Source organism: Diadema setosum, unplaced genomic scaffold (assembly GCF_964275005.1).
Source record: "Diadema setosum unplaced genomic scaffold, eeDiaSeto1 scaffold_24, whole genome shotgun sequence".
NCBI lineage: Eukaryota > Metazoa > Echinodermata > Echinoidea > Diadematoida > Diadematidae > Diadema > Diadema setosum.
In genome coordinates, this window is record NW_027307651.1 from 336,106 (window position 1) to 480,284 (window position 144,179).

General features: G+C 37.5%; 2 protein-coding genes across 2 annotated transcripts; both read left to right on the top strand.

The window, feature by feature from the left end:
- The first annotated feature begins 20,009 nt into the window (after positions 1-20,009).
- Positions 20,010-92,838, top strand: LOC140245713 (uncharacterized). Its single transcript, XM_072325250.1, has 8 exons — positions 20,010-20,064; positions 27,836-28,182; positions 28,658-28,670; positions 28,947-29,063; positions 29,315-29,445; positions 30,984-31,206; positions 81,434-81,600; positions 92,644-92,838. The coding sequence occupies exons 1-8, from the start codon at positions 20,010-20,012 to the stop codon at positions 92,836-92,838; spliced, it is 1,248 nt and encodes a 415-aa protein (XP_072181351.1).
- Positions 92,839-129,946: 37,108 nt separating this feature from the next.
- LOC140245714 (uncharacterized) lies at positions 129,947-139,394 on the top strand. Its single transcript, XM_072325251.1, has 6 exons — positions 129,947-130,145; positions 130,578-130,703; positions 130,958-131,088; positions 134,599-134,824; positions 138,990-139,351; positions 139,386-139,394. Exons 1-6 carry the CDS (start codon positions 129,947-129,949, stop codon positions 139,392-139,394), a joined length of 1,053 nt encoding a protein of 350 aa, XP_072181352.1.
- The last annotated feature ends 4,785 nt before the right edge of the window (positions 139,395-144,179 follow it).

Sequence of the window (144,179 nt, forward strand, 5' to 3'; positions counted from 1 at the left end):
TAATTCAAAAAATGTAATTATACATATATGTATGTATAATCACATTGTATTAATTATACATATATGTATGTAATTATACATATATCTATATATATATATATATATATATATATATGTATTGATCTTACAGGTTTTTTTTAGTTTTTTTTGTGTGTTTTTTTTACTGTTGTACGATTATGGTTATGGTATTTCTTCCTCTACAAAATACGTACAAAATATATTGTAAAAGTGTAATAACTGCAAGAAAACATAAATTAAATATTGAAGTACAAACATATCTAATACTACATAAAATATCAATATTAAAACTGCAGTCATAATCATTACGGAAGTAATCAATAAACCAATTATCGATAAAGAATAAACAAAAAGCCTGTAGTATGTACATTATTTACACACATACAAAAACTACACAAAATGTACATAATCAATTTATACCTACATAGAACATGTACCGCTCAATCGCTCACCAGAGTCACCTCATCAACATTTCCCACCTTGGGCATACCTCACTTATGCACAGATACAAGGGCATAAAGAAAAAAAAAAACCCACACACACTCACAAACACAAACCCAACAAACACAGAGCCTGTTCACCAAACACAATCACCTACACAGCAGTCATGCACAAGTGGTACCTTTAGATGTGGAGTAAGTATCACCGTGCCGTTTATATTAAACATTGGTTCTATTTCCTGCAGCTGTGCAAGACCTCGTTTCAATATTAATTTCCTTTCTTCTTCTAGACTTTCCAACATTTTTTTATTTACTTTCCTTATCGATGAAGGTCTGTTCTTTTCCTTCAAAATACAAATATCATCCATTTTATCAATAATATCAAATGGTTTATAAAGCTGCTCTTTTCCAATATTCTCTTTTTTAAAACCTACATGAACAGATTGCTAATATGAATTTTGCATTTAGGGTAAAACAAAAACTTGACTTCACAATTTCCCAAATCTGATTTACATTTTCACAATAAAAAAACAAATGCCCATGTATAGGTCTTAACCTCAGAATGGCAAAATGTATGTTGATTATATCTCCTACAAAACCAAAAGAAAGTAATTTATCTTTGATATATTAAACCATACACCATTTCTATGGAAATTCACGCAGCTTGCAATGAAGAGTAAACTTAAGATGTCTAAGAAAATCAGTCTAATATCTCTGCCCCCCCCCCCCCCAAGGAAAAACGCAGTATCTACATCCAGCTCCATTTCTCAACAACCGAGATATTCACCATTTTACGTTTTGCCAAAGCCCCTGGAAAATATGTGACCCGCTACAAAAAAAAATGGTCCTAAAGTCGCGCACGGTCGAAGCCGTCAAAATCGAGTTTGAAGTCAGAGCATCAAAATTGGTCAAAACTTACAATTTTCTGAATTTGACATATTATTAGAATCTGACATGTCTTCTATCATCTGTCGAAATTTTGAAGCAAAATGATGAAAGGAAAGACCAAAAAATAGCGTTTTTCTGGGCCATGTTTTTTTTTTTTTTGCGTTTCAACGAATCAGACACTGGTTCGAACATTTGGAGTGAGCGCCACACATCGGCTCCGCCCCTAACAACGACCAGAGTGATCTCATTGGTCAGTTTGCTGCTTGCCGCTAACCGAAGCGTGAAGCTCGCACACTGCCCAGTCGACTGGTGCGTGCTGGCGGGGTGCGCTATGCCCAGCCGCTTCTCCTGCCATCCTGTTCACTGATTGGTCGGTGAGGAGACCGCCGACGCTGTGTTTGAATGAGCATTTTGGGGGTTGCTAGGGCTTACCTTCTATTGTTCGGAGGTGAAAACTGACTTGCGTGATGTGCTTTGATCGTGATTGCGTAGCAAGGAGAAATTTTAGGGCGCTTTTCTCGAAACAGTGATTTCCCAGACGTATCGACATGCTCTCTTTTAAACATCGATATCTCCGCAGCCGATTATTTCTATACGATGTGTTATACATTAATTTAAAGCAGAAAGATTAGGGATTTGTGTCATGCAATTTTCAAATAATCGACCCCGCCCGACTTTAGGATCATTTTGTTGTAGCGGGTCGCGATTTTTTTTTTCCGTAACCCTAACGCGTCGAAATTGCCAATTGTGGCACTTGAGCAAAGACTATCAGTGTACTAGTTGGTTGCGATACTTGTGTTGCTTTCTTGTATACAGTACCATGGTCGTCTGCTAACCACAGAATCAGATTAGAATGTGAGAATGGCACGCCGCCTTGTGAACTGTCATAACAACGGCTTTGTGTGTGTGTGTGTGTGTATGTGTTGTGTGTGTGTGCGTGTTTCCACTTCGCCATCGGCATCGCGTTCTGCTTTGCCGTCTGCTAGACACTACTGGTATTCCTGTGGTTTTGTTCGCCGTCTGCTGACACTTTTCCTTTGTCTCGCAAGACTTAATTGCGCTGTTAATGATAATAATAAATATCATTTATAAAGCGCTTATTACAATGTTTCTAATCGCTGAGTGTCTCGATGAAAACATTAGAAAAGAGAAATTCAGTCATGGAGTACAAATTGTTGTTAAGATGCAAACTCGAAGTTTTCATCAACATCTTGCAAAAGTAAATTGGAAATCTAAGCTTGGAATGAATTATGATATAAGTATTATATAGCCTACCAGGCCTATATAGGCGTACAACTGCAGCAATTGCTATTGTTAACATTGATCATGTTTATCAAGCCACGCAGAATCAGATTCGAAGTGGGTATTAGTTCTATTGGGTAACATGAATACACTACTTGGTTAATTTGGGTTTATATTTCTCCAACCTCACGATGATTGTGCTTTTTAAAAAATGATTCAGAAAGGCGTAGTAGGCTCCTTTTTAGTTCAGGTTCATGTAGATCAAGATATAATTAAATTGAAATTAATATGTATGATAGAAAAAACATAATACTTTGTGTAATATACAGGCCCCCTCATACAGATGCTAATTCATTTTTGGATAATTTTGATGTCTTATTAGAGCTGATCAATCAAGAAAACAAAGATGTATATATTATGGGTGATTTTAACATTGATCTCTCGAGAGAAGAGTATATTCTTAGAAATAAATGTTGCAATATTTTGCAAGCAAATTTTTGTAATATTACAATTGATAAGCCCTCGAGAATTACGGTCAGAAAAATTCCCTCCCATAGAGATAACACGTCATAACGAAGAGACAGAAAGAAGTACATATGACCTTTTGACACCACTTTGCACAGACAAGATGGCATCTGAGCAAAGAGTGGTTATTTTGTGAAATGATTCTTGTAACATGATCTTTGCGTGTCCAAAATATGGGAAAGATAAGAAATGTATTCACCAAGATACAGGATAAAGCATTTATGACATTTGACCCTAATTTACATACCCAAGATGGCGTCTGATCAAGTAGTTGTTATTTTATGAAATAATGTTCGTGACACGAACTAAACATGTGCAAAATATGGTGGTGATAGGGTATGTTTTTCTTGAGTTATTGCACATAAAGTTGTAAAAAGAAAGAAATATTACAATACATCGAAGATAAGCTTTAATTTCAACCAAGTTTTTTTACGTGATTCCGACAACGTATGAAAAAACGAATGGCACATTCACGATAGCCCTACGTCTCAGCTACAACATATTAAAATCTTAGAGAAATTCACCGAAGCTTAAGTGAGCTAGTGCTCGATAAAGATAGTCATGTCAATTTTCATTTCCATAAAAATTGCACTGCCATAGAGATTACACGTAAACTGGTCAAATTTGACAAGGTTACCTTCAATCCATTTTTTCTAGGTGATGTCGTCATCTAATCAAAATTGTTTTATTACATTTATGAAAGAGCATTTCATAAGCTACAACATACTGAAATTTAAGTGAAAATTGGCAAAGGATAAGTGAGATACACTCGAGCAAACTTGAAATTTGATGACGTCATTTTGAAAATTTACTTTTTTTACTTTATTAAGAAATTTGATATCATTCAATCATTTTGTCAGCATAGCCAGCCCATGAAATGACATGTACAACTCATCAGCTTTCAGAATATGTCAAGAAAATGGGGGGTCACCGTCCATCCTGACGAGTAAAATCCGATTTAAAATTGGCGGTTTTTTGGCATAGTTGCACTGTGTATCGGCATTGACGCACGCGCGGAATTTTGAATTTGACGGGCCCGTATGACGTCATATTGAATCGGATCGACTTGAAACTTGGTATAAATATTCCTTGACATTTCGGACATCCGATCCGTGTGAAAAAATGGAAAATTTCTATTTCATATGAGCTGTGCGTGCGAATATGTGCGCGCGCGTACGCGTCCGTCCAATTTTTTCAATTTTTCAAAAAATGCTCCAAATGGTCTGAAACGTGTGCAAAAAAAATTTGAGCTCGATTTGAGCATACAAATATTTCAACGAGCGCGTACGCGCGCGTTTTGAGATAAAAATGAATTTTGAGAATATGAGTAGAATTTGCATGACTTGAAATATATGTGACGTAAATTTCATTGAAATATTCTATTCCATTAATAAGATATGCATGAAAATGTGTTTTCATATAATGACGTCATAGTGACGTCACGGTCGACTGATCACTATGATTTTACTTGTGCTGTCGTCTTTGCGACATGATACATATATGGTATAAGTTTGACATTGAGAGGCAATGCACTTTCTGAGCTAACCTCTGCACAACTTTTGAGGAGAAATAAAGAAAGAAACAAAGAACTAGAACCGGAATTTGTCAACACTGACAAATTAGGTGATCCGATCTCTTCGAAAATCAATGATTTGAGTCCTGATCCAAATATTCATGACCATACAGGTTTCATCTGTGTTGACGGGACATTGGTAGTGTGATGTTTGGATTCTCATTTAGAAAAGGGAGTGAGACCTGCCATTTTTGGTACCGAATTCCGTATACACTAACGGAAATACAGAATGAAGTATATTTGACCTTTGACCTCACTTTGTAGACCCAAGATGGCGTCAAAGTAAAAAGTGATTATTTCGTGAAATGATTCTTGTAACATGGTCTTTGCGTGTGCAAAATATGGGAAAGATAGGACAGGTATTCACCAAGATACAGGATGAAACATTTATGACCTTTGACCCTAATTTACATACCCAAGATGGTGTCCGATCAAGTAGTTGTTATTTTATGAAATAATGTACGTGACATGTACTAAACATGTGCAAAATATGGGATTGATAGCCATTGTTGTTGTTCATCTATTGCACAGAAAGTAGTAGAAAGAAAGAAAAATAAAGAAAAAAATATGTTATTTTATAGAAATTTGAAGGAGAAGCATAAAAAAATCAGAAAAAGATAAAGTAAGGAAAGGGAGATTAAGATTAACTAAAGAAAAAGAAGAAAAAACGTGTTTAAAAAAATTTAAAAAAATATTGGCAGGGGTGAGCCTCGAACCAGGGACCTTAGGATTACGAGTCGGATGCGCTACGCAATGACCTATTTCATTCTCCATAGGCCCTGTGTATTAAGCAAAATGACGCTGCATCGAAGCCTCGTGCCATTTTCAACCAAGTTTTTCGACGTGATGCCGACATTGTATGAAAAAATGGAGGGCACAGTTACGATAGCCCAAAGTCTCAGCTACAACATACTAAAATCTGGGAGAAATTCACCGAAGCATTAATGAGCTAGTGCTCGAAAAAGATAGTCATGTCAATTTTCACTGCCAGAAAAACTGCACTCCCATAGAGATAACACGTAAACTGGTCAAATTTGACAATATTACTTTCAATCCATTTTTACGAGGTGATGCCGTCATCCAATCAAAATGTTGTAATTATATTAATGAAAGATCATTTAATAAGCTACAACATACTGAAATCTAGATGTAAATTGGCAAAGGATAAGTGGGATACGCTCGAGTGAACTTGTAATTTGATGACGTCATTTTGAAAATTTACTTTTTTTACTTTATTGAGAAATTTGATATCTTTTAATCATTTTCCCAGCATCGCCAACCCATGAAATAACATGTACAACTCATCAACTTTCAGAATATGTAAAGAAAATTGGGGGTCACCGTCCATCCTGACGAGCAAAATCGGATTTAAAATTGGCGTTTTTTTGGCATCGTCGCACTGTATATCGCCATTGACGCGCGCGCGTAATTTCAACTTTGACAGGCCCGTATGACGTCATATTGAGTCGGATTGACTTGAAACTTGGTAGAAATATTCCTTGACATTTCAGGCATCCGATAAGTGTAAAAAAACGGAAAATTTCTATTGCATATGAGCTGTGCGTGCGTATATGTGCGCGCGCGTACGCGTCCGTCCAATTTTTTCAATTTTTCAAAAAATGCTCCAAATTGTCTGAAACGTGTGCAAAAAAAATTTGAGCTCGATTTGAGCATACAAATATTTCAACGCGCGCGTACGCGCACGTTTTAAGAGAAAATATGAATTTTGAGAATATGAGTAGAATGCGCTTGACTTGACATATATATGACGTAAATTTCATTAAAAAATTCCATTCCATTAATGAGATATGATTGAAAATGTGTTTTCATATAATGACGTCATAGTGACGTCACGGTCGACTGATCACTTTGATTTTAGTTCGATTGCCGTCTTTGGGAGACGATACATATATGGTATAAGTTTGAAATTGATAGGAAGAGGACTTTCTGAGCTAATCGATGCACAACTTTTGGGGAGAAATAACAAAGAATCAGTACAGATACAGAAGGTGATCCGAAGGATACTCGGATCACCTAACTAGACTCGGAATTTGTCAACACTGACAAATTAGGTGATCCGATCTATTGGGAAATCAGTGATTTGAGTCCTGATCCCAATAGGCATGACCATACAGGTTTCATCTGTGTTGAGGGGACATTGGCCATGTGATGTTTGGAGTCTCATTTAGAACAGGGAGTCAGACCTGCCATATTTGATACCGAATTCCGTATGCACTAACGAAGATACATAATGAAGTATATTTGACCTTTGACCCCATTTTGCACACCAAAGATGGCATCTGAGCAAAAAGTGGTTAAGTTATTTTGTGAAATGATTCTTGTAACATGGTCTTTGCGTGTGCAAAATATGGGAAAGATAGGACAATTGTATTCACCAAGATACAGGATGAAACATTTATGACCTTTGACCCTAATTTGCATACCCAAGATGGTGTCCGATCAAGTAGTTGTTATTGTTATGAAATTGGTGTCCGATCAAGTAGTTGTTATTGTTATGAAATAATGTACGTGACATGAACTAAACATGTGCAAAATATGGGGGTGATAGAGGCTGTTTTTCTTGAGTTATTGCAAAGAAAGTTGCAAAAAGAAAGAAATATCTCAATACATCGAAGATAAGCTTTAATTTCAACCAAGTTTTTTTAGCATTATCCCGACATCGTATGAAAAAACACAAGGCAAAATAACGATAGCGCAAAGTCTCAGCTACAACATATGAAAATCTGGGAGAAATTCACCGAAGGGTAACTGAGCTAGTGCTCGATAAAGACAATCATGTCAATTTTCACATCTAGAAAAATTCCCTCCCATAGAGATAACACGTCATAACGAAGGTACAGAAAAAAAATACATATGACCTTTGACCCCACTTTGCACAGACAAGATGGCATCTGAGCAAAAAGTAGTTATTTTGTGAAATGATTCTTGTAACATGGTCTTTACGTGTGCAAAATATGGGAAAGATATGACATGTATTTACTAAGATACAGGATGAAATATTTATGACCTTTGACCCTAATTTACATACCCAAGATGGTGTCCGATCAAGTAGTTGTTATTTTATGAAATAATGTACGTAACATGAACTAAACATGTGCAAAATATGAGGGTGATAGGGGCTGTCTTTCTTGAGTTATTGCAAAGAAAGTTGCAGAAAGAAAGAAATATCTCAATACATCAAAGATAAGCTTTAATTTCAACCAAATTTTTTGACGTGATGCCGACGTCGTATGAAAAAACAAAGGGCACATTAACGATAGCCCAAAGTCTCAGCTACAACATACTAAAATTTGGGAGAAATTCACCGAAGCATAAGTGAGCTAGTGCTCGAGAAAGATAGTCATGTCAATTTTCATTTCCAGAAAAACTGCACTCCCATAGAGATAACACGTAAACTGGTTAAATTTGACAAGATTACTTTCAATCCATTTTTACAAGGTGATGCCATCATCCAATCAAAATGCTGTTAATATGTTAATGAAAGAGCATTTAATAAGCTACAACATACTGAAATTTGTGTGAAAATCAGCAAAGGATAAGTGAAATACGCTCGAGTGAACTTGAATTTTGATTACGTCATTTTGAAAATTTACTTTTTTTTACTTTATTAAGAAATTTGATATCTTTTAATCATTTTTTCAGCATTGCCAACCCATGAAATGACATGTACGACTCATCAGCTTTCAGAATATGTCAAGAAAATGGGGGGTCACCGTCCATCCTGACGAGTAAAATCGGATTTAAAATTGGCGGTTTTTTGGCATAGTTGCACTGTATATCGCCATTGACGCGCGCGCGGAATTTCAACTTTGACGGGCCCGTATGACGTCACATTGAGTCGGATTGACTTGAAACTTGGTAGAAATATTCCTTGACTTTTCAGGTATCCGATCAAAGTGAAAAAACGGGAAATTTCTATTGCATATGAGCTGTGCGTGCGTATATGCGCGCGCGCGTACGCGTCCGTCCAATTTTTTCAATTTTTCGAAAAATGCTCCAAATGGTCTGAAACGTGTGCAAAAAAAATTTGAGCTCGATTTGAGCATACAAATATTTCAACGCGCGCGTACGCGCGCTTTTTAATAATGAATATGAATTTTGATAATATGAGTGGAATGCGCTTGACTTGAAATATATGTGACGTAAATTTCATTGAAAAATTCCATTCCAATAATGAGATATGAATGAAAATGTGTTTTCATATAATGACGTCATAGTGACGTCACGGTCGACTGATCACTATGATTTTACTTGCGCTGTCGTCTTTGGGACATGATACATACATGGTATAATTTTGAAATTGATAGGAACAGGACTTTCTGAGCTAACCTCTGCACAACTTTTGGGGAGAAATAAAGAAGAACTAGACTCGGAATTTGTCAAGACTGACAAATTAGGTGATCCGATTTTTTTTTTTTAATCAATGATTCGAGTTTTCACCTGAGATTAGGGACATTGGTCGTGTGATGTTTGGATTCTCATTTTGAAAAGGGAGTCAGACCTGCCATCTTGGGTACCGAATTCTGTATACACTATCAAAGAAGCAGAATGAACTATATTTGACCTTTGACCCCACTTTGCACCCCAAGATGGCATCTGAGCAAAAAGTGGTTATTTTGTGAAATGATTCTTGTAACATGGTCTTTGCGTGTGCAACATATGGGAAAGATAAGACATGTATTCACCAAGATACAGGATGAAACATTTATGACCTTTGACCCTAATTTACATACCCAAGATGGTGTCTGATCAAGTAGTTGTTATTTTATGAAATAATGTACGTGACATTAACTAAACATGTGCAAAATATGGGGATGATAGGGGCTATTTTTCTTGAGTTATTGCAAAGAAAGTTGGAAAAAGAAAGAAATATGAAAATACATCGAAGATAATCTTTAATTTCAACCACGTTTTTGGACGTGATCCCGACACCGTATGAAAAACAAAAGGGACATGTACGATAGCGCAAAGTCTCAGCTACAACATATTAAAATCTGGGAGAAATTCACCGAAGCATAGGTGAGCTAGTTCTCGAAAAAGATAGTCATGTCAATTTTCATTTCCAGAAAAACTGCACTCCCATTAAGATAACACGTAAACTGGTCAAATTTGACAAGATTACTTTCAATCCAATATTACGAGGTGATGCCGTCATCTAATCAAAATGGTGTAAATATATTAATGAAAGAGCATTTAGTAAGCTGCAACATACTGAAATCTGGGTGAAAATTGGCCAAGGATAAGTGAGATACGCTCGAGTGAACTTGTAATTTGATGACGTCATTTTGAAAATTTGCTCTTTTTACTTTATTAAGAAATTTGATATCTTTTAATCATTTTTCCAGCATCGCCAACCCATGAAATGATATGTACAACTCATCAGCTTTCAAAATATGTAAAGAAAATGGGGGGTCACCGTCCATCCTGACGAGTAAAATCGGATTTAAAATTGGCGGTTTTTTGGCATTGTTGCACTGTATATCGCCATTGACGCGCGCGCGGAATTTCAACTTTGACGGGCCCGTATGAGGTCATATTGAGTCGGATTGACTTGAAACTTGGTAGAAACATTCCTTGACATTTCAGGCATCCGATCCGTGTGAAAAAATGGGAAATTTCTATTGCATATGAGCTGTGCGTGCGTATATGTGCGCGCGCGTACGCGTCCGTCCAATTTTTTCAATTTTTCAAAAAATGTTCCAAATGGTCTGAAACGTGTGCAAAAAAAATTTGAGCTCGATTTGAGCATACAAATATTTCAACGCGCGCGTACGCGCACTTTTTAATAATAAATGTGAATTTTGATAATATGAGTAGAATGCGCTTGACTTGAAATATATGTGACGTAAATTTCATTGAAAAATTCCATTCCAATAATGAGATATGAATGAAAATGTGTTTTCATATAATGACGTCATAGTGACGTCACGGTCGACTGATCACTATTATTTTACTTGCGCTGACGTCTTTGCGACATGATACATATATGGTATAAGTTTGACATTGAGAGGCAGTGTACTTTCTGAGCTAACCTCTGCACAAATTTTGTCCAGAAATAAAGAAGATTAAAAAGAAGAACAAAGAATCAGTACAGATACAGAAGGTGATCCGAGAGGATACTCGGATCACCTAAGAAGAAGAAGAAAGAATCCGTACAGAAACAGAAGGTGATCCGAGAGGATACTCGGATCACCTAACTAGAGATTGTAATTTGTCATCACTGACAAATTAAGGTGATCCGATTTTTTTTAATCAATGATTCGAGTCCTGATACTGCAAAGTCTCAGCTACAACATATTAAAATCTGAGAGAAATTCACCAGCATAAATAAGACAGTGCTCGATAAAGAGAGTCATGTCAATTTTCACATCTAAAAAATCCCCTCCCATAGAGATAACACCTCATAGCGAAGATAGAAAAAGAAGTACATATGACCTTTGACCCCACTTTGCACAGACAAGATGGCATCTGAGCAAAAAGTGGTTATTTTATGAAATGATCCCTGTAACATGGTCTTTACGTGTGCAAGATATGGGAAAGATAGGACATGTATTCACCAAGATACAGGATGAAACATCTATGACCTTTGACCCTAATTTACATACCCAAGATGGCGTCTGATCAAGTAGTTGTTATTTTATGAAATAATGTTCGTGACATGAACTAAACATGTGCAAAATATGGTGGTGATAGGGTATGTTTGTCTTGAGTTATTGCACAAAAAGTTGCAAAAAGAAAGAAATATTTCAATACATCGAAGATAAACTTTAATTTTAAGTAAGTTTTTTGACGTGATCCAGACATCGTATGAAAAAACGAAGGGCACACTAACGATAGCCCTACGTCTCAGCTACAACATATTGAAATCTTAGAGAAATTCACCAAAGCATAAGTGAGCCAGTGCGCGATAAAGATAGTCATGTCAATTTTCATTTCCATAAAAATTGCACTCCCATAGAGATTACACGTAAACTGGTCAAATTTGACAGGGTTACTTTCAATCCATTTTTTCGAGGTGATGTGGTCATCTAATCGAAATTGCGTAATACATTTATGAAAGAGCATTTCATAAGCTACAAGATATTGAAATTTGGGTGAAAATTGCCAAAGGAGAAGTGAGATACGCTCGAGTAAACTTGAAATTTGATGACGTCATTTTGAAAATTTACTTTTTTTATTTTATTAAGAAATTTGATATCTTTCAATCATTTTTCCAGCATAGTCAGCCCATGAAATGACATGTACAACTCATCAGCTTTCAGAATATGTAAAAAAAAATGGGGGGTCACCGTCCATCCTGACGAGTAAAATCCGATTTAAAATTGGCGGTTTTTTGGCATAGTTGCACTGTGTATCGCCATTGACGCGCGCGCGGAATTTCAACTTTGATGGGCCCTTATGACGTCATATTGAGTCGGATCGACTTGAAACTTGGTAGAAATATTCCTTGACATTTCGGACATCCGATTCGTGTGAAAAAATTGAAAATTTCTATTTCATATTAGCTGTGCGTGCGAATATATGCGCGCGCGTACGCGTCCGTCCAATTTTTTCAATTTTTCAAAAAATGCTCCAAATGGTCTGAAACGTGTGCAAAAAAAATTTGAGCTCGATTTGAGCATACAAATATTTCAACGCGCGCGTACGCGCGCGTTTTGAAATAAAAATGAATTTTGAGAATATGAGTAGAATCCGCTTGTCTTGAAATATATGTGACGTAAATTTCATTGAAATATTCCATTCCATTAATGAGATATGCATGAAAATGTGTTTTCATATAATGACGTCATAGTGACGTCACGGTCGACTGATCACTATGATTTTACTTGCGCTGTCGTCTTTGCGACATGATTCATATATGGTATAAGTTTGACATTGAGAGGCAATGCACTTTCTGAGCTAACCTCTGCACAAATTTTGTCCAGAAATAAAGAAGAACTAGACTCGGAATTTGTCAAGACTGACAAATTAGGTGATCCGATTTTTTTTTTTTTTAAATCAATGATTCGAGTTTTCACCTAAGATTAGGGACATTGGTCGTGTGATGTTTGGATTCTCATTTTGAAAAAGGGAGTCAGACCTGCCATCTTGGGTACCGAATTCCGTATACACTATCAAAGATGCAGAATGAAGTATATTTGACCTTTGACCCCACTTTGCACCCCCAAGATGGTATCTGAGCAAAAAGTGGTTATTTTGTGAAATGATTCTTGTAACATGGTCTTTGCGTGTGCAACATATGGGAAAGATAAGACATGTATTCACCAAGATACAGGATGAAACATTTATGACCTTTGACCCTAATTTACATACCCAAGATGGTGTCTGATCAAGTAGTTGTTATTTTATGAAATAATGTACGTAACATTAACTAAACATGTGCAAAATATGGGGTTGATAGGGGCTATTTTTCTTGAGTTATTGCAAAGAAAATTGGAAAAAGAAAGAAATATGAAAATACATCGAAGATAATCTTTAATTTTAACCACTTTTTTGGACGTGATCCCGACATTTTAAAAAACAAAGGGGACACGTACGATAGCGCAAAGTCTCAGCTACAACATATTAAAATCTGGGAGAAATTCACCGAAGGGTAAGTGAGCTAGTGCTCGATAAAGACAATCATGTCAATTTTCACATCTAGCAAAATTCCCTCCCACAGAGATAACACGTCATAACGAAGATAAAGAAAGAAGTACATGATATTGTGACCTTTGACCCCGATCTGCACAGACAAGATGGCATCTGAGAAAAAGTGGTTATTTTGTGAAATGATCCTTGTAACACGGTCTTTACGTGTGCAAAATATGGGGAAGATAGAACATGTATTCACCAAGATACAGGATGAAACATTTATGACCTTTGACCCTAATTTACATACCCAAGATGGCGTCTGATGAAGTAGTTGTTATTTTATGAAATAATGTACGTGACATGAACTAAACATGTGCAAAATATGGTGGTGATAGAGTATGTTTTTCCTGAGTTATTGCAAAGAAAGTTGGAAAAAGAAAGAAATATGAAAATATATCGAAGATAGGCTTTGATTTCAACCAAGTTTTTGGACGTGATCCCGATACTGTATGAAAAAATGAAGGGCATATTACGATAGCCCAAAGTCTCAGCTACAACATATTAAAATCTTAGAGAAATTCACCGAAGCATAGGTGAGCTAGTGCTCGAAAAAGAAAGTCATGTCAATTTTCATTTCCAGAAAAACTGCACTCCCATTAAGATAACACGTAAACTGGTCAAATTTGACAAGATTATTTTCAATCCAATATTACGAGGTGATGCCGTCATCTAATCAAAATGTTGTTAATATATTAATGAAAGAGCATTTAGTAAGCTGCAACATACTGAAATCTGGGTGAAAATTGGCCAAGGATAAGTGAGATACGCTCGAGTGAACTTGTAATTTGATGACGTCATTTTGAAAATTTGCTCATTTTATTTTATTAAGAAATTTGATATCTTTTAATCATTTTTCCAGCATCGCCAACCCATGAAATGACATGTACAACTCATCAGCTTTCAGAATATGTAAAGAAAATGGGGGGTCACCGTCCATCCTGACGAGTAAAATCGGATTTAAAATTGGCGGTTTTTTGGCATTGTTGCACTGTATATCGCCATTGACGCGCGCGCGGAATTTCAACTTTGACGGGCCCGTATGACGTCATATTGAGTCGGATTGACTTGAAACTTGGTAGACATATTCCCTGACATTTCAGGCAGGCGATAAGTGTGAAAAAACGGGAAATTTCTATTGCATATGAGCTGTGCGTGCGTATATGCGCGCGCGCGTACGCGTCCGTAAAATTTTTTCAATTTTTCAAAAAATGCTCTAAATGGTCTGAAACGTGTGCAAAAAAAATTTGAGCTCGATCTGAGCATACAAATATTTCAACGCGCGCGTACGCGCGCGTTTTAAAATAAATATGAATTCTGAGAATATGAGTAGAATCCGCTTGACTTAAAATATATGTGACGTAAATTTCATTGAAGAATTCCATTCTATTAATGAGATATGCATGAAAATGTGTTTTCATATAATGACGTCATAGTGACGTCACGGTCGACTGATCACTATGATTTTACTTGCGCTGTCGTCTTTGGGACACGATACATATATGGTATAAGTTTGAAATTGATAGGAAGAGGACTTTCTGAGCTAATCGATGCACAACTTTTGGGGAGAAAGAAGAAGAAAAAGAAGAAGAAGAAGAAAGAATCCGTACAAAAACAGAAGGTGATCCGAGAGGATACTCGGATCACCTAACTAGACTCGGAATTTGTCAAGACTGACAAATTAGGTGATCCGATTTTTTTTTTTTAAATCAATGATTCGAGTCCTGATCGCAATAGGCATGACTATATAGGTTTTATCCTTGTTTAGAGACATTGGCCGTGTGATATTTGGATTCTCATTTAGAAAAGAGAGTAAGGTCTGCCATCTTTGGTACCAAATTCGGTATACACTATAACGAAGAGACAGAATGAAGTATATTTGACCATTGACTCAACTTTGCACAGCGAAGATGGCATCTGAGCAAAAAGTGGTTATTTTGTGAAATGATTCTTGTAACATGGTCTTTGCGTGTGCAAAATATGGGAAAGATAGGACTTGTATTCACCAAGATACAGGTTGAAATATTTATGACCTTTGACCCTAATTTACATACCCAAGATGGTGTCTGATTAAGTAGTTGTTATTTTATGAAATAATGTACGTGACATGAACTAAACATGTGCAAAATATGGGGATGATAGGGGCTGTTTTTCTTGAGTTATTGCAAAGAAAGATGCAGAAAGAAAGAAATATCTCAATACATCGAAGATAAGTTTTATTTCTACCAAGTTTTTTTGACGTGATCTCGGCGTCGTATGAAAAATTGTAGAAAACACTGACGATAGCCCAAAGTCTCAGCTACAACATATTAACATCTGGGAGAAATTCACCGAAGAGTAAGTGAACTAGTGCTCAATAAAGACCGTCATGTCAATTTTCATTTCCAGAAAAATTCCCTCCCATAGAGATAACACGTAAACTGGTTAAATTTGACAAGGTAACATTATATCCATTTTCACGAGGTGAAGACATCATCCGATTAAAATTTTTATTGAACAAAACTTAAAGAGTATTAAATTGGCTACAACATACGAAAATCTGGAAGAAATTCACCGAAGGATAAGTGAGCTAGTCGTCGATAAAGACAATCATGTCAATTTTCACATCTAGAAAAATTCCCTCCCATAGAGATAACACGTCATAACGAAGATACAGGAAGAAGTACATATGACCTTTGACCCCACTTTGCACAGACAAGATGGCCTCTGAGCCAAAAATGATTATTTCATGAAATGATCCTTGTAACATGGTCTTTACGTGTGCAAAATATGGGAAAGATAGGACATGTATTTACTAAGATACAGGATGAAACATTTATGACCTTTGACCCTAATTTACATACCCAAGATTGTGTCTGATCAAGTAGTTGTTATTTTGTGAAATAAAGTACGTGACATGAACTAAACATGGTGGTGATAGGGTATGTTTTTCTTGAGTTATTGCAAAGAAAGTTGCAGAAAGGAAGAAATATTACAATACATCGAAGATAAGCTTTAATTTCAACCAAGTTTATTGACGTGATGCCGACTCCGCATGAAAAAACGAAGGCACATTCACGATAGCCCAAAGTCTCAGCTACAACATACTAAAATCTTGGAGAAATTCACCGAAGCATAAGTGAGCTAGTGCTCGATAAAGATAGTCATGTCAGTTTTCATTTCCAGAAAAACTGCACTCCCATAGAGATAACACGTAAACTGGTCAAATTTGACAATGTTACATTTAATCCCTTTTTACGAGGTGATGCCGTCATCCAATCGAAATGTTGTTATTATATAACTGAAAGACCATTTAATAAGCTACAACATATTGAAATTTGGACGAAAATCAACAAAAGAATAAGTGAGATACGCTTGAGTGAACTTGAAATTTGATGACGTCATTTTGAAAATTTACTTTTTTTACTTTATTAAGAAATTTGATATCTTTTAATCATTTTTCCAGCTTCACCAACCCATGAAATAACATGTACAACTCATCAGCTTTTAGAATATGTAAAGAAAATGGGGGGTCACCGTCCATCCTGACGAGAAAAATCGGGGTTAAAATTGGCGTTTTTTTGGCATTGTTGCACTGTATATCGCCATTGACGCGCGCGCGGAATTTCAACTTTGACGGGCCCGTATGACGTCATATTGAGTCGGATTGACTTGAAACTTGGTAGAAATATTCCTTAACGTTTCAGGCACTCGATAAGAGTGAAAAAACGGGAAAATTCTATTTCATATGAGCTGTGCGTGCGTATATGTGCGCGCGCGTACGCGTCCGTCCGATTTTTTCAATTTTTCAAAAAATGTTCGAAATGGTCTGAAACGTGTGCAAAAAAAAAACTGAGCTCGATTTGAGCATACAAATATTTCAATGCGCGCGTACGCGCACGTTTTAAGAGAAAATATGAATTTTGAGAAGATGAGTAGAATGCGCATAACTTGAATTTTATGTGACGTAAATTTCATTGAAAAATTTCATTCCATTAATGAGATATGATTGAGAATATGTTTTCAAAGAATGACGTCATAGTGACGTCACGGTCGACTGATCACAATGATTTTACTTGATTTGTCGTCTTTGGGACACGATACATATATGGTATAATTTTGGCATTGATAGGAAGAGTACTTTCTGAGCTAATCGAAACACAACTTTTGTCCAGAAAGAAAGAAAGAACAAGAAAGAATCCGTACAGATACAGAAGGTGATCCGAGAGGATACTCGGATCACCTAATAAAAAAAACAAAGAATCAGTACAGATACAGAAGGTGATCCGAGAGGATACTCGGATCACCTAAAGAAGAAAGATTCAGTACAGATACAGAAGGTGATCCGAGAGGATACTCGGATCACCTAATTATCATGTGCGCGCGCACAATAATACACACTTCACTTCCTTAGAAACCTCACCATGACTTTTTACATGCCATGTTTGCATGGATGTAGCCATGTAAATTATGTGTTGGTATTTCAATGACTATGTCAAGAACGATATTACTCAGCAAAATGTGCTTCTAGGGCGGGCGACAATCTTTGCCGCCAGCCCTCATCAAAGATTGTCGCCAGACGACAATCGTTGACGGGGCGACAATCCTTGTCGCAACACACGTCACAAAGCAAGAAGGTTGAAGATCGCAGATGAGGGAGGGAGAGAGGGGGAGAGAGAAGAATAGGAACGGAGAAAAAAAAAACTAGAGATTGTAATTTGTCATCACTGACAAATTAAGGTGATCCGATTTCTTTTTTAATCAATGATTCGAGTCGTGATAGTGCAAAGTCTCAGCTACAACATACTAAAATCTAAGAGAAATTCACCGAAGCATAAGTAAGATAGTGCTCGATAAAGAGAGTCATGTCAATTTTCACATCTAAAAAATTCCCTCCCATAGAGATAACACGTCATAGCGAAAATAGAAAATATGACCTTTGACCCCACTTTGCACAGACAAGATGGCATCTGAGCAAAAAGTGGTTATTTTATGAAATGATCCCTGTAACATGGTCTTTACGTGTGCAAAATATGGGAAAGATAGGACATGTATTCACCAAGATACAGGATGAAACATCTATGACCTTTGACCCTAATTTACATACCCAAGATGGCGTCTGATCAAGTCGTTGTTATTTTATGAAATAATGTTCGTGACATGAACTAAACATGTGCAAAATATGGTGGTGATAGGGTATGTTTTTCTTGAGTTATTGCACATAACGTTGCAAAAAGAAAGAAATATTTCAATACATCGAAGATAAACTTTAAATTCAAGTAACTTTTTTGACGTGATCCCGACATCGTATGAAAAAACGAAGTGCACATTCACGATAGCCCAAAGTCTCAGCTACAACATATTAAAATCTGGGAAAAATTCATCGAAGCATAAGTGAGCTAGTGCTCGAAAAAGATAGTCATGTCAATTTTCACTTTCAGAAAAACTGCTCTCCCATAGAGATAACACGTAAACTGGTCAAATTTTACAAGGATACTTTCAATCCATTTTTACGTGGTGATGACGTCATCCAATCAAAATCTTGTAATTATAAATATGAAAGAACATTAAATAAGCTACAACATACTGAAAGTTAGGTGAAACTCGGCAAAGGATAAGTGAGATACGCTCGAGTGATCTTGAATTTTGATGACGTCATTTTGAAAATTTACCTTTTTTACTTTTTTAAGAAATTTGATATCTTTTAATCATTTTTTCAGTATCGCCAACCCATGAAATGATATGTACAACTCATCAGCTTTCAAAATATGTAAAGAAAATGGGGGGTCACCGTCCATCCTGACGAGTAAAATCGGATTTAAATTTGGCGGTTTTTTGGCATTGTTGCACTGTATATGGCCATTGACGCGCGCGCGGAATTTCAACTTTGACGGGCCCTTATGACGTCATATTGAGTCGGATTGACTTGAAACTCGGTAGAAACATTCTTTGACATTTCAGACATTCGATACGTGTGAAAAGACGGGAAATTTCTATTGCATATGAGCTGTGCGTGCGTATATGCGCGCGCGCGTACGCGTCCGTCGATTTTTTCTGAAATACTCCAAATGACCTGAAACGTGTGCAAAACAATTTTGAGCTCGATTGGAGCATGTTAAAATTTCAACGCGCGCGTACGCGCTCGTTTACTATGAACGTGACTAAATTTTATGAAATATATCAATAGAGCTTGACTTGAACTATATGATATGTAAATTTCATTGAGAAAATCCATTCCATTAATGAGATACGAATGTGAACGTGTTTTCAGATAATGACGTCATAGTGACGTCATGGTTGACTGATCACAGTGATACATTAGATCTGTCGTCCTTATGACGTGATACATATATGGTATCAGTTTAGAAGTGATAGGTAAATGACTTTTAGAGTTAACCGCTGCACAACATTTGAGGAGAAAGAAATAAAGAAGAAGAAGAAGAAGAAGAAGAAGAAGAAAGAATCCGTACAGATACAATAGGTGATCCGAGAGGATACTCGGATCACCTAATGACATACACAGAAGCAGAGACGATAAAGAGAGAATGATTATTCCTTAACGGGAAGAGAACGGAAAGAAACATTCAGTCCATTGGGCTGCAGGCAGCCAAGGCGAAGAATTGTTCCCCGCGTAGTTTATGGACTTTCATATACACGTACACTGTAACAACATCTGTGTTAGATTTAACACCATGGGTGTTAAATCTAACACAGATGAAGCTTCAATAGAGGACCACACCCACAGGTGTAGAAAATGTATTGTGACAGTATTAAGAAGTGTTCACCTGACACTTCGTGGTGTTAATTTGACATTGTGGCTGGTGATATTTTTGACACTGCGCTAGAGTTAATTCAATAATGACACCGCATGGTGTTGATTTGATATTGGTGGTGTTAATTGCAATGGTATAACACCCGTCCAGCTTCAATAGGAGACCACACCAACTGGTGTAGCTGTGGTGTAAATGTGTTTACGCATTTTTTTTTTTCAAAAATCAAGTACTTTATCGGAAAATTCTTTATCGTCTTTTTGAAGTTCAAAATTAACCCGTTTAGGACGTGTCCCGAGTATACTCGGGCTGACGTTTTCCAGGCTGTGGACTGGTCCCGAGTATACTCGGGCTGAGAGAGTGAAATGAACACGCATTTTTAAACTTAGAATTTCACCAACAATACGATACCTATGTTGAAAATGATTTATATTTTGTGGGACTACATACATCAAAGTTGCTATCTATGAACATTTTGTGATGATTGGTCATATCTTATGTCTATAAACAAGCAAAATATTGACAAACATGAGTGCAATTTTCACGACATTCAGACCTTCGCGACGGTCGGGAGACTGACCAATGACGAGCGACCAGCCGCACGCTCTGGCGATCTCATTTGCATCGGTATGCAAATTGTCACACTCAAGTGAAAAGCGTGCGTGCGGCGGTCAAGACCGTTGCGTGCACGCACCTACCTTATTAGCACACATTTACATGATAAAGTATTGTAGCATACTACTTCGTGTTATATCAGGAATGCAATGTCGTACTTATGGATCTTCTATGAAAGCCATCTCGGCATGACAACCTGCTTACCATTATTGGCATGAAATGTTGGCCTTCTTCTTCCGCTGCCGAGTCCTGGGATTTGCCAAAACTCGGCGAATTGAATAAATTCAAAAGTAAATCTTTTGCGTGTCCCTGCATGCATGTGATGTGTGTGAATGTTTTTGTGTCTGTTTGTTATCATGACAGCGATGTTACTTGTAGTTGTTTGAAGAGTTTTACCGTCATGAATAATATTCTGATTGTGTTATAAAATTGTTAAAAAAAAAAGAAACCACTTGGCCAAGAACAAACCGAGTAGGGGATGTACTGCATACAAACAACGCAGTCGATTGTGCTACTTCATCGAAGTCGTAAATTCATATAAATTGAATAGACCAGGTGGCCAGCGTATCAGGTTACATTGTACCTCATTGAATAGACAGGATGTTGATACAAAAACATTCCTAAGACGCACGCGTAGACGCCATCTGAAAAGTCGGGGATTATGAGCATAATAGAGAAGTTCAAAGGCCGATTACAGACAGTCTCTTTTTTCTGCACCGGTCCATAGAATGCATTATAGTGATGTGCTTCGTATGTATTACGTAACCACTTTTACGGACCCCAATGATTTTATGGTTGTTGGGAAGCGAATGTGCAAGTTCTCATGTGGTTGTAACCAACATATATGTATAGAATATTAACTTCGACAACGAAATACGCTGCAATAAAGCGAGTAAACAAGACATATGGCTTTTTTTTTCTCTCATACGCTTAGCATTCGCCAAAAAATTGTAGATATAATTATGATGTTCGATATTTAATGTTTGCAGCATTTCAAAGAAGCAGTCAAAATAAAATAATATCCCATATTTCGATGATACCGACGATGGTGATGTCGTCTGTTAAGTCTTTTTTGTTCTAGTTCTGTATGAATTCCTCATAATATGCTAAAATTCGGCTATAGTCGCTCTGTCAATTATACTTATACATTTAGAAGTCTGAGGTGTTTTCAGTCCACTTCTTTCGTAAGTTCACGAGTCAATTTTTTTTTCGATCATTGAGTTCAATCCATTTATAATCAGTCAAATATGACAACTTATACCGAAAAAAAAAACGATTTTTCTTTTTTTTTTCTTTGTAGAAAGCGCTCCAAATTTGCGAAGTGGTGATTCAATTTTGCAAGAGACGGAGATGTGATAACCACATCGCTTCTATGAACATTTTGTTTAGGAGCAAGTTATTTCGGGCAATAAAAACATGAAATTAATTTTCTTGTCTTATCTCATGTTTATCGATGTAATCACATTTTTTTCATGTTGCTATTGAAGTAATTTATGCACTTATCGTGCCTGTGTATTTTTTTATGTCTACGTATATCTCTGCATTTAGGTATGCCTACATTCATTCATTCCATTAGACTTCGTGAAATTGCATTGAAGCATTTTCATATTCATAAACGATTGCAGCAAATGCTCTTTTCCTTTATACATTATGCTTATTGAATGAGATTGTTAGTACTTCATTTTTGTTTTTGTCTTTTATCGGGGCATGACTGGTATACACAATAAAAAAAAATATTGATTTACACTCATGACATAAGAGAAGATCATTTCAGCAAAATTAGCCGTCTGTTATGAGATATCAAAGAATGCCGGGAGAAATGTCGTTTATTTCAACAAAAATATCGTCTTTTCCTTATTTTCTGAAGTGATGTAATAATTGTACGTCTTCAAGCCTGTGTGGCTTGTGCTTGCCATACTTCCATGATCATGTCGGCTTCTTCTACAGCTGCCGGATGGCCAACCTTTTTTGTTGCTAAATTGAATGAATTTCTCCGTCGAACTCGGGAATGCTCACCTGCGACCCTGTTTGAAAAGACGCTCTCTCATATTGAGACGAATTTGAATTCTCAATGGACATTCTAATTTGAACTGTGTTAAGGCTACGTAATTTGAAGTGATAGGATATAGTGAAAGGAAGCCGAGATTGAATGAACATCTTCATTAAGCGATCTTTTTTTTTTAGGCGATTTTGAATTACCTAACTGTGAAATTAGAAGACAAACGTACACACACACACGCAAAATCTTTGCATAATGTTGAACCATTTTGAACACTCGATTATGCCGTTTTGCTCTTCCTTTGTAATACATTTGCCTCGATTAGTGCTGCTTCGATTTATCTCATTGCATCTCATTATTTTCTTTTCCAGCTATCCACTTCTTCATTCCCATCATCTACAATTAATCGTTTAGATTGAATATCCCCATTGATGGTGGCGATCACCTTTCCAAGATACTTTGCCCGTATTATTATATATAATCTCATAAGATATCACCATAACACAGATTATAGGCAAACCTAGCCGTGTGTAATATTTCATTTCGTTTGCAAAAGTGTGTTCAGATTACGGTCCATGGAACTAAATTTAGAAGACCAGCCTATTTTTTTTTTTTAATCTCTTTATCTCTCAATCTTTCTTCTTATCGCATATATAACAATAATCTATCCCGTTTGCTGATGATTATCATATCACTGTGTGACATTTAATTTCAAGTGATGTGCAGTGAACAATACCTTCCCGCCATTACGGTAGAGTTGTAAGGGAATCATGATTGCACATAAAATTTGCAACATACAACCCGACAGTAAACTTACAAATGCGCTCGTTGATCTCCTTTATTCATCTCATGGAAACCTAAGTCATATAATTATGGTCGAAATCTGGAGGCAGTCATGATGGATAATTTCACAAAGCAAACGTCTTTATACAAAAATGCATGGAGTTCGCAGGTTTAGTCACCATTAGCTGTCAAAGATTGCAAGAAAGATGCAACGATTTATCTGAATATTGAACATCCCATCAGGCTCTTGTCGACATTATAAAAATTGTTGAAACAAAATCAAGAAACAAACTCAAATGGAAGATTGGTTTGAGAAACTCAACTTGGATGTTGCTTGAAGCTTTTTTTTTTTCTCTCTCTCATACTTATGAATGACAGCGTGATTATGTTATAAGATCGTTAAAAAAATCTACTCGGCCAACGAACCAAATAGAGGATATACTGTATAATAGTCATCATTTTCATACAATGCAAGAGCCGATATTGCCACTATGGGGTCTTACAATTATACTCATCATGGTGAAACACAGCGTAACATGTGCGCTTGTTATAGGCAAGAACACTTTGAATAGACCAGGTGGCCAGAGTATCAGGTTACATTGTACCTCCTTGAATAGACAGGATGTTGATACAAAAACATTCCTAAGACGCACTCGTAGACGCCATCCGAAAAGTCGGGGATTATGAGCATAATAGAGAAGTTCAAAGGCCGATTACAGACAGTCTCTTTATTCTGCACCGGTCCATAGAATGCATTATAGTGATGTGCTTCGTATGTATTACGTAACCGCTTTTACGGACCCCAATGATTTTATGGTTGTTGAAAATCCAATGTGCAAGTTCTCATGTACTTGTTACGAACATGTATTACAGAATTTAAACTTCAACAATGACATACGCTGCAATAAAGCGAGAAACAAGACATACGGCAGAAGTTGTCTTTTTTTTCTCTCTCTCTCTCATACGCTTAGAATTTACAAATAAAAATTATGATGTTCAGTATTTGATGTTTGCAGCATTTCAAAGAGGCAGTCAAAATAAAATTACATCCCATATTACGACAATACCGACAATAGTGATGTTGACTGTTTAGTCTTTTTTGGTTCTAGTTTTGTATGAATTCTTCATAATAGGCTAATTTTCGGCTATAGTCGCTTTGTCAATTATTTATACGTTTAGAAGTCTGGGTTTTTCAGTCCATCTCTTTCGGAAGTTCACAAGTCAAATGATTTCGCGATCATTGAGTTATAATGGTTTTAGCAACACACTACCGTTTTGTTTCTCAATCGATTTATAATCAGGAGAATATGGTAACTCATGCCTAAAAAAAAAACAACAACTTTTTTATGTAAATTTGTAGAAAGCACTCCAAATTTGCGAAGTGATGATTCAGTTTTGCGAGAGACGGAGATGTGATAACCCGTCGCTTCAATTGAACACTCTACTTTGTTTAGGAGCAAGGAATTTCGAGCAATAAAAGCATGAAATGTTCTTGTCCATCTCATATATTGATGTGATCAAATATTTTCATGTTTATGCACTTATTGTGGCTGCGTATTTTTGTAATAATTGCATTATCTCTGTATTTACGTAGACCTACTTGCATTCATTCCTTTAGACTTCGTGAAATCGCATTGAAGCATTTTCATATTCATAAACGATTGCAGCAAATGCTCGTTTCCTTTATACATTATGCTTATTGAATGAGAATAGTACTTCATTTTCTGTCTTTTACCGGGCGATGACTGGTATACACAATAAAACAAAATAATATTGATATACACTCATGACATAAGAGAAGATCATTTCAGCAAAATTAACAGTCTGTTATGAGAGATCGAAGAATGTCGGGAGAAATGTCGTTTATTTCAACAAACATATCATCTTTTCGTTATTTTCTGAAGTGATGTAATGATTTTAGACCTTCAAGCTTGTGTGACATGTGCTCGCCGTTCTCCCATGGTCATGTCGTCTTCTTCTATCAGCTGGCGGGTGGTCAACCTTTTTGTTTCTAATATGAATGAACTTCTCCGACGAACTCGGAAATGCTCACCTGCGACCCTGTCTGAAAAAATACTCTCTCACATTGATGCGAATCTGAATTCTCGATGAGAATTCTAATTTGAATTGTGCTAATGCTACATTTTTTGAAGTGATAGGACATAGTGAAAGGCAAACGAGGTTGAATGAACATCTTCATGGCGCGGTCTTTTTTTTCTTTTTTTTTGGCTATTTTGAATTACGTAACTACGAAATTGGAAGGCAAACGTACACAAAAAAATTGACTGCAAAATCTTTGCATAATGTTGTACCCTTTTGCCCTTTTTTGCCGTTTTGCTCTTCCTTTGTAATACATTTGTCTCAATTAGTGTTCCTTCATTTTATCTCATTACATCTCATCACTTTCCTTTCCAGCTATCCCCTTCTTCTTTCCCATATACAAACGTGTAGATTGAATATTATCATTGATGGTGATGATCGCTTCTCCAAGATACTCGGCCCATAAAGTTTATATATGTATGTATATATATATATATATATATATATATATATATATATATATACATATGTATTATACAAAACGTAGAAAGATATTACCAAAACACAGGTTGTAGGCAAACCTCATCTTGTATAATTTTACATTACGTTTTAAAAATCTTTTCAGATTATCTACCGTCAATCAAACAAAAGTTAGATGACCAGCCTATTTTTCTCTCCTTTTTCTCTTCTCATCGTATAGACTCCCCTGTTTTATCTGAAGAGCTCATACATGTTCTGTCAACTGGCTTAAACAGGACCGGTGTTTTATTCTTAGTTTTTTTTTTTTTTTTTTTTTTTTCTATGTAAGAAATAACGATACTCATTTAGGTTGGTGATTACTTTTTATAATAATTAAATATATGTCTTGTATCACTGTGTGAAATCTCATTTCACTCGATACATAGTGAATAATCATTATCTTCCCGACATTACGTCGAAGTTGTAAAGGAATTGTAAGATCGTACAGAAAAATAGCAGCATCAAACCCCGATAATAAACTCACAAATCCACTCGGTGATATCTTGTATGCATCCTATGAAAACCTATTATAAGTCGCATGATCGAAATTTGTAGGTAGTCACGATTGATAATTTCAGGAAGCAAACTTCTTTATACAGACTTCTTCAGGGGATGGCAGGTATCGCGCAAGCGTGGATTATGCATTTTTATTCGTCTCAAAGAAAGTTAGAAAGATGCAAAGATTTGTTTGAATATTGAACATATTCCAGGCTCTTGTCAATTTTATGGGAATTACTGAAACAGAACCAAGAAATAAACTCAAGTGGACGTTATTCTATTACGAAATTCGACTTTGATAAATCAGTATCACCAATTCTACTTGTAATATTACATCGTTGATGGTTTGCCTAGTGTTGAAATAAAGCCACGTGCTTCTGTTACAGACACGCGAGCTTTATATTTGGATACAAGTAGCGGGGACAAACAAGGTGTAACAGATTTTCAAATGCTGTATACAATGAATAAACTTCCTTCTGTTTCCAAAATTCATTGACTAGCTATGGTAAGGAATTTTGTGAACAACAGGAAGTCAAGAGTGGGTTCGTGTGCCTTTGATATCGCCACAATACGAGATTTACTTGGCGTGTCTTACAGTCGTGTAAATGGAAATACGCAAGCCTGTACACAATCCTCCGATCGATCGCTTTTCATTGAAAGACTTTGAAGGCTTGTGATCAACGGATTACAGTTTCCATAAAAGATTGCCTCCATGAATCAGTAAATTCAAGACAATTATGTAGTAGAAATTTGCGACACCCTCGAAATAGCCTGGTGCCCAATAATAAAAGACGCTATTCAGTTGAGTTGACCAGGGAACGTAAATTGACGATCGTACAGTACGTGAAGTTCAAACCGCGCGCGCGAACCCAGATAGCGAAGGGAAGGGACATTATTATTCATGAGCGGTCGTTATTCATCCAATCAGAAAGCGGATTCCTACACCGCATACACGGCAATTTGATGATTGAGTAAAGCGGGACCGTAAGTCACACCCCCTTAGTAACCCTCGGTTCGGGCTCGATTTTGGAAAACCTGTCCGTCTGTGGGGGTGTTCGCTCGCCAAAGCAAACCGTCCTAAACGGGTTAACAAGTAGTGCAGTAACTAAGAAACTATTCAAAAAACAATTTTATATTTTGAAATGACACCCGGAGGTGTTAATCTAACACCATGAATGAGCACCGGAAATTTAACACCAGCTCGGTGTTTCATATTTAACACCGGACTTTTTGCAGTGTGCATATACATTCAATATAAAGTGAATGCCATTTTATGAATTTCTTGTTTCCCTAGCGAGGGCATCGAGACATATAATCGAGGAATGCGTCCAAAAGAGACAGTCCAGTCAAAACCGATGTAGGTACCGAGCCCCGTCCAACGCTACTTCCGTTATACTAACGTGTGTGGTGAGTGGATTCAAGCCGGAAATTTCTATGATGTGGACAGATGAGTCTGGAGAGAGACTACAACCCGTTTATTCTCTACAGACAACGCTATCTGACAACACGTACGAGAGGTTCGAAAAAATCAATGTTTCAGCCAATCACCGGACAGAGGAAACCTTCGAATGCGTAGCTACCGGTGACGCGGTGAATGGAACGTCGACCAAAGAAATCACTCTTCTGCCTGTATCAGGTTTTGTAAAAAGTTTTCAATTTTGTGTTTCTGAATAATAACGAGTCGAAATAATAGTTTCCGGCGTCACTACTAGAAAGTATGCACAATGAAAAAGGAACTATGCTTCATCAAATGTTTTGAATCTGATTTTTCACGAGGAAGTCTCTCGTGTGAGTGGGTAGCTTTGAGTAATTGATTGATTTAATTGATTTGATTGATTTGATTGGTTCCTGCATTATATAATTGCTCATGCAGATACATACACATCATAAACATTGTTGGTGCCATACATATATACATAAACATTCATTGTTAACATAGTAAGTTTCTTCATTGCCTTTACAATGTACAACAAAACATAATTATCAGCGATGCAATGAATAACACAGAAGAGCTACAGCTTAGGCATTGCTTAATTTGCATGCAGCCCTCGTATATAATGGATAACATATAGGAAAATAGAAGGGAGGGATGACTTGCATAGAGATAGGATAGAAGAAAGGAGAGAGGAGTAATATAATTGCTTGACCACACTTATATGAAAGCGTATTTTGCTAATAAAAACATATGCTTAAAAATGAACGTTAATGAATTTCACTAAGTAGGGACAAGGGGGTGTAACAATGTTTTTCTGTGTTTGGACGGTTTACCCGACCGTGTGGTCAACTACGTTTTTGGCCTACGCAAATGTGTTGATATAGTAAAATTAGTGAGATACTGCTAAACGCCTTCTTACCGATGTGATGAGTGAATAACGATAACTTACTGTGTCTTCATCAAATTTCAGATAATGTCGGTCTCATCATTGGACTCTACATTGGTTTACCAGCTGCCGTATTAATCCTATTTCTCCTTGTGAGAAAGCTTCGGCAAAAACGCGATCAGGATTACGTTCCAGAACGAGGTGTCGTTTTATGTTTCTGTGCTATTCATTTGTTTGTTTTTAAATTTTCATTCTTCGTCCTTCAAATAATCATCTTTATAAGATTGCGTTGTGTTTCGAATCAACCACTTCTGCCATGTCTGCATAATAGTTTCGTGAGAGGCTCAGCAATACGTAGTTTTTGGAGGTTTTTTTTTTTTTTCTGTTTTTAGCACAAGCATCTCGGGTTTTACAGTAATAGAATTTATACAATCTCTATTCCTGATGTCCAGTTTCTGTGGAATTATCACCAACCGGGCAGACGACCATGAATAGTGAAGATGAGAGCAGAAAGTGGTACTCCGTGCATTGGATGGACTTCAACCTTTGTTGCAGACAACTCGAAGACGTGTCCTCAAAGCACGTGAGTATGGGATGGGGGTGTTTAGACCGACATCCCTTCTCATTCAGACACAATGTGTTGGATTCTTTGTTGAAACCGTGGGTATGACATGAACGTTGTGTTCCTTTGATTATACTGAAACAAAATGGTGCGTACAATAGCCGAATAAAGGCAATGGTGGCTTTCATGAATAGTTTCAATGTCCAAAGCGATTATGTACACTATACTCATTTGACAAGTCACCGGGCCTAAGCCTGCAGTAAACGGAACTGTTGTGATTACAGGTATGGCAACCAAGGATATTAATAATGCGGCAATTCTATGTTTTACTTTGAATCTGGAGAAACTAGGATGGGATTTACAGGAGGAGGTTCAGTTTCAAATATTTTTATGTTCCCTGCACTGGTTACCTTTTACTACAGCAGATTAAAAACAAACAGAAAAACAAACATACATACAAAAATATTCTTTAAACTTTATGATAATGCGAGAATTTGGTACTGTAAAGCATTTTACCTATTGGCATGGTTACTGCGTCACATTTTGCTCTTGGATGCCTAACTATGTGCACCGCATAAAGTCGTCACTGAACACGCTGAAATAATTACCAGTTGGAGTAGACGTGAAGAGGCAAGAGCTGGTATGGTTTTTATTTTGTTGCATCTTTGATCATCAATGGAACCTTTCTGATAATGATTGCTGTTATAATTTGAATTCTTATTAAGTATGCTTACATGATTGTTTGGGTGTTATTACTTTTTAATTAATGTTGCATCACAAAAAGTATTGTTTCTATTGTCAACTGTCACCTTCAAGTTGTGTATCACTAAACTCGTCTTAAAGTAAAGGGTTTCATGTGTCGCTTCTCTTTGTGTTTGGCAGTATTGATGCTTTGATTGCAATGTGAAGTGTTTTCCATACAAACCTCGCAATGTAATCTCAAACTAATTATCGACTCAAGTCACCTTTACACAGTGTAAAACAGAATTCCAGTCAAAATCTTTAAATCATATACATTTCTATTAAGGCATCAATGTTTTGCCTGGAAATATTCTGTGCTCAAAGTGTTTTTGCTGCATCAGTGGTCTTTTTATTCAAAAAGAGGTTATCTGAAAAATGGACAAATGATCTGAAATCTCAGTATACAATATACTGACAGTGTTACTGATGTTATGCTCGACATTGTCCCCTGCGCAATTATACTGAGGTAGGAGTAACACCAGCAACTAGCACCAAACTTGAGAATACCCATTGCCATTTTTTTTTTTGAGGGGGGGGGGGGGGGGTCAAACTTCCTTCGTAATCATATTATCGTCGACCTCATGCCAGAAGGGCCCCAACAGTGTACAAAGTCTATGGTGTTAGGGCCCTTCTGGCATGAGGCCGACGTTATTATCAATATTATGATTATCATTTTTTTTTCTTCACAGTCAAGAATTTGTCTGAAATTTTGTAATCACCAGTTTAGTACAACATCATCTGAAACAGTTTCTTTGAAAACGCAGTTTCAATTATCACACCTATTCATGTTTTTTCTTCTTCTTCTTTTTTTTTTTCAGCCAATAATACCTAGCTGGTTGTACGCCCTCTACCGGTTTGCACTGGTCGGCAGTATTTTTGCATACGCCGTATTTGATCGACTCGCAATGGCGACGCTGGGCCCGAAGGTCTTCATTTACTTCCCTCTTTGGCTGCGTGTTTCTGCTACAATTTATGTTTATCTCGTCTGTTTTAATACTGTGATAGTCTTCAAGAAGAGCAGGACAAATGAACTACGTGAAGGTAAAGTCTTTATGGATGGATAGAAAATGGTTAAGGGAAGATTGAGATATAAAAGCTGACAAGGGTCTGGCAAGTCTATTAACAGAATCTGATGTATTCGAATGTCGATACTAATGTCTTGGTTTTTCACAAAGGTTTTTACATGACAGGTTGAGAACTTGCTTGAGACTTTTCTGTTGTTTCACCTAAGTGACATTTTATCTCAAATGATATTTCAAAGACACTATTTTGCGAAGGCTGAATCTGAAGGAATTATAAAGTTTTGATGTGCGTTTGATGTTATGATGTTTAAGAGGATAGACACACACATACACACCTCACACACACACACACACACACACACACTCAAATACATAGATTTATGGTTTCAATAAACAAAATGTTTTCATGCCTTTGAATGGTGTTTATAAAATTCAATTACAACACTATTATTAATGAAAAAGAAACTCAAATGAAACACCAACAGATTTTAACCGTTTCTGAGAACACTTGAAATCCTGCCTCTGAATCTTTTGGGGTTTTTTATGGTCTATTACAACAGTACTGTTAAAAAACATTGTTAAAAATGCCCTTCAAATCTCCAACACTTCCAGTCTTGTCACTTTTCCATTGTCAATCTCCATAGTCGTTGTCCTCTCCCAAATTCTGTTCGACCTTTATTCTTCTTTTTATTGCAACTGATTTTGTTTGTTTGTATCCTGTTGCTGACTATTCACTCAATGTGTAAAAGTATCATTTGTGACCGTGCACCTCAAAACGAACATAAAGTCGCACACACTGATTTTGCGTGAGGACTGAAAATAAGTGAAATGGGTCAACCTAGCCGAACTTGACTTTTTAATATTTTCTGAAAGAGCGGGTCTTCTTTTACATTATGCTAAAATTTGGTATCATAAAATGGGCAGGAAAGTGTGTTTTTTTAGCAGTTTATCTCGAACATTTTTGGTAGAATAGTGTGATTAGGTGTGTCTTTTCGAATCCCTTGTTCATTTCTGAAAAACCTTGTCTACACTCTTCACTTTCAACTCTAATAACTTTTGAAAAGGTAGTGCTACTGCTTTGAAAGTTGGCATTAATTATGGACAGAATGTGTTAATGAGGCATGCGTAATTTCTATTAATATGATAATCCCTTCAATTTTGTTACTCTGGTGGTTTACTTCCTGTTTTTTGTCCCATTCATCGCACAGCCAGCACGGTTTGGTGAAGATTAAGCGCTTGAATAGACACTGTACTTCAGAGCCTCTTTTCTCAGTTTACACTTTTCCTGAGTTTGTGCTTTCTTTCCAATATTTAGATAGGTTAGGAGAGTCCATTTGATTTGAGTTATACATCATTTTAAAGCTTAAAGTCTGCTCTTTCAGAATATGGTCTTAACTAAAAATTAATGTCTGGCGACTTTTTGTTTGTTTTGAGGTGCCGGGTCACATTTATACATTTAGCCATATAGAACAGTTAACAAACGGAATGTGTTTCTTGTAAGAAAACCCGAATTATAAATTATAATAACAATGAATGGACTTCCTTTCGGTGCATATAGCCTACAGCACAACGACTGATAATTAAGTTAGGTAACATTCAAAAGTTACTTGCTAAAAGCGGAGTATATCGTGTAATTTTAGCTGGTTTGTTTCCGATACGTAATTATGATTTTTTTTTCTTACGGTAATTTTAAATGCGCCTTTGAATGTTTCTGTAACAGATATATGGCGCCATACAAATTCTGTGGATTATCATCATCATCATCATCATCATCATTATCACACATCATCAACTGAGAAACATATTTAGCATCGACCAAATAACAACAATTTCTAGTTAATGCTGCAACATTTTTGCTGCTGAGGGTATGGCTAAGTTAATTTTAGATCTCATACAATGAATTGGATTATGACACACACACAAAAGAAATGCATTTCTTCAAACCGATGGTAACTGTTAAGAGATTGCAATACCGCACCCAACTCTCTAACTATGATTACCAAAGTGAAAGATTACAACATTGTCTCATCGATCATGTTTGTGTAACATTGATCACCATTATTCTCTCTGTCGACGTCGTTTTCCGTTGTACTTACAGACAGATCATGGTACCAGATTCAGTGGTTTTTCTTTCACCTCACCGCTGCTCCTTCCATCATTGCAAATGCTTTCTACTGGGGGTCTGGGTACCATACCATCATACGCCACTATTTGTAATATCCTTCCCACCGTCGTCTGCCTCAGCGAAATTTTCTTCACCCTGATCGTCGTCAAATTCAAACACTCAGGGTATGCGCTCGTGTACCTGCTTATCTACCTGCTCTTCACGGTCATCTACCAGGCAGCTGGGGGAACGGACCCGTCCGGAAACCCTTTCGTTTATTCCTTTCTCGACTTCAAACACAACTTATTTGTGGCGATCATGGTAACGGTTGGCGTGCTCTTGGCAACGCTGGTAACTCAGGCCATTCTGAAAGGATTGTACGTTCTCAGTGACCGACTTTTTTTTTTATCATTTTTTAAATTATTAATAAATACCATGGTAGGATAAGAAGATAGCAGAGGAAGAGAAGATGTTGGCTTCACGCTGTTAAGGAAAGACGACACATTAGTTTAAAAAGATAGGAAGGTTAGCCTTCTTCTCAGCCACGGCCGCTGCAGAGACTCCAATTCTCCCGCTTTCGAAGGGAGATCTCCCGCCGAAAGCCCATTTTTTTCAGAATCTCCCGTTCTTCCGCTTGAAATTAAATTTCTCCCGCATGAAATGATTTCTTACTTAACTTTATTGTATGTTGAAAAATAAGCCTGAGATAGCGCGAGAGAGCATCTAGAACCCTCTCTAGACAGCAAGGAACTTCGCGCTGGTGATGTGGCAAGTTGGAGTCTCCCGTTTGCAAGGGCTTTCAGATGGGAGAATCTCCAGATCAGAAGGTGCTTGGGGTTGGAGTCTCTGCCGATGTCCTTGATTCCCCCTGCAGAAAAAAAAAAAAAAAAAAAATGTGTGTGTCCGCAAGACAGAGAGCGAGGGAGAGAGAGAAGGATATAGGAGAAGAGATTGGTATTGCTTACAATAAGGGGGAGGAGGGGGAGTGGGAGAGAGTGAAAGAGAGAGGGAGAATGAACGCGGGAGAATGGGGGTGAAAGGGAGAGAGAGAGAGAGGGAGAGAGAGAGAGAGAGAGAGAGGGAGAAATAGGGAATAGGGATTTAGAGGCTGGGGGCATAGCTGGTAATCGAAAACCACATGTGTACGATGTATTCATAACACAGGTGTATCAAGGAAGTATACTATAAACGGTGTAAACACACAGAAATGATCATTATACATTCGCACTTGCAACTTGGACTGGTTTACGAGCATATCTGAAAACAAAAACGGCTGAAAAGAGAACACAAAGCAACAGCAATCGCGCTCTTCCACGCACCGTATAGGGCTCACACCCGTAAATAAAATGGACTGTCCCAGACCCCTTCACAAATTCGTACCAAAGATACCAAAATAAATGAAGAAAAATAATAAAAAATCAATGATGTATTTTGGCAAAAAAAAAGAAAGAAACTGAATAGCTGTAGATAATGAGTATGAATTCCTCTACAAACTGCATTTTGGTTGGAAGATGAAAGCTTTCCTGATGAAATTTGAGGGGACTTTATTTCATTTGGTACGTGTATGGAAAAAAGGTGATTTTTTGAGTGACAAGAACACGTAGTCTGGCTTTGCGGACCCTCGGACAGAATTTGAGCAAAAGAATCTAACCTGGAAATTTGATGGATGAAATGGTATATCTCACTTATCTAGCAGCTTTCCCGGTTAGTGAAGCTGAAACACCTCATTTCTCCCAGCTATTTTAAAGAATTTCTTTTTAAATTTGAATTTTAACACAGGTCTCTATGGGCAATTATTTACCCGTGTGAGCCCTATAGAGAATGCACGCAATTCTACGGGAAGTATTTATGGTCTATGTTGATCTATTGTGTCAGATCTCTTTCTCCCTCCCCCTTCTTCTTCCTACCCCCTACCCCTCTCCTCTATCACCCCCCCCCCCCCCAACTCTGCTTGGCTACAATTTGTTTTCTTATTATGTTGTGGTACTAGATCTTTGTGCATAGCAGTCATCAGTATCACACAACTTTGAATGACTGTGTTATTTTAATGTATTTCTTTGTTTTTTGCTACCACCGAAACAGCTCAAAATACATGAAGTTAGTCTGTTTGACAAAAACAAAGTCTTTTAAAATACTTTGTAGGCAATAAGGTGATGATAACACCCCCATAATCAAGGATACTACCTGTATCTATGTATTCATCTTATGAAGAACTGATCAACACTGCAAGATTTATTTTTGAAAAAAAAAAAACACACCAAAGGGCATGATTTTCAAAAGTGTCCCTTTGAGAAGCTTTATAACCCTTGAATGTGTAATTTCTCATATGATGTAGGGGCAAATATCATCAAAAACACATTCATTATGTTAGAAAGTCAAATATGACCTCCACTATAGGGCTCACACCTGTAGATAAAATGGACTGTCCCAGACCCCTTCACAAATTCGTACCAAAGATACCAAAATAAATGAAGAAAAAATTATAAAAAATCAATGATGGAGTTTGGCAAAAAACTGAATAGCTGTAGATATTGAGTATGAATTCCTCTACAAACTGCTCTTTGGTTGGAAGATGAAAGCTCTTCTTATGGAATTTTGGGGGACTATATTTCATTGGGTAAGTGTACGGAACATAGGTGATTTTTTGAGAGACAAGAACACGTAGTCTGGCTTTGCGGACCCTTGGACAGAATTTGAGCAGAAAATCTACCCTGGAAATTTGATGGATGAAATGGTATATCTCACTTATCCAGGTTAGTGAAGATGAAACACCTCATTTAACACAGCTATTTTACAGAATTTCTTTGACATTTGAATTTTAACACACGTCTCTATGGGCAATCATCTACCCGTGTGAGCCCCGTACCGTTGAACGAACCGATCTCGAAAAAGCGGTATTTTACGTGATCTCGGAAAGTCTAAAGTTTCCCTGACTGATGGATGGCTGTTTCGATGACAATATATTTCACATTCCCTTTATACATTTAGAGTGAGATAGCATTTTCATAATATGTTACAATTTATCATCAGCACGATTAATGGTTCAGTATCTAAATTAGACGGGTTTCTCTTGTACAATATAAGTATGCATAAGACGAATGCTGGTGAACAAATATTACCTCTTGATTTTGTCAGAATCTTCATATCTCTTTGAAGGACAAGTTCACCATCATAGACTTGTGGATTGAGTAAATGCAACAAGAGGAATAATAAAACACATCTTATAGTGAATGTTTGGGGGAAATCGGACAATCTGTAAGAAAAAGTTATGAATTTTTAAAGTATCTGCGCAGTCACTGCCGGACGAGAAAACTACCACAGTGTACGATGCCACATGCGTAGAACGATATAAGAAAAGTATAAGGAGAATTTCACAAAATTATTTTGGGGAAAAATGCACATTTCCTTGACTTGAGGCAGACATATTTTAATGGCAGAAGAGGCAAATTAAAACTTCTTCTATTACGTGAGAAAAGTGAAAATATGTTCATTTTTGTTAAGTTTTCTTTATATCGTTATACACATGTGACATCACAAACTGCAGTAGTCTTCTCATCCAGCAGTGATTGAGCAAAAACGTCAAAAATTCATTACTTTTGAACGGATTAATTTAGCCGATTTTCCTCAAACTTTCACTGATGTGTTATACTTATGTTGATGCTTTCACTCAATCCACAAGTCTATCAAGGTGGACTTTTCCTCAAAAAAAAAAATATGATTCACTCCGTCTGGAAGTACTTGAGCGTGCATCGAGAACACAGCATACCAATTAGTAATGTTGCATATTGCTGATGGTTAAATGCACATTGTCCTTTGGACCCTGTTGATAATAACCTCTCATGTACTTTTCACATAAACTATCTGAGTAAAAGTTTTTTCAATTAAATCGGGTATTCTGAACAAGTTATGAAAATACTCCCTACCAATATCTTCAGAAATCATGTTAATCTTAGTTTGTACAAATATTTTAAACCTATAGGATTATGGTTGCTTTATCTTCTTCTGAGATAATTCATCTTTTATAAGAGAGTTGGTAACACAGGGCTTAGCCACGTCTACAAAATGCAAGCAGTTAGAATCCGACCTCTGTTCTCCGGATATGTAGGGATTGCCGCCCGTCCGGATGAGCGATATGGGTGAAACACTGTTTACATACATGTACATAGCTGTTGACTATCTTCAGAAATCATGTTAATCTTAGTTTGTATAAACATTTTAAACCTATAGGATTATGGTTGCTTTATCTTCTTCTTGATAATCTATCTTTTATAAGAGAGTTGGTAACAGATGGCTTAGCCACGTCTACAAAGTGCAAGCAGTTAGATTCCGACCTCTGTTCTCCGGATATGTCGGGATTGCCGCCCGTCCGGATGAGCGATATGGGTGAGACACTGTTTATATACATGTACATAGCTGTTGACCCAGAAGTAGCTAGGTAAGTGGCGTACACCGCAAAAGTGGTGAATCTTTGCCAGCATATTATAATTATAGTTTGATTTTAACTGAAATTGAAACATTTCAATGTAGAATTCATAAAGCCTACCATGTTTTCGTAGGGTATTATAGGTAATTCATGTATTTTTTGTGTGTTTTTAATTAGGTTTTAATCACTTTTTTTCGTGTTCTATCTGTGATTACTTTCGGATGAGAGAGAAGTCCGGATGGCAGATTGCCAGATAAGCAAGGTCGGAAAGTAGTTTGTTAGGTACAGATTGGCATTACAGATTATTCTCATTAAAACCTTCGGAATTAGGAACATTATTTCGTTCGCGTATTTAAACACCTTCAAATAGCGAGCTGTATCTAGCATTGACACGTACATCAATTGCCTTGTTATGTAGTACATTAGTCAATTTACGACGTGTCGTGAGGATTTAACAAACTACACTGACTAGCAACAGGTACATGCACAACAGGTAACCAAACAAATAAACCGAACTTGCAAAGTACAGCTTTTGATAAATGTATTCGCATGTAAACGCTTTGTAAAGTAATCTGCGTGTAGCACACAATCATGAACTTGCACATTACCTTTTAGATACTGCCGAACGTCTTTTGTAATTTGTGTATGATCCATTCTTTCTCTTTTCTGTAATACTGTAGAAAAAAGTGTACATTTTGTGGTCATATCGCTGGATTTATCTCATGTCTTTCATTCAAAGTTACAGAAATAGAGCTTGATGACTATTTGAGGCTAAAGTGCTGGGTATAGTGTAAAAAATAATTGACATTTATGGTGACCATTTTCGAAACAGTGTGAGATGTAGATTGTGGATATCATTTCTGTTTATATTTTGGAAATTTGTATTCATATACCATATGCAGATGATATCTGAACATATATATTATATATGTTCAGATGTATTATACAGAAACAGTGTGGAAATGGTGCGAGGTGTAGATTATAGGTGTCAATTTTTTTTTTTGTATTTTGTAAATCTATATTCATTTACTCTGTGCAGATATTAATATTCAGATGTGTCATAGTACGAATTTTGAGCATAATGTCTTGGGCAAAGCTAAATATTGCAAGAGATTTATACAAAACATTGTGGCACACCTGCCCGTCAGATAATGAAATTTAAACACATACAAATTTTACCGTTTCATCTTCAAACATTATCATTTTTCTGGCTTAATAGACTGCAAAGGTAATTCTTGTGAATTCATTCGGTCATCAAGGACGCTCTTTCTAGATTATAACATGTCTCAGTGAACTTCGTACATAAGGTGTATTGAAAAATCGTTTATAATATTAAACGAAATGTTTGTTAATAAATTAACTTACTCATTCTATTAAACGATATGCATTATTGTTTCCCTTGTGAATTGAGAGATATACGTGTAGGTGATGTCACCTATACCAAATTCAAACAACTGCTCTCTGTCTCATTCTTTCATTCCCGTACTGATAACCAACAAGGAACTCCGAAACTTCCGAAACCCTTTTGAACATTTTTTTTTCTAATATAGTAAATTAAACTAAGGCACCACAGAAAAACCTGATAGAGAGATATCTTCGTCGCGACGATGTCGCATTGTGCATGTTTGATGATTTGCATATGAACAGGCGTCACGTGCATATGAATAAGCAACCGTGCATATGAATACACGTACTTTCTATTCATACCTTTGTTTATTCGTCCCGACGATAAGCGACGATAGAGAAAGGATTCCCTTTCACTAATCGTCGCTCTTCGTCCCGACTTACTAGCTATTTTCAAAGTTCGGCTTCTATTGTGCCTTGCGTTTCTTTTGTTAAAAACGTCGCATATCGTTCCCGACGAATCATTGTTCAACCGTCGGGAGACGTTCTGACTATATGGCTTCGTTTCAATGCCGTTCGTGTTCAAGTTTATGTTTTGTTCAGCTTTACTTGTCACAGCATAAAGCCTGTTATCCGTGTGATCTAAAACGTCGCATATCGTCCCGACGAATTACCATTACTGTACCACCGAAATTCCGTCTCTGTTCCATCGTCGAGCAACGTCCAAAACGCGTGGCTACAGCTAATCCGCTGGGTGATATGATTCGCAATGCCGAGTACGATAATGAATGGGAAGTTTTGTGTTTTCACGAGAAAAAAAAAGTATCCTCGCTGCTATAGATAATTGTGAATAACAGGCTGACTTTCCGTCTTTTGTGCAAATGGTAGTTACGGCGATGTGAAAGGAGACTTGACCGCAGTCGATAGACATTGAATTTGCATTTTCTTGTCTTTACGCGTAGGACACACGGCGGAGAGATTTTGTCCGGTTTACAAACGAAAACTTGACCATCGTTGCAAAACTTATTTGATGGTCGCCGTTCGTTGTCAAACTCCGACAACTTCTGTCATATTTTTTGCTGTAGAATACATTGATTTTTTTTTTTTTGTTATTTGACACAACATTGAATCAAATATTTGTATTTTAACAACGTGTTTACCTATCTATTCTGTTGCGGCATTTACTTCAACTGGTCGTCGGCCTTCGCGTGGTTGTAATCATTGTAATCATTTATGTCGTCTTGTAAAATTTTAGAGCGGGCGGAGAGATTCTGTCCAGCGTTCAAACGGGAATTCGACTGCAGAACTTGTTTCAGCTGTCAATCCCTGCTGACTGTTCTCATTCTTTGTTATGCTAAAAAAGGGATATTGATTTCATGTTGTCAACAAACCAAAAATGTCAGCTGCATTCGCCTTTTAACCTTACTGTAAAGGCGGATTGTTTTTTCACCCACTTTGCGCAACCAGAAACTAGCGCAAAAAGAAAATTATGCGAATGTTTTCACTTGCCATTATGTTTCAGGAGATGATGTCTTGGTTTCGGTAAAATACGAAACTCTCTTTCACGGCCAAGTGCGAAGAATTGGTCACTAAGATGGTTGATGGTAGCTACGACGACTTGTAAGGAAACTTGACTGTTATCGACTTAATTGTTAAGCTTCAGTTGGAGAGATTTTGTCCGACTTCCAAACGGGAACTAGACTAACATTCTTATACTTATTTCAGCTGGTTGTCTTTCTTTGTTAAACTCCGTTGACTTCTGTCATTTTTGTAGCTGCATAGAATACATTGATTTCTGTGTTCTTTGACACATCATTGAATCAAATCTGTGTATTTTAATACCAGGTTTGCCTTTTTACTTTGTTGCGGCATTTACTTCAACTGGTCGTCGGCCTTCGTCATGGTTGGAATATAATTGTTAAAATTTATGTCGTCCTGTAAAATTTTAGAGCGGGATGAGAGATTCCGTCCAGTTTTCGAACGGGAATTCGACTGAAGAACTTGTTTCAGCTGTCCATCCCGCTTTTGTCGATCCCCGTTAACTGTTCTTATTGTTTGTTATTCTTAGAATAAGAATTGATTTCATGTTGTCAACATACCATAGAATGTCATCTGCGTTCGCCTTTTAACTTTACTGTAAAGGCGGATTTTTTTTTTTCGCCCACTTTCCGCAACCAGAAACTAGCACCAAAGGAAAATTATGCAAATGTTTTCACTTGCCATTATGTTTCGGGAGATGATGTCTTCGGGAACACACACACACACATACAAAATAAACCACACACACACACACACACACACGGAACTCTTTTTTTCACGGCCGAGTGCGAAGAATTGGTGGCTATAAGCCCCTTTTACACTTTCACGGATTGCATCACGGGTGACCACGGATCGTCGGTCTGGGATCATCCGTACTATTTCCGGCATGACCGTGTTGACTTCGTGAAGTCATCCGACATTATCCTTGATCATCCGGCATGTCCGCCGAAAAAAAAAAAAATGAGCTTGCTTAATTTTTCATCCCGGACATCACGGATGGAAATCAATACAAACTCTTCCTTGTCGGCACCGTCTACTCCGTGTTGCATCCGTATTCCTTCCTTGTAGGCACCGGCTACTCCGTGTTGCCTCCGTGAAGACATCGGAACGTCCGTATTAGCATCGGCTCCATCCGGGATGAGAAATTCGTGTATATTTTGCCAATACAAGCTCAGAAAGTCAATGAAATTTGCTCACATCTTCACCCATCAGTACAGCCAATCGACTCCTCTAGTAGGTTTATATCCCATGAGAATCTTCAAGTGACCCACACACATCTTCTTGCTGTTTTTTTTTTTTTTTTTTTGGGGGGGGGGGTGATTTGTCTTAGTTTGTTTTGCTTTGTTTATGTTGTTATGTTCCCGCAAAATGAGATTTTGCAACAAAGAGATATGCCTTTATGATGTCGACAAGCAGATGCGTATGTAATCTGCTGTAGATTTTCTGGTGTGCTTGTTACATATTACTTAGCTCTGGAAGCATGTCGCCCAAGAATGATAAAGTATCAAAAGAAAAAGCAAATGTAATGTGTCAACTTTTTGGGGATATCCCCGTAAACACCGCGAAGGGACCAAGTTGCATCCGTGCTCTTCCTTGATATCCCTGTTAGCTCCGTATCGTTTCCGCTGTGGTCCGCGTTCATTCCTTGTCTGTCCGTGTAGGCACCGTACTTGTCCTTGTAGCTTCCATACTTCCGTGTAGACAACCAGTTGGGACTGTATTCACACTGGCATTGAAAGGAAAATTAATATTTTGCATGCCGGAACACCACGGATGACGATCCGTGGTCATCCGTGAAGCAATCCGTGAAAGTGTAAAAAGGGGCTTGTGATGATATTAAAAGATGGTAGCTACGAGTTGTAAGGAAACTTGACTGTTAGTGATATAATATTGTTTGGCATCAGGTGGTGAGATTTTGTCCGACTTCCAAACGGGAACTAGACTAACATTCTAATACTTATTTCAGCTGGTCGTCGTTCTTTGTCAAACTCCGTTAACTTCTGTCATTTTTATTGCTGTAGAATACATTGATATTTGTGTTCTTTGACACACCATTGAATCAAATCTTTGTATTTTAACACCGGGTTTGCCTTTTTATTCTGTTGCGGCATTTACTTCAACTGGTCGTCGGCCTTCGTGATGGTTGTAATATAATTGCTAAAATCTATGTCGTCCTGTAATACTTAAGAGCTGGAGGAGAGATTCTGTCCAACTTTCAAACGGGAATTCGACTGCAGAACTTGTTTCAGCTGTCCTTTTCCGGCTGAGTGCGAAGAAATGGTCGCCAAGAAGGTTGATGGTAGCTACGACGAGTTGCAAAGAAACTTGACTGTTATTGATATAACAATATATTGTTAAGCTTCAGGTGGAGAGATTTCTACGATTTCCAATGGTTTGTTTCATTTAACATATTAAAGATATTTTCTTTCAGTTACATGCATTCTTTCAAACGTTGGGGTAAGTTTACAATTATGAATGAGTATATTATGCTTTGAATTGCACCATGTGCCCATTTCTATGCAAGAGCCAAATTTTCCTTTTCTTGAACTTGTTGGACACCTCAGTGTCTATATAGAATAGTTATTTCAGGCTAGAGAGGCGCATCAATTTTGAACTTTGTGTTTGAAAGGCTATTGTCATCTTAAAGACGACTTATAATGTCGCTCAAATCGACTGAATGGAGCAAGCCCTCTTACGATGCATGCTCGGATCTACAAAGACTTTATAGTCTAGTGCTCCGACATACCCAACAAAGAGACGGGACGAAAAGCATCGGTGTCTGTTTTCTCTGTTCTGTCCTCACCCTTTCCTCTATTCTTCTATCATCCCTCCTCTTACATGATATCCCCGAGACTTCACCGGCGTCGGCGGGCGGGTCCTCTACCTGCTTGCCGACGGGAACGGCGTAACCCTGCATGTCGGTGCAGGAGTATAGGCAGGCGATATCTTTTATTAAAACGTGTCCCCTTTCTTTCTCTGTAAATATCTCGTTTGTACATATATATATATATATATATATATATATATATATATATATATATATACATATGTATATATATATATATATATATATATATATATATATATATATATATATATATATTGTTATTATTATTATTATTATTATTATTATTATTATTATTATTATTAGATTTTGTAAATAATTAGAAGTATAGTGTAGGTTTTTATAATTGAATTTAAGTGTATATTTAAATTGAATATATTTTTTGGAGTAAATTGCCCACCCGGCACACCCGGCACACCCGGCACACCCCGCAGAGAGCTCCACAAAACTAAAAGAACAACATCAGCATCGGTGGTACACAGGATGTGGTTGCTTAGGCGACGCTTTCTATTGTCGGGATGGGGATGATGATGTAGGCGACGCTTTCTATTGTCCGGATGGGGATGAAGAAGGTTCTTTTATAACGTGAAACGTTCAGCGTAGCAAACTTAATCTCCTGAAAGTAGATAGCGGGAGTCCATTCAAAAAGAAACTGCCGCGTACTGTTGACGTGCTTGTACATTATACGAAAAAGCTATTCTTGCTTGTTGTGATGACTACACGCTGGCACAGCGGTATTCACACTGTTGCTGATCACTTGATGATCTGACAATTAACCTACATGTTGCATAATATTTTAAATGGGCCATTGGAAGTTTGACGGAAATTTGTATACATTGCTAACCATTCTCCTTTCGTCCGTGTATATAAATTCGTCAACATAGAATGAAATTTGAAGATTTGGCGCCTAGTATATTTGAACCGAATTTTGGAATATGCTTCAGGTTCTCTTCCTGCAGATGTTAATCCCACAATGTCGATCAAATTATAAGACAGTTAATCTTTCTGAAGCGGTGGACACACAAAATTGTCATGTCAGTGATCATCCTAAGAATGATGTGTAAAAAAACGAAGTTTAACCTTGCCTTTGGTTTTGTATTGTTTTACCGCTTAAGTTGCAACATGCGAACACAAGGTTTTACTGTAAAACGAGGAATAATTGCGTGCATGATAATTTTGCAAATTTCCCGAGAACCAAGAGATTAGCATGCAAGTGGAAGTTCTTGCCTACACTATATGCATTGAATGCCAGCGACAATAAGCATAATTATTATTTATGCCACAGATACTTTAATGATATTAAGAATCGCAAATCTTCAGTATTGCAGGGATGAACCATAAAAATCAAGCATAATCATGACTGTATTATGCCAAATAACATTGGTTTGTTTGTTTTTTGGGGGTGTTTTTTGGTTTTCCTCTTCTTTTTTTTTTGGGGGGGGGGGGGCGAGGGCGCCGTGGCACGGTGGATATTTAAGCTTCACGACTCCCATTCGAAGGACCCGAGTTCAATTCCCTCCCCGCAGCGATTACGTCCTATTCCGTCCTATAGCAACTCTATATACGATAATAATGTCAGGCGGGCCCTCTGATAGCTAGAGCACTGATAGCATTGAGGAGGCTACTCTAAATAGAGAAGACTTTTTTGCAATTATCATCATTGTTATCGTTATTGTTATTATTATGATTATTGCGGGGTTGTTGTTTTTTTTTGGGGGGGGGGGGGAGGGTACTATTGCTACAATATCATTAGTCTTGCATGAATGCGGTTTGGATATGTTCTACCTCCTATCTCTTTGTAACATTCATCTATCATCTTCACAACAAATTTCAAGACATCATTATGTTTGTGTCATGTACTGTAAAAGTGGATATTTTCGCGCGACTAATTTTTCGCGTTTGGCCGGGTAAGAAGAGATTCGCGTGTTTTTAATTCCGCGGAATAAAGACATCACGTACAGGAACATACAGCAAGCAAAAAATATTCACGTGCTTTTATTTTCACGCTAGTTTCTGGTTGCGCGAAATTCGCGAAAATTTCAACACCGCGAAAGTTTCCACTTTTACAGGTAGTAACTAGTTAGTAGGGATATTCATTTCACTTTGAAATACTGCGATAGTAATTGACATAATCAGACAATGATTATTTTTGTTTTAGTATGACAGGAAGGGCTCATCGTGAATCCAAAACACAAAGAGAAGTGCGATTTGAAATGGCTGAGATATAGGTGCCCGCCTTTTACAAGGATCGCTATGTTTCACTTTGTTTCTGGATATCTCTACCATTTCAGAACCGATCTACACCAAATGAAATTTGATTTCCTGTCAGAATTGTATGCTCTTTAATATTTCTTTCTTTTCAAAGTACGTTGTATCTGTAAAAAGGCTAATAGCTGATCCTCATCTCAACCAATTATACTATTTCATGCTTAACACCTTGAATATGCTTCTCTGCCCCTCGAAAAAAAAATGCGGACAGTTTATCAGCATGTAGCACATTGATTTGATGAAACTGCAATACTGAGGCTGTACTTTTTTACATGTTTAGATTAGTTTCGTTTTGATAGCAGCGGAATAGTGTGCAATGAAAGCCGACTTATGGATGTTATCATAATAAGTTATCGAGTCTTATACGATACACTGTTACCTGTAATCTTTAATTATAATTTTGCGATTTTCGTCTTTTACGTTAACTTTCAGTATATATATTATGTATCAAAATGGACATGCGCCATTTTAGATATTGAATAGAGTTATTCTTGACTTTAGATATCAAATAGAGTTATTCTTGACAACGGTTTGTTACATTAAACATATTCAAAGTGCTTTTTTTCAGTACCATGCATTCTATCAAATGTCTAGTAAGTTTACAACTAAGAATCAGTATGCTTAGAATTGCACCATTGGCCCATTTTTATGCAAGAGTCAAATTTCCCTCTTTTTTTACGCGGTGGACACCTCAGTGTCTATATAGAATATGAGAATGATAGTTATTTCAGGCTAGAGGGGCGCATCAATTTTGAACTTTGTGTTTGAACGGCTATTGTCATCTTAAAGACGACTAATGATGTCGCTCAAATCGACTGGAGCAAGCCCTCTAATGATTCATGCTCGGATCTATAAAGACTTTATGGTCTAGACATTCCCAGTAGTATACGCGAAAGAGACGGGACGAAAAGCATCGGTGGTACACAGGATGTGGTTGCTTAGACGACGCTTTCTATTGTCGGGATGGGGATGAAGAAGGTTCTTTTATTATGTGAAACGTTTAGCGCGTGGTCATCTTAATCTCCTGAAAGTAGCTAGTACAATATAGGAGTCCATTCAAAAAGAAACTGCCGCGTACCATTGAATTGTATATCAGAGAGGCTTACAACCTGTTTCTTTTCTCGGACGAAACGCTAAAGCAGTCCTGCTTAGCGACGGCGTTCACGCTCCATCTCACGCACTACCATGAGAAGGAATAGCGATACCACGCATGATACATGAAAACATGTTTAAAAGGCGAGAAAACTAATGAAGTTTAAAGTTGACTTCTCCTTCCTCTTTCAATGAAAACAGAATAATTGAATAGATCTATTGAAGCGGATTGTCACTGCTGCGAACGATCGCCATAGCATCGTTAGTCTTGCGAGCAAATCGAAATCCTAATACTTTTATTTTTGCCTGATAATATGAGTAGTAACCCTTTAAAGGACTCGTAAATTCGACGTTTCAAACAGGATAGTAAAATAATGAAATGTATTTCAAAAACATTTGGATGCGTTGGGTGTTAGCATTTTAAAGCATCCATCTGCATTTTATTTTCCGTCCGTATTGCACACAGAAACGCAAGCAAACATTATACTGTGAATACGCTGTAAAGCATCGTATCATTATTAAAAGTGTATTCATTCTTCTTTTATTTTCAGCCTGCTTGAAGTAGTAGTCAAACCATGTGATCAGTTAGGCAGCCTATGTATAAAGATAGTCGTTACTCAATATTCGTTTGATTTGTTACTGTGTGGTTACGATTACGAACGTTGGTTATGAGTCCGAAACACTCGTTCATATTGAACTACATGTATAAAGGTCAAAGCTGTTTCGATAGTATAACTCGGTACGAGTTCAAAACGCAGTCGAAGTCATCAGAATGCTATCATAGGCGGAAATTATAGCTGTGGAAAACTTGTATTAAATATAGGTCAATAAAGATTGCCATATCCAATCTCCGTAAAAAGTTTTGATTCATGCCATCCTCTGAGCATTTTGAGATATTTTGCTTGTGTTTTGATTATGTTACGATTTAGGTTTGAACTATGAAAATTGAAAGGTGTGGTTACCTCAACGATGTCGCAGTTCCATTAACCATGATGGGTAAAGGGAATTCATGACTTTATAAGACTAATCCTTGCTTAATTGAAGATCAATTCTTTAAACCATCACTTATGTCTTGTAAATAGATACGTCTGTAATCATAACCAAAATGCCTTAGGAGACAAAAATCATCAAACGTTTATAAGCGTCATTCGACAAATTTACAATTGACAATGCGAATGTATGATTGCCCGATTTGCATGTAGCTGTAAGCTATCTTTACGTTGAAGTTAACTTCCCTCCTTGAGAAAAAGAAAAAAAAAAGTCGGGTTTTCGCTAGAGGTACTTATTAGGAAACGGTATAAAAACAATTATCAATAGATAACCTATACAAACATGAAACAAATGCATATTCTGTTCGTTATATGCATGGATCTGTTTATTTGTTTGTTTGGTCATTATTTTAATGGCATTGATCTTGTTTTTTTTAATGGCATCGGTCTTGGTCGGGGGAAAGATAACAAAAAAAAAATTATCACTCTGTTATCAGATCAGGATGATTGCGAGAAGGGTGTACATGTATTCCCGCCTTTTTTTATACAGGCAAACAATAAAAGCTTTGTATGCTATTATAAAAGCCTGGAGGCAAAAGGCAGTTTCAACGTTCAACTTATAGTAACCATAGTTTATCCAGGGCTCGACACTAACGGTGGCCCGGTGGCCCGGGGCCATCAAAAACGCACATCGGGCCACCAAAATTTCAGAAACGAAGACTTTGGTGGCCTGATCGGGCCACCAAAAATGGACGAATGTTTACCTTTGGGCCACCAAAAATAAAAGTTAGTGTGGAGCCCTGGTTTATAGGACATAAAGTAAGTTAGCGTCTCACTGACTGTGGTTCTTTTGTTTTGGCAAAACATGAACACAAAGGGGGTCTGAAATTTTTTTGTACATAGTACTTGTAGCAGACATTTATGCAGATTCTCCAACAGCATCGCTCCATTACGTCACTTCCTGCTATCAATGGCGAAGAAAGGATGATGGCTGCTTGATTATCCATTCCTTGAGATTGCAGGAAGCTCACCTTTCTTGTGTGTGTGTTTCGTTGTGTGTGGTTCTGTGGTACTCAGTTACAAGGCGTGAAGGTCCGAGTCTTTTCATTCTGATTACACATTTCAATACAGGCAACTGATTCGAGTTTCGCAAAGCTGTTGAGGCAAATTCTTTGCACACTTGACCTCTGAACTGTCAGGTACACGTACTACACGAAAAACATTCTTATTTAACAAACACATTTTGTGTAGCGACAAAGCTTTTTGTCATTTTCTCAAATAGGCCCTACTTCTAAAAGTGCTCAGATGAAGAGATTTCACAAAGAGAACACGAGTTAAAAATGGGCATCAGTTATTGTTCCGATTTCTCTCCCTGCCGGCAATAACTTATTCAACGAGATATGAAACTCGTCAGACTGACGAGTTAGGTGATACGCTTGGGGTGATCAGGGGGGTGTTTCATCAACGAGTTTGTCGGAGGTTTTCACCGACAAATTTGCTATCAGCCAATCAGACGCAAGGATTTCAGTAGCTTTTAACAGTTGTCAGTGTAAATCACTGACAAAAAGTTTCATGAAATGGTCCCCTGATGTCGGTCATCTGTCATCGACAAAGAAAAGAATGTGATATAGGCACATTGAAGTTATATTGAGCGTGCATGCAAAACCGTTTCTCTAACCTCTCGGCCACGGGACATCCACGGAAATGGTAAGGCAAAAAAGAAATGTATAGATATTACAGGGAGAAAAGTCAATGCCCACTCAACCAACGTGGCCGCGTGAACATGTATTGCATTGCTAGACGGAAATGCGGTCTTGTAACTTCTGATGTCGCTATGCCATTTCTGGCAACTTGGGAAAAATACGTGCCGTAAACATAAAACCTATAATCGGCTGGTTTTGATACCTTGCCTTTAATCACAATTTTCAGTGTGATGACGTCATCAAAGTAACAATGACATGGTCTGGAAAGACAATTGTTCAAAGCACAACACCTCCGTCGTCGTCATTACATACTATGATCGGTTTGACAAAGTCAGCCTGCAAAATTTTGCAGCAGTCGAGGCAATATGGTCTCCAACACAAAGAGGGATATGGTGTGTGTGTGTGTGTGTGTGTCTGTGTCTGTGTGTGTGTATAGGTGCGTTTATATACGAATGTGATTTCTACATGGACGAATATGTAATACAAAATTGAAGAAAAAAAAGTAAAATAGCTAAGTATTTTGTTTCGTGACCTTGTGGGGTTCGAACGTGGGGTTTTACGTGTGCAACCTCACGTCTCTGAGACGTCGCCTTTAACCACTCGGCCATACGTCTCGACGAGAAAATATGAGGAACGTAAACTTATGTATGTGAAAGATGTCCACAAGTTTTGTCCACATTCCATTCTCATTTTCAGTTTTAAACTGCAAAATTGTCAAACTGATGAGGAGATTTCAAAGAATAAAATGCATGATTACTGCAGCTTATTGTCTCAGTTACCACATACTTAAGTTACAGAGGAAATGGAGCAAAATCAGCTGAGATAAAGGTGCTTAAACGTTGTCAAGTCAATGCACATTAAAAAAAAATCACCTCCCATAGACATAACACGTAAACTTGTCTGATTTTGAGTCTTTACCTTTAATAACAATTTGAAGTATGATGGTAAGTCTTCTGGAACCAAGAGTGTGGAACGTAAGCTTCTACGTGAAAGATGAATCATGACGATCACCTGTGACCGACACATCTTCAAAGGGATCATTTATTAGAAGTGGAAGCCCCCGTGCCAAGCATATTGTCTCAGCAATTCCAAAGCAATGATACCCTTACATTTAGGCATACCATAATTTCCCTCTGAAATCAATGGTAGGTATTATTCATGTACAATTGCTTGCCTTGTCCATAAACTTTGCTTTACAAACTTTCAGTGAAACGTGTCATAACATAATTCTGTAACTCCATTAGCAGGGATTGACTACATAAAGAAAGATATATCAAATTGAACGCTTAGCGCGTATAACTAAGGGGGATTTTAGCCTGATGCTCTGTTCTTCACTGCTCAGATACCAACAACACTCATTACCTACGGCTACGTATGGAGAAATAGCCATGACGAAATTAAGTTTTTCCTTTTCTTTGGCAGATAGACACAGAACCCCTTTAAACCACACTATAATTGACATGGAGGGACATGAAAAAGTTCATTACTACTACTAAACAGTGATGCCTTCTACTCATGTGGCACAAGATACCTCTATAGCAACATAAAACCTGTCTACAACTCCGTTATTGCGTCAAACAATAACATCCTGGAATTTCAAAGAGAGGAGCGAGACGCCATACACCTGGCCCAGAGTTAATTCATTCAGTTGCCATTCCTGCTCCAGTTTAGTTATGTGAATTATTTTCCGACCTGTCTTGTGACATTGTAACAGGAACAAACGTAGAGAAAAGGAAAGAGAAAAGGAAAGGTGGCAAGCGGGGCACTGTACCAAGGGCAATTTAAACAATACGTATGATAAATGAAGCAAATCCAACCTCCAGCCTCCGACAAAAAAAAAAAAAAGGAACTTGAGTGACTGTGTGTCGTGGGGTAGTATAATTGATAAGATAATACGATAAATGACATCGATCGGAATAAAGCTGAACTGCCAAAAGAAAAAGAAAGAAAGAGAGAGCGAAAAAAATCTCGTTCTATCAAGGTAGTGCATAATGACCATGCAGCGCGATAAGCGACTATAAAGCCACACGGCTGTACCGAAGATTGGATGTGAAATGTATCTTTAATATTTTATATATATATATATATATATATATATATATATATATATATATATGTGGGTCAATCCACGTCAAATCAACCAATGCTGTTAACCCGACCCCCTTCAATTTTCTTTAAACTCGCACCAAATGTGCCCCCAAGTGTCTGACGGAAGATTCTGAAATATTTTGCCCCAAGGTCAAACGGTTGCTAAGATATGGCCTCCCATAGCAACCAATGCGTGGCCGAATAACTGAGTTTAAATAAAATTTGCTATTTTTGATTGACTGCTGCAGCCAGGTTAGATGAGATACATTGCTCATTTTCTGTAAATTGGAAGAACTTTATGACCTTAACATGCACAATATATTATGGCGCGGATCTGACAATCCGTTATTGCGCAAGAGGTCACCGAAAATGGTGTTTATGTGTCAAAGTTAATGTTTTCGGGTACATGTTTGGAAGCTGATATCTTCAAAATTCAATTAGCTGAGATCCCAATATTATGCATATTTGGAGACTCTCACTTGGTCTGCACACCTACCAAAAATCGGCCCAAAAGTATGCGTCGTTTTCTTGTAGGGCGCCCTCAAAGTTGGATTTTTTCAAAAAGTCGCCAAGTTCAAGGTCACAAATCACCCCTCGTCCCATCGAGGAGTGACACCAATTTTTGTGTATTGATAGACATTTATCTATATTTTCATTGGTTACCAAAAAACTTTTGTAACCGGAATGTTTAATAGCTGGTTTACGCATTCGAAAATGGTCGTAAACACCCCCAAAATCAACGTAAAATGACACCTGGGGTTGACAGCACATTTCAAATTGTGATAAATCAGAGATACGAAGTGCCAAGACACAATGGTATCTTCTGTGATGATAGTCTGTAATTAGTACAAAAAGGATATACATCACAAATCGTTTTGTCTTATTGGCAATGACCTTGAAAATGTAGCTGAAAACCGCAAAAAAAAACAATAAATCGGTCAATTTTCCGTAGCCATAATGGTGTTACAGCGTGTTTACATTGACTTTCATTTGTCTGCCATTTCAGTACTCTTGGTGACTTTAAGCTGAAAACTGCTAATCATGTTCCATTTTTATTCTATTTTAAGCTACAAATAATATTTCAGGTCATCTTTAGATCTTTTGACCTTGACATTGTTCTGAAAATAGCTGTAAATTCCTTAATATTAGCATATTCCCAACACACAAGATTTAACCATTTTCAAAATTAATATTTCTCTCAGACAGAATGCCTGATCATATTTAAATTTACAGTACTTGTAGTCTGTAATGAGTATCTAGAGGATCTGAGATTAATGTATTTGTCTAACATGACAATGACCTTGAAAATACAGCTGAAAAACATAAAATCAATAATAATTTCCAATTATAGGGCGTTTGCACCGACTTTGAATAGTATGTCATTTTAACATTACTGATGAGTTACAGCTGATAATTGCAAATCATGTTCCCTTTTTTTTTTTCATTTTGAGCTACAAATAGTATCAAAAGTCACATCCATATCATTTGACCTTGACATTCTAAAAATAGCCATAATGCCTTAAAATGAGCATATTCACAACACGCAGTCATGAGCATTACAGCATATATTTCAATATTGATTTTTTCACAAACAGAATGCCTGATCTTGTTGATATTTGCAGTATTGGCAGTCTGTAATGGATACTTTGAGGATCTGTAATGATCAATGCACACACATGCAGTAGTTTCCAATTTATCCAGGTTGTAGGCCTATAGATAATGGATGCACATTATTATCTCCATTAACATTTTAGCCAGAAACCTACAATGATCAAAACACTAACAATTTCAAGACTACTTCCATCCTATGAATGTCATTGACTTAGATTTTCTGGTTCTGAATTTCACACACTCAGCATTCTGTCTGTGAAAAAAAAAAATCAATTCTGAAATGTGCTGTAAAGATCAAGTGTCGTGAATATGCTCATTTCAAGGCATTTATGGCTATTTTTAGAATACTGTCAAGGTCAAATGATATGGATATGACTTTTGATACTATTTGTAGCTCAAAATGGAAAAAAGAGGGAACATGATTTGCAATTATCAGCTATAACTCATCATTAATATTAAAATGACGTACTATTCAAAGTCGGTGCAAACACCCTATTAAATTATTGGAAATTTGAATATTGATTTTATGTTTTTCAGCTGTATTTTCAAGGTCATTGTCATGTTAGACAATTAAATTAATCCCAGATCCTCTAAATACTGGTCACAGACTACAATTAGTACTGTAAATATAAATATGATCAGGCATTCTGCCTGAGAGAAAAAAAAGTTTTGAAATATGGCTAAATCTTGTGTGTTGGGAATATGCTAATATTAAGGAATTTACAGCTATTTTCAGAACATTGTCAAGGTCAAAAGATCTTAAGATGACCTGAAATATTATTTGTAGCTTAAAATAGAATAAAAATGGAACATGATTAGCAGTTTTCAGCTTAAAGTCACCAAGAGTACTGAAATGGCAGACAAATGAAAGTCAAAGTAAACACGCTTTAACACCATTATGGCTACGGAAAATTGACCGATTTATTGTTTTTTTGCGGTTTTCAGTTACATTTTCAAGGTCATTGCCAATAAGACAAATCGATTTGTGATGCATATCCTTTTTGTACTAATTACAGACTATCATCACAGAAGATACCATTGTGTCTTGGCACTTCATCTCTGATTTATCACAATTTGAAATGTGCTGTCAACCCCAGGTGTCATTTTACGTTGATTTTGGGGGTGTTTACGACCATTTTCGAATGCGTAAACCAGCTATTAAACATTCCGGTTACAAAAGTTTTTTGGTAACCAATGAAAATATAGGTAAATGTCTATCAATACACAAAAATTGGTGTCACTCCTCGATGGGACGAGGGGTGATTTGTGACCTTGAACTTGGCGACTTTTTGAAAAAATCCAACTTTGAGGGCGCCCTACAAGAAAACGATGCATACTTTTTAGCCATTTTTTGGTAGGTGTGCAGATCAAGTAAGAGTTTCCAAATAAATATGCATAATATTGGGATCTCAGCTAATTGAATTTTTAAGTTATCAGCTTCCAAACATGCACCCGAAAACATTAACTTTGACGCTTAACACCATTTTCGGTGACCTCTTGCGCAATAACGGATTGTCAGATCCGCGACATAATATATTGTACATGTTAAGGTCATAAAGTTCTTTTAATTTACAGAAAATGAGCAATGTATCTCATCTAATCGGGTTCCAGCAGTCAATCAAAAATAGCAAATTTTATTTAAACTCGGTTATTCGGCCACGCATTGGTTGCTAAGGGAGGCCGTATCTTAGCAACCGTTTGACCTTGGGGCAAAATATTTCAGAATCTTCCGTCAGACACTTGGGGGCACATTTGGTGCGAGTTAAAAAAAAATTGAAGGGGGTCGGGTTACAAATTGTCTGAAAATTGGTTGATTTGACGTGGATTGACCCATATATATATACATATGTATATATATATTTATTTATCTTAAATCTTTATACCATTTACAACATGAAAAAGTTCATTACTACTACTAAACAGTGATGCCTTCCATTCATGTGACACAAGATACCTCTATAGCAACATAAAACCTGTCTACAACTCCGTTATTGGGTCAAACAATAACAACCTGGAATTTCAAAGAGATGAGCGAGACGCCATACACCTGGCCTAGAGTTAATCAATTCAGCTCCCATTCCTGCAAGTTGTTTAAACGTAAATGTTCCTACCTATCCTGTTACAGTATAACAATAACCAATGAAGAGAAAAGGAAAGAGCAAACGAAAGGTGGCAAGCGGGACACTGTAATAAGGGGCAATTTACAACATTAAGTGTGACAAAATTAATGAAGCAAACCCAATCTCCAAACTCCAATACAAAACAAGGGAAATAGAGCAGCCGTAATCACGGGTTACGTACACTTGATAAAATAATATGATAAATGACATCGGAGTAAAGCTGAACTGCCAAAAAAAAAAAAAAAAAAAAAGGAGAGAAAAAGAAAAAACGGAAAAAAAGTCCTGCGGGAGTCGAACTTCTCACATTCCGGTAAGGCGTTATGAACACCCAGCGCGCTAAGCGATTATGCCACACGGCTGTCCTGAAGATTGAGTGCGAAACTTAAATCTAAATACCATTGTGAATGTGTTGACTTGTGATGGCGCTATTCAACTTTTCACAAGTGGCAGCGTGGATTCGACCAATATACAGTTGCAAAGAAAAATTGGGAATCGTTCTGTACAGATTGCATTCTCGTTTTTAGTTTTAAACTACAAAATTATCAACCTGATGAGGAGATTTGAAAACATAAAATGCATGATTACTAAAGCTTATTGTCTCATCTACAACATACGTATGTTTCAGAGGAAATGGAGCAAAATCAGATGAGGTAAATGTGCTTAAACGTTGTCAAGTCAATGCATGGTTTAAAAAAAAATCACCTCCCATAGACATAACACGTAAACTTGTCTGATTTTGAGTCTTTACCTTTAATCACAATTTCTAGTATGATGACGTCATCATATTTCAAAACCATCACATGGACTTGAGAGGCAAATGTTCAAAGTACAATATATCTGAATTTGGGATAATATTGAGCTTAAACAACAGAGATACGAGCAAATGAATGTCAGAAACAGTACCTCAAAAAAATCAATTCCACTTTTTTTATTTAAAATGACGATATGATGACGTCATCGCGTTTTTCTGGCAATATTGATACTTGGAATGTTATTTACAATTCATATACTTTTGTAATATGCAATAGAAATATAGGGTCAACGGACGATTTAAAGAGCTATGGCGAAATAAACAAAGACATGTTTTTTCACTATATTTGCAGAAAGACGCGCACGCGGAATTTCAACTTTGACGCCAGTGCATTCCTTGGTTATAGGTAGAAATCGATCGGAAATCAATGGATATTGTTACTCAAAGTATCAGGAATCCAAATCAGCCAAAAAAAATTGCATTTTCATGTTGCTTACGGGCTCTGCGCGCGAAATTGCGCGGACGGACGCGCACGCGAGAAAATGTTTGAAACGCTTAAAATTGTCTGAAACTTCGAGATTTCCCATTGGGAAGTCGTTTTGAGCCTTTTAAAATTTTGACGCGCGCAAACGCGCGCGTAATGATGACCTGTGTAACTTACGTTAAGAAGTAAGATAGAGCGTGACCTGAACTTCATGTCCACCGAAAATGATACAGAAATGACATCTAGTTATGAAGTTATGATCGATCATGTGACAAGGTCCGAAAATCACAAAATGGCGCCTAGATGACGTCATAGATATGTTACTGTCATGAAAACCTTATTGTGGCTAGATTTTGTCATGAGACATGTTGACTGAAAATGTCATGTTATTTCGTAATGTCATTCTTGAGATATTGACGACACAAAATTGTCCAGAAAGAAAGAAGAATAAAAAAAAATAAAGAGAGATTTTGACAATCACAATAGGTGATACGCTGATAGCGTATCACCTAATAAGTCTTTGGACTGGGAAAAGTACACATATATTCATTTGGCGAATTAGCGAATGAATTATTACACGAATTGTCGTTGCGAAAAGGAAATTAACCTTGTATATCTCCAAAGATAAACTTTGAACAGCCTGTCACATAGTAGGGAACAGCTGATTATTATCATTATTTGAATGAATTATCTATTGATGAAGCCAATAACCTTTGTAAATGTACACAAGGAGAGCTGTCGTAAGTTCGCTATTTTGTGTTTTAGCTGTTATAAAATATCTCACATTATATATATATATATATATATATATATATATATATATACACATATCGTACTTTGTGTCTACACTTTTCAAACGCCATTGTGCGTCATGCCAATCACTTTCATGAAATGTGGTGCGTGTATATCGCCGATCAGAGTGTTGCTCAGCTCATCAGTATTGCGCAATTCTAAAGCCCTCGCCGCCGCACGCTCTATGCCTTTTGTCTTCAATGGGGTCAAGAGCAATGCTCATTAGCATCTTATGCTCTACAACGGAAGCGGAGTCTCGATCGGGCCAGCCTTTTGTCAAGGCCCTCTCGCTGTATGGTGAAGAAAGCCCAAATGTAGCTGAGTGGGGTTGCGCGCTGGCGCGGTCGGCTGGGCTCGCTTCGCTGGCTTCGCTCGCCCATTACAGCGAGAGGGCCTTGACAAAAGGCTACGATCGGGCAAGAACAATAGGTGCAAAGCGCACCGTAAAGTCGATGGTTGGAAAAAAAAAAATTGTAACGGAAAAAAAAATGTCTCAAAGCAACCGTGATTTGGACACTTTTACTAATTTTTCACACTGAAATTTTCTGAACAGATAAATAAAACACCAAGGAATCATTATCCGTCATAAAATATCCCTATTTGACCCGAGTAGTGCATCCCCTTCATCTCTGGCTCATTACAGGAAAACTCCACGTGCGACATAGTACTCATTGTGAGAGAGCGCCACACCGAATAGACGTCACCTAATAGGTTGCAGCGTGAAAAGCTTAAACTTCTTTAGACGAGCATGGGATCATTTTCTTTCTTTCTTTCTTTCTTTCTTTCTTTCTTTCTTTCTTTCTTTCTTTCTGTCTGTCTGTCTTTCTTCCTTTCTTTCGTTCTTTCTTTCGCTACATATGTAAAATAAAGAGAATATGTGCGGAATCAAACACAAAATCCTTACGTTTTGTTTTCCCGTTACCCGACTATTGCAATAATGTCGAAAGATAACTTTACAACGAGAAATGACAGTGTTTGAGACAGAAAAAACAACAACAAAAAACGGGAAATAAAGATTTGTTGGATTTTTTTTTTTCACCACTGGGTAACACTGTTCCGTACAATCTTTGGTTAGAGGGATTTAGCATTGCGTGCTGGCCAACGCGGCTCTAGCTGAAAGTCAGGGGATCGCGGTGATCGAACAGCAATTACTCGTTTACCTTCCTGTATATCAAAACATCCTTTGAACTACTGCGTATTGAAAGTAACGTGTAAAGGATGGAGAAAAAGACAGTTTGTTTTGAACAAAACAAGCACAAGTGTGATGATGGCACAATACCAATATACACACTGTCTCGAATAAAGAGAATCAGGCGCTAGTGTAGGGCCTATTTTCATACCCATGGGGACTTATCAAATTAAACAAGTACCAACTTGCACCAAAATGACGAGAACGCTAAATATAGAATTTCCGATCACCTTCGTAAATTTGAACCGAACCCGTTATCGCGAATTACGGCAAATTGCATGACATCGATCAAAACAACTCGAGACTATATGTATTCGATCTGAAATTGAAATTAGCCTCCTACACTCTTAAAAAGAAAAGGGTAAATCAACATCTAAAAGGGCTGAGGAGTGACAACGTTTTTAAGGTAATGTTGCATTCACCCTATCTATCCAGCTGAATCCAACGTTAGATGTGCTAGATACAGCTAGAAAAAGGGTGAATACAACATTTTGAAAACGCTGTCGCTCCTCGCCCCTTTAAAACGCTGTTTTACCCTTTTCTTTTTAAGAGTGTAATGCTACGTGTTTTGGTTGAGCAACCGCCTCGACAGACCAACGGACATTATGCGCAATATGTAATCATACAGCCAACTTCACTTTCAGATTGTGTACGTGGCGGTCGTCGCAAAGCGAATAACTTTGGAGCTGTATTTCTTTATTTATTTATCTATCTTTTTATGGCATTCAGTTACATATATATACCATCCATTCAATCCTAGATTGGAACTACTTTCTCCATGTTTTCCTCTCTATCTGTCTTTCGGTATATGCAATGCTGAATTTCGTGTAGGATATTTTCTGCTATTACTTTTCGAACAAGAATCCGCCTTAGGGCTGGGTTCCACTGCCGATCAAATCTGCATGTTATGATCTATAGTCCGACAGAGTGTTAAAAAATATCGTGTATAGGAGGAAGCCAAAACCAATGTCGATCAAGGTAGATCGATCACATCCAGATCGATTCCGATCGCGTCCTTGTCGAGAGAGATTTGATTGGCAGTGGGAATCCATCGTTTCCATACTTGACTTCATGTATAGTTGCTATTACAGGGCCTACAGTTCGGGACATAGAGTCAAACTTTCGTTTTATAGGCCTATACTGATGGTATTACGCGTGCATTGATACATAATAAAAGCATTTCCTTCCTTTGTACGTTAGCGTGGGGACGATTAGTGAAGTTCACCATGCACGATAATAAAGAAAGGCTTGACCGTCAAAAGAAAGATGACCCTTTCCCAGGAACAATGAAAGCAGTGTCCAGCTGTCTTGAAAGACACCATCCTGGCGGAACAATACAAGAAGAATCGAATAAGACACGCTGATTCAACAACACACACAACGAGACTCGTTTTAGACACAGCTCGCAGAGGGTGCGCTCGCTTGTGAGTTGGGGTATCCCTCTTGCCAACTAGCTAAGAAATCATGTAAGCCATTTTAATAGTGTAAAATTTGTATGAATTTTACATACTAATTTTGGTGCAAACACCACACATCACGAACAGCTTCTTAGTGTAACTGATTAGGCCTATGATAACACAAGCAGTTGTATGGGCATAGTATTCGCGCTGTTACGTCACTGATAGCAATCACGGGACGGATACACTGATTTGGTCTATCAACAAACATCAATCTTTTTCGATTCTCTGATTAGATAGAATGATGTGGAATCTGGTTCTTTAGTGTGGTCATTGTAAAGGTAAGATTATATGCCTAACTAAGACTTGACTCATTTCAAAAGAGCGCGTACCCTTATGTGATCCCCAAAATTCATAAAGAAAGGGGGAATGGAGTAGGGGATATAATAGGCTTTACCAAACATGCCAAATGGAGCAGCATCGCGCTGTCGACGATGCTTTTAACAAATGTCCGAAATCATAAATTTTCCTTCAAAATATATGCAGCTGAGAGTGATCAATTTCACTAACATAAAAGTCTTAATCTCATTTCGTTCTGTCCCTTCTTTTCCATCAATAGAAACCATAATGATGAACGAGGATTCAAATCCTTAGGTTTTGGCATTTCTATTGCGTTTGACGGTTAAATTGCGGTATTGTGAAGGTTTCCAATTGACAGGACACATAATTCGCTGTAATTTAGATCAGCTGTAGAACGCGGGCATCCAATATTGATCATTATTTTAAGAAATATTTGTGAAAGATCGTGAAGATATCTTACGATACTCAAATTTACATAATCATACTACCAAATACCCAACGTCGAAGAGCTCTGCAAACTTCATAGATGTGTTGATGATATTAAGCGATGGTCTCGCGATAATCATTTGAAATTGAATTCTGATAAATCAGAATTGTCAGGCGGGCTAGTTTTCTCACAAAAATTTATCTCCCAGTCCGTCAGAGATCTAGGAGTTATGGTAGATAAGGATCTGAACTTTAAAAAACAACAACAAACGAACAAATGAAATAACACACATATTAAGAACTCATGTCGTTCTGCTGCTTCAGGGGTATTTGTAAAAATACATTATTAATATCCGTAAGTTATCGGAGTAGTCTTCCACCGAACGTCTAATTCACGCATTTGTTACTTCTCATCTTGACTACTGCATGCCATTTCCTTCTTGTTGGTCTCCCTGCTTCGAGTATTGCACCAAATTCAAAATTCAAAATACAGCTGCAAGGCTTGTAACCCTGACAAACACATCTGACCAAATTACTCCAGTTATCCAATCCCTCCACCGGCTCCCCATACATCAACGTATCACCTTTAAAATCATCCTTATTGTTTACAAGATAAGTATTATGGATTAATCTTACCTCCCTTCCGCTCCTCCACTTCAGCCTGTTCTCTCTCTCTTCTCTCCAATTATCACGTGGTCCCACACATACCCGCTATGGTGATATAGGACCTTTTCTGTATTTCCCCACCCCTTTGGAATAAACTCCCTCTCTATATTCGTATAGCTGAAAGTGTTGATATGTTCAAATCATTGTTGAAAACTTGTCTGCTTACTCAATCCTAATCTTGTTGTTGTTGTTGTTGCTGTTATGTACATAATGCTGTATCTTAATTATACCTCAATATCTTTGATGTATATATCGGGCATCCTTTCTCTTTATAAGATTATTGGTGCTGTTCGTTATTCCCAGGTTCGCTATTCCGAAGGGTCATTAATCTGAAACGCACAAATTTCCTATACCGAGGTTCGTTAATCCGAAAATGAAAAAGGGTTCGTTAATCCGAACATTGCGTTATTCCGACGGTTCGTTATTCCGGAGATTCGTAAGATTGAAAATGAAATTCGGAATAACGAAGCTTCGGAAAAACGAATCCTCGGACTAAAGAGTCTTGTGAATAACGAACCTTCGGAATAATGAGCTGTTACCAAGATTATTGGGCATTGGCAGGTTGATGTGCGATGCGTTGTAATGTGCTGGATTGTAAGCAAAAGTAAATAAATATGTTATTTTTTCTTAATTGATCAACTTCATGTACATTAAAGTGTAGAGAGTTATATACGCCTACGCATGATCATCTTGATCTCAGTGGCCTCAAAATATAATTTAGAAGACATTCCAGTGCAGCTGTTAATCTGTTAATCAAAAAATTACACGAAGGTTCGTCATTCAAAAAGGCGAATTATCTATCTATGCCGAAAAATAAACGTATGACTCATCCTGCATGATTTAGAAAATGAAATAAAGTCTCATCCACAGTTACAAAATAAGGAGATGCAGTTGAAAATAAAACAAAATGACCGGATTTCACAGCACACTCACCCGAAAGAGGAATACGCATCACACACGAAACCGCTTTCATCAATATTGGAGCATTGTACTATACATGGTGAATGTATGCTTTGCGTAAATCCAGTTTCCGAACACAAAAGCAATACTCTTGATAGCTTAGTCAGGGGAGCACAATTGACTGAAAAAAAAATCATATCAATGAGATACTTCAACAGACTAAACAGAGAAATCACAGGCCTGCTTCTTAAAGGGTTAGTATTGATATTATACACTCGATTTATTTAGTGCTCCACTGTGAATCGAGCGTAAAAATACAGTTTTGGTTATTGCTGAAAGCAAAACAGAAGAACACTTCGAATCGCAGCGTTTATGATTATATCATTATGCTTTACTTTAATGTAGCTTGTAGATACATGCATAGTACTTCCCGTGTCCGAGGCACTCGGATAGAGGTCATGAACTTCATGTCCAGTTTTATCATTTTTCGTATGTCAGTGTAGTTCATTCTTTTAATGCTAGATTTCATCAGCCCCCCCCCCCCCCATGCTGAGTCTGATATATCAATACCCGCCTTCACGATGTGCAAAATAGCGCGTTACTGAACATGCTCCAATACTCGAGGTTTTTTTTCCAACTTCTCAGACAAAAGAGCGTACACGCGAGGATTGTACACTTTTTGGTTCAGACGCTCCAGCCACCCTCGGAAAGTTGAGGTTTTTTTGTTTTTTTGCAACCGTTCACACGTACAGAAAATAACCCGCTAATTGCCAATCGATGAAACTATTGTTCTTGTGCCTCACAGTGGTGTGGAGAGCACGCTGTTGTTAAGGATGAGAATAAAAGAACTCGATCAAGTTTCTAAACCCGACCGTTCAAGTACTGCCGGGGCAAATACCGCGCTCATTCAGAAATATCAGCAAGATTTCTGAGGTTATGCATCGCGCTACTGGTTCGCACTAATTTTCTGTTGTGTGTGTGTGTGTGTGTGTGTGTGTGTGTGTGTGTGTGTGTCCACATGTGCAAAAGACTGGAGTTTGCTAAAAGGTAACAAAAATTGAGTTCTGTAACATGCTAATGTGTGTACGTGTGAACCCCCTATTACAGGTATGTTGTAAGACTTTTGTTGGACTTTCCTACAAAAGGAGGTTTGATTCTAGCCTGCTCGCTTGCTGTGTTCTATCATTTATTTTGCAGTAACGTGTCTGTTTGTATTGCTGGTATGCCATACGGAATATTGTACCATGACTCCACCTTCCTGGGGACCGTTTCATGAAACTTTTTGTCAGTGATTTACATTGACAACTGTTAAAAGCTACTGAAATCCTTGCGTCTGATTGGCTGATGGCAAATTTGTCGGTGAAAACCTCCGACGAACTCGTTGATGAAACGCCCCCCCCCCCCCCCGTTGATCTACTTCTCGATTCGTTTGCTTTGTATACGCCCTTGAACGGGTGACGGTTTTTTTCCTCTCTCTCTCTCTCTCTCTCTGTCTCTCTCTCATGTCATGATGATGATAGTCGTGTATTGAATGTTATAGGATATGACTATAAAACTGATCTGAATAGCAATGGTGATGACAATTACTACTGCTGGCATAAGTGACAGCTAAATAAACAGATGTTTCCTTGTTCTGATTTCACCTCTCCCTCATTTCTCACTCTTGTTTGCCCCCTCCCATGAATGATAGAAAACAACAACAATAACAACAACAACAACAACAACAACAACAACAACAGACTTAACCGCACAACAAGTCAGATAAATGCTTGCTGGCAACCAATAGACCTACGTGAAACGTATCTTTTAGGTTGAAACTAACTTAATGGCTACGACAAATCATATCAGAGGAAATAATGGCAGAAGAAAAAAAAAACTGACAACCTTTCTAGCGTAAATTTCTGCGAAAACAGGTGGCAAAAAAAAAAAAATGCGCGCACTGCAACTATTTCAGGTTATAAGCAGTCTGTAAACCGACCGAACGGCATAATTCTATTAAAATGTCGCCTTATCTTGGCTTCTTTAACAGTAAAAAAAAACACACACGTTGAACAGTATTGGTGTATTACACATTAATGTTAACACTAAAACAAAACAAAGGGGTTATTCGTCGCTTCATACTTACAATCAAATCACGTGTCAAGAAAAATAATGATGATATAAAAAAGGTCCCGAATGCCGAAGAAAATATCGCTTTCCTAGATGCCGCTGCAACAAGCTGAAGTTTATAGTGTAAGAGCTATACCTACCCAATTACACAACAGTAGGCCTACATAATATCATGGCAACATATATTGAAACTTCTTTCGATCTCACACTCATGAAATCTGCGTACCACTGCGTGTGAAAATTAGAATGAACATCACGGACATATCAACTGAGAAGTTCCTCTAGATACTTCTTCCCGACTTGGCGATCATCAAACAGTAAAAGACGTGACTATTAATTTATTTGTATCGAATGTAAACTGTTTACTGTAAACGAAAAAAAAAAAAAAAAAAAACTATACGGAGTGCCTCCTCCGTTTATTGTCTTTGCCGTAACCATGGAGCTACTACGAAACCAAACAAGAAGCACGCATGGACGGCGCGTTTCATTGAACTTGATAACCACGTGTTTCGCACTTCGGCACATATTGCACTGCGCGAAACGTAGCGATTACCGTACTTGTGGCGGACATACTGACTTTGGTCAAGGAATAAAAATGGAATACATTAAGAAAAATATTATGATATTGAAATACCGACATCATGAAAATGTTTGGAAACAACGAATGATTATGGAGTATAGAAATGAAAATGCCAAACAAAGATTTTCATTCGCTCATAGGGAAGCTCTCGAGCAGAGATGAAAGCATCTCCCCTCGTATGGCAGTATAAGTTTCCCCAACAAGCTGAGGTTAGTGAGGTGTACACCAGGGCTCGACACTAACGGTGGCTCGGTGGACCGGGGCCACCAAAAACGCACGTCGGGCCACCAAAAAAAGTCGGATGTTTGCCTTTACTTTTGGAAATGGGCAGCGGTAACAGTCGACTCCGTATAAGATGCTAAAATAAATGTCAGATGTTGTTTTTATTTTTGGAAATGAATAACGGTAATATTCGACTCCGTACGGTACTAAAATAAATGTCGGATGTTTGCTTATACCAAGGATGCTTATACTTTTCGATTTGAATAACGGCAAGATTCAGCTCCGTACGGTGCTAAAATTAATGTCAGAAATTCGATTTTGCGTTCGGAATGAATAACAGTAATATTCGACTCCGTACGGTGATTAAATAAATATCGCATGTTTGCTTGGACGTTCGGAAATGACTACTAATGATATACAACTCCGTACGATGATAAAATAAATGCCGGGTATTTGCTTATGCGTTCGAAAGTAAATAGCAATAACATTCAGCTCTGAAAGATGTTAATATAAGTGTCGGAAATTTGCTTTGACGTTCGGAAATGAATAACAATGATATTGAACTCCGTACGATGATAAAATAAATGCCGGATGTTTTCTTTCAAGCTCTGGATTTGTGGAAAGATAATAATGTACGTTCATCACTTTTTTTTTTTCATGATTCATTCAAGAATTTCGGGAGTCTGACAGCCATCGGATCTCGTTACGATGTTTTTGTATTGTTTACAGACAAGTATGGCAAACATGAGAGCAAGGCTTCATAGAAGATGAATTACCCTGGTGGCAATCATTGAACGACAATTTCAATTCAATGGGCAATCGTCGGGACCACTCGCGATGTTAGAAAAAATAAACACCTCAGCATCGAGCAATTTCTATTATTGAATGAGCAATCGTCGGGACGATGTGCGACGTTTCAAACTCATACCAAACGGTGATTTAAGTTCAATGGGCAAGCCTAGGGACGATGCGCGACGCTTTAACAATTACTAAACGCGTCTCTGACCAGTGATTCAAGTTGAATGGACAATCGTCGGGACAATAAGTGCGACGTTTGAACAATTATGGATTAACAAACTCGCCACGGAACGGTGATTTAAATTCAATGGTCAATCGTCGGGACGATGAGCGACGCGAAACCATCACCAAAACCTTTACAAAACGGTTAGTCAAGTTGAATACGCAGTCGTCGGGGACGATGTGCAACGTTTGAACAATCACTGAAACGCTTCGCCGATCGACAAAAGACCTCCTTAATTGATTAGTCGCGACGAAAAGAGACGACTTCATTCCGACTCGTCGGAACCATCTTTTGTTGATATTTATAATGAGCCAAAAAGAGCGCAGTAATGAGCACATGAGGCCCAAATTTTGGATCGTCGGGGACGATTGGCGACGATCTTTTGTCTCATATCGTCGCGACGAAGATATCTCCCTAACACAGTTTTTCTGTTGTGCCTAACAAGTATATCTTTTGAACATTTTCTTTTTTGTATGGTAAAATACATGACCAACTAATTTATTTATACTGATGTGTATTATTCTTTAGTATCGTGAAAACAAAACAACCTGTTAATCTTTAGCAATAATGTAAAAAACAAAAACAAAACAAAACAGGAACCACTGGGATTCTGAAAAGTGGTACAATCTCAAAATGAAGACAATAAATTCCATAATATACTTTGTAGATATAAAAATCAAGAAAAACGTTGTATTATAACATTTTCTTTATTTCTTATATCATTATACAGTAGTATAACATGCTTAAAAAAAGGACTTACTCTAAAAAAAAAGAAGAAGATATCCTTGGCTCAAAAGGGGAATTCCGCACTCTATGAACACCCGTCTATAATTATTGTTTTACATTTTACGTATAACTGGTAACAATTTAGATAATTTAAAAAAAAATGTGTCAATATGTAAATGTTTCCATATATTTTTGTGTAAATCACGAAGGGAGTATCATTCGCTTAAATTTGTCAATAGCAATAAAGCACATGGTTAACACGATTAAAAGGTTATTCATCATAACAGGCTTAAAAAAGCAGAACTCGTGTTATATCAAAAAAGGAAAACAATTCCACAATATGATGATATGTCTGATGCGTTTAAAACATATTTCACATTAAAGTAGATGAAAATCCTGAATAAGTATAAAATATATGAAGCGTACATAATAAATCATTATGTAAATATACACAAACCCAAACTTCTCCCACATATTATACACACATACATTGTATACATGGTAAATAGAAATATATATATATATATATATATATAAATCTCTCTTTATCACTCAAACGGATTAGGAGGAAATTGAACTGACGGGTCTGGGGGGGGGGGGGGGGGGGGGGTGGGAGTAGGGGTTTTAATCCCCCCTCGCAATTGAAAATGTGATGTGCACATGCCAAAAAGTAATCATGTGTGCAGACCCACATTGTATGTTTCCTGTACTCTGTCTGAGAATCAGCGCCTCGCCCCTCCCCCTCAAAAAAAAAAAAACAACAACAACAACAGAAAAGAAAAAGTGAAGACTCTTTATTGTTTTGTTTTGTTTTTTTTTTTTGGCTTGTCAGCAGATTTGGGGAGAGAAGTAGCATGAAAAAAAAATGTGGAGGAACTTTGATAACCAAAGTTTCCTCAATGGTCAATGTGCAACATATAGCATATTTTCATCAAGAAGGCAATAACAAAAATTATTACAATATTAATTTTGTAATGACGGATTGCCTCGACCAATACACAAACATCCGTTAAAAAAAACCCACAAAAACGACGGGACTTTTAAACCAACTAGAAATTAGTTTTTTAAAAATCGTATCTCAAAAATCTGCATACAGTGCCCTGATTATACCGGTAAGTACAATTGTGTAATCTCACCAAATCAGATCTATTTTTAAAAATGTCTGTCGTGGTATAAATCACTAACTTCCCTTATCTAAATCCTTCTGATCCCTTGTTCTATCAACTGATGTGAATATTGGTGATATTCATGTTTTTCAGACCGCTCTCATGCAAATATATACATACTCGTATTCGTATGTAACTATCACTTTCGATCCCAACATGCCCGAGGAGTCAGTTGTTTAGCTACCATTGTGGAAGCCCAAGCAGCCTAAGTATAGCCCAAAGAGAATTAAAACATAAATGTGTTTGGTGATGCAACATGTCTGGAATTCTTTCCCCTTGAGCGTGTAAAGTCTCAGACGGTATACCTTTAAGTTTGCTTAAAAGCTGATTAACAGACAGTCTCATCCTTCGGTAATTCTTCGAATTATAATTGAACACAAACCACAGGTTCACACTTACTGAAAACAAAAATAATTTTGGGGCCATTGCAATATATTACGACCAGTGGCGTATCTGGGGAAAACGACGCCCGGGGCAAGCGCGAAAATTGCGCCCCTAATTTCTGAAAAAGACTAGTGTTCAACCCCAACCCCATCCCGGTAGAGACTTTAAGCAAAGTCCACATGATATGCTTTTCAAGCCCTTAAAAGGGGTCTTTTGAGGGTGATTTAAATGTAATGAATTTTGATAAATTTTTGGCGAGCGAGCGCAGCGAGCGAGCCGAAAATTTGTGTATTTCAGCTGACAAAACATGGAATTCTTGTCATTTTTTGCTTATCAAATTGTACAATTCTAATCAAGATAGTGACGGCCTTATAGATAACGATTTATCTATACCAACAAACTGAGTACTTTAAAAAAGTATTCTAAACCAGAGGGGCATTTCATGAAGCATTTTGTCCGACAACTTGTCGCACAAAATTTGCTTTCAGCCAATCAGAAGCAAGGATTTCAGTAGCTTTTAACAGTTTGTCAGACGAAATATCTGACAAATTGCTTCATGAAATGCCCCCCCCCCCATGTACGCGCGAGTGAGTCGAAATTTGTATATTTCCGCGTCATCATCACGTTTTGTTCTTATCTCCTTTTTAATTTTGATAAATTTTGGCGAGCGAGAGCAGCGAGCGAGCCGAAAATTTTTGTATTTCAGCTTACAAAACATGGAACTCTTGTCATTTTTTGCTTATCAAATCTTACAATTCTAATGAAGATACAATGTATAGTGACGGCCTTATAGCTAACTATTTTTACCAACAAACTGAAGACTTGAAAAAATACTCTGAATTAGTACGAGCGAGCGAGCCGAAATTTGTATATTTCCGCATCATCATCACGTTTTATTCTTATCTCCTTTTTATTTTGATAAATTTTGGCGAGCGAGCGCAGCGAGGGAGCCGAAAATTTTTGTATTTCAGCTTACAAAACATGGAACTCTTGTCATTTTTTGCTTATCAAATCTTACAATTCTAATCAAGACACAATGTATAGTGACGGCCTTATAGATAACGATTTTTACCAACAAACTAAGGAATTGAAGAAATACTCTAAATTAGTACGAGCGAGGGAGGCGAAATTTGTATATTTCCGCGTCATCATCATCACGTTATGTTCCTATCTCCTTTTTGTTTTGATAAATTTTGGCGAGCGAGCCGAAAATTGTTGTATTTCAGCTTTCAAAACATGGAACTCTTGTCATTTTTTGCTTATCAAATCTTACAATTCTAATCAAGATATAGTGACGGCCTTATAGATAACGATTTTTACCAACAAACTGAGGGCTTGAAGAAATACTCTAAATTAGTACGAGCGAGTGAGCCGAAATTTGTATATTTCCACGTCATCATTACGTTTGATTTTTTTTTTGGCGCCCCCCCCCCCCCGTGTGTTCGGAACCGTTGACGCCTTCTTTTCATCCAATTGGCGATCGCTTCAGAACGAAAGCAATTGCAGCCGCTGCTCAGTGAAACATTTTGTCTGCTGAATATAAAATGACATGTGTGAAGACAATAGACATTGTCATTTTGTCGGCTTCATCATCAAATTTTGTTCTTACCTTCTTCTTCTATATAAAATTTAGAGAGCGAGCGCAGCGAGCGAGCCGAAAATTGTATTTCAGCTTACATAGAATTCTTGTGTGAACACAATAAACATTGTCATTTTGTCCGAGTCATCGTTATGTTTTGTTTTTATTTTTTTTATTTGGTTTTCTGCCCCCCCCCCCACCATTCTTCCTCCCCCCCCCCCCCTTTCCGGTGAGTTTCTTCTTCTTCTTCTTCTTCTTCTTCTTCGTTTTTTTTTTTTGTTTTTTTTTTGCGCCCCCAAGGAGTGGCGCCCGGGGCACGTGCCCCCCTTGCCCCCCCCCCCCCCCCGATACGCCACTGATTACGACTGTACATAGTACGTACACGTCTACACATCATAATATCATCACAGCTACTGCACAAGGAACACCTCACCTCACCACACGGCCTCTGCACTGCTGTTCCCTCTGTGAGTGGTCAAATTACTCATCTAAGTTATTCTACGTTGCAACGGTATCCCTCTGACCTTCATCCTGGTCAAATTCCTTATGGAGATAGTCCCCTACATTTCTCATCATGTTTTCTAAATTCTATTCAAAGTATTTGCGCAGCTACCGTCCCTTTACTGACGATGATATTGCTTGAAATCTCAATTTGACATACTAAATTAAAGTTCATACATGTACTTTTTTTCGTTGTTCCGTAATGAAAGTGAAATCCCGAAATAAAACTAAACCAAAGGGAAAAGGATTTTTTTCTTATTTATGCTTTATTAAAGCTCTTTGTTTATCAATTAGTACAGCAGCTAGATCTCTTTTTTTTTTTTGGCACACAATCTACATGATCTATATACGAGGAAAGTTACGTCTTGTTTGAAGAACATGGGACATAATTATCTCAACATTCATAAAATGTATACTTAAATAATATTGTTCCGAATAGAAAATCAACCCTTGCAATCATAAAGTTTTGTTAGTACGCCCTTTCAAACAACATGGACTCATGCTCAAACGATCTAACTATTCCGACGTATCATGCTGTGAGATTTGTGAGTAATGCCTGGGACAAAATTTATTATGCCGAGAAATTGCCAATGTAAAACAAAACATACCATACGTTTCTCTCTGGCTGATGACAGGCCTAACTGCGGAACGAGAGCGAGAAAGAAAAAATAAACCCATATGTTGATTTTGCGTGGGCTATATTCTCTGTTCAAGATGAGTCAAGATAATTCTTAGCACAAGGGCTGTGTATAAAATAAATTCATTATAGTCAAAGTTCACGCACAAACACATGAACTGAAAGAGAATATTTCTATATGTCAGACACTGAGCATCTTTTGATTAGGATATCTTTTATGATAAGGCAATTCAATATTTGGGAGGAATACAAATGGAGAGAGTGGGTGAAAGTTTAATATAGTACCATTAAAAAATCACACTTTTCATTCTCATATGTCTACGGTTGTTTATTTCATGCATGAATTTTAACATATCGTTTAATCTTGTGTATGTGTGTGTGTTTGACGTGGACTGCCGGTTGGCTCATTCCCGTTATAGCAATTTCACATTTTCGCTTGTTGTGTTTCAGGTGCATTCAAATTGTACTAGTAAAACAAATAAGTTTTTCCAGTTGATTCGACATATTAGTTATCTTTTTCTATAAAGTTGGCTGTGGGTTATTATCTTGTGATGTTGCACGTTTTTTCTTGTTTTATTCGGGTGTGCGATGGAGGGGTATAAAGTACTATTGGTATGGATTATGTACAGACATTTGTGACCGTGCACCTCAAAACGAACAAAAAGTCGCACACACTGATTTTGAGTGAGGGCTGAATATAGGTAAAAAGGGTCAACCGAACCAATGTTGACTTTTGCATATTTTCTGAAAGAGCAAGTCTTCTTCTACATCATGCAAAATTTGGAATCATAAATCGAGCAGGAAAGTGTGCTTTCTAGCCGTTTTTCTGGAACATTATTGGCAGAATAGTGTGATTCAAGTGTGTCTTTAGAGTCCCGTTTTCATTTCGTAAAAAACTTTGTACACACTCTTCACTTTCAAGTCCTATAACTTTTGAGGGAATGACACTACTGCTTTGAAAGTTGGCATTAATTAAGGACAGAATGTGTTAACAAGGCATGATCAATTTCAATTTAATCTGATAATCTCTTCATTGTTGTCACTCCGGTGGTTTACATCCTGCTTTTTGTCCCATTCATTACACAGCCAGCACGGCTTGGTAAAAGATTAAGCGCTTGAATAGACATTGTACTTCAGAGCCTCTTTTCTCAGTTCACATTTTCCTGAGTGTGTGCCTTCTTTCCAATATTTAGATAGGTTAGGAGAGTCAAATTGGTTTGAGTTATACATCATTTTAAAGCTCAGAGTCTGCTCTTTCAGAACATGCTCTTAACTAAAATTTCATGTCTGGCGACTTTTTGTTTGTTTTGAGGTGCAGAGTCACATTTGATCTATACATTTTTTCCCTTTTGTGTGTGTGTGTATATACAGGGTGGCCCAAAAAGAACGAACGCCTAAGATTTTTGATTACAGCAACATTGTTGCAAATAATGTCATTATTTTGCATACTATTGGAAAGACCATTCTTTTTCTAATAGAATGACACCAAGTTCTTTAATTTTGGTTAATGTGTTATGATTTTAGGACCACTTTTGTGAACCCTTGCAATTTTCAAAATGTGATCATTTTGCCTCTCAGAGATATCGAAATCAGCGATAATTCGGCTTGCCATGGAACCAGTAGCGTTCACAATGTGTGGAATGTAGACAACTGCTCTTTACAGTGAATGCAAAAGAGAGTATGTGGGGCGGACGGTGTGATTGTCATTGTCCCTTATCATTGTGAATGAGACGACCTGTTGTGCTCAATGAGATGCTTAATTTAGCTGGAAAATAGCGAGGTTTATTTAAAGGCATGATTGACAGTGCTGACGTGAGTTCATGAGTGGTTTAGGAATAAAGCACGCACTTTTGATTAATTAGTATACGTTGATAAATACAGTTAGAACTGAGAATGTTGCTGTGTCGGTTTATGAACGAATTAAGAGGTATCTCACCCGGCTTGAAATTAGTTCGCGACTGCAGAGCAGTTGCAGAGATGTCTCCGCTAGCCTACGACTTTGAGACGTCTATTGTGAAATTACGGCGTCTCCGAGCAGTCGCTGTAGAAATTCAAAGACACAATGTGGCTGACCGATTTTAAAAAATTCTCAATCTGGGCTCTCTGACCTTTATAACTATGTTCAGATTGATGAAAACTATAAAGAAAAGCAAGCATTATGAAGATCATGAAGTAATTATCAAGACATCTATAAATTTGCTTAACTAGTGCTGGCGTGGATCCTGGTTTTGCCAAAAAAGGGGACCCAAATTCGACCGAATCCACACACACCCGGCTTCTACCCGAATATTTTATTTTCCATGCCAGCGACTAAAGCGCAAAAGGGGGAGCCGGGTGGGGGGGGGGGGGTGATGGTAAAAACAAAATGGCTGTGTGAATAACTTGCACTTCTGTTCACAGAACCACCTAGTGTGCATTTTATAGAACTTGCTGATGATTCAAGTTTTACTAATCCACTCATAGATACAGGGATATTCTCACTGTATTTATCAATGCATACTTGCAATTAAAAGTACGTGTTTTATTTCTAAACCACTCATGAAGTCACGTCACTGCCATTATGCCTTTGAATTAACCTCGCTATTTTCCAGCTGAATTTAGCATTTCATTGAGCCCAGCATGTCGTCTCATTCACAATGATACGGGACAACGGCAATCACACCGTCCGCCCCGCCAACTCTCTCTCCATTCACTGTAAAGAGCTGCTGTCCACATTCCACACATTGTGGACGCGACAGGTTCTATGGCAAGCCGAATTATTGCTGATTTCGATATCTCTGAGAGTGCAAAAATAATCACATTTTGAAAATTGCAAGGGCTCACGAAAATGGTCCTAAAATCATAACGCATTAACCAAAGTTATAGAATTTGGTGTCATTCTATTGGAAAAGAATGGCCTTTCCAATAGTATGCAAAGTAATGACATATTTGCAACAATATTGCTGTAATTAAAGATCTTAGGTGTTCCGTTCTTTTGGGCCACCCTGTATAATATTATACACTATACGCTTTTTCATGACTCTTTGTCGATAGTTGACTTTATTGTTTAATGGTTACTTCTATGTCGATTATGAATGCAGTTGATAGGTATTATATTTGCAATGTATATTGTACATGATATAGGTTTTATTGACTCATTATCAATAACTGATGTCATCATTTGATAATTAGTGCGAGGATGGAGATATATATATGAAGAGTTTGTTTGCAAAAACCGATAAGTCCATATTTGTCAAATGGAGATATTTGCGATTAAAGGTCAAGAAAAATAAAGAGAATAATAAGAAAATTTTTGCTTTTTTTGAACATATCTTCAAAAATATACCTTTATATGTAGTGACAAATATATCATTTGAAAGGTATTATTTTGTACTTTATGACAGAGACCGTACTTCAGAATCTTCAAAAATGGACTTATCGGTTTTTGCAAACAAACTCTTCATATATATATATATATATATATATATATATATGTATATATGCAATTACTATGTACCAAATTTGTAGTGAATAATAACCACAAATTTGGCACAATGACAGTCCAGATAATTATTTTGTAACATTGTTTTATTTTTGTAATGTGTTTGAACTGCTAGCAAACAACAACTGAATGTTCAATTGTATTCAAGGATGGATGATGGAATCGAAATGAAACATTGCGTGGAACAAAACAAAAAATATTCGCGTACAACAAACGCTATCGACTAAAAATTTGAATCGATTACACCATTAAACCTACATCGGCGGAACGCCCACTGCATGAATCCACTTAGTCTAAAATTAAGTGATAGTTCTGACATAATTTCCTTCTTATCTTCGTTTGATCTATGATCTTGATTTTCCAAAACGATTACTTTGTAAAATGATTTTGATAAATAAACATAAATTATGTTATGTTACAAATTGTTCTTATACACATCGTCAATAACACATGCAATTGAACTTTTCAATTCAGCTTTTTTATACATCATAAACTGTATCTTTTTCTCATACAGAATTTGGGTCTGAATTACGTGTACAAACAAAATTGTTATTCCTTTTTTGGATGTACACCTGATTTTCAACAACTTTGTAATGTCAAGTCAATATACTATACACATTATTCAATTCAGCGGAATGCAAAATTTGTCTTTACAATTATATCCAAACAATACATTCGTCTGTATGATTACATGCAAAGCCACGCAAAACCACAATTTTTGACATATATCCTCGCATTTATCCCAAGTTGAATTATCCTTCCGGTTTATGCCAGGTTTAAGTGTGTGCGTGTGTGTCACACACAAACACACTGCTATAGCTTCTGACCATCCGAGCATTGAGAATTTAGGGTTTCTAGGACGAAGACTGCACTAGTGCTTTTTATAGCTCAGTCGGTAGAGCACCGGGCTAGCAATCCGGAGGTCTCAGGTTCGAATCCCGATGGAATCTCATTTTCTTTGCTCTTTTTTCCACTAATATATCAATCTTGTTAGATATTTGATAATTATGCAAAAACTATTACAAAAGAGAAGAAATCATCCTGCGTATATGATATAACCAATACATTCCAATCTTTGGAAGTTTGTACGAAATTCCAATTGTGACCCTGCACCTCAATACAAACAAAAAGTCACCAGACATGAATTTTTAGTTAAGACCATATTCTGACAGAACAGACTTTAAGCTTTAAAATGATGTATAACTCAATTCAAATGGACTCTCTTAACCTATCTAAATATTGAAAGAAAGCACAAACTCAGTGAACTGAGAAAAGAGGCTCTGAAGGACAGTATCTATTCAAGCGCTTAATCTTTACCAAACCGTGCTGCGGGTTGTGCGATGAATGGGACAATAAACAGGAAGTAGACCACCAGAGTAACAACAATAAATGGATTATCAGATTAAACTGAAATTAAGCATGCCTCATTAACACATTCTGTCCATAATTAATGCCAACTTTTAAAGCAGTCGCACTCCTTTCAAAAGTTAATAGAGTTGAAAGTGAAGAGTGTGGACAAGGTTTTTCAGAAATGAAAAAGGGATTCTAAAGACACACCTAATCACACTATTCTACCAAAAATGTTCGAGATAAATTGCTAAAAAAGCACACTTTTCTGCCTGTTTTATGATACCAAATTTTAGCATAATGTAAAAGAAGACCCACTCTTTCAGAAAATATGAAAAAGTCAAGTTCGGCTAGGTTGACCCATTTCACTTATTTTCAGTCCTCACGCAAAATCAGTGTGTGCGACTTTATGTTCGTTTTGAGGTGCACGGTCACAATTTACCGTTATTTGTGATACATGTACAAGTTCTATGACTTAATCCTATAATATTGTATCATATCATCTTGATTTGTTGTATTTACCAACGGAATAGGAGTAGACGTCTTGGAATACACTGCATACAGGCATAACACGCAAATGAAATGTCCTCTAAATGAAGTACATACTTTGGAAATTGTTCCTGTTGCCAATTGTCTTTTGGTGGTAACTTTCCTCAAATTCTAGGCACAGCATGTGTTATCCGATTGTCCTCGCTTTCGAAGTGAGCAAATTTCAGTCAGTATGGTCGGAGAAATACCCTCTACTGAAAGAGTCTTTAGCTCGTCTCTGAAGAAGAACCAGAAGTTTATGGTTCGAAAACGCAGTTACCGTAGTGCTGTTCGGCCAACACAATGCTCCAACACTCCTTTCCAACTGTATAAAGTCCGTCCTATGGCGATTCAACTCCCAGGGAATGTACCTGACGAGCCTCACAAGACCAAGGTCTATTTGGAGGAAAACAGTAGCAGCTCCAACTCCCACTACATTTGCGTTGGTAGCAGGTTGGGAACCCTTCGGTCGGTGCGTTTATCGCAGCTTTCGTCATCAGCACTGTAGTCAGCTCCTCGAACGCCTTTAAAGCTCCTCTCAGTGTTCCCGACCAGTCAAACTCCTTCCTCGACAATACCACTATGAAACACATACTGATGTACTTTCTGCATCTGATGCTTCTCATCAGGATTCATGTCATTCTGTTTTTGTTTGATATGTGTGCTATACCTTACCTTTAAATCATGTGCTCTTTCTGTAGTGCATTCTAACTACTGATAAGTACTGATATGACATACTGCAGCTCCTGGTCAGACACACGTCGACCCAACACCACAGGCGGATTGAACGTCACCTCATATCCGAAATCCATATCATGTGGGATTTCAATCCCATCAGGATTAACCCCCACTGTCATTGTTTTCACACACAACAGCATTTGGCTCGCCAACCTCAACTTTGTCATCTTTGAAAAGGAATCACCCACACGACTTCATCATCAACCTCTTTCTCTCGACTCTCTTTCACTGCTTCAGGCCGTGTTTCAATACAAGCGGGAAAAACTCTTCCCCCCCCCCTTGATTTTCTGTCACTGTATATCTACCACAGGATGTTCATGAACATCTGGCGATGGCACGACTTTGCCCTCAGCCAGCACATTGCACAGCAAGAACCAAGTTACTTTCATTGGCAGGCCTTAGCAGTGGCGCACCGGTCGTGTGCCCCTTCAATTTTGTTCTGTTTTAGACAAAAGCAAAAGAAAAGAAAAGAAAAAAAGGGCGCTCCGGGTGCGTCCCCCTCAAAGAGATTTTTCTCCTCCTCAACTCCAGCTATAAATTTTTTGGCTCCCCTTTAGTTTATATATATATATATATATATATATATATATAATATAATATTAGATGGCTTAGACAGTTTCTGGTATGTGATTGGTCGAGAGCTCAACACGTGATGCTGTTTGCGAGGATCACAAATGTTATATTTTCCCAGCTCGGTATATTGACCAACTTGTCAACTGAATATATGTGACCCGCTACAACAAAAAGGTCCTAAAGTCGCGCACGGTCGAAGCCGTGAAAATCGAGTTTGAAGTCAGAGCATCATAATTTGTCAAAACTTACGATTTTCTGATTTTGACATATCATTTGAGTCTGACATGTCTTCTATCATCTGTCGAAATCTTTAAGCAAAATGATGAAAGGAAAGACCAAAAAATAGCGTTTTTCTGGGCCATGTTTTTGGCGTTTCAACGAAGCAGAAACCGGTTCGAAAATTTGGATTGAGCGCCACAGATAGGCTCCGCCCATAACAACGACCGGAGTGATCTCATTGGTCAGTTTGCTGCTTGCCGCTAACCGAAGCGTGAAGCTCGCACACTGCCAAGTCGACTGGTGCGTGCGGGCGGGGTGCGCTATGCCCAACCGCTTCTCCTGGCATCCTGGTCACTGATTGGTCGGTGAGGAGACCGCCGACGCTGTGCTTGAATGAGCATTTCGGGGGTTGCTAGGGTTTACCTTCTATTGTCCGGAGGTGAAAATTGACTAGCGTGTCCCTTGATCGCGATTGCGTCGCAAGGAAAACTTTTAGGGCGCTTTTCTCGAAACAGTGATTTCCCATACGTCTCGACATGCTCTCTTTTAAACATCAATATCTCCGCAGCCGATTATTTTTATAATTATTGTTATATATCAATTTAAAGCAGAAAGATTAGGGAATTTTGTCATGCAATTTTCGAATAATCGACCTCACCCGACTTTAGGATCATTTTGTTGTAGCGGGTCATTTATGGACCGATAAGTCTGGAAAGAGAATAAAATCAGCATCTTAGCGACAGACAACACCATCTGACGACACAATATTTCCATGTGTGTCGCCCTCTTACGGTTGAAAAGCAAACAAGTACACCAAAATAAGGGTGTGGGACCACGTCGGTAACAGGGAGGAGCAAACGATTACTATCGATAACTGCAGTCTGGATCGATATACAGGAATCTGTTCCCACTCACACCCCCCCCCTCCACCACACACACACACACACACACACACACACACACACACACTATACGTGAGAGAGTAGACGGCACGGCTCGGCGCGGAGTAGCGTCATGCGCTAGGCCCGGGCCTGGATGGAATTCGGGAAGCTAAACGTTACGTAGATCTACAGTGTAAAGTAAATGTACATCATTCAGTTCATTCTTTTTCCCCAATATACATAGGTAATTCTGTTCAAAAATACAATCCGACACGAAGGCTACGTTCATCATCAGATGCATTCTTACTCCAAACACCCAGAGTAAAACATGGGTATGGTGATCGTGCTTTTTCCGTTATGGGACCAAAATTGTGGAATCAGTTACCTCTTCAGTTAAGGGAACTGTCATCGACAGAGTCATTCAATTCCAAACTTAAAACTTATCTGTTCCTGTCATACTGAGGACTGTAATTGCTGTATGTCATTAATATTGGATCAATATTGTATTTCTAATTGGTATATGTTGTATTCTTTATTTGGTATATATTTGTTTTTGTTTACCATTTTCTTATTTGTTGAAATGTTTGAATATGTATATGCATGTAAATATATGATATCTTTTCATTTTTGAAGCGCCATGAGCATTGAAAAGTGGACCTGTGCGCTATACAAGTAGCCACTATTATTATTATTATTACATCGTACTAGTAGGCTACCCAATGTACCGTTTACGTATACACGTAGCAGGATTCGGCCCGCGAAGTTTGGATTCACACTTCAAAATGGAACCCCGTTTTGTCTATAATAAACGACGACGAGCTCGATAAGATTTATGAGGATAAGGATTCTAACTCCACTAAACATGGCCTAAAACAAGCGAGTTAATAGTCTAGAGACATATTGTTCAGTTCAGTTCTTAGAACCAGAGCAATTCATGCATCTTTGTATTGGACTAACGTTAGATCCAATCACTCCATTCCACAAAAAAGTGCTCTAAAAATGCTACAATCAAAATTCCCATTTATTCAATGTTTCTAAACATTATAATAATGTAGAAGGCAAATTGTTCTTTTAGAAAATATGGAAAACTCAAGATTGACTACTATAATGATAAGGTTGACCCAGTTCACCTATTTTGAGTCCTCACTCAAAATCAGTGCGTGCGACTTTTTGTTGGTTTTGTCATGCACGGTCACATATTTTCTGCTTTGTTGTGAATTGGTTGCAAATGAGGGGCGGACTGAGTGAGATTACTATAATCTATGCATAAAGCCTGAGAATCTGGAATAAAACCAGGTAGCAGGACCTTAAAATGATTAGTTGATACATCTCATCATCCTCAAGTAGCTCATCGAGAGATTGATTTTATTCCATGTGTGCACATCACCAGTTTATTTTTGTCTATTAAATAAAAGTCTGGCGGACACCACAGTTTCAGATACGACTTGTGTGATTGCAGGTGTGCGATTGCAGGTGCGTGTGTGTCCTGGTGAATGATGAGTGAAAGGTACGCCAACATCCATGAATGATGAAAACCTCGTTACAATCTGCCATCGAAACGTTCGTTGTATATTAATAGGCAAACTACATTTTAAAGGCATGTGTGCTGATGTTTGCATTGTTCCACAAAATGTAGATCAGAGCTGGCTCAGCCGTACATGCTTGATGGTTTAGAAAGATCATATTGTATAACGTCCTTGTTTCTTGCCTGACTTCACTGAAATTTTGATTTGTTGATAATTAATCTTTTCCGAGGTTGTATTTCAATAGCATTTGTCCAAACCTTCCAGTATTTTGTCAACATCAGTTATATCCAAACTGTATTGCGTTCACTTTTTTTTTTCTCATCAAGCTTTTATGTGAAAATGGTGAAAATGTACATTTTAATTTCATTAATCTCATATTCAGGGAAAGGGCACAGCATGGTTTCTAATTTACTTCACGTACAACAACACACAAACTGAACACATACACATTTTTTTTTAGGAATTCAGGTGTTGCAAATAGAGATTTAAACAAGTAAACAACACACTCAACAGGTAATTAGTTTAAAGTAAGCTAGTGTACAACCTGATGTATGTATCTAAAGATGCACGGCGGTTAGTATCGACGTAACAATGCGGTGGAAAGAAATGAAGTAAAGCGTCTATGCAATCTGTGGAGTAAACTTTTTTCCCCCTTTTTTTAACAACGCAAATCTCCAACTTGCCGTACTGCTGTCCTGCTCTTGCTAAAACATTACTAAACATGCAGTGAAACACTTCATTAGATTTTAACATGATTTATTTTCGTTTTTGTGCATATTCGATGTAACATACGTGTGCTTCATACAAAAGACGATTGTGGAGGCCAATGCATTGGCTAATACTCAAATTTCTGTCATTGTATTCTCAGTGGTAGATACTGTCTCCAGCGTTTAGGGATGAAAAGGGGAAGACATCCGACTGCCATGTCACTTCCAAGGGGAGCCTGCAGCTGTGACCTGGGTCAAGGAGAGCATCTCACAGCAGCAGCTGACTAAGGCTAAATTTATTGATGAGAACTTTGAGAGCTGGGAGAAAGGGTTCGACATAGACAGGGACTTCAGCCTCGTCATCACAAACTTGAAGGTGGCAGATGACGGTCTTTATGTTTGTCGCGCAATTCTGAAGAATATGGAGAATTTCAAAAAATTCCGTCCTTTTGACAGTTAGCTGTAAGTGATTTTTTTTTTTTTTTTTGCTATATCATACAAGGAGGTGATGATTTTTTTTTCTTCTTACGTTTACATTAACTTGTGAGACACCTTGATGAAATCAAAGCAACGGCTCAGTAGACGTGTGGCAACTGAAAGAATTAACAATCATTATGGCATGATGTCCGCTCGTACACAATGCGACAACTACTTATTATAATAAAGGATTTGTTCTTTTTATGTAATGATATTTATCTTTCTGTCAATTATTTTCTTAGTTCTACTTTTTCTATTTTTTTTTAATTCGTCAGTGTATTCATTGTGGACTTGCCCACGCCTATAAGGTATAACGAGATGTTATAGGCTATATCATAAGAGAGGGGATGGCAATGTAATTGTATGCGTAATCATTATCGTATTCCACCTATTTGTTTGCTATTTGCCTTAGTGAAATGTTCCTTCCATGGCACGGTTTTGTCAATTCTTCAAACGGTCCTTTGGATAGGACCTTAACTTCCTTATTTTTGACCTATAATGAAAAAGGGCAAGACATATTTTATCATTTTAGATCAACCTATCTTTATTTCACTAGTGTGGATTTATTGAATTTCCATCGTCTAGCATTTTTGTTTTCACTTTTAAGCGTTATTTGAAAGATTGCAAACAATACGGTACATTTGTAACTCTGTATCCTAGAAAGAGGTGATAGAAGTTAATGAACACTTGTTTAGTTACTTGCTAAGTAAGAAACTTAATGGGACCGTACAGTTCTGGTTGAGGTGAAGATTCAGTTTTATAACATTTTTCGGTGAGATAATGAGAAACCTCTTATGAAATATGAAAGAACATGTAATTTCAAGAAGGATACAACGTTTATTTGATGAAAATTGGCCTTCAAATGGCCGAGATATAAAAAACCCTGATCCTAATAAATTTGACAGGCCACGACTTTTTTTGGGATTTCTTTGTTTTTCCTTGTTTTAGATATCTCAGTCATTTCAAACCCGATTTTAAAATTTCAAATAAACTTGATTCCCCTTAGAATTGTAAGCTCTTTAACATTTCATAGAGTGGTTAATAAATATCTCGCAAAACGTTACAAGCTGAATCCTCACCTCAACCAGTACTAACAGTCCCTTTAATTTCAGTACAAAATGTGTGTCGTCTCATGGCCTTCCTTTTCACCAGCGATGGCATCAAGACGGTTTATAGTGACCTCGTCTACAGCCACTTTGTCTATTTTCCAATTGGTCTACTGGCAAATCGTCTATTACCGATTCGTCTAATACCCATTTGGTCTACAACTTGTTTTGTCTAGTACACATATTGTCTAATAGTCCCCTTGCCCACTACCCGTACTGTCTAATACCCAACTCGTCTAAGGAGCATTTCGTCTACCGAGCAATTGATCGAATAGCCAAGTCGTCTATACTCAATGTCTACTTGTCATGTCGTCTAATATCCATTTCGCCTACTGCGACTTTGTCTACTCCCACCTCGTCTACAAGTCATCTCATTTAAACTTACTTTGTCTAGTTACCATATCGTCCAACCCTTAGTTCATCTATACCCAACATGGTCTATACCCATCTGGTCTACACCCAACTGGTCTATACCCAGTTGGTCTACTCTCAACTCGTCTACTTCCGTTTGGTCTACTCCCCAACTCGTCTACTCCCAACTCGTCTACTCCCAACTCGTCTACTCCCAACTCGTCTACTCCCATCTGGTCTACTGCCAACTTGTCTACTCCCATCTGGTCTACTCCCAACTCGTCTATACCCAATATTGGTCTACTCCAAACTGGTATACTCTCAACAATTTATCCAAACTGATCATTCCCATCTGGTCATGCTAATAATGAATATACCACTTTGCCTAGTGTCCAGTCCGTCTCACCGTAGTGTCACGAACTATTCATAACCCTGCCCTGGTACAAAAATAAATAATAGTCTATTCTTTAAAGTTGTCAATTATTCCGCACATGCTGAATGTAAAGACATATTAATGGTGAGACGCGACTTTCCAATCGACATCCTGGTCGTAAAATAACTAAATAGGCCCTAATTATAAACTAGCTCAGTTACAATCTTCCTTCACAAACGGATTGTCAGTCATACGAAACAGAATTACATTTCGACCGCCCAACCCGTCCACCTTGGACATAATTGTAAATGCTGCATGATTGCTTCTGATATAAATTACACATCCAGCACAAATGTAACACAGCAAGTTTTTCACACTGTGACAGTATCGTTAGTGGGCAAAGTGACTATTAGACAATATGTGTACTAGACAAAACAAGTTGTAGACGAAATTGGTATTAGACGAATCGGTAATGGACGATTTGCCAGTAGACCAATTGGAAAATAGACAGAGTGGCTGTAGACGAGGTCACTATAAACCCTCCCAACACTATCTTCCATTAGCTTTACGTGTGTCGTGAGTGGGTTCAAGCCTGACGTTTTTATGATATGGACCGATGAGTCTGGAAAGAGACTTACACCAATGGCTTCGCGACAGGCAACACTATCTGACGACACATACGAACAATTCGAGAAAATCTGTGTTTCAGCTAAACGTGGGGCAGAGCAAACCTTCTTGAGCAGATCTACCGGTGACTCACTGAATGGAACGTCGACCAAAGAAATTACTCTTCTGCTTATATCAGGTTTTGTGAAAAGTTTTGAAGTTTGTGCTTCTTGATTATAACGAGTCACATAGCTTCTGCCTTTACTACTAAAACAAAAAAACAAAATACAGTATGACGAAACAGTAACTATAATTTCAACAAATGTTTTGATTCTGATTTGTCATGGGGAAGTCTATTTTGAGTAGGAAGTTTTGAGTAATGTAATTGTTCGACCATGGAATCATATAAGATTCTATTTTGCAAAGTAATTATGTATGTACAAAAAAAAAGTAAAGTCATGGGCCTGTAAAAATACAATTTTGTGTCCAACAGTTGTACCTGTTTAGTAAGCTACGTCTTTGGCACTATGCAAAATGTGTTGATGTTGTTTAAATTATGGGATATTTTTGTAGCTAATCAATGACTTCTAAATCTAGTTATGAACAACTGTGTCTTCTACTGTGTCTATATCATTTCAGGAAAACGTGATAACATCAGTTTAATCATCGGACTAGTCATTGGTATACCTCCTGCCGTATCCATCCTATTTTTCCTTGTTCGAAAATGTCTGCAAAAACGTGATCAGGACTACCTACACCAAAAAGGTGTCGGTTTTTGTGTGTGTTTCTGTGTTTATTTATTCATTCATTTGTTTGATTGATTATATTCTTCATAAAACAAGTGAAATGGAATGAATTAGGATGTTTGTAGCATTCTTCACCCTTCGTTTGGTCGTGTCTATACGATCAAAAATGTGCTAATCAACCTAATCAACCACTTCTGCCATGGCTGCATATCAAGTTTCGTGACAAACTCAACAATTAGAATTAAACTAGAAATATCATTATGGCCACTGATATGCCTTTGCCATCTGGCATTATTCTTTCAATAGGTCTATAAAACATCTTGAAAATATGAGACGACACATAGTTACACATGTTTGACAAAATATTGAAAGAGATGTTAGAAAGTTTGACGGGACAACGTCAAGTGTGTTGAGTGTGCAAACATTCCTTGAATCGGATTTCATTCAGATTGCAAGGTTGATTCACACAGCAAGTGTTTTGACTTTGGAGCATTTTCTCTGAACCTTTGACCCTGCATGCCTTTTGACCCCAAGAAAAATAACTTTCATGAAATAATCACATCTTGTAATAACTAGTAACACCCAATTTTTTAGATAATCACAACTTAGTAACGTCCAATTTTTACAACAATTCCTTGTGCCACTTAAAACATATGGCAAAAAAGACATTTTAACACTTCATTTGAACATTGACCCCATGACCAAAATCATTCACGTAAAAAAAACATTGTGCAGTGATTCATGTACATTCCTAGTGTTATTTTTTTTTACTGCATGCATTGAGTTATTTCCAAGGTATGGAGGAAAAAGTGTAATTGCAGCACTAAAATTATAGTCGGATTTAGCTTTTTTCAAAATAACATTTGATCCCATTAAGCCAACATTTGAAGAGAATTATCATCAAGCAGTACGTGCACACTTGAATTTTCAGGAACATTCCTTGAGCCATTTCCAAAGTATAGAGTTAAAGGTGAATTTTTAGCATTTTTACCTAAACTTTGATCTTTGACCTTCAACTCCATGACCCAAAAGTCTCCCTAGAGAATCTGAGACTGGTAACGCATGTATATTAGGTTTCATGGACATAACTTTGGGAATTGCAGAGATAATTATGAGGGAAATGGTAAAATTTTAAGCATTTGACATTTGACCTTGAGCATATGTACCCAAAAGTTTATAGACACAGCTTCGCCCTCTCATACATACATATGCCAAGCCTCATTTGGATACCCGAAAAAGTTCTTAAAGGGGAAATCCAGACGATTATCATATTATTCATCATATTTGATTATAATAGCGTAATTATCATATCATGTAGCACGTAAATAGATAGTGCCTTGTATACATTTGTGGGATTTATTGTGATCTTTGACCAGATAAATTAACACTCTAAAAACCGGAACAAATTAGACGTAACAAGGATGATGTCATAGGAGGCTCACATATTCCAATAATTTAGCAATGTATTAATAATATCCATTACCATATTCCAGCTTCATCTGCGTGGAATTTATGCATGTTTTTTTTCTTTTATTCAGCTTCCTTCAGCATCTCATTATGCATTCTTATGTGAAACCGCTGTCATCAACCTCGTTTATTGTGATTTAGAAAACAATGATTTTTTAAACCATTCTTATTCCTCATCGCAGTCACTATAAATTCTGAAACTCTGTATCCAGCGCAATCAGTTTCTGGAATCGGATGTTCAAATGCTGAAGTCTAAAAATCATCCGGAGTTCTCCTTTAAGTTTAATACGCTACCAACAAAATCGATTACGGACGCACAGGCAACCCGAAAACAGTCCTCCGGCAAAACGAGCAACTCGCACTTTACAGGAATAAGATTTACAAATTCGATTTCCTAGCTCGCTATTCATGTTGTTTCGTTTCAGAGAAATCACCACCACCTGCACAGCCTGATCCAGCTCTACTTGCTTGACAGAGGACGTCAGAAGGATAACATAAAGCAATATTACTTCCTTGTTGACCACTTGATACTACCCTGCCCTGGTGATATCATTCAGAGTCCCTTCAACACATTGTTCAAAGCGTATTAAAGATGTGTTTGGTCTACGGTATGCAAAACCTCTCCTCAACCTTAGGACATTCGGAATCAACCCGAGTTCATGAACTGAGATCTAAACTTGCAAATAAAAGAAATGAAGCGATGCATTCTTTGTAGGAGTTCCCACTGAAACCCTTGTGATTTTTTTTTCACTGTTTGCCTTACAAACATGGACTGAGTGATGGACAAACAATAAATTGCGGCCAGGGGGCTGTGCACGGACATAATTTGATTCGTTCAGTGGTTTTAGAAGACACTTCAAGAATCATCACTGTGACGATGAAATTGTGAAGATACTCCAAATCCAGTTCTACGGCAATGTGATTGAGGAACTGAGATAGAGACTGATGATATAGTTGATGAAGCAGTACGCTTTATTAGTCGATGACAGTATTGATGAAGAGGTGATTACCTTTAGTCCAGGGGACATAGAACAACGAGCTTGTAATTTTTACGTGCGCTAGACACCTTTTTTTTTTGTCAGTGTGGAGTAATGCATTGCCATAGTAACATCAAATTTTCATAAAGATTACAGAATATGGATGAAGCTACTCAGTTTTAAATCAATTCTGTTGAAATTCGAGTGTCCAGAAATCTGTTGCCATGGCAATGGCAGTTTTAGAAATCATACAAAATTGTGTGGATCACGCTGCTCTCTTAGTTTTTTTTTTAGCATTTAAGTTGGAATTTGATACCTATGGTCACTATGATATGTTATCGTGCTAGACACTTTTTGTGGGGGTCATACATCCGTTTCGATTGCAACAACATCTTTATACAAATCATCCCAAAACGTGTGATTTCAGCTAACTCCCTCAGATTTTGAGCGTTTGACTTTAAATTTGGCACATGTGACCACTGTATTATGTACATGTGCAAATTGATATCTTTCGTCATTGTCAAATAGTGTGTTGCCATGGTAATGGTATTTTGTAATGAAAATCATATAAACTACAAGTGGATTTAGCTAACTCTCTCAATTTTTAGCAATTAACTTGAGATATGACACCTATATTGTGACAGGATAAATGTTAAATGTGCAAAACACTTTTCTCGTCAATGTTAAACAATACGTTGCCGTGCTAACATTATTTCTTTCAATACAAAGCAATCAAAGATATTGTGATTGACTTATAACTCCCTCACATTTTAAGCATTTGACTTGAAATTTGGCACGTGACCACTGTCATGACTGTAGTACGTTAATGTGCAAATGTCATTTTTTGTTATTGTCAAATGTCATTTTTTGTTATTGTCAAAAAAGTGTTATCATGGCAATGACATTTTCAAATCAAAATCTTACACATTACCAGTTGGTTAGGCTATCTCCCTCAGTTTTTGAGCATCTGACCTGAAATATTGCACAGAGGGCCAATGTAATTTTTCCTTGTGTAAAGCACATCTTTTGTCAACGTTGGAAGAAGATGTTACATGGTAACCATCTTTTTAAATGAAAATCAAACAAATAAATACTGTGAATTGGGTAAGCTCCCTCAGCTTTCTAGCATCTGACTTGAGGTTTCGCACCTGTGACCATTGTAATCTTTAAATGAGTCGCACACTGATCTCACTGTTGAACAATGTGTTGCTATGGTAACAACACTTTTGTTTTTTCCATAAAAGGCATACAAGAATATCGAGAATTGAGCTAGCTCTCTCAGTTTTAGGTGGGGGTATCAATCACATCCAGTTCTAGTTGAAAATATTGGGCCAAGAAGGCCTAATGTGTGTCATTTTAATTTTTAGATGATCTGGGGCCCGTTTCATAAAACTTGTCATCAGTGACAAATTGTCATAGATGTGACAAGCTACTGAAATCCTTGCATCTGATTGGCTGAGAGCAAATTTGACATAGAAATGTAGCAGTTGTCACTGATGACAAGTTTCATGAAACGGGCCCCCGAATGTCACATGCTTGTATCATTACTTGCAATAGCATTGATCAAAAGAAAGAGTCTTATGTTCAAATTTTAAAAACAAATTGGCTGATATATGTTGAATATTTGAATTATACATCTTAGCAGGCAAGTCAGTTTGAACATTTGAATTATAAAGCCAAGAAGATCTAATACTAGTGTAACGTATGACCCCCAGACACCATCGATGACGTCAAGAACCACACAGGGTGACCCGACACCCATGACGAGATACCGTGCATGGCAGCAGGTTCAATCTGCAATTTAATATGAAACATCATCAACTCTTACACAACATGAACCAAAGGAGTAATCATTCTGACTTATTGGTGTACAGTAATGTACCTTTGCATAACTCTACTTGCCATCAATAAATGTTCTCCACCAAACATCACCTATATGTAGTGTCTTCTTATTTGCCTGTTAAACCCATAGTGTGATGAGTAAACTTTCTTTGATGTTGACTAGCATAATACATGTGCAAGGGCACTGTCTACCTGCACTAACATACAGTTGCATTTATCATTGACCTTGGCCATGCATGACCCTGACATGCCTTCTTACACATAGCAACCTCACACTGTACCTTTCACTAATCTGCCCTTGTTATACATCTTACATAGGCATTATCTCTTCCATAATTACCTCAATTAAACTACAGTACTCTTTATACACTATCATAATCATGTGCTGTTTATCTAACGTAGATCATCGGGCCTAATTATTCATCGTGCATCATCACTACGTTATACTGTGTAGGTATTTCATTACGTATACGCTATGCAACGTGCACCTTCGACTGTGTACTTTCACCTATTCAACCACTCCACATGGGCAACTCATTCACACACTACACTGTATTTTGTTGCCTCATTTATATCATTAATACTTCGTCATTCATTAAGCCAAATGGCTAAAAGGATAAATGAAACCTCAAACTGCTTACAATCATACTCATTTCTACTTACATCATTGGGCTTGTAACGAAATCTGAGCTAAATCAATGGCAGCTCTGGGCAACGAAAGTTTCGGAACTCGAAATTAGCAGCACACCTTTATAGCGCCCCCACAGGCCGATACCCAATTTTCTGCTTCACAAGCCCGCCTATGACGTCACAATCAATGCTGAACTTATCACGAACTCATACTTCATTCTGTCCACAACCACTAGTATGAATTTTTCATTTGAAAATTCAACTTAATACACTGCAAAAAGTCCGGTGTTAAATAGTGAACACCGAGCTGGTGTTAAATTTTCGGTGCTCATTTATGGTGTTAAATTAACACCTACGGGTGTCATTTCCAAATTTTAAACTGTTTTTTGAAGAGTTTCTTAGTAACTGCACTTCTTGTTGATTTTTAATTTAAACAAGACGATCAAGAATTTTACATTAAAATACTAGATTTTTGAAAAATGTGAAAATAAATTTACACCAAAGTAACACCAGCTGGTGTGGTCCCTTATTGAAGCTGGACGGGTGTTAAACCATTGATATCAACACCAGCAAATATCAAATCAACACCATGTGGTGTCATTTTTTAATTAACACCAGTACAGTGTCAAAATAACACCAGGTGCAGTGTCAAATTAACACCACGAAGTGTCAGGTGAACACTTTTCACAGTGCATTTTTAACACCTGTGGGTGTGGTCCTTTATTGAAGTTTGATCGGTGTTAGATTTAACACCCGTGGTGTTAAATCTAACACCGATGTTTTTACAGTGTAGTGTAAAGAAGGCCTAAGGTATTCAGAAGGAGTATTTAAATTTGATATTGAGGCAACAATAGCCATAATGTATCTCATTTGCATAGACAATCAAAGAACCAACTAAAAGGGCCAAAGGCATTTCATTTTAATACTTATATTGTAGAGATGAGGCTATCATTACATGTAATAGAATTATTGTGTTTTGTTGTGACAGACAGTTATACAATATTTTGATCAACCTTGTAGCACGTGACTGTTTTTCACCTACTTACATTACTGTGTTATTTTGTGCGATTGAATGTGGAGAGTGTGAAATGATGTCAACATATCAATACTTCAAAGTGTTGATAAGTTGGCATTACTTGGAGTTTATTTCACACTCTGAAGCGTTGAATCAACACTTCTATGGTGTCAAATAAACACCAAATGATGTGAACTTATAGCACTTGGAAGTGTTAAAATAACACAATGACAGGTGTTGGGAGATAGATTCTAACAACAAATAGTGTTGAAGTTACACCGACATTGGTGTTAAAGGGTGTCAAAAGAACACCAAACGGTGTCAACTTATTAATAATCTAAGCAACACTAAAAGCTGGTGTTGGTATATTTTAACACCATGGGTGTTGAACTTACACCATCACTGGTGTTGGGGTGTCAAATGAACACCATATGTGACCGTGCACCTCAAAACGAGCATAAAGTCGCACACACTGATTTTGCGTGAGGACTGAAAATAAGTGAAATGGGTCAACCTAGCCGAACCTGACTTTTTTATATTTTCTGAAAGAGCGGGTCTTCTTCTACCTTATGCTAAACTTTGGTTTCATAAAACGGGCAAAAAAGTGTGTTTTTTAGCAGTTTATCTTGAAGAACATTTTTGGTAGAATTGATTACGTGTGTCTTTAGAATCCCTTTTTCATTTCTGAAAAACCTTGTTCACACTCTTCACTTTCAACTTTAATAACTTTTGAAAGGATAGTGCTACTGCTTTGAAAGATGGCATTAATTATTGACAGAATGTGTGAATGAGGCACCTTTAATTTCAGTTTAATCTGATAATCTCTTCATTGTTGTTACTCTGGTGGCTTACTTCCTGTTTTTTGTCCCATTCATCGCACAGCCAGCACGGTTTGGTAAAGATTAAGCGCTTGAACGGGCACTGTACTTCAGAGCCTCTTTTCTCAGTTCACACTGTTCCTGAGTTTGTGCTTTCTTTCCAGTATTTAGATAGGTTAGTAGAGTCCATTTGATTTGAGTTATACATCATTTTAAAGCTTAAAGTCTGCTCTTACAGAATATGGTCTTAACTAAAAATTCTTGTCTGGCGACTTTTTGTTTGTTTTGAGGTGCAGGGTCACATATGGTGTCAACTTCTTAACACTCTCTTAAGTGTTGAAAAAACACCGAGTCTGGTGTTGGTATAGATTCTTAACACCCACGGGTGTTGGGTATCTTAACATCAGTGACGGTGTATCTTCAACACCAGATGGTGTGGTCCTTTATTGAAGCTGGGCCGGTGTTAGATTTAACACCCATTGTGTTAAATCTAACACCACTGTTTTTGCAGTCTAGACGTTCGTTAATCAAAACACTGATGTCGTTATTCCGAAGGTTTGTTATTCCAAAGGTTCGTTCATCCGAAAATGAAATAAGTTTTGTTATTCCGAAGGTTTGTTAATCAGTAGGTGAAAAAAAAAGTGTTTACATACGAACCCCTGAATTCCCAACCTTATTTTACTTTTGGATAAACGAACCTTCGGAATAACGAACCTTATTTCATTTCGGATGAACGATCCCTTGGAATGGCGAACACCATTTCGTACTCGGATTGAAATAGAACAAAACAAAACAAACAAAAAAACTTCGGAATAACGAACCAAATTTATATCAGTGTATTTCTTCAACTAAAATAACGGACATTTTGGGCGAGGACAACTCTCTTCCCATACTAACCAATCTGATAAAGACGTGACATTGGGTTATTAATCATTCTTTTTCGTTTAAACCGTGATTCGCGCCATTTTTTAGAGTCGATCACCATCATTGTTTCTCTCTTTGTCTTTTAATCATCTTTCGTTGTACTTTCAGACAAATTTCGATACCAGATTCAGTGGTTTCTGGGGAGTGCTGTACTATCTCGTATATGCCAAGGTACCGATCTTCATCTACGTCAGCATAGGCCTCTTGCCCGCCGTCGTCTGCCTCAGTGAAATCTTCCTCACCCTGATCGTCGTCCGCTTCGTACATGCCTGGCTGTTGCCTGGTACTCGTATCTGTATATGACCATATTCCTGCTCTTCGCTATCATTTACTGGGCGGCTGGGGAGATGGGCACCTTTATTTCTCCCAGTCTCGACTTCCAAAGCCAGCTCGGCATTGCGGCCGCAACCGTGGTTGGTGTGACTTTTACAGTACTACTGGCTCAGGCCATTTTGAAAGGATTGTACGCCCTCCGCGTCCGATGTATGGATAGGAGAAGAACATAGAAGCTGTTCTCTCAAGACAGAGGAGGTGTCAGCTGCCGAACTCTATGCATTGACCGCGTAGCTTTCACGAAATTTATCTCAGCAATCATTGATGATTATGTATATCTTTGATTTAAGTATTCTATATGCAATATCAATCTTTATTTTCTTTCATATCTTTTTATTGCAATAAGAGATCAATATCGACGAATTAGATACATGTATTTATCATCGACGTCAGGTAGGATGTCTGATTCTTAGTCAGATATATATATTTTTTTTAGGTGAATTGCCTAACAAGCATAAAATTATTGCTTGTACTTCCAAAGGCTATTTATGAAAAAAGAAATGTTGGTCTAGTCTGTCACAAGTCTATTTTAGGATCAATCAGCACTGAATCTTCACTGTCTCGCTTCGCTCGCTCGTTATAGCCAATCTTGATAAAAGGCTATCACACCTGTCTGCCTGTGGACCAGCCCGTCACTTTTGTTTGCTTGTTAGTTTTTGTTTTGTAATTCTAATTCAATTTTTCTACATCGGATATAATTATTACAAATTAAAAAAGTACTTTGGATAACCAAAGATACTAAAATACTCATCAAATGTAAGCTATACCACCTCATTCAGAAAAAAACAACAACAAACATGTGTGGTTGATGGAGGTGAATCCCTCTACAAAAATACCCCTCATTGAAATTTGGATACACTTTCTTCTAAATCTGGGGGAAGCGACGCATTTGTAAGAACGAATAATCAGGAGATCGATTGTTGTTTCGAGTTCAATTTTGATTTTGTATGCCTATAAATACTGTTATTATTATTATTATTATTATTATTATTATTATTATTATTATTATTATTATTATTATCATTACCATTATCATTATTTATTACCATTATTATTATTATATATGGCATTTTCTTGGGCGCTAGGAGACCGCTACCGACGGTTTCACGTCCCGTCCGCTGGACGATCTTCAGGGCGGACTGGAAACCGTTGGTAACGGTCTCCGTTAACTATGGTTTCAATAATGTGCCATCTTCGTGAATTCGGGCGAAATGGGTCTGATGCTCTGTACAGTGGAGACAACATCACGCCGGCGGTCCCTTGAACTGGAGCCATTCTATTAATTCATCATAACAATAATGGTGCATTGATGCTCTCTCTGAATGCACTATTCCAGGCGCATGCGGAATCCATGAAGAACCAGTTTGAAAGAGAGTAGGCCTTCTCCATGACAGTGTGGACTTTGGCCGCTAGACATTTGAAACATTTTCTGTGTGAAACGGATAATGTTCGGCATGTAAGCCAAATCCGGAATCGTTATAATGCACTCGCCACACACGAACGAACAGGCTAATACATTGTACATGTATGACTCGATGAACGTGATCCTGTAGGTTTTATGCCACGCAATTTGCGGGATACACACTTCGTCAGACTAGTGAATGTAAAGACCAACATGCTGTAGGTATGTGCATGAATGTCTGCGACAAGCATCGCCGCACGTGAGAACTGCTGATGATAGACTCGTCGAAGATCAGGATCATAAGCGTTAACTGTATTCACTCTGTTTTGACTAAATTGACTCTCTACTTATGATGGATGAAATATCATTCTTCGCTCTAGTAATAACACTGACTGCTTCTTTGCGATGTGGCCGCACTGCCGGAGGTAAGTGAAACTGTTTTCAAGACACTGAACGCATATCAAGTCAGCGCATGTATATTGATGGAATTACCATCTTTTGGTAGACGTATATGCCGGTCAGCTATCCGGGCTAAACCCTGCATGGTCTAAGGGTCACTTGGTGCAAAAATGAAAATGAGACAAATAACTAGAAACGTGGAAATAAAAAAAAAAACGGTGATTTTAGGGATTTTTTTAATTGATAAAGAATGAAAGAAGATACTACACGAAAAAAAAAAAACTACTACTGCCGACTTCTACTTCGTTTACTCACTACTACTACTACTACTACTACTACTATGCTGCTACTACTACTACTACCACAACTAGACCTACACTCTTGTTTTTACTACTACTGCTACTTTGTGTTTTATGATGAAAACTGTATTGGAATGTTTCAATGCGGTTCATCAGATGACTTGGCAAATATTTTTCGTTTCTTCACAATTGAAATACAGTTTTGTATCTGTAAATTGGAAAGTTCAAGTTCAAGTTCATTTCCTTTTTTTTTTCGACAGTAGCTTAACACACATCTCACTTTCTTCACGACAGGAATAATTAGAAATACAATGTGGATTGAACAGAACAAACGTTTCAATTGACACTGATAACCTCGCAGTTTGTATATGAGAGAATTATAGGTCAATTATTCAAATACCGTCAGTATGCTTATTGGTACGAGATTTACGCTTTCAAGGTGTCATACACTGATGTCAAAATAAAAGATACACAAATTCGAAATGTTGAAACGACAAAATATCTTGGAATTTATATTGACGCCGAGTTGAAATGGAATATGGACAAGTCCAAGCTAAGTCCCCTCAGATGCTCAAAATTCATCGTGATTTGATAAAAAAATTGATATCATGTTGTAGCCAAAAAGTTGAATTATATACTTCCAGCAAAGAAAATATTGGATTATGCAAATGATAGGCACGAAATACTGCCTTAATTTGCGTAAATAAAAAACAAACCTATATATACGCATGGGACAAATAAAACTATGTAAAATCAGTTGAATTTGTTCTTGACCTGTAATAGTTCCTATATGGACATAATCCCTGTATGATCTAGTATAATTGCAACTTGGTAAGAAAAGTTCAGCAGATTAGTTATGCAAATTATGCATTTTTCCAGAACGAAATGTCCCATACGTAAGGATCTGAGAGTGTTTTTTTTTTATTTTTTTTTTCTGAAGATTTCTAAAATTGACAAATCATACTTTAGGAAATTCTAGTTTATTCATTTTTACTCCTGATTAGCAAAACTAGATGTTTGAATTAAATTAGTCCTTCATCAATCAAAGTTGTACGTATGGGACAAATACCTTTTAGTTACGTTTGGGACATTACATGCAAAGTGAATGGGAAAACCTTTTGGCAGACATTATACACGTATATGTACGTACATAATGTGTGGCAATGGTTATTTTTGCACCTTCTCTGAAGGATATGCCTATACCGTATATTTGCCTCTCCTATTCAGTTGACCTAAGGGAGAAAGTAAGAACAGCACTATTGGGTCATTCTATGATAAAGAAAGGAAAATGTAGAATTTGTTTATTTATATATTTCTTATTTTCATACAGGCTGTGCAGCTTGTCTTCAATTAACATTCCTCCTTTAAACATTTTAACAATCGACATGTTTATAATTCCAGGAGCGGATCCAGGAATTCTGTAAAGGGGGGGGGGGGGGCGCAGCTATTATTTCTGGTGCCACTTCTGGGTTTCATTTCATTTTTTTTTAATTTTTATTTCTTTTGTTTTTAACGATAAATAAAGTGGGGCGTGCGCCTCTTGCGCCCCCCTCTGGATCCGCCACTGAATTCAGTTATCATTGTCAACTTTACCTCTCTACAAAATGAATCTGTCCAATGGAATGGGATTCTCTGAGTGTCATTTTATGTACAGTTCACGGTTTAGCATGTGTTACAGCCTCACAAGGAAAATCAAAACAATTGTTCTTGTGGCGCTCATCAATGACAACGTTGCAGACCTTAGTTAAAATTCGCCTGAAATGACAGCATGTAACTTTGTCATTACTAGAGTTGATGGCAAAGAAAAAAACCCTGCTAGAACTCTCAAGAACTACAGTATCTGATTATCTAGATAGAGTTTTGTAGCAAACAAAAAAAAAATACAAAAATAAAAACACACTGAAGGGGTGAGGGGGTGGGTGTATATGAGTCATGCTTTGTTTTTAGGTTTGTTCTCTTCGTATTTTTTTCTTTTCTTTGCTCTGTTTTTCTTTACTTATCTCTGATTATTGTTGACATTCACTTTATGTTTTGTGTATACAGTGGATTATTCTTGTATTGAAAATTAGGGACCCTGTGAAATAAGAACAGTCACATTTTGTAGATATGGCTGAACGGGCAATCCCTCATTTCATACTGTTACGTAATAGGCCTATATGCAATGTATTATGCAACTTGTCTATATCTATTTTTTGTTTTAATCTGAAGACGAAAATGAAAACAAACAAACAACAACAACAACAACAACGAAAAGAACAAAGCCTATAACTACTGGGGATTCAGGGGGCTCAGAGACCCCCCCCCCCCTCCCCCTTGTGATCTGTGCCACGATCGTCTGTGAACTGGTATATTGAAATGTGGCTCTGGTAAGCGTGTGTTGTATGTGGAAGGTTCGGACATGTTTTCCATTATGCAAGCTGTGTTACTGTATGTAACCATGATGGAGGTAGAAACTTGGTTTTTCTACCTCCATGCATGGTGAACACAATGTTGTCGTATGTATTGTAAGTACATTTTGCGAGCGCGCGTGGAGATTGGGAATTCCCATAGAGATGTATACTAATAATATACTAGAGCGCGGACTGCGTGTGGCCATAGAGATATTAGTATACATCTCTATGCGTGTGGCGCGTACGCAGATCGTGTGCCGAGATGTATGGAAGCAGGAGCCCGTCAAAAACATGGATGTACGTCGCGTAGCAATTCGAATTACTACGCGACGTAAATAATTACGTCGCGTCGTAATTCGAATTACTACGCGACGTAATTATTTACGTCGCGTAGTAATTCGTATTACTACGCGACGTATATCCGTGTTTTTGACGGGCTCCTGCTTCCATAGAGATGAAGAGGCCGCGCGCCATCTTTGTCCGGGCAATAACAAACATCGCGTCCGGGCAGCGCAGTAGTGGTGGACACGTGAATACATATACACAAGCGCTCAAACACGTATTGGCTTTCAGCAAGAAAATGAGGGGGTCGGAGATGAGAGAAGGAAGCAACTAAAAAATTTAAGTTGCTAGCAATCTCTTATTATGAGTGGTTAAGAAAATGAAAATTAAACAAAATATTGCTTTATTCTCCACGAGGTAATACTTTCAAGCCGACCAACACGACCATGGTCCATGCAATACAAAAGGTTCTCTTGGTCTCTAGACAGCCGGGTGCCCCTTGTGCTACAGTTGATACTGCGTCAATTTTTGTATTTTTTTTTTTTTTGCAATTATATGTTTTCTGTATAAGGGGACTGCATTCTATAGTCCTATCTGTGTATACGAGTGTTTCATTGAATTTCTATTTTTTTTTGGGGGGGGGGGGTGGAAATGAAATAAATCATTTTTAAAAGTACGTGTAGGCATATTCTGCCCCCCCCCCCCAAGGAAAAACGCAGTATCTAACATTTTTGGCGATTTTCACTTTTTTTGCATAAATATAGTCAGTGGGCAATCCTTCTTCATATGACATATTCAGATTTTTGAAAAAATGTTTAGAAAGCCACTTTTCCGTAACTGCCAAACGCAGTATCTACACTTAACTTGCACTTTCCCCAAGGAAAAACGCAGTATCTACAAAGCTAGTCTTAATTACCAGACACTGTTATTTATATATGTGAATACTTTGCCAGTTGTTCTGTAATTTGAACGTAAATTACTTTCTTTAGATATACTTGCTCAATAATAAGACATAATGTTCAAAATATCTAACCGAAACAATACTGATTAGTAAATATTTTGATGAGATCGTGATCTTAGTATAAAACACAGTGTGTGATTGAGATTAACCGAGTGCACATTAAACAATACAGCACAACACTGACAGCTTGCAGCTAGCTGCACTGATATGATGCTGTGCAGCAGTCAGCACAGGGCCCGGCTAGTCAGCATACAGTGGGAGTGTGTACTTGGAATAAAACAAAATGTTGTCGTGGGGAAAATTACTCGTGAGCCTAGCCCTCAAGAAAAAATTATCTGCAGATAATGAGTAAGTTATTCAAAACTATTTCAATATTGAAAGAATAAAGCTGATTGTTTGTCACACGAAGCGAAGTAAACACAAATGCATGTTTGTCACACGAAGCGAGGTAAACACAAATGCATACACGTACATTTGTGTTTACTTCGCTTCGTGTGATAAACGATCAGCTTTATTCTTTCATATTCTACCTCAATGATGATCATTATCCGTACTAGGGAGCCTATAACTTGTTGTGAAGTAACTTTGTTAGGCCTAGACCCTTGTCAAAATTCCTCAGGCTCCGAATCCGAAAGTTTCTTCGAAAGGCAATAGATCTATTTGTGTTGTATCGGATAAACGTCAGGTTATGTAACATGTTACACCCTCCCTTAGATCTAAGTCTAAGTCTTTTACTCTACTTGTCTAGACAGTAACGTTTGAGTCTTGCGTCTCTTTTCTAATGTTAGACTTAACGTTAATCAGAACTTTCAGGGTTCGTATTCCGAAAGTCTAAAGAAAGATCTAGTGTAGGACTTGAATAGGCCTACTCTAGGGCAGGCCTGTAGTAAGCAGTCTAAAACTTAACCACTTTTTAGAATCCTAACAGTTAAGTCTAGTGAAGTGTCAATGTTCAATTATCTACTCCATACCATACTGTCTTAAAATTACAGAGTTGACAATAGGCCTACTATAGATTAGGGTCCATGTGAAAAATAAGTACCCACGGTAAATGGACGAAATAGAGACAGTTAAGAATAAGTTGTATTTTAATTCTTATCGGATCTAGACAGTGTCTAGACCCTAGTGAGACTGGGTTGCGTAAAATGCATGCATGATCCCATGCTGCATGCTACATAACTTACAAGTAAAAAAAGTAAGATTACAAATTTAAATGACATTAAACTTAGGTTCAATCCAGAAGGAATAGGCCTAGAGAGCGGATGTCACTTCATTCTAGACTGGTTCTAGATGTATTTTTTTTTTTTCTAATCAAAGAGTCCTGGCTCGTGTAGGGCTTAAACCTTCTGCAGTTCTAACGTTAGGGTATTTCTTTTTCTGTGAGCATCGTGCATGTATAGCCTGAGGCGCGACGGTAGACTCGTGTAGCCTGCTACGTAGCCAGCCTAGAATAAACGATATAAAAACTAGACCTAGTCTAGATCGATCTAGGTCCACACATCCGATTTAGATTTATTTTGGTCTAGACAGACTGTAACCTAGACTGTACAGATCTAGATCTAGTATTCTAGGTGCTAGTTAGCGGCTAGGCCATGTATGATGTAGCATCACATTACAGCCCTGGCAAGCTTCATATTAAACACGTATCGACGTAACGTTAGGCCTACAGCAAGATCGGTCTGGGATACACTTTTAAGCAAAACGTTCCAGGAACGATCTGTTATTTAATAATCTTATGAAGCCTGCTCTGTAAATCAGGGCATAAATGGGGGGGGGGGGGGTGGAGGATGCATCCCCCAGGGCCAGAGAGTACTTGAACAATGATGTATACATGCATACGTAATTATGGCAGAAGATTAATCCTAGTCATTCCGCTGTAGATACTGCGTTTTTCCTTGGGGAAATTAGTTCCATTGTAGATACTGCGTTTTTCCTTGGGGAAATCAGTCAATTGCGTGGGGTTTCCCCAAAGTATCTACATTTTCATCAATAACTGAAAAACAAAACAAAAACACAAAATGATATTTTCCAGGAAAATTGGTAGCTAGATAGACTAAAATTCCACAATGAAGGAATTTTTCAAAAGAGTATATTTTCCAGGGGCTTTGGCAAAAAGATAAAATGGTGAATATCTCGGTTGTTTAGAAATGGAGCTGGATGTAGATACTGCGTTTTTCCTTGGGGGGGGGGGGCAGTATTGGTTCCATGACATATTAAGTTCAAGCTCGAAATGCTAATGTTGAAGCTTACATAAACCCTAACCCAAATCATTACACCTAACCCTAATCCTAATCGTCACCCTGCCTTGAACCAGAAGCCCAATCAGACCCATGATGCTAATTCTATTTTCAGAAAGATATCAATGCCGGAGCATAATATGTCCTGTCACCAGGCATATATTACGTATTCTAAGCTTTTCTCACACTATCACCATAGTAAAATTAACTGCTGGTATAGCAAAGGGTGGAGGATAGCGCTATACGTTATCGGTACGGTCGCTAGTCGAAATTTGCCCGGACCAAAATGGCGAACGCCGCCTTCTATCGGTCACAGGGATTTTACGGAGTCCGCCCTCTAGTGCTCTTAGTATATATCTTTATGGGAATTCCCACCAACCTCCGCCATCGCCGACCTCTGTCGCCGACCTCTGTAGAGGTCGGTGAGGTCGGTGGGAATTCCCCATTCGTAATAGTGAGCCAATCACATCATGAGACTGCCTCACGCCTGCTACGTCATGATAACCATGTATAAGGCCGTACATTCTTTAGCACACTCTGTGCATGTGAAGGGGAAAGTGGGGCATAGCGGACCCTGGGGGCATAACGAATGTCAAAAAGGCCGCCGTCTTTGCAAATTCTTTGAAAAAGGGTATAAGATGGCGATATAATGTCAGCACTGAATTTTAATTCAGTAACATAAAGGCATAACCGAGTAAGTTTTCACCCCCGTGATCTTAGGTAAGAAGGTGTTTATAGCATGGAGTGTACCTCCATATAGACCATGGGATGACATGGAAAAATCAGCCTAGTTTTTGAGTTTCGTAGTCCGTATTTAGGCTCCACCTGAAAATGTGTTTCTCAAAGGTAATTTTTGGTGCTGAATCCAAATATCAATGTTGCCAAGTCAGCAACATGCACGTTCTAATGATATTAGTGCTTAAAGATAATAAAAAGTTTTGGTACCTCAAAGGCTTCCCTGAATTTCCTTGTCTTGGTTTGTGTTTCAGATTAAAGTACGTTGTCTGTGAGAATTACTCGCCCCAAAGTGCTCTCATGTCTTAGTAATCATGCAATAATGGTTTCGTACCAGAGCCGACGCTGTACAGCGTCGATAAATACTGTACGAAACCACTGACTGCGACCAGCAGCGTGCAGCCCATTGTACGCATAGCTAACTGCGACCAGCAGCCCCATACGCATAGCGTAATGGGGCTTCGCATTGTAGCATTCAGGATCATGACAGAATTAGTATCGCGGGTAAATGTCAACTTAAAATCCAAAAATTTCTTCGATTTGAAGACTTACCAATTAAGTTGAAGTATTGAAAACAGGCTTCGATCAGCGTTTGGTTCTGCCAATAGTCCCTTTCTGTTCGAATTGATGACTGAATGTGACTCGGTCGAGAGGACCTTGGGAGAGCTACATACACTGGATACCATGGCCAGCGCATGCGCACACAAACATCTTATCCGTTCATGGATTTGAAATTTGTGTGCATGTGATGTGTTCGCATGCACTGGCTGTAGTATTCAGTGTACTGTATGTAGCTCTCCTAAGGTCCTGTCGACCGAGTCACATTCAGTCATCAATTCGAACAGAAAGGGACTATAGGCAGAACCAAACGTTGCCCGAAGCCTGTTTTCAATACTTCAACTTAATTGATAAGTCTTCAAATTGAAGAATTTATGGGATTTTAAAGACACCCAGTCGCGAGGATACATGGACATATTTCAGCCGCGGGCGGCAGCACGTAAACTCGCTTCCGAAGTTGCTACGAAGCGATTTGTGCGCAAGACATCCCTAAAGCAATGTATCGCGCTATAGTATCTCGTTTGCTCGCTTGATTGATCTGAGCGCGGGGAGTACGTTTTGTTTAATGTGAATTGAATGTATGGTATACTGTATGTACTGTGCGATGCAATGTTCGCATGAGCTATAGTAGCTAGCTGCCTGCACACGTCTTATACGACTACAGTGTACGCCTTCTCTTCATCGCACCGTCGATCGTCGTCAGTCGTTAACTACACTGTAATCGTCAGATCAGATTATATACGCTGTAGGTAGGGTGGCCATCATGGACGATGACACATCGTCATGGGTAGCGGATATTACCGCCGAGTTGTCCATTGAAAAGTGGTCACAGGTCCACTGAAAAGTGGACCTGTGCGCTATACAAGTAGCCACTATTATTATTATTATTCTGAACGCGGACGATTGGGTCGGAGACCCTGTGTCTTGTGTAGCCCTACTACATATCGACCACCCTTATTGAAACCGACCGACCGCGTATAATTCGCACACTGAACACTTAGTACGCACTTCTCTGCGCGCAAAGCACATAAAAATGGATTGGCTTTGAATGTAGATGAGGATGGTGTGGGAAAACGCGATAATTCATTGTTCATTAATGGTTTTAATCAAGGACAAAATTTCGAATGAATATTTTCACCGAATCGTAATGACAGCACAATGTAATGTCTATGGAAGTTTCTAAAAGGCTTCTAAAAAGCTTCGTACAACACGGTGTTCAATACAACTCGGTTTGCGTGCATTGTCAATGCAAAAACAGCGGTCGATCCTATTAACGCGATTTACCGCGGGGAGCTGAAACGAGGCCACGCAAGTTCGTCGGCGATATTTTTGCACTGAAACTTCGAATCGAAAACGGAACAACGGCATTTGATAGAGCTGGATTTTCTCAATCACGTAGGTCAAGTTTTTTTACGTGAATTTCAGTGTTAAATATTCTTATCAAGCAGATAAACATTAGGCGGTCGATTAGTAGTAGGTCCAACCATACTTGCCCTGGCGTGTGTAAATTTAGGACGGGGAAGCGACTGTGCCCGTGCAGGGCCAACGGCCACAGTTGCACTGCACAGTGTAACTGTGGCCGTGATAGAAGGGGGCCGTGCACCAACCGACATACCTTCAAGTCGAAGTAGGGCCTAAACTAGAATCTATTATTGTTAGATCTATCATCTTTGAACCTTTAGTTCCCCTGTTTAAACGTTAGAGTTCTACCAGATCTATTGGGTTAGACTACATGTATGATGGAGCTTGCGATAGATCTATTCATTTTTTAAAAATTTATTTGCAAATCCGTTAAATCATATTCTTGGGGAATTTGCATAACATGATTGATATGAAAAACTTCTCATTTAATGGGACTAATGACATTAAACTGACCCAGCAAATGTCCTTTCAATTACGGCATTATCATAATTTGACATAAATGAGAACGCGGAATTATACATAGAAAAATAGGCCTACTTGTCGATCAAACGCAAATGCCCTAAAGTTACTGATACTAGATTAGAAAAAGTCATTCCACTTCAATCACTGATTCAAGTGTAGACTTCTACTTACACATCATCTGGATCTGGATTCCTTGAAGTTGTTGACTTGGCCAGCTGGGGTTGCTTGATTGGCGTAAGCCGTGGCAACACAATTCCACCGTGCATGTCGTAACACGAATTTGCACATTCTAAATAAAAATTCCTGCAAAACTGTTCATGCAACTCCAGCAAGTGGAAAGCAAAATTTTCATCGGCACGCTGACGCTGAAGCCTCCCCCTCTGGTCTCTTACTTGTCCTCCAGCTAAGAACACGTCTCTTTGCGTTCTCCACTCGTCGATAGCGTCAAACAAGTAGATACGTTGCCTCGAATTGGACGGCTGTTTGATCTCCATTGTGAGGTTTCATTACTAAACCAAAGCCAAGGCTAAGCCGAAACAGTACAGCACTTTTTATTGCAAACAGTTCTCGCATACCACACACAATATTCATACTGACATACCGGTACCGACGACTTTCTATCAACTTTGTTATGTTACGATCCGGCCCAACGTACTGTAAGCTGTACGTATATAACACATACAGCTGACGCAGCAGACAACATTGCACGATGAGATCATAACAACCTGCCATAATTATGGCCATATGCATTGCAACTTGCTATATACATGAAGCTTAGAGTTTTAATATTTCTTCATCAAAGGATATTTATAAATACCAAATATTAAACAACGTAATATATGAATAATTTATGATATTGTTATATAATATTTTCAGACATTTTTAAATATTATTGCCTAGATTGCTGAAATTGGCACCATAGTGCATATAAACAGAGACTGGAGCCAGATACGTACGTACGTACACCCGACAGCTCTCACTACTTGTTGTGTCGCGGACCGGGAGAGATTTTCATGCGCATGGCTGTTGTGCGGTTTTGTGCATGCACCCATTCGGCCCCATTCGGTACAGGTATTCGGGCGTCCATGTTGAAATCACAGTGGACAGCTCGCACGGCGCTCGTGCCCCATCAGGTTTTCGCTGGTGCGCTGCGTAGCGTCGTGTTCGGCATTCGGTACGTACGGGGGTACAATAACGGGAGGAGCAGCTTGTAGTGCTTTTCTACTGAGCTGCGAATCGCCTGCGACGACCGGCTGCCTTTAAGTTGACATTTACCCTGCGATACTAAATCTGTCATGATCCTGAGTGCTATAATGCGAAGCCCGATTACGCTATGCGTATGGGACTGCTGGTCGCTATGCGTATGGGGCTGCTGATCGCAGTTAATTGCATGATTACTAAGACATGAGAGCACTTTGGGGCGAGTAAGTCTCACAGTGTTAGTTATATGAAAGGTACTTTAACCCGTTTAGGACGGTTTGCTTTGGCGAGCGAACACCCCCACAGACGGACAGGTTTTCCAAAATCGAGCCCGAACCGAGGGTTACTAAGGGGGTGTGACTTACGATCCCGCTTTACCCAATCATCAAATTGCCGTGTTTGCGGTGTAGGAATCCGCTTTCTGATTGGATGAATAACGACCGCTCATGAATAATAATGTCGCTTCCCTTCGCTATCCGTGTTCGCGCGCGCGGTTTGAACTTCACGTACTCTACGATCACCAATTTACGTTCCCTGGTCAACTCAAATGAATAGCGTCTTTTATTATTGGGCACCAGGCTATGCCGAGGGTGTCGCAAATTTCTACTACGTTATTGTCTTGAATTTACTGATTCATGGAGGCAATCTTTTGTTTATGGAAACTGTAATCCGTTGATCACAAGCCTTCAAAGTCTTTCAATGAAAAGCGATCGATCGGAGGATTGTGTACAGGCTTGCGTATTTCCATTACACGACTATAAGACACGGCGAGTAAATCTCGTATTGTGGCGATATCAAAAGCACACGAATCCACTCTTAACTTACTGTTGTTCACAAAATTCCTTACCATATTAGTCAAGGAATTTTGGAAACAGAAGGAAGTTTATTTATTGTATACAACGTTTGAAAATCTGTAACACCTTGTTTGTCCTGCTACGTGTACTTGTGTCCAAATACAAAGCTCGCGTGTCTGTAACAGAAGCACGTGGCTTTATTTCAACACTAGGCAAACCATCAACGATGTAATATCACAAGTAGAATTGGTGGTACTGATTTATCAAAGTCGAATTTCGTAATAGAATAACGTCCACTTGAGTTTATTTCTTGGTTCTGTTTCAGTAATTCCCATAAAGTTGACAAGAGCCTGGAATGTTCAATATTCAAATAAATCTTTGCATCTTTCTAACTTTCTTTGAGACGAATAAATATGCATAATCCACGCTTGCGCGATACCTGTCATCCCCTGAAGAAGTCTGTATAAAGAAGTTTGCTTCCTGAAATTATCAGTCGTGACTACCTACAAATTTCGATTATGCGACTTATAATAGGTTTTCATGGGATGCATAAAAGAGATCACCGAGTGGATTTGTGAGTTTATTATCGGGGTTTGATGCTGCCATTTTTCTGTGCGATCTTACGATTCCCTTACAACTTCAACGTAATGTCGGGAAGATATTATTCACTATGTATCAAGTGAAATGAGATTTCACACAGTGATACAAGACATATATTTAATTATTATAAAAAGTAATCACCAACCTAAATGAGTATCGTTAATTCTTACATAGAAAAAAAAAAACAAAAAAACCTAAGAATCAAACACCGGTCATGTTCAAGCCAGTTGACAGAACATGTATGAGCTCTTCAGATGAAACATGGGAGTCTATACGATGAGAAGAAAAAAAAGGAGAGAAAAATAGGTTGGTCATCTAAATTTTGTTTGATGGACGGTAGATAATAATAAAAAATGAAAAGATTTTTGCAAACGTAATGTAAAATTATACAAGATGAGGTTTGCCTACAACCTGTGTTTTGGTAATATCTTTCTACGTTTTATATATGTATACATATTATGTATATATATACATATATATATATATATACACATATACATATATATATATACATGGTTATTATATAAATTTTATGGGCAGAGTATCTTGGAGAAGAGATCATCACCATCAATGATTATGTTCAATCTACAGGTTTGTATGTGGGAATGAAGAAGGGGATAGCTGGAAAGGAAAGTGATGAGATGTAATGAGATAAAATGAAGGAGCACTAATTGAGACAAATGTATTACAAAGGAAGAGCAAAACGGCAAAAAAAAAAGGCAAAAAAGGACAACATTATGCACAGATTTTGCAGTCATTTTTTGTGTACGTTTGCCTTCCAATTTCGTAGTTACGTATGAATTCAAAATAGCCAACAAAAAAGAAAAAAAAAAGAGATAGCGCCATGAAGATGTTCATTCAACCTCGTTTGCCTTTCACTATGTCCTATCACTTCAAAAAATATAGCATTAGCACAATTCAAATTAGAATGCCCATCGAGAATTCAGATTCGCATCAATGTGAGAGAGCGGCTTTTCAAACAGGGTCGCGGGTGAGCATTTTTCGAGTTTGTCGGAGAAGTTTATTCATATTAGAAACAAAAAGGTTGGCCACCCGGCAGCTGATAGAAGAAGACGACATGACCATGGGAGAACGGCGAGCACATGCCACACAAGCTTGAAGGTCTAAAATCATTACATCACTTCAGAAAATAACGAAAAGACGATATGTTTGCTGAAATAAACGACATTTCTCCCGACATTCTTCGATCTCTCATAGCAGACGGTTAATTTTGCTGAAATGATCTTCTCTTATGTCATGAGTGTAAATCAACATTTGCTTTGTTGTGTATACCAGTCATCCCCCGATAAAAGACAGAAAATGAAGTACTATTCTCATTCAATAAGCATAATGTATAAAGGAAACGAGCATTTGCTGCAATCGTTTATGAATATGAAAATGCTGCAATGCGATTTCACAAAGTCTAAAGGAATGAATTCAAGTAGGTGTACCTAAATACAGAGATGTATAATGCAATTATTATGAAAAATACGCAGCCACGATAAGTGCATTAACCACTTCAATAGCAGCATGAAAATATTTGATCACATCAATATATGAGATGGACAAGAACATTTCATGCTTTTATTGCTTGAAATATGCTCCTAAACAATTATATAATATTGACTGGCCCTGAGGGAGGTACCAGAAAATATTGCCCAAACTAAAAGCATATTGCCCGAGTCGAAGACGAGGGCAATATGTTTTCAGTGAGGGCAATATTTATCTGGTACCTCCCGAAAGAAAGGCCAGTCAATATCATAATTATTACCTATCCCCCTAGGTAAATAAAGAAAATATGTAAATACGGCTATACACTATATATGATACAGATCAAGCCACATTTGACTACCTGTAGACCATCAACATGTTGAATAATTGCAAAATTGTTCATCAATGTATATCATTCAACTCCAACTTCAAAGATACATGTAGTTGTAACAGGCAAACTTCAAACTTCTGAACGTTCTTGCACTTTATTTTTACTTCTCTGTTAAAAGTTTGAGAGTTGTAAAACTGATGGTCACTGTGCAATTACTGATCACAAATGGACTAGTCATTGCCTAGTGCTGCTGTAAGTAGTCGACCTTGTATGAGTTGATTTATCAGCGTTCTTCTGCGGTGCGTGTAACTGACACCCTGGACGTCCTGGAATGTTTTCTTTTCGTGGTCGATCGGTGGGGAGAGAGATTCCACTCTTTCTCTTCCCACCTCCCCAAACCGAAAGATTGCACTGTTTGAACATACTGTTACTGTTACCATGGAGCTACCAAGCTCCATGCTGTTACGCAGCGACGTGGCGATTTGTGTACGGTGTGTGTAACCGACACGCAGCAACGTCGCGAACCCGGCAGAGGCGAACGAATATTGCTTGCTGACCTTTTAACCCTGCAAAATATCAACTGCTGACCTTTAACCCTGCAAAATATCAACTGCAATTGCCTCGCAAAACTACCTCGTATAGGTAATAATGTACAATGTTCAATTGAAGCGACGGGTTATCACATCTCCGTCTCTCGCAAAACTGAATCATCACTTCGCAAATTTGGAGTGCTTTCAACAAATTTAAATTAAAAAAAAAAGTTTATTTTTTAAGGCATGAGTTACCATATTCTACTGACTATAAATCGATTGAGCTACAAAACGGTAGTGTGTTGCTAAAACCATTGTTACTCGATGATCGCGAAATCATTTGACTTGTGAACTTCCGAAAGAGATGGACTGAAAAACCCAGATTTCTAAACGTATAAATAATTGACAGAGCGACTATAGCCGAAAATTAGCATATTATGAAGAATTCATACAAAACTAGAACCAAGAAAGACTAAACAGTCGACATCACCGTTGTCGGTATCGTCGTAATATGGGATGTAATTTTATTTTGACTGCCTCTTTGAAATGCTGCAAACATCAAATACTGAACATCATAATTTTTATTTGTGAATTCTAAGCGTATGAGAGAGAGAGAAAAAAAAAACTTCTGCCGTATGTCTTGTTTCTCGCTTTATTGCAGCGTATGTCATTGTCGAAGTTTAAATTCTGTAATACATGTTCGTAACAAGTACATGAGAACTTGCACATTCGATTCCCAACAACCATAAAATCATTGGGATCCGTAAAAGCGGTTACGTAATACATACGAAGGACATCACTATAATGCATTCTATGGACCGGTGCAAAAAAAAAAAATGAGACTGTCTGTAATCGGCCTTTGAACTTCTCTATTATGCTCATAATCCCCGACTTTTCAGATGGCGTCTACGAGTGCGTCTAGGAATGTTTTTGTATCAACATCCTGTCTATTCATGGAGGTACAATGTAACCTGATACTCTGGCCACCTGGTCTATTCAAAGTGTTCTTGCATATAACACTCGCACATGTTACGCTGTGTTTCACCATGATGAATATAATTATAAGACCCCATAGTGGCAATATCGGCTCTTGCATTGTATCAAAATAATGAATATTATACAGTATATCCTCAATTTGGTTCGTTGGCCGAGTAGATTTGTTGAACGATCTTATAACATAATCACGCTGACATTCATAAGTATGAGAGAGGGGAAAAAAGCTTCAAGCAACATCGAAGTTGAGTTTCTCAAACCAATCTTCCATTTGAGTTTGTTTCTTGGTTTTGTTTCAACAATTTTCATAATGTTGACAAGAGCCTGATGGGATGTTCAATATTTAAATAAATCATTGCATCTTTCTTGCAATCTTTGACAGCTAATGGTGACTAAACCTGCGAACTCCATGCATTTTTGTATAAAGACGTTTGCTTTCTGAAATTATCCATCATGACTGCCTCTAGATTTCGACCATAATTATATGACTTAGGTTTCCATGGGATGAATAAAGGAGATCAACGAGCGCATTTGTAAGTTTACTTTCGGGTTTTATGTTGCAAATTTTATGTGCAATCATGATTCCCTTACAACTCTACCGTAATGGCGGGAAGGTATTGTTCACTGCACATCACTTGAAATTAAATGTCACACAGTGATATGATAATCATCAGCAAACGGGATACATTATTGTTATATATATATATATATATATATATATATATATATATATAATTCTATAAAACACCTGTTCAAGTCAGTTGATGGAACATTTATGAGCTCTTCCGGTCTGCAAACGAAACATCGGAGTTTATGCGATAAGAAGAAAGATTGAGAGATGGAGAGACAGAAAAAAATAGGTTGATCTTCTAAATTTAGTTCCATGGACGGTAATCTGAACACACTTTTGCAAACGAAATGAAATATTATACACGGCTAGGTTTGCCTATAATCTGTGTTATGGTGATATCTTATTAGATTATATATAACAATACGGGCAACGTATCTTCGAAAAGTGATCGCCACCATCAATGGGGATATTCAATCTAGACAATTAATTGTAGATGATGGGAATGAAGAAGTGGATAGCTGGAAAGGAAAGCAATGAGATGCAATGAGATAAAACGAAGGAGCACTAATCGAGGCAAATGTATTACAAAGGAAGAGCAAAACGGCATATTCGAGTGTTCAAAATGGTTCAACATTATGCAAAGATTTTGCAGTCATGTTGTGTGTGTGTGTGTGTGTGTGTGTGTGTGTGTGTACGTTTGTCTTCTAATTTCACAGTTAGGTACTTCAAAATCGCCTATACAAAAAAGAAAAAAAAAGATAGCGCAATGAAGATGTTCATTCAATCTCAGTTTCCTTTCACTATATCTTATCAATTCAAAAAAACAACAACGTAGCCTTAACACAATTCAAATTAGAATGTCCATTGAGAATTCAAGTTCGTCTCAATGTGAGAGAGCGTCTTTTCAAACAGGGTCGCAGGTGAGCATTCCCGAGTTCGACGGAGAAGTTCATTCAATTTAGCAACAAAAAAGGTTGGCCATCCAGCAGCTGTAGAAGAAGCCGACATGATCATGGAAGTATGGCAAGCATAAGCCATACAGGCTTGAAGGCCTGAAGTTATTACATCACTTCAGAAAATAAGGAAAAGACATTTCTCCTGGCATTCTTTGATATCTCATAACAGACGGCTAATTTTGCTGAAATGATCATCTCTTATGTCATGAGTGTAAATCAATATTTGTTTTATTGTGTATACCAGTCACCCCCCCCCCGATAAAAGACAAAAACAAAAATGAAGTACTAACAATCTCATTCAATAAGCATAATGTATAAAGGAAACGAGCATTTGCTGCAAATGTTTATGAATAATAATGCTGCAAATGTTTATGAATAATAATGCTGCAATGCGATTTCACGAAGTCTAATGGAATGAATGAATGTAGGCATACCTAAATGCAGAGATATACGTAGATATATATTAAAAAATACACAGGCACGATAAGCGCATAAATTACTTCAATAGCAGCATGAAAAAAAAAATGATTACATCGATAAACATGAGATTAGACAAGAACATTTCATGCTTTTATTGCCCGAAATACCTTGCTCCTAAACAAAGCGTTCAATTGAAGCGATATGGTGATCACATCTCCGTCTGTCGCAAAATCGAATCACCACTTCGCAAATTTGGAGCGCTTTCTAAAAAAAAAAAAAAAAAAAAAAAAAAAAAAAAAAAAAAAAAAAAAAATCGGTTTTTTCGGTATAAGTTGTCATATTTGATTGATTATGAATGGATTGAACTCAATGATCAAAAACAAAATTGACTCGTGCACTTACGAAAGAAGTGGACTGAAAACACCTCAGACTTCTAAATGTATAAATAATTGACAGAGCGACTATAGCCGAAAATTAGCATATTATGAGGAATTCATACAGAACTAGAACAAAAAAGACTAAACAGTCGACATCACCATCGTCGGTATCATCGTAATATGGGATATTATGTTATTTTGACTGCTTCTTTGAAATGCTGCAAACATCAAATACCGAACATCATAAATTGGCGAATGCTAAGCGTATGAGAGAAAAAAAAAAATGCCATATTATGTCTTGCTTACTCGCTTTATTGCAGCGTATTTCGCTGTCGAAGTTTAAATTCTATACATATATGTTGGTAACCATGGTAACAACCACATGAGAACTTGCACATTCGCTTCCCAACAACCATAAAATCATTGGGGTCCGCAAAAGCGATTACGTAATACATACGAAGCACATCACTGTAATGCATTCTATGGACCGGTTCAGAAAAAAAGAGACTGTCTGTAATCGGCCTTTGAACTCTTCTATTATGCTCATAATCCCCGACTTTTCAGATGGCGTCTACGAGCGCGTCTATGAATGTTTTTGTATCAACATCCTGTCTATTCAAGGAGGTACAACGTAACCTGATACTCTGGCCACCTGGTCTATTCAAAGTGTTCTTGCCCAAAAAAAACACGCGCATAATAGGCTGTGTTTTACCATGATGAATATATTAAGACCCCATAGTGGCAATATCGGCTCTTGCGTTGTATAAATATTTTACAGTCCTCTATTTGGTTCGTTGGTCAGGTAGATTTTTTGAATGATCTTATAGCATAATCACGCTGTCATTCATAAGCATGACAGAAAAGAAAAAAAAAACCAAAACAAACAAACAAACTTCAAGCATCATCAAAGTTGAGTTTCGCAGACCAATCTTTCATTTGAGTTTGTTTCCTGGTTTTGTTTCAGCAAATATTTTTGCCATAATATTGACAAGAGCCTGATGGGATGTTCAATATTCAAATAAATCACTGCATCTTTCTTGCTGTTTTGGACAACTGATGATGACTAAATCTGAAAAATCCATGCTCTTGCGGTACCTGCCATCCACACTGAAGTTTTTGTGTATAAAGAAGTTTGCTTTCTGAAATTATCCATCATGACTGCCTACAGATATGACTTAGGTTTCCATGGGATAAATAAAAGATATCAACGAGCGCATTTGTGATTTGACTGTTGGGGTTTAAATGCTGCCAATTTTGCTAGTGCAATCTTACAATTGACTTATAACTCTATCGTACTGCCTGGAAGATATTGCTCATCACGAATCACATGAAATAAGATTTCACACAGTGATAAGACATAAGTTATTCATCATAATAATAAAAAGTCATCACTAACAGGAAAGATGATTGTTTTGATGAATATGTATATTTATGAGGTCTTCCGGTCTTCAGACGAAACATTGGAGTCTATGCGATAAGAAGAAAGATTGAGAGATAGAGAGAGAGAAAAAAAAAATAGGCTGGTCTTCTAAATTATGTTTGATGGATGTATTCCGAACAGTCTTTTGCAAACGAAATGTAATATTATACACAGCTTGGTTTGCCTATAAAATTTGTGTTATGGCATGTATGGTAACATCTTTTTAGATTGTGTGTATATATTCATAATACAGGCAAAGTATCTTCGAGAAGTGATCGTCACCATCAATGATAATACTCAATCCATACATTTGTAGGTGATAATGAAGAATTGGATTACGGGAAAGAGAGGGAGAGAGATGGAAAGGGGGGCGGGAGAAAAATGGTGGTCTTCTAAATTTTGTTTGGTGGATGGTAATCCGATCACACTTTTGTAATCGAAATGTAATGTTACACACGGCTAGGTTTGCCTGTCTGTGTTATGGTAATATCTTTTTAGATTATATATATATATATATATATATATATATATATATATATATATATATATATATATATATATATATAACGGGCAAAATATCTTGGAGAAGTGACCGCCACCATCAATGATATAACAAATCTATACGTTTGTAGACGGGAATGAAGTGGAAAGCTGGAAAGGAAAGTGATGAAATGTAATGAGATAGAATGAAGGAGCACTAATCGAAGACAATGTATCATAAAGGGAAAGCAAAATGGCAAACTTAGTTTACAAAATAGTACATTATACAAGATTTTGCAGTCGTTTTTTGCGTATGTTTGTCTTTCAATTTCATAGTTAGGTAATTGATAATCGCCAACAAAAAATAATTATAGTTTCATGAAGATGATCATTCGGCTTTGTTTTCCTTTCGCTTTATCCTATCACTTCAAAAATGTAGCATGAACACACTTCAATTTAGAATGCCAATCGAGAACTCACATTCGTCGCTATGTGAGTGAGGTTTTTTGTTGTTGTTTTTGTTTCAAACAGAGTCGCAGGTAGCATTTCCGAATTCGTCGGAGAAGTTCATTCAATTTAGCAACAAAAGGTTGGCCACCTGAAAGCTGAAGAAGTCGGCATGATCATGGAAGAATGGCGAGCACATGCCACACACGCTTGAAGGCCTAACATCGTTACACACTTCAAAAAATAAGGAAAAGACAACAATATGTTTGTTGAAATTACACCATTTCTCCCGACATTCTTCGATCTCTCATAGCAGAGGGCTAATTCCCCTGAAATGATCTTCTCTTCTGTCAAGAGTGTAAATCAATAATATTTCATTGTGTATACCAATCATCCCCCGATAAAAGACAGAAAATACAGTACTTTTCTCATTCAATATGCATAATGCATAAAGCAAACGAGCATTATTTGCTGCAATCGTTTATGAATATCAAAATGCTGCAACGCGATTTCACGAAGTCTATAATTCGATTGAAAGCATGTACCTAAATGCAGAGGTAGATAGAGAGAAGACACATGCACAATAACGGCTTAAACCACTTTGGTGATAGCATTAAAACATTAATTACATCAAATAAAGAGAAGAGCATTTCGTACTTTTATTGCTCGAAATACCTTACTCCCAAAAAGTCGAGAGCTACAATTGAAGCGCTCCATAATCACATCACATCACATCACATCGCAGAATTGAATGACCGCTTCGCAAATTTTGAGCGTTTTCTACAAATTTGAATGAAAAGTAGATTTTTTTTTTTCGGCATGAGTTGTCATATCCGATTGACTGAAAATGGATTGAACTACAACCAGTGGCATTTGGCTAAAATCCTTGTAATTCAATGATAGTAAAAACAATTTGACTTATGAACTTACGAAAGAAATGGACTAAAAAAACCCAGATTTCTAAACGTTTATCGAGCGACTGCAGCCGAAAATAAGCATATTAAAAGAATTCATACAAAAAAATAGAAATACAGACTAAACAGTCGAAATCACCATTGTCACTATCAACGTAATATGGGATATTATTATATCAAATATACTTTTTTGAACGGCTGCAAATACCAGATACCGATCGGTTTTTGTTTTTTTTTTTTTCATAGACAATTTCTTGCAAATGCTATAAACGTCTGAGAGAAAACTTGTGCCATGTGTCTTGTTTATTCGCTTTATTGCAGCGCATTTCGTTGTTGCATTTTAATTTCTATGATAAATTGATGTTTGGAACATGCACATGAGAACTTGCACATTCAATTCCCAACAACCATAAAGTTATGGTTACATATACATACGAAGCACATCGCTAACATTCATTCTATATGGACCGGTACAGAAACGAAAAGACTGTCGGCAATCACGCAAAAGATTTACTTTTGAATTTATTCAATTCGCCGAGTTTTGGTAAATCCCAGGACTCGGTAGCGGAAGAGGAAGGCCAACATTTCATGCCAATAATGGTAAGCAGGTTGCCATGCCGAGATGGCTTTCATAGAAAATCCATAAGTACGACATTACATTACTGATATAACACGAAGTAGTATGCCGCAATACTTTATCATGTAAATGTGTGCTAATAAGGTAGGTGCGTGCACGCAACGGTCTTGACCGCCGCACGCACGCTTTTCACTTGAGTGTGGCAATTTGCATACCGATGCAAATGAGATCGCCAGAGCGTGCGGCTGGTCGCTCGTCATTGGTCAGTTTCCCGACCGTTGCGAAGGTCTGAATGTCGTGAAAATTGCACTCATGTTGTCAATATTTTGCTTGTTTATAGACATGAGATATGACCAATCATTACAAAATGTACACAGATGGCAACTTTGATGTATGTAGTCCCACAAAATGTAAATCATTTTTAACATAGGCATCGTATTGTTGGCGAAATTCTAAGTTTAAAAATGCCTGTTCATTTCACTCTCTCAGCCCGAGTATACTCGGGACCAGTCCACAGCCTGGAAAACGTCAGCCCGAGTATACTCGGGACACGTCCTAAACGGGTTAACCTGAAACACAAACTAAGACAAGGAAATTCAAGGACACTTTTGAGGTACCAAAACTTTTTATTATCTTTAATTATGCAACTTTACGCAAAAATTTGATATTTTCCATTTATGTTGGTGGGCTGCATTTGGATCACTGAAAATTAGCATAGTGGAATAATTTCTGCGTGCTGAGTCCATATATGAATGTCATTTAGTCAGAAATTTGTGCCCTTTTTATAATAATGCTTAATTATGCAACTTTCACTTATCTATGCAAAATTCCTATTATTTTCATTTCATCGCGGTATCACGCGTTTGGACCAATGAAAATTCATACAGTGGAGTTATCTGGGGTGCTGAGTTCGTTTATGATTGATGAAAAATCATCAGCCATCATGTTAACTTGGTATCAGTGCTTGATTATGCAAATTAGATTAATTTATGCAGAACATAATTTTCGTTCTTTCAGAGCGAGTCTTCATTTGGGGAACAATGAAAATTTGCACAGTTGTTAAATTTGGGGTGCTGATTCCAAATATAAATGTTACTAAATCAGTTAACTGCATGATTGTACTTGATTATGTAAATTTAATTGATTTATGCAAGATACAGTAATTCCTTCTTTCTTGGTTGGTCTGTGTATTTGGATCACTGGGGGAAAATGCCCAGTGGGGTTATATGGGTGAGGGTGCATACGTAAATGTTTCCAAGTTAAGCTGCATGTGATCAGAGCTTAATGACACAGAGTAAAAACTACAGTGCTAATGGCTTGCAGATTAAGTGCTTAATTAAAGCTTTTCCACATCCACACATTATCCAGGGTTGAAATTAAGTATATACTCAGATCTTGGTCGTTGTAAAGACAAATAAATCATAATCATATTGCCAGCTGATATGATCTCTTATTATTCAAAAAAATAGAAACTATTCAATCACACAGTCTCTGTTTGTCTCTCTATCTCGAGATGTATATATATATATATATATATATATATATATACATATATGTATACTCTCTAAAAAAATCGAGTGAAATATTCACTCTTGATTGAGTGAATACAAAAAAGAGTGAATTTAGAGTGAAATTGGAGTGAATTTTGAGTGAAAACGTTCATTTTCACTCGTTTTAGAGTGACCACAGGGATCACTCCAAAATTTTCGAGTGATCCCTGAGGTCACTCCAAAACGAGTGAAAAATGAACATTTTCACTCAAAATTCACTCCAATTTCACTCTAAATTCACTCATTCAAGAGTGAATATTTTCACTCGATTTTTTTTTAGAGAGTATATATATATATATATATATGATACTATATCAACATCAAACCTTTTCGCAACACAGGCAAAATAGTGCACAAGGTACTTTAAAGATCTCACAAAATGTTTCATATCGGAATATTTATGCTATATTGCACAAACAGACTTCAGTTTTCCAAATTCATGAATTTCTTCCGTCGAGATGTTTTCATTGCAACTGATTGACAAATTGCCCTACATCGACGTAAATAAGCTGTGAATTGATCAGTGCTTTAGTAGTAGCCATGATAAAAATCATGGGCGTACATACTCGAGCAGGATTCGAACGTACGACCTCCTGATCACCGGACAGGCGTCATCTCCACCAGACCACCGAGCCCCCGCCCGAAAGCAAGCGTTGATGTAAAGTGAAGAACATTCAGGGATATAAATCTCATATTGTATGTAAATACGCGATTTACATGTGAAGGCCTACATGTGTATTTTCATTGCTAAATAATGCGAACATATCTTGACATATTGAAATTAATGTGAAGGAAAAGCTCAATCTTCAGCACATACATTGTATATACATGCTTTCAGCCACTTCTTGTTACAAAAAGACGCACACACAGTGACATTATTTGCTATGCATACCATGAAGTATGAAACAGTGTCCAACCAAATGCACATCTATTTGATATTATGCATTGTGCAAATACCTAGGTAACAAACCTAACTTAGACAAATCAAACCAACAGATGAACTTATGGGAATACTCACCCTATACTTTACATAACTGTCTTGAATAGTTTTCCCAGTTGTCCTTTCGCAAAACCTCCATACTATCAATGGAATGCTGGTTATTGTGTACATCGCTTCTGTGTATTCATTTATTTGATTTACAACAACTATGCGGCACCCTTCTTGACAACATTTCCTAAGTGTTGAATGTCATTCTTAATTTTACATGTAAGCAACTGGAATTACATACATCCTCTACCCAAAGTAATTTACTAGGCACTGCTTGCGAAAACTATTTCCATCCATTGAATGAAAGTCGTTGTCACATTACTTATTATTTCTTCAATAAATAGTTAAGCATATTAACACTGTTTAATCTAAAATGGGATGATCATGTAAAACACATCATTTTGCCTATATCCCGAAACGTTGGCCTGTTAACTAAGCTTCAGTATTTTTCACCAACTCGTGTATTGTTTACCCGATATAATGCCTTAATCTTACCATATATATATCGTATTGCAACATTATCTGGGCAACCCTCAAATATAACACAGACCGTATACTTCTCCTACAGAAAAAAGCAATGCGAGTGTGCAGTCGAGCACGCTCTCGAGATCACACCGACCCATTGTTTTTCCAGCTTAAATCCCTTAAGATAAATGATATAAATTTTCTCCAAAAAGCTGTATTTATGTTTTGTCTCAAGTCAAACCTCTTGCCTCCAATATTTAACATAATATTTCGGTCAAATTCAGAGATTCACTCTTATCCAACCAGACAATCCACAAATTCACATTCATTTAACCCCCAAACCGCACTCGCGCATCATTCTATCAGACACTTCGGCCCTGACACTTGGACTTCCCTTCCTATCGAAATTAAAAACATGACCACTATGTATTCATTTAAGAAGGCTGTAAAACTTCACCTCCTTAAGCAGTATTTCCCAGGATAACATTCTGATTCCTTTATTGTATTATAATCAAATGTATATGAACATGTACGTGATACATAATGCATGGATGTGTGCATACATATATCGATTTATTTATCTATCCATATTATGAATATGAGTATGTATATGTATGTATAGGATAGGTACATCATGTATATTATATGAGCATGTATGTGTACGATGTGCCTTACCATTACTGCGTACATAAAACAAGCACGATATATTTTATTCAATGTCAGATAACAATATGTATAAGATATTTTGTATTCACACATTATTATTTTCATAGTGCATATTCGGTCATTACTCCGGCAAAGGCAACTGAACGTGTTAACTTTAATATCATTATCATATTGTATTTATCATCATTACTATTAGTGTAAAGTAGTTGGAGTGGTACCCATACACTCTGTAACTTTCCCTTTTCCTCCTACCCTTCCCCATTTCTCTCTTTCTCTATTCCCTATTCTATTCAGAGTAGGTAAGCATATAGTCTCCATACCGTCAAGCCTCGGCTTATTTTGGAGACCCTTCTGTTTAAGTTCCATAAGCTAGTATGTTTGTATTTGTCTTGTATAATTGTACTAAAAACTATGTGTTGATATACTGTTTGTCATAAATAACATGTATATGATCCTATCTGATGTAACGGAATTAAGCAGAAATAAATCAAATCAAATCAAATCAAACACATAATTTCACATTTACCAGTGCATTATATCCATCCCACTATGACGACAAGAACTGTCTCTTTTTCTCCGGCCAGTCATTGACCTCCACCAATACTCTTTCTCCACTTGCTGTGAGTCACCAACCTCCATCATCCCTCGAGTATAGGCCTACCACTAGAATGTTAGAATGACCCCATTGTACATCAGACAACATCCAGCCATGTTAACTTAGGACCAAGTGTAATCAGTTAAACCCTGATTTACGATCAGGGTGATTTAATCACCTCCCTGGTCAATCCCAAACATTCTGTCCTACCATTACTTGAAATTGTTGTTGAGCCAAGAGTTACAGCGAAGTAGGCCTATGTATAGCTCCATGAATATACTACCTCCTTTCTAAAACTAGTCACGTCTTTGTTTCCATATCGACTAAAATTTTGTCTCAACCCCCATTCACCCCATCATTGTAAGTTTCGTCTTTGAATATGTATTAATAATACAAAAATGTTATTCGAAATAAAATTTCATTTGAATTGAACTGAAAATTGCATGTTAACAAGTTGTGTATCATTGATGTATACAAATGAATTGTGACATGCTAGAGGACTTCAGATTCAAATCCATTCAATTCATTTATTTTATTTTTTTATTTTTCAGCAAAACATACCACAGAATAAGTCAGGAATTATAACATAGGCATGTATTCAACTTTACATGATTGATCACTGAATCTTCAGAAAACTAACTACATGTTATTCAGTAAGTCTATAGAAGTTTTACGCACAGATATCATCTTTGATGACGTTCATTTAGAGCGTGTATCACATACAAAGTTTCTTGGTATTACAGTAGACGATAAAGTTTCGTGGAAGCCTCATATTATTAATATTAGTAAAATAATTTCGCGTAATATTGGTATTATTAATAAACTTAAATCTCATATCCCGTTGTCTTCTTTGCTGACGTTGAATTTTTCATTGATATTACCTTATTCAAATTATGGAATTTTAGCATGGGGCAGTGCCCATCAAACTTTATTAGATAGATTATTGTTATTACAAAAAAAAGGCACTTCGTATTATTTGTGGCGTTTCTCCATGTTCCCATGCACATCCATTATTTGTTAGATATAAGATTTTAAAAATCAAAGATTTGTTTTTCTTTCAGCTGGGTCAGTTTATGTTATACAAATGATGCACAGGATAGAGTGTGTTAGTGAAGGTGCGGCGCGCTCGAGAGTATTGACAATGGTGCGACATGCACGAGGCGCAGCCGAGTGCATGTTTGCAACCGTTGTCAATACTCGAGAGTGCGCCGCACCTTCACTAACGCCACGAAATAATCCTGTGCATCATTTGTTTTATAAAATGGGTCGAAAACTAACAGCATTATTCACGTACCTTTGTGGGTCAATACCAGTCAGCTACATGTAGCACTCGCTCAAAAGTCAAGATGTCCGAAGATGTTCGTCCCAAACATTTACGCACGTCGCACTCGGAAATCTCGCACATAAGTACTGTACGTACGTACGTATAAGAGTATACGTACGCCACGTGTTATGCACAAGAAAGGCCGCCGGCTGTCGTTGTGGCAGCCCGCGGCCCGAACTAGAAGTTGTTTACAGGATTGACAGCGCGTATAGTAGCGCGTGACGCACTTGTAACAACTGATTGAGTGCGCACTGCTAGTGTAAACATTGTGACGTACGTCAGGCCAGGGAGGTGGAAGAGAGACTCTTCTTAGTGCATACCTGAAGAAATTAATGCACGCACACGTGACTCATTTCAGTGCTTCCAATTTGCTACATTCTTGAACCCATTTTACAATTAATTATAACACAAATGCACTTCCCAGCATTTTTGATTGAATGTTTCCACGAAATCAATCTTTCATAATTATCCCACCAGGCGATCAAATGAGTTTCATTTACCCCTTCTGAGAACGTTATTGGCTCAAAATACATTTATATACAGTGGCCCTAGATTTTGGAATTCTTTAAGTTGTGATATAAAAAAATCTTTATCTTTGAATTCGTTTAAGCGTAAGTTAATTTTTTTTTTGTTGAACTCATATTAAGCTATATACGATTCATTACCTAGCTGGTCTTTACAGCCTAAGGGTTCATCGTCAATCATTGATTTCATCATTGTGTATTTTTTACATTATCTTATTTGTATAAACTTTGTTCGGCTGATCGAGCTGAAACACCTCAATTCCATCTTCTGATCCCGATGTTCAGCGTGTTGGCTTTTCCTTTCACTTCCTTTTTCTTTCTCTCCTTTCTTTCCATTGTTCTTTTGTGTTTTATTACTGTCATGGTATACCCTACTGTAAAGTCATGTAAAGTCGTTGTGTTTCTACTGTTTTGTTCTGTCCTGTCTTGTTCTCTCCTGTCTTTGTAAAAAAAAAAAATAGTTCAATGTATTCATAAGAATCCTTTGAGTGGCTCACAATTTACAAGCATGCTTTTCAGTGAACCTCTCAGTTCTTTCTTTCTTTTTTTTTCCCCTCCAAACATAACTTTGTATTTTGCCGATATGCATGTATAATTTCATATTTGTTAAACATTATCTACCATGTAAAGTCGAATACATGCCTATGTTATATCTTCTGATTCATTTCGTGTTATGTTTGACGAAAAAGAAAGAAGGAATGAAATAAATGAAATGAAATGAAATTAAATGAAAAATGAAATGATAATGGTTAACAAATAAAATTATACATGCATACCGGCGAAACAAAAAGTTATTAAGTGCTTGGACAAAAAAAAAAAAGGAACTGCTTGAGAGGCCCACTGAAAAGCATGCTTGTATACTGTGAACCACTCAAAGGATTCTTATGAAAATATTTGTTTACAAAGCTGAGAGAACATATCACACATTACATCAGAAAAGAAGCCTCTTGAAGAAAATACACTTCAAAACTATATTCATTGTGCATCAGAAGTCTAGTCCATGATACACAACACACACAGTGTACGTGCATGAAGATATGAAACACACTGAAAGAGGATGCGAACCCAATTGACTGCTGTACATTACACACACACGCACACACTCATGCACCGATGCACACGGCTGACCGCTCAGGCATGTCACTGACACACGTCTATGGTGACCTCGTTCATGTTGATTCAGAGCCTCTATTTTGTGGCTTTTTAAAAATCATTTTTGAAATAAAATGCACCTTTAACAAAAAAGCCAACAACTTTTTGGATGCAGTATATTCTTGACTAAATTGTTAAAGAAAAATCAGGTCAAGCTCCCTGACGGACAAGGAAAAGTCAGAAATTTGAGGGTCATCCCATGGTCTAATATTCATATGGCTAAAATTTGGTATTTCTTTATCGATTCTAATCAAATATATTTATATTTTAATTATAAAGGTATAAACGTTAGACTTGTCTTTTGCCTGTTTTCTATTCGTATGGGATTTACTTCCAGGCAAAACATTATTGCAGAATATGGCATCGGTCAACAATGAAACAAATTCACTTTGTGCCCTAACCGTTGGACCATTTTGAAAATTATGTATTCGTGCTTTGTGTTTATATAGGAGTATTTCTTGTTCCAATGTAAGAACATTGGTTCATAAAACAAATCGATAGTGTTTGAAGTTTCCAATTATTTTTAGATTTTTAAGTTAGCAGAATTCAAAGTACGGGCCTAGCAGTTAGTTTCCATGTAATGTGGTTGTAGCAGAAAAAAAAAGTATAGAGTAGTGCACATTTTTTCAAGTCTTTACTACAATTACTTTCCAATTTAGTCTTATAGATGTTTGAAATGCTTGAAGCTAGTACATAAATACTTTCATTACGCAGCTCAGCCCACAAAATATGCTTACGCAGGCCCCATATAATACAGTATAGAACCATCAAAATTCTGAAAGGGCAAACATTTACCCAAAAAGATTTTGTTTTACCTCGCTATACCAGGCTTGCCGTATAACTGTGTTTTTCTTTGTTTGGAAATCACCAAAAATTATCTCATTATAGCAATTATTTCAGAACTTATGACTAATTAAAGGAATTATGGCTACAATTTTGGCTATGATAGTGGATTCAGATTTTAACTTTTTTTGAGAGATAGTGAGAAACCACTCCTCAGATATTAAACAGCACGCAATTCTAAGAGGAATTCAACGTTTATTTGATGAAAATCAATTTGAAACAGGCTGAGATATCAAAAAAAAAAAAAAAGAGAGAAAAGAGTAAAACAAAGTGGTCCTAGAAAAATATGGTCCCAAATCAAATTTTGTAAGGAAAATTGTCTGTTTTTTGGATATTTCAGCCATTTCAAAGGAAAGTTGATCAAATAAGCTTTAAATTTCTCTTGTATAGAATTGTATACGTTTTCGTATTTCATAAGATGCTTCTCATTATCTCACAAAAGAGTTGGAAAACCTGAAGCCCCATCTCAACCAAAACTCTACCATCACTTAACAACTGACTAGTTACAGGGAACGTTTCTTTTAGATGAATTATCTTTAATTGAGCAAACTTTTTTTTACAGACCCCCCCCCAAAAAAAAAACAAAAAACAAACAAACAAAAAACCCACCCTAGTATGTTGTAGATATTCGTACTCTATAAGTAGCTATATTCACGTTTGAATATCACAGGAAACTATATACTTCCCCCTATGTTTGATAACTATTTATGATGACTACAAAATGACGTTCTTGCGTCAAATTTAATAATCCTATAACATTTTTAGTTCACAAGAGATTAAGGCATTGCGGTCCAGATAAGTGCAAGGAATAAGTTATTCCATGCTATAGAGTAGACAACATTGTATCAAGTTTAGCAAGAAAATCAAACAAATTCTTCTGAGTATTACATATTAATTAGTGAATTGACCTATCTCCTTTCATATGTCAATCTTATTATTTCATAACCTTATAATTTTACATATTTACGTGCTACTGCCTTTCTCCTGCATATTTTTGTTTGTATCTTGTAGTGTTTATGCTCATCTTCACCGGTAGGCCTGTTATATGAGACCTGTTTCGATAATAAGGTTGTTATTCTGTTTTGGGTGGTCACACTTTGAAGGTCTGCTTTTTGATGCAGAGACCTTCCATGAAACATCTTTTGCCATCTTATTGAACTATGCATAATCAAATTGAATCGATTATTTGAATCTGTTTTGCCAAATTTCTGTTTTCCATATTTCTCCAACGATTTTCTATTTTTCCATTTTTAAGATCTGTACATTGCGTAATCACGTTCACTTTCGTTTTAGTCAAAGAACTATGTAGGCGTATACCTTTTGTAATATTTTGACAATTGACAAAAAATTTACATGTGTAAAAAAAAATAATCTTGCGAATAAAGTCTGAAATGGGTCGTTTAAGTTAAGTCGTAATTGATATGATTTTTGGGAGTCAGCAAGACATAATCAGGTGTGAGGGAATATCATACCTCTTCCACAATGAGTCGTTCATTGTGCTCATGTTCAAACCACATGAGTTTGGATACTTCATTGTTCCAAATCGGTAGCTCGTATATGCTTTCTTGATGTTTTAGGACTTTTCAATTCTTCTATATATACTAACTTGTACAGAAGGTGTAATACATTACTGTTTATCGTAGATAGTGTAGTAACAATAGACACCTCATTCTTAAATTCACCATTGTAAAGACATTCCAACCAACCTGCCAACGTACCAACATCTTGTTTAAAAAAGCGTAAACTATTTCAACTTTTGTTTTACGCTATATTTTCATAACTGGAATTGAGTGAGGATTTTATAGGTAGGTCAACGGAAAACCTTTTAGCGACGACAGAATCCCCTTATCTTATTTGCCAATGGCCGTTTTCTGTTTCAAGAAACTGTGTAAAACTTGTTCATTTCTAAAACTTCATAAGTTTTGTTTGACGAAATAATCTACCCCTATGTGGCTTTTAAAGTTCCCTTTTGCTGTTTGTATGGAGTCACCATAGAACAGGGGTTGGCAACAAAGCTATTCGAAATTATATTAATTTCAATTGAGCCAGCAAACAGGGCTCACTGCAATGATGTAAAATCCATTAATGCCACAACTAAAATTTACTAAACAGAAATCACAACTAAATCAAAGATAATGATCTTATGCGCTATTCATGGTCATTTATTTATGAGGTAATTTCATATGTGGGGATAGGGATAATAATGTCATCATTTTTCCTCACAGTTTGTAAGGAAGCATCTTCGTATCTCTCCATCAGTGCAGATACATTATATCTGCACTGTCTTTTTTCTCGTATCTCGTACACGTAAGGGCCTACTCCTATGTATGTGCATTTGGAAATTGATTTTCTTTGTTACTATTAGATGTTTGTTGTTTGTATTTCTCTCGGTCACACACTCGATTTTCCACCATTTATGAGGAAACAGGAATACGAAATTTTGGCGACCATATTTGAGGCCATCTTGAATGTCTCAAAACCCTAAAGGATGTATAAGATTTGCACCATCCAGATTTAGATTCGACACTTTCGAAATAGGGTCTAGCCATCAAGAATTACTTGGTGAACGGTAAAAGCATTGGAGGTAAAGCCCAAAATCTGGTTTTGGCACCCAGACTACAAGAATCCGAGAGGGGTCCATACTTTACAAGCTTTGTCTTTTTAGTCGGTCTCTCCGATTTTTTTTTTTCACACAATGCATACTGACAATTATTTTGACGTTCGTTTATTCCATTGTATGCATCCCTACTGTATTTTTTCAAATATTGTTTTCTTTGTACGAAATTCAATGCATTATTTTTGTTACTGAAGAATGTGAGATTTGTGTTTATATATTATGTTATTGTGACAAACGAAATAAATTTGAAGTGAACTGAACTGAAATATCGCTACCCCTGTAACTGACTTCTTCATTGAATTTTGGGATACGTTTTCTGGCAATAATTTCAGAATCTTCATTTTGTAGCTTTTCTTTGAGGGAAACAATCAAAGTTGCGTGAGGTAACCAAGACACTTGCTAATACTCCAATTTTCATCGTTGTATTCTCAGTGGTCAACACTGTCTCCACCATTCAGGGATGGAGAGGGGAAGACATCCGATTGCCATGTCACTTTCAAGGGCAGCCTGAAGCTGTGACCTGGGCCAAGGAGAGCATCTTGTATCAGCCGGTTCCCAAGGCTGAATTTAGTAATGGGACTTTTGAGAGCTTGGAGGAGGGATTCGAATTCGACAGGAACTTCAACCTTGCCATCACCGACTTGAAGTTGGCAGATGGGGGTCATTACGTTTGTCGCGTGCTTCTGACGAATTTCGAGAATATCGAAAATTCTGTCCATTTGACGGTTAACTGTAAGTGATATTTTGTATCATCATGATGTGGAGGACGGGGTTGTTGTTGTTGGGTTATTTTTTCATCGGTTTGCATTAACTTGTGAAAGAATTTGATGAAATCAAAGCAACAGTCAGTGGAAGAGACAACTAAAGGAGTAAATAGTTATGATGGCAGGGTGACTTGTCCGTAAATCATTTAACACAATCTGTCAGCCACTTTAATACGAAAAAGGGTTTACTTTCCACTCTTATGAAGTCTATTTGTCTTTCACTTTTCTCATTTTATTTCACCTACTCATTTATCTATTATTGTGTTTTTACCAAAAGGTACAGTGATAATACATCCTTTTTCTAGTTTTCCGTAACTGAAATCGTCTCGGTGAAACCGTGTTTCTTTTATAATAAACCAAGATAAAATGAATTTATATGCCAGAAATCATACTCCTCCCTGGTAAAGTGGGAACCTAGTTCGCTATTCATGGCAGGTGATGAATTTCAACAAATCAACCCGATGAACTTTAAGAAATACTAGTGGTTCAAATCCTTCTCATTCTTCCCATTCTGAAAGATAACTTCTAAATGTCCAGTAAAACATCAAAATATATGTCCAATAAAGGAATCATCATTCAAGTTATCCGCTTCTTCTTATTTCCTTGTTTTTTTGCAGATTAAGAAGCAATTGATGTATATTCACACCTTGCAGTAGGTTGAATATATTATCCTATCTATTGCAAGCTGCGCATCAGCGTGTAATTATTCGTCACTGTGGCGTTGCTTGGGCAGAAGTCTTCATGATCTGTATACAATATATACTATAAAGAGAAGGGCTGCAGAACGTATTTGCTTTTTTGGTGGGAGTTGGGTAAAAGGAAAGGAAGGCAATATGTTACCATGGTATGACGGGTTGCAAATATCTACGCTGTGATATTTATATTCATATATGTTTAGTGATTACCTCTCGTTCACTATAACGCTTAACTCCAATGTTCCTGTAGTGGCATGGTTTGGTCAATTCCCCAACTTGATCCTTTTGACTGGAAGTTCACTTTTTTGTCCTACTACACCAAGTATAAAGCTTTCGAAATAAATAGCGAAAGAAAATAATTTAAAAATGACTGGCATTCCCATAGCAACTGTAACATTGAACAATATCTTATCAGAATATAAAACATAACTTGCTCTGAAGGAGTATTAATTCTACTATAATTATACAAAACAAAACGGTAGTGTTCGTTGTTCCGAAGGTTGGTGTTATTATTCCGAAAGACCGTATACCTCATCTTGAATGTTGAAATTCCTTAGCATTGGTTAATCCGAAAATGGGGAAAAAGATACATAGAGTAAGACACACACAAGAAGCAGAAAAGTGAAACTAAATTACCTTCGAAATAAGGAATCTTTGATTTAATAGTCAATCAAAAACTTCTTTAAATATTTACTTTATAAAATATACATAACATAATATAATATGAATAATATTCATATAGTATATGTGACCGTGCATCACAAAACGAACAAAAAGTCGCACGCACTGATTTTGTGTGAGAGCTGAAAATAGGTGAAATAGGTCAACCTAACTAATCTTGACTTTTTCATATTTTCTGAAAGAGCAATTCTTCTTCTACATTATACTAAAGTTTGGGATCATAAAACGAAAAGGAAATAGGGTTTTTATCAGTTTTTTTTTTTCTGGAACACCTTTTGGTAGAATAGTGCAATTAGGTGTTTCTGCAAGAGTCCTCTTTTCATTTCTTAAAATTCCTGTCCATGCTCATCACTTTCAATTCCTATAACTTTGAAAAGAATGATACTACTACTGTGAAAGTTGGCATTGATCATCTACAGAATGTGTTAATAGAACATGCTTAATTTCAGCTTAATCGGATAATCTCTTCATTGTTGTTGCTCCAGTGGTTTACCTCCTGTTTTTGTCCCATTCATCGCACAGCTAGCATGCTTGGTAAAGATAAAGCGCTTGAATAGACCCTGCTCTTCAGAGCCTCTTTTCTCAGTTCACACTTATCCAGAGTGTGTACTTTCTTTCCAATATTTAGATAACTGTATGTCAGGAGAGTCCATTTGGATTGAGTTATATATCATTTTAAAGCTTAGAGTCTGCTCTTTCAGAATCTGACCTTGTCTAAAAATCCATATCTGGTGACTTTTTGTTGGTTTTGTGGTGCAGGGTCACATATAAATACATAGCTAGCACAAAATGTGTGCCATTTTGTGAATTTCTTGTTTCCCTATAGCGATGGCATCAAAACATACAATCGAGGAATGCCTCAATAGGAGTCAGTCCAGTCAAAACCGATGTACGTACCAAGCCCCATCCAACGCTACTTCCATTGCTCTTACGTGTGTCGTGAGTGGATTCAAGCCTGACATTTCTATGATATGGACCGATGAGTCTGGAGAGAGACTACAATCCATGGCTTCGCTACAGACAACACTATCTGACGACACATACGAGAGGTTCGAGAAAATCAATGTTTCTGTCATTGAAACTGAACGAACCTTCGCGTGCATAGCTACCGGTGACTCGGTGAATGGAACGTCGACCAAAGAAATCACTCTTCTGCCTATACCAGGTTTGTGAAAATTGTCATTTTTGTGGTTTTGAATAATAACGAATCATATCATATCTTCTGTCGTCACTACCAGAAATTATGCACTACAAAAAAGTGTAAACAATACTTCCACAAATGTTATGCATCTGATTTGACACGGGGAAGTCTAATCTGAGTGGGCAGTTTTGAGTAATGTAATTGCTAGACCACACAATCATATAAAAGTCTATTTTGCTATACCAAACACACGTTTAAAAATGATTTTCGCTGAGTAAAGGCAATGGCCAGTAACAATGTACTTTTGTGTGAATGGTTTTGCCCTTGTAGTCAACTACGTCTTTGGCGGTACACAAATGTGTTGATGACGTAAATTCATCGAGATACTGTTTCACACCTTCTTACTCATGTAATGACTGAATAACGCTATTTTGCTGTGTCTTTATCAAAATTCAGGAAAACGTAATAATGTCGGTCTCATCAGTGGACTTGTCACTGGCATACCAGCTGCCGTATCCATCCTATTGCTCCTTTTCCGAAAGTTTCGGCAAACATCCGGTCAGGAGTACCTACAGCAAAGAGGTGTCCGTTTATTTTTCTATGTTATTCTAATTGATTGTTTGTTTGTTTTCTTCATAAAACCACTAAAATGCGATGTACCAGGATGGGTATAAACCCCCTCTACCCTTCGAAAAGTCGTATTTATATGATTAGAATCAACCATTTCTGCACTGTCTGCATAATAATTTCGTAACAGAATCAGCAACAGAAAAAAAAATGAGCAACTCTCGTTTTACAGTAATAATATTGTTAAAATCGCTATTCATGTTGTCCAGTTTCGGAGGAATCATCACCTACCGTACAAACAACCATGGATTTTGAAGATGAGAGCAACAAGTGGTACTCCGTACAATGGTCGGACTTCAAATTTTGTTGCAGACGACTGAAGGACGTGTCCACACAACACGTAAGTATAATTGGTGGTACGTGTAGAGTGACATCACTCTACATGTAGACAAAAAGTTAATTATAGGTAAATAGTTGTATCACCATGAGCGTTGTGTTATACCCTTCGATGACAGTCAATGCCAAATCATGCGTTCAATGGCCGAATTATTACATTTGTGTTGTTTTTGTGAATTGTTCCTTGACAGGCAGTGCATGGAAGCATAGCATGTAACGATTTTACCGAATAGGCTGGCAATGTATACCACAGTCTCTGTCAATCTGTTGGCATATCGCTGGCAAGACACAGTGCATCACACTGCTATGTTACTCGCATATCGTATATTGTGATTACAGATATTGAAAACCGTTTATCAAAGGGAATTTTAAATGATATAATTCTATAGGTTTTTATGTTCTATTTTAAAGGGGGTGTACAGTTCTGGTCGAGGTGAAGATTTAGCTTTTAACGTTTTGTGAGATATTCAGAAACCACGCTATGAGATGTCAAAGAGCATGCAATTCTAAGGGGTATTAAAAGTTTATTCGATGAAAATCGGTTTTGAACTAGCTGAGATATCCAAAAACAAGGTGAAACAAAGAGATACTAATAAAGTTGGGGCATGTCGTCTTTTATTATTAGCACTTTTTTGGATATCTCAGCCATTTGAAAACCAATTTTCGTCAAATAAACGTTGAATCCTTCTTGGAATTACATGCTCTTTCATATTTCATAGGAGGCTTTTCATTATCTCACTTAGGAATGTTCAAAACATGAATCCCTACCTCAACCAGTACTGTACAGCCCCTTTAAAGATGAGGGAGGGGAGGAATTTCGTGGGTTTTTCCCCTGAGACTGAAGAAGGTGAGTCACTTTCAAAAGTCTTTATATTCCATGCAGTGGTTGACTTATACCACAATAGCCTGAAAAAAAACACCCCCCCCCCCCCTCTGATGCAAGATATGGGTACTCTGGAAGTATACTTGCCTATAAAAATGATTGAAGTGCCTTTACCTTGTTTTAACATTTGGCTTTTAGATGCCTGTTTATGTGCATCGCATGGAATCTTCACTGAAATAGCTAGCAATGAGATTGGAAGGGAGGAGGAAATGATTCGGAAGTGTTGTGGATTTTCTTGGTTTCCTTGATCATTTACACTGGCATCTTAATGTTAATGGTTGTTGTTATTGTTGTTGCAATCAATACGATATCATTACATACGTCATTGCAATATCGTTACAGCATTACTGTTGAAATTGGTAGCAATAGTAGTGGTAGTTGGACTGTTCTTGTTGCTATGGTTGTTGTAAAATATCGATGCTACCGTTCTACGACGAAACAAATAGAGTCCTGCAGTCATCTCAAGCCCGGTTTCAATAAAGTCTTTCAAACTAGAGTTACCGCGACAATGTCCGGGTAGCGTCCCAGATTTTGTTTTTCTTTTTTTAACCATGACTGTTAAAATGGTCCCTGGGTAGAATTTGACAAAAAGAAATACTGACAAAAAACAACAACAACAAACAAACATAAGACATTAACCTGATATTTAATGCCCTGGTAAACATTCTATCAGAACGCAACTGTGGTAACATTCCTTTGATACGCTCAACACGCATGCGCAACATTGCAGACAGAGAATGATTGAAGCTCCGATCACGCGCATGGCTTGTAACTTCTGGGCCCCATTTCATAACAGATGTTATGATAGCAACTCTTGCTGGAATGGCAACTTCCAATAGCAACAGCTAATCAGGAAGTTGGATTCTTTTTGTTACCATGACAACTGACATTCCAGCAAGAGTTGTTATCATATCAACTTTTTTTTTTTTTATGAAATGGGTCTCTGATCTCTATGTATAGTTGAGATCATGAATTGTAACCATATTTTGTACTTGCAGAATCTATAGAACAATAGGCCGCGCTGGCCGGTGGGCGGGGTAGTCGCATTTTAATAGCGGACTCACCCGCTTCGTGGAAACGTACCTGGCAAAGGTTTTCGGTGTGTGTCTTTTAAAACGGTACCCCTAATTCTCTTTCCTGCGGTTTTATTGCCCAAGGGGAGGAATTTTGTTCTCCGGACGTTGTCGTGACGTTGTCGCGGTAAGGTTTGTTAAAACGGGGCTCAGTTCAGTGTTTCACCCCATGTTCGAGGTTTTTTTGGTGTATTATAATTATCCACCCTGTTGTATACACTTCATCGTACGACAAAAGTAGAGTAACCAAGCAATAATGACCCTACAGGCTGAGGGTTGTAGAGGATACCAACTGTCTTCGTCAACCGAAGACACACTCTAAAAAAAAACCCGGGTTAGAACTGACCCGGTACTGGGTCCGTTGGGGTCACACACCGTTCCGGGTCAAATATGACTTGGAATTTGGTCATGAAGACCCCGAATGGGGTCACCGTGACCCAATTCATGACTCTGAATTGGGTTATATCTGACCCCATTCCTTGTCATTTCTGACCCGGAACTGTGTGTGACCCCAACGGACCCAGTTCCGGGTCAGTTCTGACCAGGATGTTTTAAGAGTGCATGATTTTTTAAAACTATTTTCATTAGATTACATGGTTAGAACAGCTCCGAACCCATATGAGCTGGGGGAGTTTGTGAAGGGCGTTTCACCGCCAGAGCTTGGGAAATTTTGGTATATTTCATCATGAAAATATGAATTTTCGCAGAAATTTTGAAAAAAAAAAACACCCTCGTTGTATAACTATTAGTATGTATATGTGTGTGTGTATTGTGTGTGTATGTTATATGTGCTCCCAACTTTCCAAGCGGACCTTAATAAGTCGCCTCTCCCATTTTCCGTTTTTATCATGGACATGGAGATAGCACAACAGCAGCTTCATTTCAATCACCTGACGGTTTGTTAGATTTAGGCAGATAGTGATGAAAGTTACAAAAAAAAAAAAACCACTCAATAGTGGTACTTTTTTAAAGCGAAGTCAGAATGCCATATTTTCTAGGTCAGACTGGGATTTAAAAGGGAAATCCGCCTTCAGACTTTTATTAACATCATTTGGTATATCGTATTATTCCTAAACCGTCCCTGTCCTGGCACCCCATCCAAAACAAAAACAACAACAACCACAAAAACAAAACAAAAACAAACAAACAAACAATCAGGACAATGAGATAAACTTTTGCATAAATATCAGTGTTCCCAGATTTCCCCATTAGACTTTAACTCTTTCTGTGACAATGAGTCACAAGGGCACAAATTTCACAGACAAACCAGTGGACAGGTAATAATGTGGCACGCAAACGGTTAATATGGTATGCAATATGAAGATGGTACAAAGCGAGCTCGCCTATGACCTCCTTGGTAATTATATCATTAATATTGGGTGATTTCAAGTTCGGTGTTATATATATAGCGCTGGAGCTGTAGTGCTCTCTCCTACAACTGCCTTAAATCTAGCTCCAACATCTGCGGTCTACAGATTAAACGCAAGCTACAACATTAATGGACAGTATACCTAAAAACACTGTTTGCTGAAACTTTTTTTTTCTTTTTCCCTTTCAGCCACGAATACCTTTCTGCGTGTACGTTCTCTATCGGTTCACACTCGCCGCCTATTTCTTCGGGTTTTTGATCACCTATGTCACATTGGCAGGGGAGGCAGTTGGCCCGAAGGTCTTCATTTTCCCTGCTTTTTGGACATATACTACGGCAACATGCTATGTTTGCTTTGCCTGTTTTAATGTTGCGATGGACCTCAAGAAGAGTATGACGAAGGCAGCACATGAAGGTACAGGGGTTAAATTTTATACATGACGGAATAGAAGCTTGTTGAATCTTGAATTGATGTGGTTACCCCACGACAAGAAAAGAATTTATTATAGAAAATTTCTGGCATTGTAAAGTTGATTTAATGAAATGTGTTACACTGTACTGTACTTATTTCCTGAGCTTTGTAATCACGTTCGAAGAGATAAACAAACGTACACAAATACACGTGTACACACACATAAATACGCAACGTTCAAATACATATATGTGACCGTGCATCACAGAACGAACAAAACGTCGCACCCCATGATTTAACGTGGGGACTCAAAAAACGTGAAATCATGTCAACTTAATTGAGTACCCTTCTTCTACATTATTCTTAAATTTGGGATCATAAACTTAATTGAAAAGTACATTTTTCTCTACAACTCTTTTTTTTTTTTTTTTTGGTAGAGTGGTGAGATCAGGTATGTCTTAGAGGCCCCTTTTCATTTCTTGATTACCCCCTTTGCACACTTTTCACGTTCAAGTCTGATAACTTCTTGAATGATAAGGCTACTGCTTTGAAAGTTGGCATTATTCATGGTCCGAATGTGTTAATAGAGCATGTTCACATTCAAATTTATCTGATAATCCCTTCATTGTTGTTGCCCCAGTGGTTTACATCCTGTTTTTTTCTTTTTGTCCCAATCATTGCATACCTATATAGCACGGTTTGGTAAAGATTAAGCGCTTGAATAGACAGATAGACCTTATACTTCAGAGCTTCTTTTCTCGGTTCACACTTTACCATAGTGCGTGCTTTCTTTTTTCTACATAATCTATAATTTCGGCTCACTCCCACATACTAATTTATAGTATTTTTCAGGTCGTCAGTTTGTTGGTATGAATCGTTATCTATACGGCGTCACTGTATTTTGATTAGAATTGTAAGATTTAATAAGCAAATAAAAAAAGACAAGAATTCCATGTTTTGTAAGGTGAAATACAAAAATTTTCGGCTCGCTCGCTGCTCTCGCTCGCCAATTTTTTTTTTTTTTTTTTTTTTTTTTTTTTTTTTTTTTTTTAAGTCCCTACCGGGATGGGGTTGGGGTTGAGCACTTTTTCTGAAATTAGGGGCGCAATTTTCGCGCTTGCCCCAGGCGCCGTTTTCCCTAGATACGCCACTCACCCCTTGTACGAATTAAAAAAAAAATAGGAGAAAACCTCGTAGACCATGGATTATCAAGTGTATTTTGTTGTCAATGAAAATCCGTAATAAATTTTACAGGAAAGCGCTACACACGCGTTTAGATGTTGATTTTAATAAATATAAAAAATACAGAAATGTCGGTCGTCACGCAAATTTTATAATAAAAAAAGAATATGGAATTTGATATTTTATTGAATACATCCTTTGGAAGGCAACTTAGGATCTTTTGGGAAATTAAACAAAAACACCTCTTCTAAAATCATTGAAAATGGATATGAAATTACGGACCCAAATGTTATTGCCAATTCTATTAATGAGTATTTCATTAATATAGGATCAAATTAAGCATCTTCTCTATATGTAACCGAGAGCAATTTCATCCAGTAATTTTCTGAATCACTTGCTATTTCTCTTTATTTTTCTCGCCAACTTCATACCATGAAATAGTTACCATCGTAAAAGATCTCAAATTCAGCAAGTCTTCGGGTTACGACTGTTTAAGTCTTTATCTCCTTACACAGATTGTTCATTTCATCTCACCCCCACTAGTACACATATTCAACATATCCCTCAATTCAGGCCGCTTCCCAAACTCACTTAAAATCTCAAAAGTGATTCCCTTCTATAAAAAGACGATCAAACACAACTAAAAAAAAATCACCCAATATCCCTTCTTCCAAGCATATCGAAATTTTAGAGAAAACTGTTTATAAACGCTTATTTTCTTTTTTAAATGGAAATGAAAATTAATTTTTATTCAGATTCAGTTCGAATTTTTAATAGGAAAATTATTCTACAGACTACGTCATTATTCAACTTTGTGACAAAATAATTGAAGCTTTTATTAATAAGGAACGTATTATTGGAGTTTTCATGATTCTGAATAAGACATTTGATACTATTGACTACAACATTCTTATTCAAAAATTAAGATACTATAGCGTTCAAAGAATACCCTTGTTATGGTTCACCGATAATTAATCTAACCGTGAGCAATATGTTGATTTTGACTCATGTTCCTCCAAGAGATTATAAATAAATTGTGTAGTACCATAATGGTCTTTCTTATGCCCTCTTTTATTTCTTATTTATGTGAATGATGTAAACAATGCTTCACCAATTTTAACTTACATTTTGTTTGCAGATGATAATAACATATTTTATTCACATAAAGATCCACAGACACTTGTCTGTCCTCTTGATTTTGAATTATGTACACTTTCTTCTTGGTTCAAATGCAATAAATTATCCTTAAATATTGGTAAAACTACTTTCATATATATATATATATATATATATATATATATATATTTAAGAAGTTCATTCTCCTGATATTGAATCTAGTTTATATATTGATGTTTTACTCCTTGTAGAAAAAAACGTCTACCAAATTCCTTGGTGTAATCACTGATGCCAATCTAACCTGGAATAAACATGTAATACAAGTAGTATTGTATCGAGAAATATAGGTATATTGTTTAAAGTGAAAGATCTTTTGACAGAAAAGTCTGTTTTCATTTTATATAATGCACTGATTTTAACATACATCACATACTACAATGTGGTATGAGCACAGTCTTACAAGACCAAAATTCAATCAGCTCACTTTCTCCAAAAAAGAGCAGTCTGTAGTTGTACCAACTCACCTCATGTTGCAAACTAGGAATCACTATCTTTAAATTGAAAACCCTGAAAATAAACGATATTCATACATTACAATGTGCAATATCTATGTACAAATACACACCCAACACCCTACCATCCTCGTTCCACAACCTGTTCACCGTGATCTCCAGCGTCCACGCTAACCCAACTTGACATTCCAAAGACTATCACCTCCACAATCCCAAGCTAATGATAGCTCATAAGTCAATTAGACACCATGGACCAGACGTTTGGAATAATGTCCTTGAGCAAATAAAGGCAACGACTAGATTATGTTATTCTTAGCCATTTATGAAAAAAATGTCTTTTATCGAAATATGATAATGGATGAGTGATAACAATTTTTTTTTAATGTTAAACTAAAAAACAGTTTATATAGGTATATTAGGAGTTTAGTAATTTGCTGCCTGCGGGTTTTTTTTTGTTTGTTTTTATGATCACATTAAAATCAATATTGTGAACATAAATATGTAACAGACATACACTTGACACCGTATACACTAAAAACAAACCCACTTATGTCTTATATGCCCAAACGTTAAATCAACAAAATTGTATTTCATGGCATATACAACACAACGCAGCACAGCACGTCACTCACCTCAGCACTTTAGTGTAGTAAAGAATGCCTCTTGAAAACAATCGATAGCTAGTTTGAATTTCCCCTGTCTTCTTACTGCTTCACAATTTACTACGATATTTTGAGGTTGATTATTGATTTGAATTTGTAGCAACGTCCGTTATACAGTTTTGTAAATCTTATTTAAGTTTCGATTTTTTCTCCCGAGACCTCAGTCCATGTTAAGTTTCTGCTTATGATCACGGTATCCTGCTTTTCTGTTATTACAATGTCTAAAATTGCACAATCTAAACTCAATTCATTCAAATCCTCCTCTTCAGCATTTCCGTATATTAAAATATTTTGTAAACTTTTATTGTATTATATATTGTTATGTAATTTACTAATTCAATTTCTGTAAAATATTTTATGTTTTTGTTGGAAATGAAAAAAAAATAACGAATGAATAAATGAATGAATGAACGAATTGAATTGATATCATTTTCAAATATCTCGTGTTTGCGTTATTTGCCAGCACCTGGAACTGGAGATTCAAATGAATAAAAAAGACAGATTGGATGACGACACAAAAATGGAAATGCATTTTTTCAAACAAACCGTTACCCTAGTCTTTTTTTTTTAGAAAACCCCAAAATCTTAACAAACTCTCTAACAATGCGTCCTAAGTGGTAAGCGCATAAAATAGGGCGACTGATCACTGCTATTATCTCTTTCTCTGTATATAATGATCTTTTGTTGTGCTTTTAGACAAATTTCGATACCAGATTCAGTGGTTTCTTTTCAACCTTACGGCCGCTCCTTCCATCGTCACAGCTCTTGCCGACTGGGAGGCCCTTAACTTCGTTGTGTTTTTCATATCGGACAAGGTACCGTTTTTGCTTTACGTCAGTTTTCAACCGCTTCCTGCAGTCGTCTACCTCATCGAAATCTTCCTCACCCTGATTGTCGTCCGCTTCGTACACGCGGTCTACCCGTTCTTCTACGTGATTACCTACGCGCTCTTTATCGTATCATATTGGGCTACAGGGGGAACAGACCAGTACGGAAACCGCGTCACTGCTTATTATCTCAATTTCGACGAACACCCCGGCATTGCGGCCGGAATCCTGGTTGGCAGTATTTTGTCAACGCTGGTGTTTCAAGCAATCTTAAAGGGATTATACGCCATCCGTGTCCGATGTATGGATAGGAGAGCAGAAGCCGTGCCTCTTACAGATGAGGTACCCGCTGTCGAGCTCGAAGCACCGACCAGGCACCAGTAGTTCTCAAGGTAAGGCCCTCATTGTGTACACACTGTTCATGTCTTCAAAGGGAACTTTACTCCAAAATATGTTTATATGGACTTAGTGAAAGAAAAAAACAATGCAAAAACACGTCATTTAGGTTAGGAAAATTATTGGAGATTTGTTGGAAGGTAGGCCTCAGAACGTGTTAAACGTGGCAAGATAATTATCATTATCGTTATGTAACAAACTACACACCAAACACACTCTCATCATACAGCCATGTTCCAACGTCTCGAGTTATGATTCCACTCGATTTACTAATTGTAATAACGGGCGTTGACAACAGAATATTTAAGTTTCAATAGTATACACGCTTTATTGTCGTGTACGTCATTATATCACACGCAGGTGATAATTATAGGGTATTTCCCCCAGAATATGAATTAATCAGTGTATTGGTTATATACGACTCTCCATGAGCAATTACACCAAATTATATGTGGTCAAAACGTTTAAAAGGAGGTCTTAAAATATTGAGGGGACATATACATGTGGTTATAATTATTAGGAGCGGTCATACAAATAAAAGGGTGCATAAGTTACGAACCACCGCGACAGTCCGAACAGAGTCCCAAGTCTCTTCCAGAGTGAAATAGCGGCCACGTCACTCTCCAAAGGGGACCTCAATCGCGATCGCGAACTGCAGTGCGCACTGCCACGATGAGCTCCGGATGCTGACGTGTACACTGTCTGGAACGGGACCGGTGTTCGTCGCCTCGTCGTCGCCCGGCACTCACATCAATAGCGTTGACATCAATTGTTCAGGATGCGATCCCAACTTGGAGATTCACAATATATTTACGCTGATTCGTCGTGAGCTGGACATGGATGAAGTTCATCCTTAGTCATTGACGACGGGGTTGACGATGAGAGGAGATGCGAGATGATGAGCTCTGATGCAAGCCTCATGCAGCGTCCTCAAATATGACAGGAAGGCAACTCCTCTTCCGTAGTAATATTGTTCCACAACTATTTAGAATTAATGTTGTTGGAACCAAGCACCTCACCGATGTGGTGTAAAATAGACATGTATGAACTCCACAAATTATAGTACAATGTAAAACCGCCTCAATAAGGAATGGACTTGACTCTGGAAAGTAATATTGCATCTCCCTTAATTTGTATTGGACGAAGGAGAGCGAAGGTCTATGTCCATCTCCTTTGGAGGTTGAGGAGCAAGCGTGTGAGTAAGAGCTATGACCACGGTTAATGTTAGGAGCAGGGGGCTACGTGGCAAGTATTATGGGATATCAAGCCTACGTGTACCTTTTTACATAACCGTGGTCAAAGGACTGGTCAGCAAAAATTAGCTCTTCTTTTGCCATCGGGGAGCGTCCGGAGAGAGTAACATGATTATATAATACCGATTGAAATAGCTCCCTCTCTCGGCCGGTGACTTATAGTCAGACTAACGGGGTACGTGCTGCTGCAGATTATTGGTGAAATCAATGAGCCTGTGTCGCTGCGTATAACGAATATAAGAAGTCGTGATGTCAGAGCCATGGAATAATTTGAAGAAAACGCACAGAGAATTCTAAATTTCCTTTTTCCAGGATAATATAGAGCAGCACTTAACTTTTCTTCTTTATAAGGCAGGGAGAAAAATTATCACCATCATATCTATTTATGGCAATCATTAAGTCCAGAAATCGTGTACTTCACTCAAAATAAAAAGGAGGAAAGAATAGATTTCTATCTATAGGGACACCACATATTTTTGAAGCCTTTTCATCCAGCAATGACCGCGAATAAATTTATCAAGAACTTCGCTTAAAGTGTTCTTCTAATTTCTCTGCATTCACTGAATCAACATCCAGGCATATGTTGTAAATTCCCCTTTGCTAAAAAAAAACCCTGGATGATGGTTTTGGTGAAAGGTGGGGGGGGGGGGCGTCAATTTGTAGTCATTAAAGGACAGGTTTATCTATCATCATCAACTTTAATTTTCTTTTCTAAGATTTAAGAATGATGTGAATTATAACTAGTTCAGATGATTTAAGGGAGAGCATTCCATACGTCAGATCCATGATGCATTAAAGATTTATGAGGCTCTAGAATTCGTGAGTTATTTAGATGAATATTTTTGCATGTTTTATGTGAATGCACATTTTTTTTTTTTCGCACGAAGTATAATAACTAAAAGCTTGATTTGGTACACTAAGTTGTACACCTACAACACTATACAAGACTTGAGCCATGCGTTCGGCTTTTACCGGACGCATGGCTCCGTGTAGATCAGTAAAAATCAGTGCATGACAATTTACAAATCAGATTGTAGAGATTTTAAAGCCCATTTTGTAGTAATTAATACAAAATTGGCTTTAGAATCTCTGCAATGTGATTGGTCAATTGGTATGCATTGATTTTTACTGATCTACACTGAGCCATGCGTCTGGTAACAGCCGAACGGATGGCCATGTGTTTGGTAAAATCCGAACGCATTGCTCAAGTCTTGTATTATATAGTGTTGTACGTGTACTGGACGCATGATGGGGAAAATGGTTTGTATTTCATGAATTTACAGGCCCATTTTATTACACAAATGATGCACAGGCCTACTTTGTGGATTACTGAGAATTGGATGCTCTTGTTTACCTTTGGAACAGTCTAAAAGCCACTCGCTGCTCTCGTGGACTTAATCATTTCCAAAGTTAAATTCGTTCATCCAATTCTCACCGATCTACTCGGTCCTGTGCATCATTTGTATACTGGATACATGGTTTTGACGTACTCAGTGGCGTATCTAGGGAAAACGGCCCCCGGGGCAAGCGCGAAAATGGCGCCCCCTATTTTCTGAAAAAGTGTTCAACCCCAACCCCATCCCGGTAGGCCAAGTCGACATGATATGCTTTTTCAAGCACTTTAAAGGGGTCTTCTGAGGGTGATTTAAATGTAATGAATTTTGATAAATTTTGGCGAGTGAGCGCAGCGAGCGAGCCGGAAATTTTGGTATTTCAGCTTACAAGACATGGAATTCTTGTCATTTTTTGCTAATCAAATCTTACAATTCCAATCAAGATATAGTGACGGCCTTATAGATAACGATTTACGCCAACAAACTGCATGAGGAATTTCAAAAGTACTCTAAAGTAGTACGCGCGAGTTAGCCGAAATTTGTATATTTCCACGTCATCATCACGTCTTGTTCTTATCTCTTTTTTCTTTCTTTTTTTTATAAATTCTGGCGAGCGAGCGCAGCGAGCGAGCCGAAATTTTTTTGTATTTCAGCTTACAAAACATGGAATTCGTGTCATTTTTTGCTTACTAAATCTTACAATTCTATTCAGGATATAGTGACGACCTTATAGATAACGATTTATACCAACAAACTGAGGACTTATAATACTAGTACTCTAAATTAGTACGAGCGAGTGAGCCGAAATTTGCATATTTCCGCGTCATCATTACATTTTGTTCTTATCTTTTTTGATTTGTTTTTTTTTTTGCGCCCCCCCCCATATGTTCGAAACCGTTGGCGTCCTCTCTTGATCCAATCGGCGATTGCTTCAGAACGAATGAAATTGCAGCCGCTGCTCTTTGTATCATTTTTCCTGCTTAATATAAAAGGACATATGTGAACACAATAGACATTGTCATTTTGTGCGCTTCATCGTCACGTTTTGTTCTTATCTTCTTCTTTTCTTTTTTCTTTTTTTTGATAAATGTTGGCGAGCGAGCGCAGCGAGCGAGCCGGAAATTTTTGTATTTCAGCTTACAAAACATTGAATTCTTGTCATTTTTTGCTTATTTAATCTTACAATCCTCATCCAGATAATAGTGACGGCCTTATAGATACTGTAACGATTTATACCAACAAACTGTGGACTTGAAAAAAATACTCTAAATTGTACGAGCGATGAGCCGAAATTTGCATATTTCCTCGTCACCATTACGTTTTGTTCTTATCTTGCTTGATTTGTTTGCGCCCCCTTCCCCCCCCCCCCCCCCCCGTACGCTCGGCACCGTTGGCGCAGTCTTTTGATCCAATTGGCGATCGCTTCAGAACAAAAGAAATTGCAGCCGCTGCTCCGTGAAATATTTTGCTTGCTAAATATGAAATGACGTGTGTGAACACAATAGACATTGTCATTTTGTCCGCGTCATCATCACGTTTTGTTCTTACCCTCCTTATTTATATAAATTTTGGCGAGCGAACGCAGCGAGCGAGCCGAAAATTGTATTTCAGCTGACAGAACATGGAATTCTTGTGTGAACACAATAAACATTGTCATTTTCTCCGCGTCATCATCATGTTTTGTTTTTATCTTGTTTGATTTGGTTTTCTGCCCCCCCCCCCCCATTATCCCTCCCCCCCCCCCCCCTTCCGGGCGAGTTTTTTTTTCTTCTTCTTTTTTTTTTTTCCTTTTTTTTTCTTCTTCGTTTTTTTTCCGTTTTTTGCGCCCTCAAGGAGTGGCGCCCGGGGCACGTGCCCCCCTTGCCCCCCCCCCCCAGATACGCCACTGGACGTACTGGATGCATGATTTTGGGCTTTCGTCTCTAGCGAGCCAAAAGGGAATGCATCCAGTAAATTTGCCATCGGGTAACATGATCAAAAATAGGATTTTAGGATTATCAGTTTACATGGTTACCAACAAGCAACATGTACAATCGGTCTAAGTCAGTGTGGGTATTAAAATGATGACAACTTGTC

Bases quoted from the DNA above. Each gene is read 5' to 3' on its own strand.
- LOC140245713 (XM_072325250.1), top strand. From the start codon at position 20,010: ATGGGTGTTAAATCTAACACAGATGAAGCTTCAATAGAGGACCACACC. The intron at 29,446-30,983 runs GTGAGTATGGGA...TTTTTTTTTCAG, and splicing joins AAGACGTGTCCTCAAAGCAC to CCAATAATACCTAGCTGGTT. The intron at 81,601-92,643 runs GTTTGTCGCGCA...TTGTACTTTCAG, and splicing joins TGGCAGATGACGGTCTTTAT to ACAAATTTCGATACCAGATT.
- LOC140245714 (XM_072325251.1), top strand. From the start codon at position 129,947: ATGATATGGACCGATGAGTCTGGAGAGAGACTACAATCCATGGCTTCG. The intron at 130,146-130,577 runs GTTTGTGAAAAT...ATCAAAATTCAG, and splicing joins CACTCTTCTGCCTATACCAG to GAAAACGTAATAATGTCGGT. The intron at 131,089-134,598 runs GTAAGTATAATT...TTTCCCTTTCAG, and splicing joins AGGACGTGTCCACACAACAC to CCACGAATACCTTTCTGCGT.